General features: G+C 48.7%; 2 protein-coding genes and 1 long non-coding RNA gene across 5 annotated transcripts; 1 reads left to right on the forward strand and 2 right to left on the reverse strand.

Moving 5' to 3' along the window:
- Window positions 1-234: 234 nt before the first annotated feature.
- On the forward strand, window positions 235-107,714 carry GNA12 (G protein subunit alpha 12). Of its 3 annotated transcripts, none has more exons than XM_038539604.1 (4): window positions 235-546; window positions 45,747-45,962; window positions 103,539-103,589; window positions 104,891-107,714. In XM_038539604.1, the coding sequence occupies exons 1-4, from the start codon at window positions 235-237 to the stop codon at window positions 105,458-105,460; spliced, it is 1,149 nt and encodes a 382-aa protein (XP_038395532.1). In that variant the 3' UTR covers window positions 105,461-107,714. The 3 variants fall into 3 exon arrangements, with proteins under 3 accessions (XP_038395532.1, XP_038395533.1, XP_038395534.1); XM_038539605.1 differs by having other exon boundaries at window positions 331-618; XM_038539606.1 differs by lacking the exon at window positions 235-546 and adding an exon at window positions 6,852-6,881.
- On the reverse strand, window positions 93,774-106,721 carry LOC111096235. Its single transcript, XR_005360669.1, has 3 exons — window positions 106,555-106,721; window positions 96,150-96,369; window positions 93,774-93,943 (listed from the first exon to the last, which is right to left on the reverse strand). It is a non-coding gene; the product is annotated as an uncharacterized LOC111096235 (long non-coding RNA).
- A 7,668-nt stretch (window positions 107,715-115,382) lies between the features above and the next one.
- AMZ1 (archaelysin family metallopeptidase 1) lies at window positions 115,383-141,008 on the reverse strand. The gene is made up of 7 exons (XM_038539607.1): window positions 140,616-141,008; window positions 124,531-125,051; window positions 123,089-123,256; window positions 120,761-120,889; window positions 120,274-120,443; window positions 119,667-119,843; window positions 115,383-117,799 (listed from the first exon to the last, which is right to left on the reverse strand). The coding sequence occupies exons 2-7, from the start codon at window positions 124,832-124,834 to the stop codon at window positions 117,239-117,241; spliced, it is 1,509 nt and encodes a 502-aa protein (XP_038395535.1). The 5' UTR covers window positions 124,835-125,051; window positions 140,616-141,008; the 3' UTR covers window positions 115,383-117,238.
- Between the last annotated feature and the right edge of the window lie 1,405 nt (window positions 141,009-142,413).

Raw genomic sequence — 142,413 nt, forward strand, 5'->3', positions numbered from 1 at the left:
CCGGCGCGGCGCGGCCCAATCGGAGGGCGCGTTCCCCCGGATGGACGGCGGCCGGCCCAATCGGCGGGCTCCGGCGGCGCGCGCCCCGCCCCTCCGCCGGGGCCGAGCGGCGGGCGAGAGCGGGCCTCGGGGCGGCGGCGGCGGCGGACGGGCGGACGGACGCGGCCTGAGGGAGCGGCCGGCTGCCGCGCGGGGCTCGCCTCGCCCGCGGCGGGGTCCATGGCCTGAGCGGCCATGTCCGGCGTGGTGCGGACCCTCAGCCGCTGCCTGCTGCCGGCCGAGGCCGGCGGGGCCCGCGAGCGCAGGGCGGGCGGCGGCGGGGCCCGCGACGCGGAGCGCGAGGCGCGGCGGCGCAGCCGGGACATCGACGCGGGGCTGGCCCGGGAGCGGCGTGCCGTGCGGCGCCTGGTCAAGATCCTGCTGCTGGGCGCGGGCGAGAGCGGCAAGTCCACCTTCCTCAAGCAGATGCGCATCATCCACGGCCGCGAGTTCGACCAGAAGGCGCTGCTCGAGTTCCGCGACACCATCTTCGACAACATCCTCAAGGTGCGCGCGCCTCCGCGGCCCCGCCCGCGCACCTGCGGCCCGGTGTGCCCAGGTGTGCCCAGGTGCGCGCAGGTGCGGGCCCGGGTCTGGCCGCAGCTCCCGGCGGCCGAGTGCCCCCGGCTTTGGGGTGGGGGTGAGGGGAGTCTGGGGGGGACCTGGCTTGGCTTGGTGGGGGTTGGCCTGGGGAAGCTCTGACCTGGGGGAGCACTGCCGTGGGGGGGCGCTGACCTGGGGGAGCACTGCCGGGGGGGGCGCTGACCTGGCGGAGCATTGCCGGGCGGGGCGCTGACCTGGGGGAGCACTGCCGGGGGGGGGGGGCGCTGACCTGGGGGAGCACTGCCGGGGGGGCGCTGACCTGGGGGAGCACTGCCTGGGGGGGGCGCTGACCTGGGGGAGCACTGCCGGGGGGGGCGCTGACCTGGGGGAGCACTGCCGGGGGGTGCTGACCTGGGGGAGCACTGCTGGGGGGGGCGCTGACCTGGGAGAGCACTGCCGGGGGGGGGGGCGCTGACCTGGGGGAGCACTGCCGGGGGGGGGCGCTGACCTGGGAGAGCACTGCCGGGGGGGGGCGCTGACCTGGGGGAGCACTGCCGGGGGGGGCTGACCTGGGGGAGCACTGCCGGGGGGGGCGCTGACCTGGGGGAGCACTGCTGGGGGGGGCGCTGACCTGGGGGAGCACTGCCTGGGGGGGCGCTGACCTGGGGGAGCACTGCGGGGGGGGCGCTGACCTGGGGGAGCACTGGCCTGGGGAGGCACTGCCCTGGGGTGGGGGTGCTGACCTGGGGGGGTGCTGGCCTGGGGGCGGCGCTGACCTGGGTGGGGGGCCTGACCTGGGGGGGCGCTTGCCTGGGGAGGCATTGCCCTGGGGGCTTGGTGCTGGCCTGGGGAGGCCCTGACCTGGAGGGAGCGCGCTGGCCTGGGGGCGGCGCTGACCTGGGGGCGCTGTCTTGGGGGGGACCTGTCTTGGGGGGGACCTGGCTTGGCTTGTGGGGGTTGGCCTGGGGAAGCACTGCCCTGGGGGGGTGCTGGCCTGGGGAGGCCCTGACCTGGGGGCGGGGGGTGGGGGTGGGTGCTCACCCCGTCTCCGCGGCAGGCGGACCCTGGCATCCGCCTGTCCCTTCTCGAGGGCTGGGGGCACGCAGAGGCGGAAAAGCCGGCCGGCTTGGGCGGATTGGGAGGGCCGGGTCCTGGACACCGTCGCGGACGCGCCCTTGCAGGATGGCTTCTGCGCGCTTCCCACACTGCCCGCCCCCTGGGGTCCGGGAGCCTTTCTTTTCCTTGCCCTCCCACGAGCGGTGTAGACCCGAGGGCAGACCCGCCGCAAGTCTCTCCTGTGTGGAACTGCCTGTTAGGAGAATTTCAGACCGACACAAAGTAGCGACTAGAACAAGCCGTGCGTACCCACGCCCCCTCCCCCAACTCCGGCGCTGGTCTGCTCCTGGACGCTGCTTTCACCTAGACCCCTGCCCCGTGGCTTGAAGCAAATCGCAGACCTCGTATAACTTCGTTAGAAAGTATTTTAAGCGTATGCCGCCAGCAGATAAGGCCTCATTTTAAAAACAACCACGGTACCCTTATCAGACCTAAGAATTAGTTCCCCCTTACTTAAATATCCTCAGATACGCAGCCAGTGTTCACATTTCCTCCGCGGCCCTGTAATTGTTTTGTTGGTCTGCATCAGGATACAAATTAACTCCTTGCTTTGCAACTTTCAGTGTATCTCGTAAGTGGTGTGTAATCGATCGCCTGGCTCTCTTATTCCTTGTTCCTCTTATTCTTGGAGGGGGAAAAGGGGGAGGGGCACAAAACCTGTAGAGTTGACAAAGTTTGGGTTCTAGTCTCTTTCTACTGTGAGTCTGTGCCAAGGGGCCCCAAAGAAAGGAAATCTGGAGAAAATTGATCACGAGCAGCAGAAAGTAAATTCTCTCCTGCACCTAAGGTCATTTCGGGGGTTTTCTGGTTGTGTTTTTTAGTTTCTCCCTACTCCTTGCCCTGCCCTCTCACCTACTCTTTTCCCAGGCCCATTTTGGGGAAAGCAAATTACAGGTATGTCTCAAAGCAGAGGTAGAGGAGAGTTTGTCATACCAGACAGCTGTCTGGAGAGTACATTTTATGGTGCCCCAAGGGACTTTAAATTTAGCAGAGGGCTGTAGAAACCCATCTAGTACATTTCTTTCACTTCACCCATGAGAAAGACGCTCCAGGCCTCGCAGGAAAGTGGCTCCTCGTTGGGATCTGAGCACTGGAACCCTGGGTCTGAACTCCCAGGCCTTCCTCCTTCCAGGCTTGCACTGGCATTCCCACTTTCTGTATTTGTTATTAAAATAATTTATTTTAATAGAAATAGCTCTTTTAGAATCTTGCCGGGAATGAAAGGAAGAGAATCATTTGAATGATAAAACCCTCCTTTCCTTTTCACCTCTTTCAAAAGCCTCTCTGTGAGTCAGCTCTGGCCAGTACTTCATCAACTTTAAGGCTAGGAGCCCAGTGTGATTCAAGGGATCCACTGTGTGCTTAAAATTCCCCTCATCTTCTGGGGTAAAGTGCATGTCATTGTCTTTATCACAGAGCCAGATTGTATTTTTGCTGCTTTTCTGAACCTCCAAACCAAGCAGGTATAAAAATATGAGGATTTGGCTGACTCCTTCCCACTTTCTTTTAACTCTGGAGGTGGAGAAAATGTTTAGAAACATAGACTCTCAAATCTAAGTCGTTGTGTTGAGTGCATTTTAGAAAACTCAGTCTTAACCTTTTCCCGTTGCGCAGAAACATTAACTTGTACTGCCTTCCCAATCAAAAGAAATAAAATTTGTTAGCATCCTATTTTCCTTCCCAACCTTTTACTAACTGTAGTTCTATTTTAAGTTCACTTTACCTGTTGTGACTATTTCAATAACTAGTTGGAAATTCATCTTCCAATTTTTAAAACCAAAAATTCTTCTTTTTGCCACACCATTTTTAGACCAATCGATTTGGGAATAGACCTTTTAAATTAATTGCTTTGTAATGGCTTTAGTAATGGACATTTGAATGATACCGTTTAGCGTGATATCTATGTCTTCACATAGATTTGGTGTTAAGAGGCTGTTTTTGAAGTACTATGTGTCATGCACGTTGCCCTGTCCTTCGTGAGTGACATTTAGTTTTTATCATGCTTTAGATGGTATTGTCCCATTTAGCCAATGAGAGAATTGAAGATAGTTTAAAATCTACTCAAGGTCAGCTACCTAATTTAGTAGATGGCAGAGTGGGGAGCAAAACCTAGTCTTAAAAAAAAATTTTTTTTTTACTTTAATTGTGGGATAATTGTGGAGTTCCATCCAGTTGTAAGAAATAACACAGAGAGCCCATGTACCCTTTACCCAGTTACCTTCCATGGTAATACCTTGCAAAACGGTGATACAGTTTCACAACCACAATATTGACAATGCAGAATCAAGATACAGAATATTCCCATCACCATTAAGGATCCCTTATGTTGCCTTTTATAGCCACTCCTTTCTGCCCTTCCCTGACTCTGGTGATAACTGATTAGTTCTCCAATTCTATAATTTTTATTCATTCCAGGTAATTATGTAAATGAAGCCATGCAGAATGTCACCTCTTTTATCATTCTGCAAAATTCCCTGGAGAATCACACATTATTGTATGTGTATTGAAAATCAGTAATTTGTGCCTTGTGTTTGCTGAGTGGCATCCATGGTAAGGATTTACCACAGCCCACCATGTAACCATTCACCCATTAAAAGGCTTCTGGGTTGTCCCAGTTCTCTGCCTGTTATGAATAAATTTGCTATGAACATTCACGTACATGTATTTGCACATACACACATTTTCCTCTATCTGGAATAAGTGCCCAGGAGTGCAGTTGCTCAGTTGTATGACACTTACATGGTTAATGTTACAAGAAACTGCCAAACTTTTTAGAGTGCCTGTGCAGTTTTACATTCCCACCAGCAACGTCTGAGTGATCCAGTTCCCCCACATCCTCGCCAGCATTTTGATGTCCCTTTTTTATTTCAGCCATTCTAATAGGTGTGCAAGAGTTAGCTCATCACTGTTTTAATTTTCATTTCCCTAACAGCTAATGATGGAAAGTATCTTTTCTTGTGCTGATTTGCCATCCATATATCCTCTTTGGTGCAATGACTCTTCATGTTTTTTATCTATTTTCTACCTAGGTTCCTTGTTTTTTATTGCTTGTTGTTCATTGTGTTTTATTGTTGGTGAATGTTTTGAGAGGGTTTTATTTATACATTTTAGATTCTGGTCTTTTGTCACATATTATGTTTTACAAGTATTTTCTCCCAGTTTGTAGCTTTCCTTTTCATCCAGAGCAAAACTTTTTTTGATGAAGACAGTTTATCAGCTTTTTTCCTTTATAAACAATGCTTTCGATATCAAGACTAGGAACTCTTTGCCTATCCCTAGGTCCCAATATTTATTTTTTTCTCCTAAAAGTTTGGTAGTTTGGGGCACCTGGGTGGCTCAGGGTTGAGTGTCTGCCTTTGGCTCAGGTTGTGATCCTGGGGTCCCTCAAGGAGCCCGCTTCCCCCTCTGCCTGTGTCTCTGCCTTTCTCTGTGTTTCTCATGAATAAATAAATAAAATATTTTTAAAAAATAAAAATAAAAGCTTAGTTTTACATTATACATTTAAGTTCCTAATCCATTTTGAATTAATTATCCCATGAAAATGTGTGATGTTTACTTGGAAGTTTATAGTTTTTGCTTTTGTTTTTGCCTTGAATTTTCAGTTGTTCCAACACCATGTGGTGAAAAGCCTGTGCTGCTTCCATTGAATTGCTTTTGCACCTTTGTCAAAAATCACTTGGCATATTTGTATGTGCCTATTTCTAGGTTCCACTGATCTGTATATCTCTCCTGCCATTATCACATTCCATTGATTGTAGCTATTCAGTAGGCCTTAATATTAGATAGAGTGCTTTCTCCCACTTCATTTTCCTTTTTCAAGATGGGCTTGGCTATTCTAGGACCCGTGTCTTTCCCTGTATATCTTAGAATAAGCTTGTCTGTGTCTATAAAAAAATCTGGGTCGCCTGGGTGACTTAGTTGTTGAGCATCTGCCTTCAGCTCAGGGCGTGATCCCAGGGTCCAGGATAGAGTCCTGCATCGGGCTCCTTGCGGGCAGCCTGCTTCTTCCTCTGCCTATGTCTCTGCCTCTCTCTGTGTGTCTCTCATGAATAAATAAAATCTTTAAAAAATCTTCCTGGAATTTTGATAGCAATTGCATTAAACCTATAGATCATTTTGGGGGAGAAATGACCTCTCTACTTTGTCGAGTCTTCCAGTCCATGAACATGGTATGTCTTTATTTCTGTCTTCTTTGATTTCTTTATCAGCATTTTGCAATTCTCAGACTCTATGTGTTTCAAGTGTATACTAAGTATCTTACTTTCCTTAGAGCAGTTGTAAATGATACTATGCTCTTATTCTCAGTTTCCGCATGCACCTTGTTCATATACAGTGATGCAATTGATATTTTGGTCTTGATTTTGTGTCCTGTAAACTTGCCGAATAAACTTAATGGTTCTAAGGGCTTTCCTATAGACTCCTTGGGATTTTCTACACAGATTATCATGTTCTCTGCAAATAGGGACAGTTTTATTTCTTCTTTCCCAATACGCATTGTTTTTATTTCTTTTTCTTTCCTTAATGCAATGGCTAGAACTTCTGGTAATATGTTGTATGAGAATGGTGAGAGGCATATTTTCTGTTTCTTTCCTGGAGTTGATGATTTGTATCTTTTATTTTTACAGTCTTCTTAGAGGTTTATCACTTTTATTTATTTATTTTTTGCCCATGAAGAACCAGCTTTTGTTTCAATAACTTTATGGCTTTCTTCTTTTCAATATCACATATTTCTGTTCTTATTTCCTTCTACTTCCTTTGGGTTTATTTTGCCCTTTCCCCCTAGTTTCTTGAGGTAAAGATTTGGATTATTTATTTGAGACCTTTCCTCTTTTCTAATTTAAGCATTTTAAGTGCTATAAATTTCCCACATGGCACTGTTTTAGCTGTGTCCAACATATTCTGATATGTTGTACTTTAGCTTTTATTCAGTGTCATGTGTATTCTTATTTCTTTTCAGATATTTCCTTTGACCCATGGATTATTTTTTTTAATATTTATTTATTTATTATTTATGATAGACATAGAGAGAGAGAGACGCAGAGACACAGGAGGGAGAAGCAGGCTCCATGCCAGGAGCCTGACGCAGGACTCGAACCCGGGACTCCAGGATCGCGCCCTGGGCCAAAGGCAGGCGCTAAACCACTGAGCCACCCAGGGATCCCCGACCCATGGATTATTTTGAGGTGTGTTATAGTTTCCAAGAATTTAGAGACTTTCCTCTTATCCTTCTGTTATTGATGTCTATGACTTAATTAAGGTCAGAGAACATACCTTGGATGATTTCAGTTCTTTTAAATACTTTAGATTTGTCTTTTGGCCCAGAATATGGCCCATCATAGTATATATTCTGTGGGCCTTTGTTGGTGAATATTCATGGGCACTTGAACAAAACATGTATTTGTTGTTTGATGGAGTTTTCTACACATGTCAGGTATTACTGTTGATGGTGGTATTGAGTTTTGTATCCTTGCTGATTTTTTTTGTTTAGTCATTAGCTAAGAATAAGATGTAGAAGTCTCCCAGCTATAATTGTGGATTTGTCTCTTTCTCTTTTTGCTTTGTGCATTTTGAGACTCTGTTGTGTGGTATATAAACATTTAGGATTATTAGGACTTTCAGATGGATTGATCCTTTTGTCATTGTATAATATCCTTTTTTGCCTCTAGTAATTTCTTTGCTCTGAAGCCTACTTTATCAGATATTTTATTTTATTTAAGATTTTATTTATTTATTCATAGAGACAGAGAGAGAGAGGCAGAGACACAGGAAGAGGGAAAAGCAGGCACCATACAGAGAGCCTGACATGGGACTCGATCCAGGGTCTCCAGGATTACACCCTGGGCTGCAGGCGGTGCTAAACCACTGCGCCACCGGGGCTGCCCCAGATATTTTAATATAGCCACTTTTAAAAAATGATGTTTTCATGTTGTGTATTTCCCCATCCCTTAAACCTATCCACATTGTTGCTTTGAGATGAGCTTCTTACAGATAGCACATTGTTATGTCGTATTTTATTTTTTATTTTTATTTTTTATTTATGACAGTCACACACACACACACAGAGAGAGAGAGAGAGAGAGAGAGGCAGAGACACAGGCAGAGGGAGAAGCAGGCTCCATGCACCGGGAGCCCGACGTGGGATTCGATCCCGGGTCTCCAGGATCACGCCCTGGGCCAAAGGCAGGCGCCAAACCAGGGATCCCTATGTCGTATTTTTTTAAGTTCTGTCAGTCTTTGTTAATTAATGTGTGTATTTAGGCCATTTACATTTAAGGTAAGGTAATTAATATGCTGGGCATAAGTTTCCCATTTTGTTATTTTTCTGTTTGTTTTTTTGTTTTGTTTTGTTTTTACTTTCCTGTGAGTTAAACATATTTTAGGATTCCATCTTCATCAATTGGTGATTGATTTTTTTAGTATGTCAATTAAAGCTTTGTTTACTTTTCTTGATTGCTCTAGGTTTACAGTATACATGCATAGCTTATCCCAGTGCACTGGCATTAGTGTTTTACAACTATGAGTGAAACGTGGGAACTTCCATTTAGATCCCTTTACCCTCCCCACTTCTTCTTTTTTTTTTTTTTTAATTTTTATTTATTTATGATAGTCACAGAGAGAGAGAGAGAGGCAGAGACATAGGCAGAGGGAGAAGCAGGCTCCATGCACCGGGAGCCCGACATGGGATTCGATCCCGGGTCTCCAGGATCACGCCCTGAGCCAAAGGCAGGTGCCAAACCGCTGCACCACCCAGGGATCCCCCCACTTCTTAAATATATGTATATGTTTTTAAGTATTTGTTATTATACATTGAGTACCACATCAGATGGTTTTATGTCAGTCATCAAATATGATTTAAGAAATCTGTGAGAGGGGATCCCTGGGTGGCTCAGCGGTTCTGCGCCAGCCTTTGGCCCAGGGCACGATGTTGGAGTCCCGGGATTGAGTTCCGCGTCGGGCTCCTGGCATGGAGCTTGCTTCTCCCTCCTCCTGTGTCTCTGCCTCTCTCTCTCTCTATCATAAATGAATAAATTAAAAAAATCTTAAAAAAAAAAAAGAAATCTGTGAGAAGTAAGATAGTTATATCTGCCTGTGTTTTTACCTGCTCTGATGGTCTTTCCTCCTGAGGCGCTGAGCCTTCCGTTACCTTTTCTTTTCTGTTTGGAGAACTTCATTTAACCATTCTTAAGGGTGGCCTTGCCACAACAAATTCAGCTTTTCTATATCCAAGGATGTAGCCCCCTTCATCCTTGAGATCTCTTTGCCAGTTATAGAATTCACAGTTGACACATCCTTTTAGTACTTGTAAAATGTGCTTTATTCTTGCCTTCATTTCAGATGAGAAATTCACTGTCATTTGAATTGCTCTTTCTATGTAAGTAAATGTGTCCTGTCTCTCTAGTTGCTTTTAAGATTGCACATTGGTCCTTTAATTCCCAGAGTTTAACTATGATTTGTCTGGACATAGGTTTCTTTCAGTTTATTGTGTTTAGGGTTTGTTCAGCTTCTCGAAAATGTACATTTGTGCCTTTTGTCAAACCTGGGAAGTTTCAGGCCATTATTTCTTCAAATATTTTTTTCAGCCCCACTCTTTGTCCCCTCCCTCTGAGACTCTGGTGATAGGAGGGTCAGTGGCTCTTCTTACTGACCTCCCAGTCCTTGAGTCCTTGAGTCCTTGAGTCCTTGAGTCCTGTTGAGTGGGATGTGACATCAACTCTTCCCGGCCTGGTTGATCCCAGGGAGTATCAGGAACAGCAGAATGGCAACCAGCCCAGCCTCCCACCCCCTTCTCCTGCCTCTGGGACTGGATCGGGGTGAAGGCCCTGCTTCCCACTAACACCAACCTGGTTGGGGAATTGGAGCACCTCCTGCACTTCCAGACTTAAGAGAGGAGATCCTGGCTTGGCCCTGCCAACATTACCTGGGCCACTTAGAGGATGCTTCCTGGTTCTTCAGGGCAGGAAGGGGAAGCGGAAGATCAGCTTTTCTTTCTACCCTGCCAAAACCTCGGTGGCTGATGTATGCAACTTTTCTGTTAATATTTGGCTAGAATAGGATAGGTGTTGCCAAAGTGGTTTTCTGTTGTAAGACCACCTTTTCCCCAGTCCTTCTGCTAGGGAGAACAAGCTTTTCTCTAGCTCTTTCCCTCTGTGCCTTTGGGCTGTTCTAGCTCGGAGACTGTGCAGCGCCTTGTCCTGGACAGGTAAGCAGTAAGGCTACCTGGGAACTCCCCACCACATGGTTCCTCAGGTCCTGAAGTCCCAGCAGCCTGCCTTCTTGTCTCTACCATCTTTCCTATGAGCATCTCTAGTGGTAAGGGAGAGGACTCAGGAGGCATGGGGCTACTCCATCTTGGCAGAACCAGAAGTTTCCATCATCCTGGTCTTCTTATTCCAGGTCCAGGACTCCTTCAGGCTATCATTTTTAACTTTATCACCTCACACTACCCTCTGCAGGGATTATTTGACTCTACTCATTGCTTTGACCACCCACAAATATTCCCAGTAAGACTTCTTATTCATTCTTTTCCTTTTTATAATCTTGAAGATGCTGGTCTTTCCCTCCCTGTGTGGGCTATCCCTAAAGTTTGTGTGTATGAACTTGCTTGGTAATACTCTGGTGATGGCAGGTACCTCGGCATTTGTGGGCAGGCTTCAGACCGGCTTGGCTTTATTTCCCAGGGCCTCCACCTTCCTCACCTGTACTTTCAGGAGCCATTTGTGAGGAACAAATCCCACATCCAGCTGGAATTAAATACAAGATAAGCCATTTGAAAGGTTAGCATTTGTTTCATGGACAGAAAATCTCACTACCTTACACAGAGTTGTGTGAGTGTATCATTTAACCACCCAGAGATGGGACCTCCTAGTGTATGCTTATGTGGGTGATATAGAAACCTTGTGAAGAATGAGATTATTAGAGTTAGTGGTCTCTTGTTGACACTGAAACAAAAACCAACAAATACTTTCTGATCATATACCCAAGGTGATGTGCTCGCCACTGTGGGGTAGGGGTTAGTTAATGGGGCATCCTGCCCAGCATCGACCCTTCAAGTGCTGTAACTAGCTGGGGAGATGGTTGTACTCTTTAACATAGAGTCTGAATGTATGGCATGTTAATGTCCTTGTAAAAGGAGACTGGTGGTTCAGTGAGAATGGGGAAGATTAATTCTGGCTGAGCTACCTGGAAAAGCCTGTGAAGGAAGTATGATTTAAGCTGGCCTCTGAAGTCTCCATGGAGTTTTAGCAGGTGGAGAGAAACATCCAAATGAAACCATCTGGGATCCCTGGGTGGCTCAGCGGTTTGGCGCCTGCCTTCAGCTCAGGGCGTGGTCCTGGAGTCATGGGATCGAGTCCCATGTTGGGCTCCCTGCATGGAGCCTGCTTCTCCGCCTCTCTCTCTCTCTCTCTATCTCTCTATCTCTCCATCTTTCATGAATAAGTAAGTGGAATCTTTAAAAAAAAAAAATCTAAATCTAAAAAAAAAAAAAAAGAGAGAGAGAGAGAGAGAGACCATCTCCATGCCATGCGTTTCTACCAGTTAGGACAGAGAATTCTAATAGTATGGATCATTAAGGAGTGCAGGAGCTAGAGAGAACTTTCTAGTGCAGAGGACTAGTCATAATGCAGTGGTTGGCTAGAGACCTTGGTCAGGATGCTCTCTATCTGAAAGTTGTGGCACTAGAAAGTGTCCTGCATGTGTCCTGTTCAACACATGCACATAGTTTAAAGGGGTCCCTTGCCATCCTAAGCCTCAAAGTGGGCCTACTTATGCTGTGTGGACTGCAGGTTAAGCAATTTTGTGGTAAAATATCTGAGATTATGTTAAATTTCTGTAAATTGAGATCTTTTGTAGGATTATTTCCTGTGTCATTAGTTTTTGCGAAGGTGAATAGGACTTCGAAGAAGCTTCCACCGCTGTTCTGTATTTTTAAGCGCTTTGAAACTTCTGGCCTGCAGAGTCTTTGTTTCTTGGGTTCAGAATCACTTTGCACCTGCTGCTACGGTGGGTTTGTGTGAGAGCAGAAGCGTAAATGCACTTCCAGGGTCTGGAAAAACAGCTGGGGTTTTACTACCTTGTTGGCTAATTGCCTTTAAGTAAGCAAATTTACTTTTACACCTGGACACACATGGTTGGTCCTTTGATAATGCCAAGAAACAAAAATGTCTTTTTCTATCGGTCAAAAAAATCCAGAGGCCTGTCTGGTCCTTATTGGGGATTCTTAGCACATGGACAACTGGTCTTCCCCTCCAGCTTTCAGGCTGACATGTTGGTTATTTTAACCAAACCAATTTTAAGGGAGCAGTTTTGACCTTCCAGTCATCTGTCACATGAGATTTGGAACATAGCTGTGCTTGATGTTAGATAGTGTTCTGTTGATAGCTCATGATTATTTTCTGTTATTACAGAGTTAAGAGTGAGGCCATGGATCCTATCGGTTGTAAATGGAACTGAAAATCTATACTTAAGGCTTATCTAGAGATGTAATTACAGGGTGATCTTCAAACCAAAGAAGCTAATGTGTGCTGGACCTGGCGCTTCACTTGCGTCACAACGAACAGTGTCCTCCCTCCAGACACACGGCTTTACTTCCTGTTCTAACTGCTGTAGTTTGTATTTCAGCAAAAGCCATGGTCCTCTTTGCCTCTTCTGTCCAGTGGGCTGGACACAGCAGCTGCTCGGTTTCACCTGATTGCCCTTTGAGTGAGCAGAATATGAAGAATAGCTGCTGGCCACATGGTTAGATATTTTGAATGATTCTTTTGTGCAATAAGAAGTTTGTCTGGGTCCTGTTAGGGTGCATGTTCAGGTAGGCCCAGGCACATTGGTGTATGGAAAGGAAAACTGCATTCTGCAGTAGTGGGTCGGGAAGCTGACACTTCATTGGTTCGGTGGTCTGCGTCCATCTGGAACATGAGCTCTGGAAGTGCCACATCTGTAGAACAGAAAAGGAACAGTTGTAAAGCTCAGGAGTATTTGCAAGTGGATAGAAAAGAGCTGGAGAGCAGCCCTGCCATTGTCCTGGATGACAAGAAAATGTTCCCCGTCCCTGCTTTCTTAAGCAGAAGCCAAGTAGACTCTCTCAACTTGGGCAGGCACCTGTTTTACTGCCTAAAACCATGGCACCAACTTTGATGGCTCTGTTACATACATCAAGACTCAGGAGTGAAGACTGATCTTAATGAAAATTGACTGGTGTTAGCCAGTGAACCCAGGCCTGAGGGAGTCAGATTCTGAAACTGAGTTGAGCAGAAACTAAGCCACCGGAACACTCAGATTCAGAACCCATGTCCTGTGCAGGGTTAAAATTGTCATTGCCTTGAATGTTCTGATGATTGTGCATGGTGTTGGTTCCATCCAGCCCTTGAGTGCCTGTCTGGGACAGTCAAAGGGAGGTTCCCTGCTGGCCCCAGAAAAGGCCAGGATCGATGTTGGGGCCACAGATAGACCTGCTCCCGACCTTCAGAGCCAGGCCTTTTGCTGTGCTGTGTGTACGGCAGCGAGTCCTTTGGCACTGCATACCTACCTAGCTGGCTTGTGTGGGGATAGGAAACACATAGCAGGGCGTGCAGGAGAGGGGACATCACTGGTCAAGTCACTGGCTGGGTGGGAGCCCCAGCCTTGCTGAAGGAGGCTATCACAATTGTCTGTCTGCAGGCTGTATGATGAGATTCATGTCTGGGACAAGTCAGTGACCCAACTGCTGAGATAAGCTGTAGCAGGGGGTTCAGTGCACCACAGCTGCTGACTGAGCACCATGGGTGGCAGGGTGCTGGCTTTTTCAGGGTAAAATGGTGCTCCTCTTTGAGGACAAGTTATACAGCATGCTGGGTGAAAGACTTGACATTTAGCAAGTTGGGAAAGGGATTGATTATTTAAATTCTCCCTTTGCTGCTGGTTTCCAATATAGGTGAAAGGGAGTAGCTGCTTCAGAAGTTTGTTTTTGTAATTTTTACAACCTGGGATGTTTAATCTGTGTCTTCCCCTGATACCAGTTCTATATCTGACATTGTTGGCACACCTAGGATGACCCCAAACTGTGTATTTGTGGCCATGTACATGTTTTCTCAAGAAAATGAAGCTCTGTAAGTCTTGTTTTAGGATGGGAAGGGAAAGATTTTCCCCTGGACTCTGATGACTTGATCAGAAACCTGTAGGTTGAAAAGTCCAAGTGTGGAGCAATGTGGGAAAGGAGACCCTCCCTGAGAGGTTAGCTGGTCAGGATTGAGAGATGGAAGACTGGCCTTCACCTCCTTATCAGTACATATTGATACGATTGGGGGTTTTTTTGTGTGTGTTTTTTGTTTTGTTTTGTTTTTTTGCGATTGGGTTTTTAAACAAACATGCCAGCACTCCTAGAACATCCTGCTTAAAGCAGATGTCTCATTAAAAGTAATCATCTTGGGAAGCCACGCCAACATATACTGATGAAGTGTGTGTTTGTGTGCAAGATGCTGCAGAAGCCAGGAGGACGTGCCTGCCCAGAAGGAAGAATACCTTTTCTTGTATCAGGAGCTTTGGTTTTTGTGTTTGAGGCCCCTTCTCTGTTACCTCCTTTGGTCCTCAGTAACCCCGTAAAATCAGATTGGGGGCTTTACTCTGATGAAGGGGAGATTACAGCCCCAGTACTTTCTTGCCTTCCTCCCCTTCCCCCTGTGCTAATGGGAGGAGGAGTGAGCTGCTGGACCAGTGAGTTTTGGAGAAGGATGTACACTCTGGTCTGTCACCTTCGAGGCTCCCTCCTCTGGAGCCACCCCGCCCTGCCCACCAGGAGCCACTGTTCCTGTTTTGGAGGCTTCACTGTAGGGCGGTCCCACCTGTGTCTGTCCAGCCATGCCAGAGAATGCTAACTGCTCGCTGGTTTGCAGAAACATTAGGGGCTTGACCGAACCTCAGAGTCCCTGAGTTTCTGCCCTCCCCACAGCGTTCCTCACCGGGGCCATCACTCACCTGTCTGGACCTGCTTCTTGACACTGAGTTGTTTCGGGTGGCCCTGAAACACTCGAATCCATTTGACATCGTGTTCTGTGGAGCGGCACAAGATACAAACCCTCCTTCTGTGTGATAGCTTTCGACTTCTTTTATTTATTCAACAGATTCCCTACATACTGCAGCTATAACAAGGAACAAAACCAAGTTTTCCTTCCCTCTATGGGTAGAGCTTCCATTAGCCCCACACTGTGTCCTCATAATCCACGGACTTTGAGTTGGGTATTCTGTGACTTGAGGCTGAAAGCACAGGAATCCTGGGGAGGCACCAGGTCTGGGGTGAGCTGGAAGAAAAGAATTCAGGCAGAGGAATTAAGAAAGAGCACAGGAGCAGATGCCCTGAAGCAGTAGGCAGGAAAGAAGCAGGCTTTTAAGGAATTGAAAGAACGTTCTGTGGAAATGCTGGATGGCAAGGTGGTAGAGAGAACCTGGTCAGGACCTGGCAGGGCCCCCTTGGCCAAGGTAACTGGTGACAGTGGGCAGCGAATGCAGAATTTTGAGTGGAGGATTGCCTTGATTCACTTTTTAAATGCTCCATCCAGAGCAGTGTGTTAGCATGGGGCAGGTTCACAGAACCTGTGATGGCAGTTTCATATGGTCCAACATAACATTTCGAAAGCACTGCAACCCAAAGCAGAAAGGCGATTCTGGGGCCGTGAGTCTCTGCCCCACCCCCAACAGTAACGTTGAAGAACGAAGGCAGGTCCGTGCACCCTGAATGCTCTCACTAGTCTTCTGCTTCTCCAGAAGCAGACCCGCGTCTGGAATGGAGCCCTGGGAAAGGTTAGGGAAAGCGCTCAAAAGCAAAGGGACCTTGGCAAAAGCAGAATCTGCACTAAGCCAAAGCTCATGAGACGGGAGTGAGTTTGAAGTGCTGGACATTTTGTAGGATTTCAGAAGAAAGCCCACTGTGCCCCAGACAGGGTCCACTTTCCTTCCCCTGCCCCACCCTCAGACGCCGATCGAAAGCAACATCCATCTGTCAGACTTCAGCTCTGGCCTGGAAAGACTGCTAGAGATGCCATCAGGGAAGCTGCCCCAGAGCCCTGCTGCCAACAACAGGTTGGTGGAGAGAGGCAGCCTGCCCACCCTCTGCCCTGGATCCAGAGGAGCGTGGGGGTGGCACGTGAGAGGGAGATGAAAACCCGAGTCTGGAAAAGATGGTTGGCTGTGAAAGCATGTGTTATATAAGACCAGAGTCCGGGGGTCCGATACAGCAGTAACAAGAAGAAAGGACACATGTAAAGGTTAGCGAGACACCGAAAGGCCACACACACGGTTATGTGTCTTGAAAGTCAGACACAGTGGTGGCGGGGCGGGGGGGGGAGGGGGGGGCCGGTGCATGGAAACTTTGTCAGGGTGTGGGGATGGGTCTGGTTCTGCCTGCCACCCATCTCCCCCAGTTGGGGAAGTGGGGCGCTGGGCCCAGCACTGCAGGCTGCAGGCGTCTGCGCCGAGATGCGAGATGCGCACCTAGACCAACCCCCCTTCCCTGGGCCAGGGAAGCCTTCCTTTTCTCTTCCCTGCGTGAGGCCTGCAAGCCAACTCTTGTGGTCTTACCCATCTCTGTGTCCCGCTGTGGCACTGGTCACTAAAGAAGGATCCGTCTGAGCATAGAGAAACTTAATTCTTTGGGCACCTGCTGAGCTGAGGGCCTCAAAAGAGCAGGAACAGCCACGTGGGTTTTGCTTTCCTGGCATTTAACCCACTGTGCACGCTTAATGAAAGCAAGTGGGCTCCGAGGCAGGAGGGTCTGGGAGTGGGGGCAGGAGGACCCAGGGGCAGGCACCTACAACATGTGGTAACAGCTCTGGCCTTCCTGCTGCCTTCCCTGGTGCCATGTAACAGTGCTGACTACTTCTGCATGTTTGTGGCTCTACGGTTTTCAGATCTCTCATGTAATTATCCTGTTTGTTAACTGTGGCAGCTTCCTAATCAGGTGAAGAGCAGGTTGGGAGCTCCATTTCAGGTGAGAGACTGACGATCAGTGCTCTGTAACACACAGAGGCATTAGCAAGAGGGATGATGTTGACTTACTTAGGCTCCTCTTTTTAAAAAATGGATGTATTGCTTGAGTAGTGCTAAGCTTCCCAGCAGTGGTGTATGGTTTCCTGTGCTACAACAGCAGCAATAGGTCTGGAAACTCTAGCACAGTGTGACAGCTGTCTCAGGTGAGCCCAAGCACCACCCAGTCTCACCTAGGGCACTGCACAAAACTCTGAAACACACACCTGCCACAGCAGTTCATGCTCTATGATCTGTTGTAAAAATATATGTAACCATGCTAGGAAAAAATACCAGAAGAGTAACAAAATACCACATGTTTATTTCTGTGAAGCAATTATGAATTTATTTTTTAAAATGTGTTTTCTACAGTAAGCATTATTTTAAAGAGTGTCTTGATAGTAATAATTTTATAGTGTGAATATTCAGGAATATGTTCTATATTATTCACATAATTAATATAACTATAATAAATATACCTGATATAGTAAAACAGTCCAGTAGTGATTACCTAAAGCCTTTCCCCCCCTATGTTAACTCTCTACAGCTACAAGGATATTTTCATTTTTAATCGTAGGTGTTTAACTTAATTTGTGGTTTGAATCTTCCTTTAGAATTTTTGTAATCTTGAATATTTTCAGAATGTGTAAATATTTACCAAGGAGACCACAGCATCTTTAGCATTTTTTTCAACATTTTTTTTCTAATTGGAAACTTGTCTTGTTTCCTAATTCTCAGTAACTTCAGGAAAAGAGCCACCACGTTGCCTGAGCTCTCTTTCCTATATCTGGTATAAAATAAAACTCTTCTGACAATGTAAATGCCTTTTTCTAGTCTCTTGTTAATTTTTAAAATCACTAACATTCTTAAAGGATTGAGTATGAGTTTTAAATGTAGGTGTTTTTGAAGTAGATTAAAAGACAAGTCTTAAGCCTTCTTATGTCCACCAGTTTTATAGGTAATTGGTGATATCTGTGAATAGTTTCTTTTGTATTGTTTTTATAATTAATTAATATTCAAATGATTGTTTCGTCAATTATGACTTTTTCCCCAAATAGTTTTGACATTGATCTCCTCATCTAACCTATTTTATGTAAACAACATGATCCAAGAGACCATGAAGTACGCAGTAGATAGAATCACAGATATGTTACAATTAGGCTGTAGGGGTGTTGTCTGGAGGAAAGGTTCTCCCTGCATAAAACATTCTTATTTCAGGCTGGAACAAGTCAGGGATGCCAGGTGCTCATCTAATTCAGTGATGTTGTTGAGTTTCTGGTCAGTTAAATAAAAGAAAAAAAGAAATTACGCCTATCTACTAGAAAGGAAGAAACAAAATTAGCATTGTAAGTGGTAAGTATCACCCCGAATGTTGTTTGGATTAAACAGGGTTCCAGAAGTTTCTGGATACAAAATAAATGTTTGTGTTTGAACATGTGAGTGCATGTACTATCCTATAATAGAAAAGTATCCTGGGGTAGGGAGGGAAAAATAAAATAAGATGAAATCAGAGAGGGAGACAAACCATAAGAATCTTAACTATAGGAAACAAACTGAGGGTCACGGGAGGGAAAAAGGGTGGGGGATGAGGTAACTGGGTGATGGGCATGAAAGAGGGCATGTTATGTAATGAGCACTGGGTATTGTATGCAACTGATGAATCACTGAACTCTACCTCTGAAACTAATAATACATATATATTAATTGAATTTAAATAAAAATTTAAAAATATATTCTGTTCATAACAGCAACCTAGGATAAACTTATAGGGATAAGCAAGAAGTGAGTAAAACCTATAAGATTAGAGCCGTAAAACTTCACTGAAGAACATAAAAGGTCTAGGAAAAATTATTTTTTGTGAATGGAAATTCTTGATACTGTAATAACGCCAGTTTATGAATGGAACCCAATACCAGTCAAATCCCAGTTTATTTTACTTAGAATTTGACAGAATGATTCTGAGGTTTGCATGATGGATAAATGTGTGGTCTTAACTAATAAAATTCTGGGGGGAAATGCAGTGTGTTTGGGGCAGTCATCATGAGAAATGTTGAAGTGTGGTAAAGCCACCATGATTAAAGCAGAGTTGTACTCAGGAATAAGCATGGACTGTGAAGTAGATGCGAATCCCAGACTGACCCACCTGTACCAGGGCCTTTAGAATATCATGAATATCATATTTCAGAACAGTGGGGAGCAAGTGATGGTTGAATAAAATGATGCTGTGAAAATGGCTAATCATTTAGGAAAACAAAGATCCCCTTCTAAGACTCTAATTCTATAGGATTAAGGGCAAAAATATTAAAATTAAAATACTAGAATAAAATGTGGATGGATACTTCTGAGATCTCAGGCCTTTTCAGATTGTGACACCAAAGACAGGATAAAAGGGATATGGGATGGATCTTTTTGACTCCATAACAGTTTCTGAAATTCTGCTTGGCGAAAGAGAGCGTAGAGTTGAGCAAACTGGGAAGTAGTATTTACAAGATATGATAAAAACTTATGTCCTCAGTCCTCTGATATTCTTCCATCTACTGGTAATTTCCAAATTTACCCATTTATTTTTTTTAAAGATTTATTCATGAGAGACACACAGAGAGAGGCAGAGACACAGGCAGAGGGAGAAGTAGGCTCCATGCAGGAGGCCCGATGTGGGACTCGATCCTGAATCCTGGGATCATGCCCTGAGCCCAAGGCAGATGCTCAATCACTGAGCCACCCGGGTGTCCCACCAAATTTACACATCTAGCCCTGTCCCTTTGGGACTCTTATACCACTGTCTCCTTGCCACCTCCACCTGAGGGTCCCATGGGCATCTCAAACGTGATATGCAGAACCTAACTGCTGACCTTGCGTCCTGCTGTCCTCTGTCTGGTCCTGCAGTCTCTCCCCAGGTGGCCTCTGATGGAGTCTGTCTGCTGGCTCTTCTCTCAGTTTAGGTGTTTAAAATCAGGACAACAGTGTTTGAATTTTGATCAGACATCAAAAACTTGACCAGCAAAGTTGCTTTGATATGACCTTCTTATTTTTGCTCTTTGTTCATAATCGAGGTCACATAACAAAATTAGCCATTTTAAAGTGAACAGTGACATTTAGTACATTCACTGTGCTGTGCAACCATCCCCTCTGTCTAGTTCCAGACACTTTCACCACCCCAAAGGGAAGCCTGGACTCCTTAAGCAGTGGCTCCCAGTTACCCCTTACCCCAGCATCTGCTGATCTGTGCTGATCTATACATTTACCTGTTCTGGGTATTTCATATAAATATGTAGCCTTTTATGTCTAGCTTTTTTTTAAGTTAATGAGCCTTGTTTTTTAAGAATAGTTTCAGGTTTACAAAAAAATGAGTGGAAGGTACAGACTTCCCACCCACCCCACCCCTCCCCTCCTCAGAGTATCCCTACTGTTAACATCTTACATCAATATGGTACATTGTTGTTATTGATGAACCACCACTGATACATTATTATTAACTAAAGTCCATAGTTATATTCGGCTCACTCCTGGTGGCTATAGTTTTGTATTTTGACAAGTGTATCCATTATTGCAGCATCACACAGGATAGTTTGGCTACCCTAAAACCCCCCTGCCTTCTACCTATTCATGCTGCCCTCCTTTCCCCCTAACCCCTGGTGACCACTGATCTTTCACCATAGTTTTGCCTTTTCTAGAATGTCATATAGTATGAAGCCTTTTCATTTTTTAAATATTTATTTATTTATTCATTCATTCATTCATTCATTCATTCATGAGAGACAGAGAGAGAGGCAGAGACACAGGCAGAGGGAGGAGCAGGCTCCATGCAGGGAGCCTGATGCGGGACTCTGTCCTAGAGCTCCGGAATCATGCCCTGAGCCAAAGGCAGATGCTCAACCACGAGCCATCAAGGAGTCCCATATGAAGTCTTTTCAGGTTGGCTTCTACCATTTAGCAATATACATTTAACCTTCCTCCGTGTCTTTTCATGGCTTAATAGTTCATTTCTTCTTAGTGCTGAATAATACTCCACTGTCTGGGTAGACCACAATTTATTTACCCATTTACCTGTTTGAAGGATATCTTAACTGCTCCCAAGTTTGGAAATCCTGAAGAAAGCTGCTATAAAAACACTTGTGTTTAGGTAAAAACTTTCAGTTCATTTGCATAAATGCCAAGGTATGTAATTGCTGGTCTAAGTTTAATTTTGTAAAAACCCACCCAACTGTCTTCTACAGGGATTGCACCATTATATATTCCCAGCAGCTTTGATTGAAAGTTCCTCTTGCTCCATGCCCTTACCAGCACTTGGTGTTGTCAGTGTTCTGGATTTTAGGCATTCTAGTAGGTGCCAAGTGGCATCTTGTTGTTTTAATTTACAATTCCCTAATGACATAGGATGGGGAATATTTGTCATGTGCTTATTTACAATCTATTTGGTGAAGCTCAGACCCTTTGCCCATTTTTTTGGGTTGTCCTTATTCTGGAATTTTAAGAGTTTGTTGTATATTTTGAATACCAGTCCATTATCAGATGTGCGTTGTGATGATTTTCTCCCAGTCTGTGACTCATTTTCTCATTCCTGTCAGCATAATGTTGCAGGGCCCATCTACACTGTAGCATGCCCTGGCACTGCCTTCCTTTTTATGGCTGGGTAGCATTCTACTGTGTGAATGGACTATAATCTGCTTATCCAGTCCTCTGTGGGTGGACATTTGGATCATTTCCTCCTTTTGACTCTTGTGAATAATGCTGTGTGAACATTCATGTGTGGGCCTATGCCTTGTGTGGACAAATTTTTATTTCTCTTGAGTTGTATACCTAGGAGTGGAATTGCTGGAACACCTACGTTTAGTTGTTTGAGGAACTGCCAGAGTGTTTTCCAATTGGCTACACCATTTTACATTCCCTCCAGCAGTGCACAGGGGGTTCGTTTCTCCACCTCCTCGCTAACACTTGCTGTTGGCTGCCTTTTTTATGATAGCATGTGTTATATTGATTTGCATTTCTCAGTGGCACTGAGGATCTTTTCACGAGTCTATTTGTTTTGCTCTGCTTTTAAGACTCTTTAACTTCTTGACTTTCACTTCCTATTTAACCAAACCTGTGTAAGGACTCATCATATTTTTATAATGATCATCATATATATATTTGAGAACTACTGACCATTTTTACCAACCAGATGCCAAAGAATTAGAAATACGAAGAGATTTTAAAGAGTTTTTTTAAAAATTATTTTAAAGAGAATGTTGAGAATGTAAAACTGGGATGAAAATACATCAAAGGAAAGTGTGTCAAAGGCATGTTCTTCTCCACTGTCTTGATTGCTGTGTGCCTGCATTTCTCCAACAGCCGTTTTGCTGGTTTGTCTGCTTTGTATCCTTCACTCGACTGTTAGCATGAGCCTTCTCATGCAGTTTGCAGAAGGCTGTGTTTCTGCTTCAGAAATTATGGTAGTCCTTAATCTCTACATGATCCCATAACTTCTGAACCAGAACTGACTGTGGTAGCTGTATGTGGGCACAGGTGTGCTCCCTGTCCTTGCTAGGATGGCTCCCTCCCTTCCAGGGCCTTCTTTTTTACTTGACACTTTCCTTACTATGTGGCTTCTGTGTATTACCATCTAGAATGAGGACACAGCCATTCTGGGAGGAGGGAAAGTCTTCCTCCTGAACTGCAGGTCGGGGAGTCTACCCTTTCAGCTCAGCTCTCACCTTGTAATTCATCCCTAGTATGAGTGTGCTGTTTGTTTCCCATGGATAGCTCGGATTGATTTAGGGCGTTACACTGGTATCACCTCTCTTTTGAGGGCAAGCCCATGATTAAGATGGTCACCAGGGCTTGTGTGCCACCCAGGGCCAGGCTGTCACTCTCTGTGACCTGAGAGGAGGCTCCCTCAGGGGTATACTCTGGGTCTTTCCATGTATATACAACCACCTGGCAGTCTTGTGAGGATGCAGAGTCCCATTCAGCAGGCCTGGGAGAGAGTGGACCTGGGACTTGGCATTTCTGGTAAGCTCCCAGGTGAGGTCTGGGCTGCTGCTGGTCCTCACCACTTTGAATAGCAAGGGTCTGCACTGCCGTGTAATTCATAATGCTAACAACCCACAACACCTGACTGCCAGCAGTATGGGGTACTTGGTTAGATTATAGTGTATAATGGGTACCACACAGCCATTGAGAAGTCATGTAACTAAGATTTATTGAATGCCCCTATGTGTTAGGTGCTTAGGATGAATCAGTGGGAGGAAAAAGTCCCTGTCCTCTAGAGCTTATACTCTAGTGCAGGGAAATAAGTGGCCAGCATAATCAATGTTAACTTTTCTAGAGTGATGGAAGGCATGAGGTGCCATGGGAAAAAGAAGAGCAGAGGGAGGGAGGAGGAGGGGAGTGGATGAGAGCCTGCTGTCAGAGGTGACCTTTGAACAGGGGGAGGAGGCTGGAAGCTAGCAGGGGGGACATGGGGAAAGTGCTTCTCACAGAGAAGATGCCAAGAGGCTGGAGGCTGGAGCCTGGAGACTGGGTAGTGGCTTGGAACCAGGAGGAATCCCCTCCCCCCTGCGAAAGGGGAAGGGAGCCAAGAACGGGTGCAGGTCCAGTGGGGCCATGCACTCTGGCTTTATGTCTCAGGGACACAGGCTCCATGTGATGGTTTTCCCCAGAGGAGTGACCCCACTGATGGTAGTTGGACGTTCATGGGTTAGTGGTTGCTGTCATTCCAGAGGGAGAGGCCTGGGTGCGAGGAGTAGAGATGGTGAGAGATGACCAGGTTCTGGGAATGTTTTGAAGGCACTGATATTGAAAGTAATATATTTGAGATGTGGAAATGTGGTTGTGATATGTTTAACTAGAAAGGGAGTGAGCTATTATTCTTTAAGGTCCAAAGTTTGAGTGTAAATAAATAAATTCTCGGGGGGGGGGGGGCATGATTATATTCACCAAAATGTTATGAGTAGTTATCTTTAATTAAAGGGGATTTATTCTTATTTTGCTTACTTATGTAAGCACAGGTATTACTTTTATCAAAAACAAAAACTCTAAATAACTGTCTTTCTGTATAGTTTTACTGCAAGTTCTTTATTCTATCAAGATCGTTCATTTACATTGCACTTTCTAGATATTAACTGTATTTTGCACTTTATTGTGCCAACATGATTTTTAACTTTTTGTCGTTGTTGTTAACTTTGTATGTCTGTCCAACTAGAATTCAAGATCATTTGAGGTTCAGGATGTCGTTTTGGTTTTCTCTGTACTCCACCTTGTAGCAGATTCTTCAAAGTGCTTATTGGATGAACTGTTCCAGTTCTTTTGAGGAAGGACTGGGCCCTTTCCAAAATGATTTTCTTTTTCTAAATCTGCAGAAGTTTGTTATCCGTGTGATTGAAAGACCAAGAATGGCTAATTCTTTCTGGCTCTCATCTCCTCATCACATTCTCCATTCCTGTTACCTTCCTGGGGATACAGTTTGCCCTTCCTGCTATCAATTCTTCAGTTACATCAGTAGCCTGTTCTATAAATAGCCTTGTCCCTGCACGGAAATACAGGCCCCTTGGGTTTCACAGTGGGCGTGGTGTATGTGGTGGGGAGGAGGACCCATCATCCGTGCTCGGGGACTGGCTCTGGACTGTATATAGTCCAGCAAGTGTGGAAGAGACCATCCAGCAAAGCCCGCCACAGATGCCTGAGACCTGACTTTTTATTGTTCCAAATAATGTAAGAGTAGTCACGAAGAATTAAAATTACTTATTTGGAGGCGTAGTAGTGGTTAGTAACTGTAGTGTTCCTGAAAGGCTTATTGTTGCTAATCTCTTAAACCATATTGAATTCTGGTAAGTGTGAGGTCAGGGAACGGGCATGAGGAACTCTGATGATAAATCCAGTGCTTTTAGGAGTGGTTTTAGCAGAGCATCTTGGGGGGGTTAGAGGGGTGTTGAGGATGTTAATTTCGTTCAGCTTCTTTGCAAGTCACTGTCTTTAGAGCTCAACAAAGGGACTCCCTTAAGATAGATCTTAGGTTTGGGAAGTTAAGAATCCCCAGATCTGAGGTCTCTATTATTCACAATTAACCATTCCTAGTTATTGGACATATCACAGATGTTGGTTCAGATGGGAAGATTGTCTTTGAATTATGAGGATATTGTCCCAGTGGCATGTGGGAGGTGAAGAAAGAAATAAACCTGCAAAGTAGAACATCTCAAAGAAAAAAGTAAGTCCAGCAGCAGCTTCAGGATTTGCAAATTTAGGTAAAAAGTTATAAAAACAGAACATAGGAAAGCCGAGTAGTAACATTCTAACGTTTTAAAGCTAGATTTAAGAAATTGTCATGTCAATCTGAATCTTGGCAGTTTGTGTGCCTATATAACATTTTTGCATGGTTCTCAGTCAGTGCATCCTAGAATGCCAGTCCTGGGGGGCCGTGCAGGGACCTGACCTAACACACCTCGTATCCCTAAGGCCTGGCACGGTATGGGTGTGTAGGCATTTATGTATTTGTTGGATGTGCAAATAAATATTTTTAGAGGAAAGAAGTCTGAAAGAACTTGAAAATCAAATTTTAATTTTGATGATCTCATAAAATATTTTTCATGTTGTAATGAAGGTCAGGACCATCCATGTATTTCCTGGCAACCAGCCCTGTGCTGGTAGATTTGCCAAGGGAAGAAAAATCGCCTCCTGGTCTTGTGTAGGGAGGTTTCTTTCTAAGGCAAGGTGGAAGTGGAACACAGGGTGCAGAGGGTAGGATGGCCAGAGGAGCCACCGTTACCCACTGGGGAATGTTCAGCCTGAGTTGCTTTGTCCACCCAGTGAGTTAGCAGGGAGTTACAGCCTTGTTTCCTTATATAGAGTCATGCATACTGATTGGGAGTTTCATGAGTAGCCAGTAAAGGTGATTATTCATTTTTCTATAAAACTGGAAACACTTGGGTCTGGTGTCTCTCTGCCCTCAGTTGGGGTCTGACATCCATTTTCTCACAGTTGTATTTACTATTGAAAGGAATGCTGGTGGGTTAGTTCATTCACGTGATCTTTCTGCAGGAGGGCGGTGTAGGGGGAGGGGAAAGCCTTTGGGCACCTGACCCCTGGAAGCAGCAGGTTTCTCACTGTTGAAGAGAGTCTCCCGAAATAAAACGAGAGTGACCCAACTGCTTTTATTTCTCAGCCTGTCTTTGTAGAACGTCAATAATCTAAAAATCTTCAGAATAACTTTTAAGCCTGCAATAAGCAGAACATTAATCAGAAAATCATTGATTTGTATCTTTCACTTAAATCTTTGTAGAATGTGTGATTTCCGTGGGGTTTTGTCTTTGTTAATTAAGATGTGGCTGCAGTTGCATCTTTATAAAGTTGTAAGGTTAAAACTTTACATGGTAGTCAGGTAGCCAGGTGAGCATAACTGATTTGTGGGAGCAGGTCTGGGAGTCACACAGCTGGCAAAGACTCACAGAGGAAGCCAGCCCCACTGACAGCGGCAGAGAGAGTGCTGCAGGGAGGGGGAACAGTGCTTGCAGAAGCCCGGAGGCTGGGTGTGCCCGAGGATTGGAGAGACAGAGAAAGGTCAGTGTGGGTGCAGTGTGGTCAGCAATGGCAGGGATGGGGAAGATCACACACGGGCTTGTAGGCCGCGCATTTAAAACCAAGTGTGGTGGGAAGCCACTGGAAAGTTTTCAGTGGAGAACTGAAATGATCCGACTTGGTGTTTATATATAAAAGGATCACTCTGTGTACCAAGTGGGAAATGGGAGTGCGGGCCAGAGTACAGGCAGGGACATCACTTGGAGAACCTGAGGAGTCCCTGCGCGTTACACTGGTAGTAGTTCAGTTAGGTGGGGAGCAGGGGATGTGGATTTTTTGTTATCTTGCAAGCTTTGACTCCCCACCTATGAAATGGGGATGATAATTGTAGCTGTCTCCTGGTTGCCCTAAGAGTCAAGTGAGTAAATGCCTGCCAGCCTGGCTCCCTGGACATAGGGTTCAGCGAATGCTGGCTTCATTCTTAGCATTGCGATTGTCTGCTCTTACCACCTTCTACTCAGGGCAGCCACAAGCATGAATTTGATTGTATTCAGTCTGTGTTTTGATACTTTTAGTACCTGTGTGTATATCCATAATCAGTATACATATTTCATGTGTTTTTAAGAATTTAAGGGACACCTAGGTGGCTCATTCAATTAAGGGATTCTTGATTTTGGCTCAGGTTACAATCTCAGGGTCCTGGGATCAAGCCCAATGTTGGGTTCTGTGTTCAGCAGAGAGTCCACTTGAATCCTCTCTCTCGGCCTCTGCCCTTCCCCTACCACGTTCACACGTGGGTGTATTTGCACACCATACTTAAAATAAATATTAAAAGAATTTACATAAATTGTATTTTGAATATATTATTTTAAAAACTGGTTTGCTCAACAATATGTCTGCAGTGTGTCCGCATTGGTACATACAGATCAATATGTATGTATGTATTATGTAACTAGCATAATTACATAATTTGTAATCTGTTCCCTACTAACACATAGCAAGGTGGTTTTCTGTTTTCCCTGCAACCAACAAGGCGGCACTGTATCCTCTTCACGTGTGCAGTGCACTATGGCTGGTCTCTTCAGAGCAGGTACTTAGACGTGGACTTGCAAGGTAAGTTCTGTGTCCTCCAGCTTTGCACGGAGTGTTGTCAAATACTGCTTCTTGTGGAAAGTCTTAGTGAAGCTGTTAAATGAACTGGAAAATCGTATTCCTTATATCAGATAAGTGAAAAATTTCCTGTGTATGTGTTTGAGTACACAGAGTGTTGGGACGTGTCAAGTACATGAGCTAGAGGAGCCACAGAAAATACACCCAGGATTTGTTCTTTTTTTAAGATTTTATATATTTATTCATGAGAGACAGAGAGAGAGAGGCAGAAGCCTAGGCAGAGGAAGAAGCAGGCTCCATGCAGGGAGCCTGATGTGGGACTTGATCCCAGAACCGGGATCATGCCCTGAGCCAAAGGCAGATGCTCAACCACTGAGTCACCCAGGTGTCCCCACCCAGGATTTGTTCTAATCAGGAGTAGTTAGGCATACAGACACGGAGATGTCGGTCATGAAGAAGTTTATACCGACAGATTTTCAGCAAAGGGGTGTGGCCCACTACCCAGGGCCACTCGGGAAGCACCAGGGCCAGTCAGGAGACAGAGGGAAAAGTAAAAGCATGGCCAGGGGCCTTTGTGGTACTTTCATGGGAAAGAGTGGGCTGAGCGGAGTGAGCAGTTGACAGGTGGTGGTGGCGTGGATAGTTGGGTGGGCTCCTGTCTATGGGGATGTCCCAGCTGGCCCTGGGTAATTAGGCCAGAGGGGTCCTGCTTCCTGGGCTCTGCATTGGGTGGTTTCATTGGCCAGTGAAAGGGAGTTAGCTAGCCGGGGAAGGGGCAGTCCCTCCAGGATTACAAGGCTGCAGAGACGTTAGAGCATCATAAACACAGAAAATAGAGAACATGAATACGAGGAGAAATAATTCAAAGATAGTTGCAACCTAGATTAGGAATGCCCAGAGACATGAAGTCACTCTTTTTTTTTTTTAAACTCCCCCCCCCCCCCACAAGCCTGTTTCCCTCCAGTCTGCAGTGGTCACAGTGGTAGGGTCACTTGAGGCCCTTCTGGAAGTGCCCAGCTCAGGCTCCACCCTCAGGGAACTCTGATTCCATGGGTCTGGAGTGCAGCCTCGGCATCAGGATGTTTAAAACTCCCCAGTGACTCTCGCAGCAGCCAGGGCTTGAGAAGTAGTGGTCTGCAGAGAGAGGACCCTGATAACCCTTTCGTGGGGTTCGTAATGTCAGATACACTTGACTTGCAGGCAAGAAGGAAAAATCATAGGAGTCAGCAAATGTTCTTAGTAGAGAGAATAAATATTTTAGGCTTCACAGGCCAGGAGTCCATATCAAGTCTATTATGTAGATATCCACATAATAAGAAAGAAAATTAATTTCCACACACTTTATGATGAAATTCAAAATGTAACAATGAGAATTGTTATGTAGAATACAATTTTATGTAATACAGTATACTCTTGAGAATAGAATTCTTTTCTGGGGGGAATGACATTGCATTTAATTGGGGTTCAAAGTTAGTGTTACTACCACCAAATCAAATGCAAATATTTATTCCAATGAACCATTGGTAGCTCACAGGCCAGACAAAATCAGAAGACAGACTGGATTTGGCCTGCAACCCTCGGTCTGCAGACCCGCCCCACCCGACATGAGTGGGCTGAGAGTGTCATTCTGAATTAGGACTGGGAGTCCCTGCCACTCCCTATTTCTGCTTTGCAGGCAGGACAGCATTCCCTCTGCTCTGGGTGGTGCTCAGACCAGGGTGGCATAGGGAAGAACATTCTTTGGTATCATGATAGTACAATATAGACCATTCGTGGTATCTACATCTATAAAATCTAGAGGTTTGTATTTTTCTCCCTCAGATTCAGACTGAACTACAGGCTGCTTATCAAAGCTCAGCTCTAGACAATACGGGTCCTCAGAGTAAACGTGGTGCTGGTGCTTTCTGTTTGCCAACAAATAAGTGAAAAGTCTCTGCTCTACCCTGATCCACTGCCATGTGATGAAAGCATTTATAAGTAGAACCCTCTGTTCTGTTGTCTTGACAGATTGTGGGGAAATATTAAAGTACCTCTGTGCATGTAGATAAACTGATAACCCAAAGAGCCAGGCTCCCAAATGGGTTATTTCCAAATCCATATTGGCAAACTTTTAAGATTGTTTGGTGAAATGACACTAACATTACGTTTCTCCTAGCCTTAAGTTAGTTTGTAATATATTTTTTTAAGATTTTATTTATTTATTCATGAGAGACACACAGAGAGAGGCAGACACAGGCATTGGGAGAAGCAGGCTCCCTACAGGGAGCCCCATGTGGTACTCGATCCCGGACCCCGGAATCATGCCCTGAGCCAAAGGCAGATGCTCAACCACTGAGCCACCCAGGCATCCCATGTAATATTTTCAAACCATAGTCCAGGAAAGCTCCTGAGGCCCTGTACCTCGGCTGCCTGCAGAGCCTGCACCTAGCAGGCTCCACTATCATCTCCCACCCACTCCTCACCGGCCACACTCCAGCCCTTCAGGTGTTTGGTTTCAGTTTTTCAAAACTGCTAAGCTCAGTGCCTTGCTTCCCTTCCACTGGGAAAGCTCAGCCTGCTGCTTACCGCATGGCAGGCTCCTTCTCCTCCTCAAGGTCAGCTTATCACCTTAGCGACCTTCCCTGACAACCCTGCTGACAGTGACCTGCAGATCCATTACTGCCTCTAGAGCACAGGTCCTGTCCAGGGGCTGGGCTGTGGTGATTTCTTCTGTCTGTGACTCGTGATATCCCTCTTCCCTTCAGTCTGCATAAGCTTCAGGAGAGCAGTGGCCCATCTGTCTTGTCTCTGCTGTGCAATGTTGGCACCTGCTGGCTTTGACGATGACCTGGACTGGACAGAAGGGGCTGCCCACCATGGGTTAGAAACATAATCCTTATCCCCTGCACGGTCTATCGGGTGCCTACTGTGTGTTCGGCAGTAGAGAGAATGGTGGCTGCATCACAGGCACTGAGCTGCACAAGCATGTGGCCTCATGGGGACACACAAATCATTTCAGGGCACTGTGGTAAGGGAAGGGTGAGCTGAGGGCTCCGTGGAGGGGCAGGGGACAAGGGCACAGTACAGGAAGGTGCTTATGGGGTTGGCAGTATAACTCGGGAACCTTTTTTCTGTCAAACATAGGCTTGACGACCATTAATGGATAGAAAGATGATACAAGGAATTCCTGAATTCCTATCTAGAGGGTGATTTGATTTGAGATTCTTCTAACTTTAAAATTCTGTAAAATTCTGTGCCATGAAAAAAAGCAGGAAAAGGAAATCAGGAGTTTGTGGTGGGGGTTATAGTCTTAAATGGGACAGCAAGGTAGGGCCTCTATGAGGTGACTCTCAACTAAAGATTCTGTTGGCAGAAGAACTTCCCGAGAGTCTCAGTTTGGGACTCTGACTTGCTTTGTGAGCCAGAGTTGAGAGGGTCTTTATTCTGGCACCTTTCCTTGTCCTTCGTTCAGGTTATGGGATTCGCAGAGCCAGACGCTGACCTGCATGGAGCAGGTCAGCAGAGGGAAAGCCGCCATCCGCCCTGGGCCCAGCCTGCCCGCTGAGTGCCACTGCAGCCCGGGGCTGCAATCTGGGGCACCACACTGCCTCCTGAGCAGCCCCCGTCTTGCCCATGAGCCTGCAGGCCGGCAGACAACAGCCGCAGCCTCAGATCCCAGCCTTGTGACTAATCCCAGCCTCCCGATTTTCCAGTTCTGCTCTTACACTTCGCGCTGGTCAATTACTTGCGTTTCCGTCTGTTTTTTCCCTCACACACTCCTCTGCCCCACCTTTTAGGCCTGGTTAATTTTTCCCATCTGAGTGTTCTCCCTGGATGACTGTCATTTTGTCCCTGGCATCTTCCTCTCTTGGCACGAGGTGAGCTTTCCCTGCAGGGATAGCAAGTGTCCTTAGTGTCTGTAACCCCTGCAGCTAGTGTCACCCACCGGCCACTCTGTCCCCTCTGGGGGGCAGAGAGGGTAGGGGCTACCTGATGGACTTTGTACTGTGTCTGTCCTCATCTACTTGTTAAATAATTTAAAGTCAAAAACATCTTCCTGCTGAGAAGGAGCCTTCAGTTTCATCAAAGCTGATAAATATTTACAGTTTTGAAACTGTTTCATCTTCGAGCTAAAAAAACATAAGCTGTAACCTCTTCTGATTGGAGATGTAGTAATTACATTTTAAATGTCAGTTCGTCTGATTTTGTGTATGTGCAGTTGGCCCTTGAAAAACACAAGTTTAGACTACACTGGTCCACTTACACATGGTTTTGTGGGTTTTTTCTTTATAAATACAGCACCGTACATGATTTTCCCTTCTTTATGATTTTCTTTATATTTTCTCTTTTACAGCTCGCAGTGTTGTAAGAAACAGTATGGAGTATGTAGACCATGCCGAGTATGTGTTAACTATTGGTGTTCTCCCGAAGGCTTCTGGTCAGACAATAGGTTGTTAGTAGTCAAGTTTTGGGGGAGTCAAAAGTTGATACATGAATTTTCAACTGTGCAGAGGGACGGAGGCGGCACCCCTAACCCTTGCTTTGTATGGGAGCCAACTGTGTGCATCCTGCAATCTACCTACAAATGCTGAGTAACTGTCACTGTTCACCAGCTTTATCTTTAGTTTAAGGTACAGGTTTTGTGGTGGGTGCGTGTCTTTTCCTGTACTTACCCACCCCACCCAATTCTCCGCATGGTACCCACATGGACTTGGAAGTTCACCAGGAGTGTCTGTGCGTTCAGCAGCTTTGGCAGCGCAGTCAAGGAAATTCAGTGAGTCTGAGCAGGAGCCTGAACTCACCCGGTTTTAGTAAATTACAGAGGTCTAAAGACTGTGCTGGTGTCTTAGCAGCTTTAAAAGAAAAAGAAAGCTAAGGAAAACACTGCCCAAATGATTTATCATAATTTTGAGGAAAAGCAGATGTGTGTCCTTAAGGAGATATTCTTACTTACTTGAAAACTAAAAATAGGTTTTTTTCATGGAATTAGAAACATGAGGATTAACTTAGTCTGCAGGTTTCTGGTGAAGAACAGTCTGAAATGCTGGTTGTGTTTAACACTTGAAAGCCTTTGGACTACCTCTTCTGTGGTGGTAGTGTGGCATTACTAGGGAGACTTTTTGGGGGGTTCCCTACAACCTCTAGGTAACTAACACTTTCTGGGCTAAATGTCAGATTTCCTTTGGTTTTATATGCAAGAAATATGTGACTTTTTACCTGATTCTTTCTGGAGTGTTTTGTTTTGTTTTTAAGATTTATTTATTTATTTATTTATTTATTTATTTATTTGAGAGAAAGAGAATGAGTGCAACCAGGGAGTGGGAGCAGAGGGAGAGGGAAACAGACCCTCTGAGTACAGAACCTGATGCAGGGATGGGGCTCAATCCCATGACCCTGAGATCACGACTGAGTCAGACACTCAACCAACTGAGCCCCCCCAGGCACCCCTGGAAGGTGCTTCTTAAGGAGTAGACATGGATGCTTGCTGTGTTGACATCATCTGCAGAACCTGTTTGGAGGGAGCTGCTGCTTCCCGTGTGTCCTGCAGGGACATCTGAAACCAGCACAACGTCGGTGCTGGCCCAGCAGGCCCTCCATTAGGGCTTCCTGATGGAATCGCATCAAGTGTTGCTCATGGGGACTCACTGTTCAGTAGAAATAATTCTCGTTTTACAGCCCTTCTTTACTGCTTTCCATCTTGTGAGCATAGGCAGTGTACATGTACATTGATTTCACTTTGAGGTTTCTTCTCTGAATTACTCTACTGGTCATTAATAAAATCGATCTGAGTAATAAGCAGCATGTGTATTCTCCAGTCCCTTTCAAAGATTCTGATGTTCTCTTCTGTCTTGGGGCTCCCTGGGCCACTGTAGATTGACCAGAGTTCTGGTGGCTTTGTTGATGTTTGTCTAACACGTGAGCAGGCCTGACACCTGCAGCTGCGCCTCCGAGCATAGTCACGGTGCTATGAGGCTGCTGTGATGGAGAGCACTGCTCTGCTGGGTGCAGAGCCAGGTCAGCAGCTGTGACAAATAGGAATAGGAATGGAGACTTCCTTTCTATGTCTGATATCACTGCCTGGCCCCCAGCCTGCCACATGCCCTGCTTGGGAATGTCAGGCTGGGGCTTCCACTAGCTCTGTGTTCTTGCCCATATTCTGAACTCTTCTTGCTGTTGGAAGAGGAAGCCTCCTCACCTGATTATGGGAAAGTCTTCATTGCTTCTGGTCCTCTGTGTGTCTTGTCTGAAAGGGCCGAGCTCTGGCCTCAGTATCTTCCCTGCAGCCCTACTTCCCTGTTTGCTCTTATCACTTTCCCAGGGCCTGCTGGGCCGGGTCTGCAGGTTGGGAGTAGGTCTAACATTAGAAGACTGCTCCAAGCATATTATGCTTTTAAATAATTATTTGTATCTTATTAATCATAAAAGCATTTGTATATTTTGGAAAGAAGCAATACACAGATGTGGGGCATTTCTTTGATTTAAACTTTGTCATGCTACAGTTTTAATTTACTTGGTACAAAAAAAAATTTACTTGGTACAGTAAATTAAACTATCTCTTTGGTTGAACTTTTCCTGTAAACTGGCTTTTTATCTTGGACGTATAGGAAGGAGATAGTTTTTAGAGGAGTTTCCAGACCCATTATACAACTAAATTACTCTCAAATGATATATGAGCCAATATTAATGTATTAATCTCAATAATGATTCCTCATGTGGGATAAGGTTTCCAGTGAGAAGTAAATTGAAATGATTGATGACATTTGTTTGTATGCTGTTTGATCAGTTTGGGTATAAAATTTAGTAGTTAGTATATAAATATGTTACTTGCAGTGTTCCTCACTATAGCCTCAGCAGTAGAAAGGGTGGTTATCCTTGATTAGCAGATAAGGAACCTGAAATCCAGGCATTTATCCTCTCAGTGAGTAGACCACCTACTGTGTGCCAGGCCCCAGGAATATGGGAGTGAACAAAACAGACCAAGGACACCCCCCAAAAAAAAACTCCACCAGGGGCCAACCAGTCCGGTAGAAGGAGAAAGATAATACACAAGATGCATGAGTAAACCATAGATCCATTAGCCAGCTTGTGGTAAGTGCTAAAGAGAGATATAAAGTGGAGAAGAGGTAGGACAAGTGGGCTTGGAGTGGCAGAAGGTCTCAGTCATGGATAAGGTGGCCAAGGAAGGCCTTGCTGATCTTTGAATAAAGAATCAAAGGAGCTGAGGGAGTGTGTTATCTAAAGCAATCTAGGGATATCTGGAGCCAAAGGGTCTCAAGCCTCAGGAACTGGAAGTACAAAGGCCCTGAGGCAGTAGCAGGGAGGCCATGTGACTATAGTGGAGCAGCCTACAGGAGACATGAAGGGGAAATGAAGTCAGAGAAACAACAAGGTCAGGTCATGTGAGACCTTCTGGGCCTTTTCAAGGACCTGGGCTCTTACTCTGATGAGACAGGGACTCTTAAAGAGATTGAGCAAGGAGTGCCGTGAACTGAATTTTGAAGATGGACTGGAGGGGACGCATGCAGACATGACCTGGAGAGGAACATTCCTGTAGGCATAACAGTGGCAGAAAGCTGCCAAACCTGCAGCTAAGCTGTGCCACTCTCTGTGCGGTATTAGAAATCACTGCATATTAGGTCTGCTTCTGTATTTAAAGAAGGAAGTGATGGTGTATGAGTCACAAGGAAACACATGCACAGATTCATGAAACACATAGTGAAAATCCTGGAGGCTCTCTGCTCTTTTATAAGTGCTAATTAAGCATAGATGGAGATTTTCATTCTCAAACATTGAAACTGTTACTGGTCAGGTCTGCAAAGCCAGCTACCCCAAGAGCAGGGCCTCCTTGTAGCAGTTTGGAGCTCCAGAATGCAGAAGAGGGCCCAGCTAATACTGGGGCTGGTAGGTGCTTTGACCTATGCAGCTCCTCAATGGAGCCAGGAAGCCAGTCTGCAATGTTCCAGGAGCTCCCTTGGATGCATAAGTAGCTGCCTCTCCTGTTGCTCCTCTGCCCAGGTGTGAGTACCCCCAAGACTTAATCCAAAAGGGTCTTAGCAGTTGAGTGGAGTCTGCCTCACACTGATGGTGGATGTATTGACATGGCCACGTGCTCTTTGGTGCTATTTATGTTCTGCCATAGTAACTTTACTGCCTTTTCACTTTTCTCCAGTTAGTCCTATAGTCAGCCTCAGACTTCCTAAAGGATAGCTTTGGAGAGAGGAATGAGAACCGTCAGGCTGGTGTGTTGTCCGGGCAATTTTTCTGCCTCTTACACTTTATCTTAATGCCTCACTATTTCAAGGATTTCTGTCTGTATAGATAAGAATTGGCATTCACTCTCCCATCAAATTCAAGGCTCTCCTGATTGGGAAACTTCTAAGAACTCAGGCTAAAGGTTTTACATCTTCTCTCTGCCTTCAAGTGAGGTGCTTCACTGGAAGTACTGGTGGCTGAGCTTCATTCTCTAATTGGAAGCGAGAGATTTTAGATATTCAAGCATTTTTATTAACAGTTACTTCATGATTTTATCTATTTTTAATTAACTCACTTTTATTCATTTATTTGGTTTATTATTAATAGGACTTAGAGGGGGAAAATGCTTCTATAAAAGCTTATTTGAAGTAGAGAAGCCAAATGCCTATTAATTTTCTATTTTTTCCTGACTTTGGGTTGTCAATATATGTGTGTGTGTATGTGTACACACTCTAAATTTGCTTCATTTTTTTCCTTTTTCTTTAAGATTTATGTTAGAGGACATGAGTGGGGGAGAGGGAGAGGGAAAAGGAGAGAGAGAATCCCAAGCAGACTCTGTGCCCAGCACAGAGCCCAACATGGGGCTTGATCTCACTACCCTGAGATCACAACCTGAGCCAAAATCAAGAGCCAGATCCTTAACCAACTGAGCCACTCAGGCACCCCATCAATTTGCTTCATCTTCAGTTGGTAATGATTGGGATTTCTGTTGGAGCTATGGTTTGAGGATGTGACTGGTTAAATATTATTGTAGGACAATTTTAGCAAAGCCAAACCAAATAAAAAACAATTTTAGGAAAATGAAAAGTTACCAGCTATAAATGTGTACATGGGTACAGTGTGTCTGGAGAGCATTTCAGTAATACTTATCAAAAGCCTCAAAAATGTGCACATACTTTTTGACCCAACAATTCCATCATGCAACTTTAAGGAATCTCTCACAGGGACAGTAGTCAGATATGTGCAGATAAGCCCATCCAGGGAGCTCCTGGCCTTGTTGTCCATACTTTCCATGCTTTGGAAACAGCTCAGACATTCAGCAGCAGGGGATCAGTTTAATTATAGCCCGCCCCATATGTGGGATTACTATGCAGCAGTTACAAATCCTGAAGTTTTGAAATAGTTAACGACATGGGGAAATGTTTATGATCTATTGCTAGAAATGTTTTTGAAGATTTAGAAGATGTTTATGCATACACAAAGAATTCTATAAAGAACAAGACCAATAACATTCTGCATTAACAAGTCATTTCTAAATAGTAATATTCATGAGGACTTAATTTTCTTCTTAATTTATTTCTATGTTTCCTCTGTTTTCTACGCTCAAAATATTTTTGCAATCAGGAAACAAATTCCATCTTAAGAAATGTTCCCATAGAGTGATTCAGTCCAACAGAAAATGTAATGTAAGCCACACACATACTTTAAATTAGCCACACTAAGAAAGGTAACAAAGAAAATTAATATATTTTGATAACCCAAAATATCAAAGCATTATCATTTCAACCTGTGATCAGTATTAAAAACTAAAGGATACTTGTTTTTATTTTTCATACTAAGTTTTTGAGATCTAGTATGTATTTATAACACATCTCAATTCAGACTGGCCACTCTTCCATTGCCCAGTAGCCATGCGTGGCTAAGGACCTCTCAGTTGGACAGAGCAGCCATCGAATGTTCTAATTCTGTGCAGCTAAGGTAGTTTACATGAGTAAATAATAAAGAAGTTTGAGGATAAATACTGAATATCATTCCAAAGGGGAAAAAAAAATCCCATAAACGCTACAAACAGGTAACAAAGCTTAATGTGCTAATTCAGTGTTTTCAAAAGTCAGGATCCTTTTTACTCTTTCTGTTTGGAGATTAAAGTATGATCTGAACTCACTAAATTTTCTCTAATTTAGCCAGGCATAAGCATATCCCATACTTGTAGATTTTAATTGCTATTTTAAAAAAAAATCTTCTAAAAAAAAAAATCTTCTAGAGAATACCAGAAATGTGAGGTCCTCAAAGGTTAACTCAGATCTGGCTGTAGTCTCAGGCCTGCTGTCAGTGGTTGAAAGACAGATGGCGGACAGACCACTTCTCCCCTTTCTTTGTACCTTTGCTTGCCTGATAAATCCACAGAGGTGGAGAATATAAATAAAAACACCAGCTTTAGAATCACAGAATTGCACTTAACTGGCTATGTGATTGAGCTTCAGTTTTTCCCATCTGTAAAATGGGCACAGGGCTGTTCACCTTGCAGTATTATAAAGCAGAAATGAGCTAATGGATGTTAAGCACTTACCACAGTACTGTTCACGTGGCAAGTACTGTTGTGTGAGCAATGGTAATGTGTTACTGTAGCATCCCTGACACAGCCTTTGGATTGCTGAAAGAGCATGAATTTTGTACATGTCTGCATCTGCTCATTGGACACCCTGATCAGAATTTGAAGGGTTTGTGGAAAGATAGCATATTTGTGACCTCTGTGCTGTTGTTTCCGACAATAAGCCAAGGCCCCAAGCTGGATCAGGCTGGAAGCAGTGGCAGTTATTCAGGGACTGGCTTCTGATGTGCATGTCACATATCTGACCTTTGGACAAGTCAAAAAGTGGTCTTTCCAAAGTGCATGTAACTGCTTGTCCTGATTAGTGTCTACAGGGTAGAAAATATCATGAGATGCATTGCCAGACCTTACCTTGCTGTCCAAGATGTCCCTGACAGATTGGCCAGGATTGTGTTCCCTCAAATGCAGTCTGGTGGCACTATTCCCAAAGGACAGGGATGTCACGATTTTCTCACACCACCTCCCTCAACCTCTTTCCACTCTTATCCGTCCTTCCCCAAACCCAGCTCATTACTGTTGGGAGTTCTGAGATCAGCTCAGTTCCCTAGATTTGAAGTGCTAGAGGCACAAGAGAGGGCCCACCCCAGAGCAGACCCTGAGAGAGTCTGTCCAGCGGCTCAGTACAGTGGCTCAGTACAGTGCTCAGTAGAAAATGCACTTTACCCAGTGTGGGTGTGGGTGTGGATGCCTGGACATATACAGACACATCCGTCTGTGTATATATCTCTCCCTGTGTATACAGATCTTGCTTTAAAACAGATTTTTTTTAAGTAGGCTCCACACCCAACATGGAGCCCCATGCCTGAACTTATGACCATGAGATCGAGACTTGAGCTGAGAGTCGGGTGCTCAACCCACTGAGCCACCCAAGTGCCCCAAAACAGAATTTCTATGAAACACTTGTGGTAACTATTTACAAGTCATTCAAATATTTACCATTACGTTCTGTTTCATTTTTTAAAAACTCAAAACATTATTTCACTGTGTGGATCCTGACTTGAATCTTGAAAACACTGAATGAGTGTATTAAAGCTGTGTTACCTATTTGTAGTGTTTATGGGATTTTCCCCCTGGGAATGATAGTATTTATTCTCAAATTTCTTTATTATTTACTGTACTTTGGCAGGAAGGCTTCATTCCGCCTTGTACCAGTATTTGTCTTTATAACCTTTAATGGATGTTTAGTCCAAGGAGATTCCGGGCCTTAGAGCCTGCCACTTGAAAGGGAATAGGAAAAGTTGCTCTCTGCGAGGCTCCGGGAGGTGACTCTAGAAGTCTGCAGTCTGCTGGCTCTTGAGTTCTGACATTCAGCATGGATTTTCACATTCCATTTGGGGAGATCTGAGGAATTCTGAACTCATGTGGAATTCCTTGTTTATTTATTTATATTTTAGCTTTTAGGAGCACCAGTCTTTCCAGGGTCCCCAGAAAAAGCTCATGACAACAGTTTGCTTCTCCCGCACACTTCCTAAACCCAGAGTTTTCCTTACAGTTCTGTTTCCTGGAAGCGTGGCCTTAGATGTCCTGCTGTCCCATGAAATTTAATTTGTCTTAAACTTATCCAAATCTCACCCCTCCAGAGCCAGACCGTCCTCTGGATCCACCTCACTCATTTCGGGAGAGCTGGCTGATGGTCTGGTCGTGCACTCTCTCCGCTGCCCCCTCACCTCCCACCCCTGATGACTTCTTTTTCTTGCTGTCAGCTCTCATCTCCTGTGGGGAGGCCTGCTGCCTGTTCCCTGCCACACCTGCATGGCTCCCTCCCACTGCTGATTGTGCAGGCAGCTGTTCCTTCCCAGACCCTGTGATCAATCATTGATTATTCGCTGCTCCTGCAGAGTAAACTCCCCACTTCTCTGCCCCCTGGCTTTGGCCTGCTCCTCCCACCGATGGTGCTGTTCCCAACCATCCCACCACTTTTCTCCTGCCTCTAATTGTGGCGTTCCTCTCTGGCCTGCGCATCCAGTGCTCTGTGCTGCTGCTGTGTCCTGGAAGCTCTCAGGGCAGGCAACGTGTTTACCATCTTTTTGCCCCCGACCCCCATCTTCCCTGGCACTTGTCCTTGCATGAGGGACGTCTCCATGTACAATTCCAGAACAGAGCAGTAGCCTGTCCTGTCAGTGTCTTTGTTCCCAGAAGCTGGGGGCAGGGGGAGGGGGGACAGGAGAGGGCAGGGGACCCGGCCAGAGGGCTGCTGCCTCTGTCCTGTAGTGGCACTCTGAGGATCAGACGGTCTGCTTGCTGTTTCCTTTTCTCACTTTTTCTCTGCCCTCTCAATTAGAAGCTCTCATCCACTTGAGCTTCAGAGACAAACGAACAGGAGCCATCTGCCTTTGCTTGCTGGACTCATTAACTTAAAGAAATGTATCCTGTTTACATTTCTGGCAGCATTTCTTTTATTTGGACGGTGGCCAGAGGCAAACAACTTGGCCCTAGTGGGTTTAAAAAAATAATAATAATATATTTTTGAAAAGAACTTTCCAAGTAGATATGCTATTATCTGATTGGGTGAACATTCTAGACCTTCACATGTTCTTCATGTCACTGTTTCATTCTGTAGAAAAAGCTAATTTGATCCACTAGCATTTTAGATCTATCTTGGCATTAGTATTTACTGTGGGAAGATTTTAGTAAGGAATGACTGAAAAGATTTGGTTTGATTAGGCGCTAAACTAACAACATTTATTTTGAAATGAGATAACAGGATTTGCAAGTTTTGGTCTCCGTCCAGTGAAACTGAAAACCCCCCAAATCTACATCCCCAGCAGACAGGGAATCTATTCTTTGACAAAAAGTTTAAAATGCTGGATTTATAAGTTGTCTTAAAAATGTACTCTTTGAACAGTTTCAAGTGTTACATAGTATCAAGATGAGGTCACCAAACTGCTTAAGACTTATCTGTTCACCTTTGGATAACTGAATAAAATGTATGGTTCTCAAAAAATTAATACTTCCATAACATTGTTACTGAAAGAACAGCTCTCCTTAAAGCTATCAATGAGACAAGCAAGTTGTCTTCTGCCTTAATTCTTTTCTTCTTTTTCTTCTGAGTGTATATGGATTTTCTGGGCTTTACATTTCAGGAAATAGGTCTTTTCTTACAAAAGAATGAGGCAAGGTGTTTTATTATTGTAGTGCATCCGCTGTACAGTAGTATCTTTCTTTCAAGACATTAGCAGCTCTATATAATGATGGTGACATAAGCAGCTCTATATAATGATAATGAGAGCCATCAGTTCTGCTAAAGTACAATAAATAGAAATTCTCCAAAGATTTTATGCTCTCTCGAAAAAGGAAGAAAAAGAAGGCTCCAATTTTAGGCAAATGTCCCAAAGTAGAAACCTCTCCTTTATCTCAGTTTTGGGTATTCAGAACAAAGTTGGCAGACAGTAGTTTTTCACTAGGATAAATTTTAAAAGGCAAGAGGGACCTCTTTTTTCTTGTTGCTTTTTCCCCTCTAAATGAAGAGACTAAGATATAGAAAACAGACCGTAGCTAACTGGCATAAAGTTCATCAGCAGTTTTGTCATTTCCCTGGGTTTTTAAAAAGAGAAATAAGGAGCCTTTTCTTGGTGTTTGTGTGAAGTTAATTTGGACCAGTTCCAGGCTTGCCTGGGTGGCAGTGTACAGTGGGAACACAGGCTGCTTTTGGATGGACCAGGGTTTTCTAAGCCAAACCTGTGTTCACCCCAATAATTAGGGAAGGCCTGGTTTGTGCCGTTTTGAAAGCAGTCTTGGAAACGATCACTCAGGCTTCTAAGTCCATTTTGATTCCCGGCCTTCATCTCAGGCATATAAAAATGAAACTCCCCAGGGAGCAGAGGTTCCGTTTCCCTTCTGAGTGAAGATGTGCTACTTGTGAAGCTGGACTGTTTTAATGTGTAAAAAGAGCACTGAAGTGATACCTGGTGTGTCAGACCGAATTTGCTGAGTGTGATTTGTGCGTGTTGGACCATCAGGAATGTAGGTGGGTTGGTTACCAGACTTGGGGCTGGGGCTGGGGTGGGGGTGGGCCGAGGTTCCGACCCAGCACTTTTGCCAGTTGAGGGGCCTCATGTGCCAGGATGGTGGGGAGCTATGTCTGATTTATATGAAGGTGCTGTGACCTGTAAGACAAGAATCTTACTGGAGAGATCTCTTCTACCTTCTCTGTATGCAGACATCTTTCTGTTGTGCAGAATGTGGAGAATATGAAACATCTTTGTTTTCTTGGGTTCTTGAAGCTTTTCAGTATTGTCCTTTTGGGCAGATGGGAGTTTGGTGTGACGTTGTCAGAAAAAGTAAGGAGATGGGAAGGACCCAGAGACAGGAATGGGGTGGTTGGGACCCAGAGGGAGGAGAGCTGAGGATTTATTCAAGTCCTCTTTCCCCACTGGGTGGGTTCTAATCCATTGTTGCCACTTGTTGATGTGAACCTGCTCTTCAAAAGCTCACTTTGAGACCCATGAAATCGGAACATTTATTGTCATGGCTGCTGGTTAACTTTTTTTTTTTTTTTTTTTTTTTACTTTTTATTTTGAAATGATTATAGGTTCTCAGGAACTTGCAGAGATAACAGGGAGGGCTATCACACAGTTTCCCCCAGTGGTTACATCTTATAGAACTGCAGTGCAAGTGTACCACCAGAAAATTGACACTGCTGGTGTCTGTGTGTGTGTGTGTGTGTGTGTGTGTGTGTGTGAGTGAGAGAGAGAGAGAGATTCTGTGACATGCTTTCTCCTGTGAGGGTCTGTGTAACCAGCCCATCTCAGCTCCCTCACCTCCAGGATCCTCCAGCTACCCTGGCACAAGTCACCCGCCCTCCTGCTTCCTCTACCATCCCCAGTCCCTAGCAGCTGCTCATTTGTGTTCTGTCTTTATAACTTTGTCACTTCAAGAATACTCTATAAACGGAATCACGTAATAAGTGACCTTTTGAGATTGCCTTTTCTTACTCTGCATAATTTTCTTTTTTTTTTTTTTTTATGGTGAAAAAATTTATATTTAGATTTATAGCCGGCTGGACTCAGTTTAGATGATCCCAATTTTGTTGGCAACATCCAAAGCATCATAGTCAGGAGCCAGTCGAACGTATGCTTTCTTCTCTCCGTCAGGCCTGATCAAGGTGTTGACCTTGGCCACATCAAGGTCATAGAGCTGCTTCACAGTCTGTTTGATCTGGTGCTTATTGGCCTTGACATCCACAATGAACACAAGTGTGTTGTTGTCTTCTATTTTCTTCATGGCTGACTCAGTAGTTAAGGGGAACTTGATGATGACATCGTCATCAAGCTTGTTTCTCCTGGGGGCGATCTTTCGAGGATATTTGGGCTGCCTTCGGAGACACAGGGTCTTGGGTCGTCGGAATGTAGGTGACATGTGGATCTTCTTTTTTTTGTGACTGTGCATGCCTTTCCGCACCGCTTTCTTAGCTTTCAAAGCCTTTGCTTTGGCTTCGGCTTTGGGAGGGGCAGGGGCTTCCTTCTTTGCCTTCGGCTCCATCTTCGTGAAAGGGCTCTGCATAATTTTCTTGTGATCCATCCAGGTTGTTGCATGAATCAAGTGTTCGTTTCCTCTTACTGCCAAGTCCCATTCCGTGGTGCAGGGGCTCTCACAGTGTGTGACCATTTCTCTTTTTAAGGACTTTATGTTCTCCAATAAAAAAATAAAAAATAAATTTAAAAAAAAGGACTTTAGGGTTGTTTCTAGTTCTGGGCTGTTAGGAATAAAGCTACTCTGGACATTCTTGCACAGGTTTTTGTGAGGGCATACATTTCCATTTCTCTGGGTTCATTTCCCAGGAGTGAGATGGCTGGAGTATGATAAGTATATGTTTAATTTTTTAAGAAACTGGAAAATGGGGATGCCTGGGTGGCTCAGCAGTTGAGCGCCTGCCTTCAGCTTAGAGTGTGATCCTGGGGTCCAGGATCAAGTCCCACATCAAGCTCCTTGCAGCGAGCTTGCTTCTCCCTCTGCCTGTGCCTCTGCCTCTCTCTCTCTGTGTCTCTCGTGAATAAATAAATAAAATCTTTAAAAAAAAAAAAAAGGAAATACTGGAAAATGCTTTTCCAGAGTGGCAGTGCCATCTCACACCCCCACCAGCAATCTCTGTGTCCTCACCACCATCTGGTGTCATCATTCATTTTGTTTGTGTTAGCTGTTATATAGTGTGTAACAGGGGTGTGGGGGTTGCATGAGTGGTTCGGTTGGTGAAGCATCTGCCTTGGGCTCAGGTCATGATCCCAGGGTCCTGGGATCCAGCCCCATGTCCAAGCCTACTTCTCCCTCTCCCCCTGCTCCTGCTCTGTCTTCTCTCTCTGAAATAAAATCTTTAAAAAAAAAAAAATGAAAATAGGCTCAGTTTTTTTTTTCTCTCTTTCTCTCTCATCTTTATACCTTATATTTCTTTTCCTTACCATACTGGCTAGCACTACCAGTACATATTGATTGGCACTGCTAAACGTGGGCATCCTTGTCTTGTTCCAGTTATAGAGGAAGGGAATCACACCTTCACCATCAGTTACAGCAGTAGCTGTAGGTTTTGTCAGTGTTCGTGAAGTTACGGAAGTTTCTCCTGCATTCTTAGTTCTTGAGCCTTCTTATCATGAATGGGTGTTAATTTTCTTAATTCATAGGTCTTTCTCTCCAGCTAGATTCCAGGTTTCTGGAGATCAGACTCTGCTTCATAAACGTGTTGTTATCCACCATGCCTAGCTAGGTGCTTTACCCCGAGTAAGCCTCGAACATGTATTTGTGGGTCAGTAGAAATGGGTCTGGATCCTGATGGCACACGAGTGTGGGCTATAAGGAGGGAACTCACAGGAACGCCTCTCACCAGCAGTCCTGGTCTGCTGGGAAAGATGGAAAAGGAAAGATGGCAGCTACTCTCCCTGGTCCCCATTACCATTCAGCACAGTGGTTCAAGGCAGAAATGGGAGGTGTAGGCACCAAACCACCGCTATAGCAGAGATACAAGGAAGGCAGAACTGATGAATCTGCCCTGACTCGAGTGTTGGAAGTGAAACTTTTTAGGGTAACTGCCAACTACAAACCACTGAGGTGTACACTTTAAATGGGGGAATTGTGTGTTATGTGACTTATATCCAATAAAGCAGTTATTTTTATTTTTTCAAAGCAAGTGCCAGGTGGGCAGTTAGGTCCTGTGTTCTCTGCACCAGGGTATGAGTTACTGCTCCAATTGTGCTGGGCCTGCCACACCACCCTGAGTCCAAGAAGGCTTTAATGCACAGGCCAGGCCCCCTGCCGTTCTTTGCTGGGTGCAGTGTTCACTGGGTCCTCTCAGAAACTTGCTTAGATACAGTATTGCTAATTGGGAAACACTAACCTAAGAATGATGAACTGGACCTGCTTCCCGATGGGGCTGTTGTCCCCAAGACCATATCTCCTGCAGCCTAAACACCTCGGCTCCTATATTTGAGGCAGTTTCTCCATCCCTTTGGCCCATCTGTGAGATAAGAGAGGGGCCAGAAATACATTAACAGTGAGCAAGTAAGCAAAATAATGAAAACGGTTTCGCATCATCACCAGCAGTGGTGGTATTAAATCTAGGATGTACCCACCCCCAACCCCAAAGCCCTGTTTTGTGAGGGGAGGCTGCTTAGCTGGTGGTTCATTTTGGTTTTGTCCCATCTCCATATTGCTGGTCACCTGTCTGTGTCTCTCCACTTGCTTTTAGCTGGAACAGGCAGTTGTGTCCTCCTGATGTCAAGGAGCTGCCAGGTGTCAGCGAGTGAAGACCTGGGCACCTTGATGAAACGAACCAAAAGACAGGTTCTGGTTCCCAAGCTGGGAGTTTCCTGCTTGATGACAGTCGATGCCCGTGCTGAGATTCTCTGTTGTGAGGTCGTCTTGGAAGCACAATTAAGCCCTTTCTGTCTCTTTTATCTCATAGGGTTCAAGGGTTCTTGTCGATGCCCGAGACAAGCTTGGCATTCCATGGCAGTATTCAGAAAATGAGAAGCACGGCATGTTCCTCCTGGCCTTTGAGAACAAAGCGGGGCTGCCGGTGGAACCCGCCACCTTCCAGCTCTACGTCCCCGCTCTGAGCGCTCTCTGGAGGGACTCCGGCATCAGGGAGGCTTTCAGCCGGAGGAGTGAGTTCCAGCTGGTGAGTGAGCCATGCCTGGGCGGCACGAGTGTGTTCTATGTGGCTGATGCTAACCTTTAGCAGAAGTTCCTTGAAGACTGTCCGAGCACAGGCAAGCTGCAGATTGCTGTAAATCCTAATGTTCAACAAAAAACATGTAAGGGAGGCAAATCAAGCTATCTTTAAATGGTTCAAGAGGGGCAGCATGAATTCAGGCTGGCTGAGTCAATGTTTTGTTCAAGGAGTACAAAAGACTCTTAAAATACTAAAATGTGGTGTAGCTTACGAAGCTCAAAGTGTTTAAGGCTTGTTCATAGCAGGAAATTACTGTCTCCTTAGAACCACTTTCCAGCTTGTACTGTGTGGCTCCTTGGGAGCTAATCTCAACCTTCCCAGTTCTTTTCGGATTCTTTCCTTCCATTTTAAAGTTTGACAATATTGAAATGCCTGGTTGTCTCTGTCATTTAGATTCATAGAAGATATGCCTGTTTGCATTTTGTTTTTTTCCTAGCTATCCTTCATTCTCTGTAGACCAAGTATCTGTTTGCCCTATCACTGGCACAGCTGTGCCTGTCCCTGCCCATCCACACCCCCCACGCCCATCCCCGCCCACACCCCAGGGCTCCAAGCACCTGGGACTCTCACACCCTCTGCCCCTGGGAGCTGGGACCCCGAGTTTGGAGCCATCAGCCCCCTCCTTTCTTGAGAGTTTTGCCATAGTATGTACTTTAAAAGTTTTCTCTATTCTCAAACGTTATATAAATGGTTTCATACTGTATATATGCTTCTGCAACCCACAGTTCTGTGTTGCTGGCATGGCTGTGGTTGATTCATTTCCACTGCAGCCCTCCTTTCTACCATGGGAATAAATCAGGATCCATCCATTCTCTCCTAGGTGTGCGGTGGCCTTTGTTGTGTGTATGTCCTGAGACGCGTGTGCTGGGGTTTCTTTGGGACACGTCCCATATGAGCAGGATTGCCCGGTCATTGGGCACGTTGACCTCCAAATAGACAAGTTATGTCCGATCATTTTCCAGAGCGGCCATAGCAGTCTTGCCTCTCCCAGCAGCAGAAGAGATTCTCTGTTGCTCTCTCATCCTTGCTGATATTGAGTATTAGTTATCCAACTTTAGAAATTGTAATAGTATCTCCTTCGGTTTAATTGAAATTTTCCTGATAATGTTTTTTGGCTACATGTGTTTTCTGGGCCATGCCTATTCATGCTTTTGCCAGTTTTTTCTAACGAGTGATTTGTATTTGTCTCACTTTCTGGAGAGGTCATGCAGGCAGTCTGCGTGGTCATTTTTTCCATACAGTTCCCATATGCTCTTGACCCTGTCTCCCCTGAGGCTGTCAGTGCTGGGAGATAGGTGCTGTGCTGTACTGTGAATGGAGCTACAGACCTTACTCTAATTCCACCATCCTCCCACAGGGGACTTAGCTATGTGCCAGGCTCTGGCTCCGGTCCCCATGTTGCCTTAGTGGTCATGCTCCTTATTCTCTGGTCACTGACAGTCCCACGTCTTTTCCTGGTTTTTGTGACCTCAACACTTAAAGAGCACTGGTCACATATTTTGTGGAGTGTCACTATTTGGGTTTGTCTGGTATTTCCTCATCATTAGAATAAGATGATGCATTTTTTTGGCAAGAAAAACACAGAAGTGATGGTGTGCTTCATTTCAGAGGTTCAGTTCCTGGTGACATGAGCCTGCAGCACTCAGGGAAGGCTGTGCTTGCCAGGTTTCTCTGCTGTAAAGTTACTCTCCTTCTTGTTACTATTAAATGTTTGGGGGGATACTTTGAGACAATGCAGTTACCCTGTTTCCCCTCAAGCTTTGGCCCACTCCTATTAATGTCCATTGGTGGATCTTACAGGTGACATTTCATAACCCTTTCTCATTTTCACTTTCTTTTTCAAGTTAACTTTAAAAATGCAGGTAGAAGAGTCAAAAGAACTGGAGGGTGTTGTTGTCATGGGAAGGAAATCTTAATCTTCTAAGGGGCAGGAATATCAGAAATAACCAGGGAAGACAACCTCTAAGTGTGAATTAGGGATTCAGGTCTTTCTCCCTATAAACTGATATGTTTTGGGAAAGAAGGCAGAAATCGCTACAACCATTTAAGAGTTTACCAAAGGAGCAAGTATAAACATCCAGAGCGGATTATTTACAACTCCTGTTGAATAAGCGCTCCGTCTGGGGGGGTGTGGTAGGGCGGTTTTGCCAAACTTCTGTTTGCCGTGTTATGTTGCGTGCAGCATCCTCAAGCAGAAGGGGCCTCCCTGCTGAGTAAGTCAAGGCTATGTCTTCTGAGTGATCACCATGAGGTACTTGGGCCTCAGAAGTCATTCTGCTTGTTTCTCCATTCATTCACTCACACAGCATTTAATGGAGCACCTCCTGTATGCTGGATACTGTGTAATATGCTGAGGATACAGCAGTGATGAGACCAGCCATGTGCCTGTCCTCAAGAGCCTTTAATCTAGACCTCACTTCACATGGGGTTCAGCTAAGAGGCTGCCATAATATGAGTATTAGCCTGTTTCCGTCTTGTGCCCTCCACCAGCTGGGATCTCTGAAGACACGGTGCCTGGGGGGGTATACCGTTCCAGGAAGCTGTGTTTTTCAGGACTATCCTAACGGGCAGCGTTGACAGTGGGTTTGGTTCATCGAGTAGTAGGTATATGGGTGCTTATTGCCATACTTTGTACTTTTCTACGTTTTTGCTTTTATTTTAAAAAATTAGAGCATTTTCGTAAAATAGGCAGACAATAGGCCTTCACAGTCTTCACTGCCAAGGTGTATGGTCCAGCCCATGAGGAGTGTGAACATCGTCATGCAGCGTGATCAGCCCTCCCCTCCCCCGTCTGCAGCTCAACCCTGGTCTCTCTTCTCTGGATCTTTTTCTTCGTGTCAAAACCTTTCCAGGGTGATGCTTCACCAACTTGTTTTTAGTTTTTTCTCTCCTCCCTGGGTGACAAGCTGAGAGATCCAGCAGCTCTGAGAATTGCTGTCGGCCAGGTGTTGGATTTTTTCCTGTTCCCTCTGCCCTCTGGGTTTTACTTGCCATTCCAGGCAGAGGCAGAAACAAAAAGAAGAAGAAAGGCCGAGTCTGGTGACTGCCTTGTGAGGGCCCTTTCTCCTTGGTGGAGAGTTGAATGGGTATGTGGGGAGGGGATTCTCCTGCTCCAGAGGGGAGACAGTCTTGCCCTTATGTGCACGCCGATGTCGACTGCCATTTCATACACAGAGTTTGATACAACCTCTGCAGCTCAGGAAAAAGAAAGATAACCGTAGTATTTTAGACCTTATCTTTCAAAATGCATTTACGTAAGACCTAGCAAGACACTAAGCCTAGAGGTTTTTCTCATAGGTGTAACAAACACAATATTATCTACTTTTATAGCCTTTTTCTAATAAAAGAGAATTTTGGAGTTTTAAATGTTCCTGGCAAATTATGAACTAGTTAATGTGCTTGTAATACAGAATATGGATAATATTTCCACAATTTGCTTTCTGTTATACTTTTGAATTTACGGTCTTGTTCATCAGAAGGGTACTCCTACCCCGAAAGGGACTGTGGGTTTGCACATCAGAGCCCTCCTCGCTGGGCGTGGGCAGGTGGACTTTCACTGCCAGGCTCTGTGCAGAAGTCAAGTCCCATTTATTCTGAAAACTGGTAAGACAGACACTTTTGCAAACAAGTAGTAGCAGGAAAATGTGCCAAGAAATATAATTGGGGAATAGACAGACAGGCTACATAAGGCATAAAGGGAGAAAGTAGGCCATTCTGCCTAGGCAGGTAGGGGCCGGAGGAGACGTTTTGGAGGATATTTGTAAAGATTAGGTAAAATGAACTGTTGGGGACAGTCGGGAGTGAGGCAGCAGAGGGAACATAGCAGAAGTGGTGCGGGGCCTCGGGGACTCCAGGGACTGCCCTGTCCCTTCCCTGGCTCTGCCCCCATCTCTGTGCTCAGCCTGTGCAGCTCTGGCTTCTCCTGGGCTTGCGAGGTGGTGGCAGCAGAATGAGGTCTCACCAGCGTGGCCACTACAGGAGCCAGGAGGAGACTGGGCATGGTGGCCAGGGAAGAACCACACAAGGACTGGTTCAGCCTGTGTTCACTCAACCCTGTTCCTCATTGTGGACAAGGGGCAGGCCTCACAGCAGTGAGGATCACAGCTACAGCACGTTCACTGTGGCCACACAGGCCACGTGGAGCAGCGCAGAGTCACCTGTAGGCAGCAGAGCTATTGAGGTGTTCAAAGCAGATGACCGATCTGTTTGCATGGTGAGAGAGTGAGAACTTGAACCAGCACAGAGTGGGTGATACACAGCCTCACCACTTCCAATTTAGCGCTACGTGGGGGAGGGGGAGGGTGTCCTTTTGCACAACTCTTTGCTTTTTATATCATTAATTTTCATCTTCATCGTTGGACTCCCCCAACCCCCCAGACACGCAGGGTGAGCCGTGAGGAAAATCACTGGATGCTGAACTCTCTGGATAAATTAGACTGTTTTTGCTTTTCACCAAATGCTTTTGAGATTGTGGCTGGTCAGCTACATTGATGACTTGGTGCTACTCTAGGCCAGGTGAACCTTTTTCCTGCTGGGAGGACTGGACAGCAATCCTGGGGGTTTGGTGCCTCCTGTTGGTCTCCTCACATGACTTCCCACTGTCTGACTGTGGCCCAGCATTTGTGCAGATGCGCTGCACACACAGGACAGTTATCCTGGATTGTGAATCACTTTTTACATCCTTTCTGTTCTTATTTCCAAGTGGCAGGGCATTGTGCTTTCTTGAGGATGTCTTCTCTTGCTGTGGAAGATGGGACCAAAGGCTCAGTTCAGAGGAGCACATTTATGTTGACTGCACAGGATTTCTTGATTTCTGGAAATCAAACGGTTCTGCTTATTACACAGAATGATTTTTGTTTTCTGTCCCATTTGAAGGAATCAAGTCCCTGTAACATTACCAGAGGTTGCTGGGAAAGAGGCTGGGTGTTCAGGCTGAATTCTAGATGCAGAGGAAGGTCGTTCATCACAATTATGTATGTGGATGCTTCCTCCTTAGAATTCACGGAGTGTGACATTTTCAGAGGGAAATTACCCTGTGGCTTAGGGAGTAGCGTGCTGACTATAAAAAGAGTCACTGGAATTGCCAGCCTAGCCCCTGACATAAAATCCACATGTGTCAGACTCAGATTTTGTGGCGCCTGGGGCTTCAGAGTTACTCTGGGTTGATTGCATAGCTCTGCTAGGCAGGGTCTGTGTTGGCTTTGCTTGGTCGCCTACTCCTCCTGCCCCCCCATGCCAGTGGATGTGTGCTTTTTAAGGACTGTAGGATCATGGTTTACGGACTGTAGGATCATGGTTTACAAGTTCTCAGGCTTGGAATGCCTCTCTCTCTCTCTCTTTTTTAAGATTTTATTCATTTATTCATGAGAGAGAGAGGGGCAGGGACACAGGCAGAGGGTGAAGCAGGCTCCAAGCAAGGAGCCCGACGTGGGACTTGATCCTGGGTCTCCAGGATCATGCTCTGGGCTGAAGGCAGGCGCCAAACCGCTGAGCCACCCAGGGATCCCCTTGGAATGCCTCTTTATAAAGCTCCAGGATAAAGTAGTGCCCCAAATTCCCCTTAGCATTCCTGAAACAGACATCAGTTGGGCCGGTTGATAGTTCCATCATTTTAGTATAGAATGAACCAATCCCTTTTCTAAAAAGCTGGATGCTACAGGTTGGTGGACCTGGGCTCACTTAGTAAACCTTTGAGATGTTAGAGAGAGATGCTAAGCTGAAGATGAGGCAATTTGTAGCTACAGTAACTTTTTGTAGCTTTCTCTGAGGGTATGTGAAACAAAGGGACTGACACACCCAGCCCCATCCTTCTAGGAACAAGTGTATTCCATGATGGCTTGGCTGTTGCTTTCAGCCACATAGGAACAGTCCCCTGGTAGCTGGTGGATTAGAAATGAGACGGGAGGTAGCAGCATGCCTGGCAGGTTATGTCCACGTGCTGTGTGGGGAGAACATAGGCATTTCCACTGTGTCTTGAAGGCCCTGTGGCTGGTCTCAACAAGTTTCTGCCTGCCTGAGTTCTACCCAGGCCCCTTCCATTCACTGGATTTCTTAACTCTCTCCCCTTCTGTCTGCTATCAAGATACCCTACGGTCATGACTTATTTAAATGCTGTAATCAGAGGTTTTAAGCTAGAGGAAGACAGGAAACCCCAGCAGGTACAGTGAGTGCAGTTTCTTGTAGTGCAGTTTGGGGCATTTCAGAGAATCTTTCTGCTTTCCAACGGTACTGGTCTCCTGCTGTTTGTAGCAGCTGGTAAGTGTTCTACGTGTCTGCTACTGCTGCAATATTTGGTTGCACGTGGCAGAAAAAACAAAATGGGAGGGACCATATTTTTCTGGGACAGCCAGTCCGGTGATGGGAGGGTGGGCCTCCGTCCAGGTCCTTCCCAGTGTCCTTCTGTGGACCCCTTTCCTATACTCGTGCCCTCACCAGACAGCAGGAGGAGGGTGCAGAGGAGTGTCCCACCCTCTTCCTTTCAGGGCCACTTCCTGCAAGTCCCACATCCTTGGAGTCTGAGTCTCGTCACCACGCCTGTGGAGGAGGCTGCTGCCTGTGGGCCCTGCCGACTGGTGTTGCTGAGGCAGAGGCTCAGTGTGGCCCAGGGTGGCAGCCAGCAGCCTCTGCCAGAGTTCTTTTTGCCTCTAAGGTGATTGGGGGCAGGGTTAGTGCTTAGTGTGAGGTCTCCGAGTGATATTAACTCTCCTGTGTTGAGGACCAAGACAGTCATAATAGCACGTAATGTAATACCCTGAAGTACCATCTCTGGGCCAGTAGGGATGCCTCAAGACTGTGCTTTCTGTCTTCTGTGTCCTTTACATTCTATGGAGTTCATTCCTTCAGCAGATATTTGTGGCACAGCCTCCCTGCTTCCTGGGGAAATAGCAGCAAACAGCATATGGAGCTGACTGTCTGATAAGAGGAGACAGTCAATAAATTTGTAGGCACGTGTGTGTGTGCCCAAGTGCACGTATGGTGTCTATTAGAGGAAAACCCGAGGGAACTGAGGTCGTGTGTGGAGAGAGGGGCCTACTTGGGTAAATAGGGCATCACAGGGTGGGGGTTCTTTAGCATAGCTTCAGTTCTCCTGACATTTGTGTCTTCTTCTGCTATGGTAATCTAGAGTGTAGCCTTGGGACTCTGTTCTGAGTCTTGCTCTTAAAATTACTGGACACATCTGCCCCAGCCCATCCTGCTCCACATAGGCTAATCCTGACCTGTGTTGAGAACCTGGGCGGTCAGCACAAACCCACAAGTGGAAGTGACATACAGAGCATGGCACAGGCACCTGGGCCATATTGTTGCAGCCTCTGTATCTGTCCTGGGGCTCTCTGGGAGCCCAAACTCCTGTAGCTTCCCTGAGTGACATTCGAGAAAGCCCTGAGGGTGGGAGAGCAGGCCTCATAGGTGTCAAGGGGAAGAGGGAAGTGTCCTCGCTGGTAGAGTGACCAGTGCAAAGGCTATGGGTTGGGGTCAAGCTTGGTGTTCAGAGCCCAGTGAGCAGGTAGGGTAAGAGGGGATGAGTTCCCAGAGCAGAGGGACTTCTGGGGGGCTTTGAGGGGTTACTGGAAGGGCATGGGCTTTGGGCAGAGATGTGGTGTCGTTTGATTTACATTTTAACAGGGTTGTTTTGGCAGCTGTTTTGATAATAGAAGCAGGGAGGCCTGTTTGAAGACTTTTGCAATAATCTAGGTGACAGGATGGTGGCTCAGATCAGCACGATCATGGTGGAGGTGATGAGAAGTGGTTAGGTCTGTGTGTCTTAGAACTGGAGAGGAATTTGGAGGTCCTCTGGTCTCACTGCCCACCCAGCTTAGGGACCCCTCCACGTCAGCCCTGTGGCTGATACTGAGCCCAGTATTTTATTTTATATTCTAAATTGAGAACACTGTTGCAGAATCCATTTCTCTTTGCAAATGACTCCCGGGCCTCCTACCCCTGGAGCAGCCCCTGGAACCAATGGAAGTAAACCCCATGGTCATGGTATTGGTGTCCAAACGCGTCCCACCATCCGTGCTCTGCCAGGGTCACCATGTCAGACCTCATGTCCCCTCTCTGTGAAGGACAGTCACCCTTCATTTGCTTCAGGTTTCAAGACAAACCGTGCCAGGAAGGTGTTGAGCAGCTCAGACACCCACACACACCCAGGTAAAGTGTCAGCCCCCCCTCCCTCTGCTGCCAGGGAGCAGAGGGGGTTCCCAGATGTTGGGTTAGTGACCTGGGCTTTAATCAGTGAGCCCTGAGGTCAACAGGCAGTTCCTCCTCATACTCAACCATGTGCACCTTCTCAGGCCTCCCATCCCCTCGGCTGTCCTGTTTTTATTCTCCAGCCACACTGACTTTATTCTTCCTTATGTTTTACCAGCTGATAAGTGGAAAAGTTCCATGATTATTAGTTCTTTCCTTAAGTTTATTAGCCATTTATAGTTCTTCTTTTGGGAGTTGCCAGTGATACCCTTTACTTCCTTTTTTTTTTTTTTTTTTTTTTTTTTTCCAGGAACAAGTTTCTGTTGACATGCTAACCTATTACCAGGTGCTCATTGTTCCTAACACTTTTTTTTTTAACTTTGTATTTTGAAATAATCATAAATTCACAGGAAATTGCAAAGATAGCCCAGAGAGGTCCCTGCATCCTTTAGCCATTTCCCTCTATAGGTCAATCTCACATGACTCCAATATAATAAGAAAACCGAGAAATTGGGATCAGTGTTTGCATGTGTGTGTATGGTTCCAGGTCACGTGTGACCATCCCTGGAGTCAGGACTCCATCACTCCAGACCTACCGGTGCTGCTCCTTCATAGTTCACACCACCGTTCCTCCCAACCTTTGCTCCTGGCAACCACTGATTTGTTCTCCATCCCTAAAATTTATCAGATTGCATGAATGGAATCATATAATGTGTGACCTTCTGAGGCTGACATTTGTCTCCATGTATCAATAGCATGCCTGTTTCTGTCTAAGTAGTACTCCCTGGTATGGAGGTGCCATGGTTTGTCTGTCTCACTACATAGGTAGCTAAATATGCAGATACGATACAGATGTATATACATATATACAAAAAAAAGCATCAAGTTTTTTACCTTAAAAGAATAGCTCAGAAATGTTAGGAATTAGTGAATAATTTCTAGAGAAAATAGAGTTCTATTTCAGGACTACAAGACTAGAGATTACTTTTTTTAGTTTCAGTTTGATACCGTGTGTGTGTGTGTGTGTGTGTGTGTGTGTGTTTAACCTTTCAAGCGAAGTTAACTTTCACAATGTGATTTGTAGGGGAAAACTCAGCCTTCTTAAAACTAACTGTTCATATCAGAGGGACTTGAAATTCTCTAACTAAATCTTCCTGTTTGATACCAAGATGGTTTGAGGCCTGGCCTAGAAGTTGAAGAAATTTGCCTGCCACGACACAGCTAATGAACGGTCTGGCCAGGATTACGATTCAGGGAACCCCGAGTGGGCCAAGCCTTTGAAGGCTCGCCTGGGTGGGGGTGGGGAGCATGCTGAGCTGTCCTCTGGCTGGGGAGGCATGCTGAGCTCTCCGCTGGGTGGCTCTTGCTTCAGGACACAGAAGCAGGAAGCAGAGCTGTGCTATTCTTGGATCAGGGGCCGGTGAGAAACTTATGTGTTCCTGCTCATGATGTTGCCCTTTCCCCTGCATTTCATTAATCATGAATAGGATTATATACTTACAGACTTCTAAAATCTACTCCTGTAGGGGGAAAAATATGAAGTGTTAAGCATTTAAACATAGATCCCTGTGAATAACGTTATTTCAGGCTCTGCCTTCGGAGGTCTTGTAAGCTGGTGACATGATGATTCAGGTAGAAATGTTATATATGCAGGCATACCTCATTTCTCTGTGCTTCACAGATATCATTCTTCTTCCCACATTAAAGGATTGTGGAAATATTGAGAGCCCCAGAAATGGAGCCTGAATGTGGGACTGAATTGCAGCAAACTTGAATGGATGAGGAGTTGCTCCTTATGGATGTGCAAAGATGGTAGTTTCTCGAGATGGGATCCATACTTGGTGAAGATGCTGTGAGGATTGTTGAAGTGACAACAAAGGATTTAGAATATTGCATAAACTTAGTTGATAAAGCAGCAGCTGGGTTGGAGAGTTGAATTTTGAAAGTTCTCTGGTAAAATGCTATCAAGCAGCATCAAATGCTATAGAGAAACCTTTTGTGAAAGGAAGAGTCCATCAGTATAGCAAACTTCATGTTCTTATTTTAATAACTTGGCATGGCCACCCTAGCCTTCAACCACTACCCTGATCGATCAGCACCCATCAACTTCAAGGCGCAAGACCCTCCACCAGCAAATAGAGTACGACTCCTCGAAAGCTCAGATTAGCATTTCTTTGCCAAAAGCATTTTTTATACTTAAGGCACGTACCTTGTTTTCCTAGACATAATGCTACTGCACACTCAATAGACTACAGTATAGTTTAAACATAATTTCTGTGTGTAGTGGGAAACCAGAAAATTCATTTGATTGGCTTTATCTAATGTTCACTTTTTCACAGTGGTCCGGAACCCAACCTGCAATGTCTCTGACGCGTGACTATGGTGGAATTAATAATGGAATACGTTACATGATAACAAGACCAGAAACCTCAAGAGAAAGAATAACAGATTTGACTGAGTAAACATTTTTAATTTTTGTATGGCAAACATCAGCATAAAGAATGTTAAAAGAGAAATGACAAATTAGGAACAAAATTGCAACATATAACAAAGCTTTATATATATATATATAGAGAGAGAGAGAGAGAGAGAATGTATAAAACAGCTGCAACATGAAGAGCTCTTATGAACAAGACCCTGTGAAAGAAGTAAAATTACCATCCTCACTATTATCCGTGGAAGTGCAAATTAAAGAAATGAGTGACTTTTTTTCAGATTATTTATTTTAGAGAGAGAGAGTGCGTGCAGGGGGAGGGGTAGAGGAAGAGGGAGAGAAAACCTCAAGCAGACTCCCTGCTGAGCATAGAGCCCAGAGCGGGGCTGGATCCCATGACCCTGAGATCATGACCTGAGCCAAAGCCAACATTGGACACTCAACTGATGGAGCCACTCAGGCAGTAATTTTTTATTGGTTAGATTGGTCATGATTATAAAGAACAGCTTGGGTTGATTGAGGTCCTAGGAATCTGGTACTGTCATCCATAGGTGGCAGGAGAGTAAAGTGATGTAGTTTCTCGGTGTGTGTCAAAACACAAAGTGTTACATCCTCTGGCAGTAATTCATCTTCCAAGGAATTTACTCTGAAGGAGTAACTGTAAGATTTCTGGCTTCTAATTACAGCAGCCTAGTAATCCAGAGACTTTTGCTGAAGATAACTAAAATGCTAGATAGAATGTTGAAAACATTTTATGAAAGTATCTAAGTGCCGAGAAAAGATGGTAAAGACTCACCAGGGCAACCCCTGAGAGCGTGAGACCTGCAGAGGTACACAGAGCCCTGGCAACTGTTCCCCAGAGATGTGCAGTCATGTAAACCACAATCCTGAACTACAGAGTTTCATAGACCTTTCAGGATCTATAAGATGCCAATGTTGAGGACTCTGATAGGAAAGTCCTGTGAAGAGCAGGGACCTCATGGGGGTGCGGGGATGAACCAAAAGTAAACCCATAAAGTGGGGAGAGTGGAGAGCATTGCCTGACTGCAGAGCCAGGGCAGGGAGGGGGAAGAGGCAAAAGGAAACCCACGTGGAGGTAGGCTCCCTGGAGGACTCAGTGCTGGGCCTCATAAGAGCAGTCAAAGAAAACGCAGTGCTATGCATTTAGTTTAAAGTGACACCAAACAGGTAGTGTGCCCAAGTACCTGGTAGAAGCAAATGGAAACCTCTCTGGGAAAGACATTTCAATTTAAACCTTGGAGATTCCCCAGAAATGTTTTTAAAGATGGGTTTCAGGGAAGCATTGTAAAGATAGCCAGAATCACAGGGAAACAGGGCACAATGTCTAGAACCAGAAGAAAGGACAGCAAAATCTGACCCATGATGTTTAGATACTGGACTTACCAGACTCAGACTTGAAAATAACTATGTTTGGGTCACCTGACTGGTTCAGTCCATGAAGCATCTGGCTTTTGATCTCAGCTCAGGTCTTGATCTCAGGGTCAGTGGTTCAAGGCCCATGTTGGTCTCCATGCAGGGTGTGGAGACTACTTAAAAAAAAAAAATTAGGTAAAACAACTATACTTAAGATGTTTAAGAAAATGAAAGTTAGAAAATATCTTCAGGGGAAAAAATGTGGAAACTATTTAAAATGACTTAACATATCTTCAAAGAATAAACTAGAACTTCTAGAATTAAAAAATACAAAAACCAAAACTAAAGCTCAGTGGATGTGTTAGTTTGAGCCCAATAAAAGAGAATATTAGTAAAGTTGAAGAAATGCAAGACTCAATTTCAAGAATGTGGAACAGAAAGAAACAGTGAAAATAAGAAAACTGAGAGGCGCAGAGCTTGATGGGAGAAGGTGTAATGTACACTTAAGCAAGAGTTACAGAACGAAGCCTGGAGCAGAGGTACTGTCAGAAGAGATAGTGGTAAATGGTAAAACATTAGGTCATGGTCAAGAATCCCAAAGAGTTCCAAACAAGATTAATTAAAAAAAAAAAAAAAGACATCTATAACTAGACCTATCACAATAAAACTGCAGAAGCCAAAGACAGAAAATTCTTAAAAGCAGCTTCAGAATATGATAGAGATGAACTTTCAAGGAGGGACAGTTTGGCAGTTTTCTTCCCAAAAGCTACAACAGAAACCATGAAGAGTGAATGATGCTTTGAGGTGGTGGTGTCTATGAAAGAGTATAACCACTAATCTAGAATTCTATAAAATCAAGGGCAGAACAGAGACCTTTGAGACACAGAAAGAGCTTATTATCTACAATACCAAAGACTCCACTTCAAGCAAAAATGCAAGTGATTCCAGATGGAGGGTTTGAAACAAGAAAGATTAAAGATTAATTTATCTATTATTTTTTTTCTTTTGTTGGACATGCTTTTAGTGTCAAATCTAAGAAGTCATTACCAAATCCAAGATTAGGAAGATTTACCTTACCCCTATGTTTTCTTTTTATATTTAGATGGTTCTCTTACATTTTGATTGTTGATCCATTTTTGAGTTAATTTTTATATATGGAGTGAGATAGGGGTCCAACTTCATTCTTTTGCCTGGACATCTAGTTGTTCTGACATCATTTGTTGAACATCTGTCCTTTCCCCATTTAGTGGTCTTGGCTCCCTGGATGAAAGTCAGTTGGTCATACGTGTTGGGTTTATTTACTATTCTGTTGGTCTATATGTTTATCCTATGCCTGTAACACACTATTTTGATTACCATAGCTTTGTAGTAAGTTTTGAAATTAGGAAGTGTACTTCTTCCAGCTTTCTTTTATTTTTCTCATTGTGGTTTTGATTTGCATTCCCCTGAGGACTAATTATGTCAAGCTACTTTTGAAGAAAAACAAAAGTAGGAGGGACTTGGCCTTCATAAAGGTCAGCAAACTATGGCCTGCAGGCTAACTTTCATGTGGCTTGTGTTTGTTTGGACCCCCAGCTAAGAATGTTTTTTACATTTTTAAAAGCACAGAAAAGAAGAATATGCAAAAAAGATGACTATATGTGGTTCACAAAGCCTCAAATATTTACCATCTGGACCTTTACAGGAAAGAAGTTTGCTAACCCCTTCTCTAATAAATCTGACACTAAGATTTGTTTAAAAAAACAAAACCAAAAAACTTTAATAACCAATACACTGGGGAATGGGTGCAGCAGAAGAAGGTAAGTAATTGGTGGAACCATGTGGAGAACAATGAAATTGACCCTATAATATACACTCAATTTCAAATGCATAAGCAGCCTAAATATGAAAAGCAAAACTACATCATTTTTAGGAGGTAGTATAGAACAATCTGTATGATCTTGATATAGGGAAGAATTTAAGTGACTAAAAGTGCAAATGCAGGGGCGCCTGGGTGGTTCAGTTGGTTAAGTGTCTGACTCTCTTTTTTTTTTTTTTTTTTAAGATTTTATTTATTTATTCATAGACACAGAGAGAGAGAGAGGCAGAGACACAGGCAGAGGGAGAAGCAGGCTCCATGCAGGGAGCCTGATGTGGGACTCGATCCTGGGTCTCCAGGATCACACCCTAGGCTGCAGGCGGCGCCAAACCGCTGCGCAACCGGGGCTGCCCAAGTGTCTGACTTGATTTCGGCTCAGGTTATGATATCAGGGTCATGAGATTGAGCCCCACGTCAGGCTCTCTGCTGAACATGGAGCCTGCTTAAGATTCTCTCTCTCCCTCTCCCTCTGTCCCTTCACCCCCACTGCTCACACGCATGCTCTTTCAAAGGAAGGGAGGAAGGGAGGGAGGGAGGGAGGGAGGGAGGGAGGGAGGGAGGAGGAAGGAAGGAAGGAAGGAAGGAAGGAAGGAAGGAAGGAAGGAAGGAAGGAAGGAAGGAAGGAAGGAAGGAAGGAAGGAAGGAAGGAAGGAAGGAAGGAAGGAAGGAAGGAAGGAAAAGAAATACAAATAAATGCAAAAGAAAAGATTAATTTGACTGCCATCAAATTAAGAACTCCTGTTTATCCAGAGACCCCACCAGCTGTGGGAATGGAGAACATGTTCATCATCTATAACTGACAAAGGAGAGGTGTCCAGAATGTTTTAAGAACTTCCAGAAATCCACAAGAAATAGGCAATTCAATAGAAAAATGGGTTAAAGTCTTAGCAGACATTTTTAAAACAATGAAATGATAGTATATGCTCACCAGATTTGCAAAATTAAAACATTTGACAATTCTGAGAATTGGCAAGGATAATAAGAGTAATAGGAATTCTCAGAAGCCCTGGTGCTGGTGAATGTATAAATTGTACACCCCGTGTAGAAAACAAATTGGTATTATTTGCTCAAGTTTAAGATCTGCATTCCCTGTGGCTCAGTGGTTCCAGTCCTGGGTATATAGAAAAGTGTGTGTGTAAATGTGCAGGGCAGCAGTACTTATAATTGGAAAAACTAACATGTTTCTCAGCAAATGGATAAGTAAAGTGTTTTTTATTCCTAAGTCCTTCATGGAAAATGGACAAAGGACAGCTCCTGTCAACAAGTATCCTGATGTTGAACCAAAGGCAGACATGAAAGCAGATGTACACACAATTACAGTAAAATGCAACAATGTTGCTGAGTACTTGCAAAGGTGATTAAACTACAGGGAAGAGTTAGGAAATGGGGGATCCCTGGGAGGCTCAGTGGTTTGGCACCGGCCTTCAGCCCAAGGCGTGGTCCTGGAGTCCTGGGATCGAGTCCCACATAGGGCTTCCTGCATGGAGCCTGCTTCTCCCTCTGCCTGTGTCTCTGCACGCCTCTCTCTCTCTCTCTCTGTGTGTCTCTCATAAATAAATAAATAAAATCTGTTTAAAAAAAGAGGAAATGTTACCACGAGCATCAGGGACAGTGGTTAATTTTACAAGTCAGGGTGGGCAGTATATGAGGGCACTTCTCAAGTGATCTGTGTGGTCCACTTGTTGACCTTGGTGGTTGCCGTTTCTACAGTTCAGCTGTACATTTATCTCTTGTGTGCTTGCCTTATGTCAAGCTATAACTTACAGTAATAATGATAGATATTTGAAAGGGAAAATACACTTAGATGAATATGCAAAGGTTATTTGTAAAGAATATCGATTGTATTGCTCATAAAAGCTAAAACAAAGAGGAGATACCCCAAATACTCTCCAGTAGGGATTGGCAGACCACAAATTAGGTTACTGACCATGGATCAGATGCTGTATAGCTATTAGAGAAGCTAAAAGGGAGCCATGTACACTGACGTAGAAAGAAGTCCCTGACCTATCAAGTGAAAACTGATCAAGCAGCAGTACGTATATATGAAAAATACACACACATATATATACATACTTATTACTATATATGCATATATACTAACATAGAGAATTAAAACCTGGAGTGAATATGTCCACTGAACTACTCCAATTACTTTTTATTTTATATATGTCTAAATTGCAAAAATGAGTATTTTAAAGATTATTTTGGGGGCACCTGGGTGAGTCAGTCAGTGAAGTGTCTGCCTTCAGCTCAGGTCATGATCCCACAGTCCTGGGATCGAACCCCAGGTCAGGCTCCCTGTTCAGCAGGGAGTCTTCTTCTCCCTCATCCTCTGCTCCCCGCCCTGCTTGTGTGCGCTCTCTCTCTCTCTCAAATCTTTTTTAAAAATTATTTTTAATAATGGTAGAATAAATTATTTTTATAATCAGAAAAAGCCATGAAAACATTTTAGTATGGTGTGTAAAAACATCTGCAGGAAACAATTTCATAAATCTTTTGCAATAAATAAATAAATAAATAAATAAATCTTTTGCATTGTTCCTGAAAGAAGACTGAAAGTCTGAGTAATTCTAATTAAGTTAAATGTGCTGTTAATCTGAAAGTTTCGAAGGATGGCTGTATCACCTCCCCTCCTTTGACCATATTTCAAGAATGCAGTCCACTCCAGCGAGTGCTGAGAGAGCCTTGACTCTCAGAGCCCCTTTTGCTGCTTGTCATGGGAGCCTCTATCCTCAGCTGTCCAAGGGTAGCACACCTCCTTTCAGATCGACTCAGAGCAGTGAAAACACCCAGCATCATGCTGGCATGTCTGCCCAGGAAACCAGTCTGCTGATTTAGAATTTCTCCTGTACTCAGCATTGGGCCATGGGCTGCAGACCCAGGCTTCTCTTCTTCCTTCCTCTGTGCACCAGGGTTCAGGTGCCGGCAGCAGGCACCTGCACCTGCCAGTGTGCAGAGAAGTCCACATAAACCTGACTCGGTCACGAAGACAGCCCTTCACCAAGATGGGCTTCTCATGAAAGTCATCATTCAAGGACATGGGACACAGGGGAATGGAGGCCACAGCTAGGTTGATAAGATTGATAAGTGGTCATCAGACTGAAAAACTGGGTCATATCTAGTGAAAGAGGCATCTAGAAAAGCAAGGGTTGCCCTATTCAGGCTGTCCTTAAGGGAACTTTTCTGAGAATTTTGCATTAGAACCAGATGAAATGGTGGATTTATGAACTTGTTATGCCTTTTTTCTTAATTGTGGTAAAACATGCCTTTTCTTTGTTAAGTCGCTAAGCATTTCTAGCAGGTCAGTATTAACAACTGAGCAAGTGTATCCCAGCGAGTCTTGGGAAAGTTTGTGTGCAAGCATTTCCTCAGGGATTCCTTGTGGGTATGGACAGCTGACCACCTAATAAATAGGTCAGGAGACTGGTTGGGACCCTCATCTTCTCATACTGGAAAACACCTTTGCTGGGATCACAGGAGCACCTCGTAAGTTCAAAGCTTAGAAATAAACGCAAGGCTTTATCTGTGTGCCTTCCAGAACTGTGCAGGCAGGCTCCACAGCCCTCTGAGCTCGATCGAGCTGCTGTAACAGAACATAGATGGGGCAGCACAAGTAGCAGGCATCTCTTCTCACAGGTCTGCAGTCTGGTGGTCCAAAATTAGGGTGCCTGCAGATTTGGCTCTTGGAGGCAGCCCCCTTCCTGGCTTGCCAGCAGCTGCCTTCTCTCTGGGCTCTCATGGCCTCATCTTGGCATGTGGGAGAGAGCAAGCTCTGGACTCTTTTCTCTTAGGAGGGAGAGTACTAATTCCACCATGGGGCTTTCTCCCTCAAGGCCTCCTGTAAATCCATTTACCTCCCCAAAGCCCCACCTCCCAGCCCCTCACATTGGGGCTGGGGCCTCAACGTAAGAAATGGGGCAGGCTGGGGGACACACAGACATTCAGCCCACGGCAGTGACCCTGCCCTCACTCTCTCTTCCCTCCTGCCTTTCCCAAAGGCAATTAATCAACCTCGTACTCGGCTCACTTCAGTTCTTTGTGTTTCTCCATTTCTTGAAGAAGACACGTTTTATGTGTTTGGCTACATAGCCAGATCTGTGTTGTTATTTTTACGCACTGGAAAAAGGATGCCTTTCTAATTAAAATAGGATTGTCCTCCTCCCTTTCCAAGAATTTTGAACCCAGAGTGTTAAATTGCATTAAAATATTTATTTTAAAGGAGACCCCAGCCCCCTGAATTTTGAGAAAAGCAGAATTCGGGGAGAGAAAGGAAAATACCTACTGCATAGCTGTTTTGCATCATTCTGGAGCATTTTAGCACATTCTCCAGAGCCCATTTCTGCGTTTGTATCTCCCAGGCAGTATGAAGGGACAAGTCATGTCTCACACCAGATGTGACCATCCTTGGAGTTCTGGTGGGAGTCATGGTTTTGCCTGAGTGCAGGAGGTCGGTGATTCCACAGTAGCCTATGTTCCTGAAGGGCCAACAACCCCATGGTCTCCCTTCTCCCACCTGGTTGTGCTCCTGATGTGAGTGTTGGGTACTGGTGTCTGACCCAGGCTCTGTTGTCAACTTGCTCATCGCCAGCAGCCTTTCTCTCCTCTCTCCTTTCATGCTGATTCTCAGATTTCAAGTATTTCCTTCTGCATTTCCCCTTGCACCTAGTCCATAGGTGACCTATCCCTTCCCTTTGCTGGTGTCATGGTCACTACAGAATTGCAGAATGATTCTGTAGCCAGAGAAAGGCTGACAGGTCACCAGCACTGCCACACGTGTTGTCTTGGGTAGGGGGAAGGTGGGCAGGGGGCAGCAAAGCCAGAGGCCTGGGCTTCTCTGCCACTAACTTTAGCCACTTGCAGACTGCCCTGCAGAGCCCTTGTTCCTCATCCATCTAGGAGGGTTTATACTACCTGTCTTGTAGGTGTGCTGTGTCAGGAGACCATGTCTGTGGACACGCCCTGAAAGCAGAAGGCCCACATAAAGGAAAGGCATATGGAGCTGTTGCCAAGATGCTGCTGCATTTAAACAGCGCTGCCAGCGATTGGCATGATTCTTCTTAAGTGAATTTTCTGCATTTTAGCACCAAAATCACTTATTCATGCCCCTCTTGATGGAACTTTTTCAAAATTTATCCCATACTTCCCTGTCCTTTAAATGTAGAATGTTCTTTTTTTTTTTTTAATTTTTATTTATTTATGATAGTCACACAGAGAGAGAGAGAGAGAGAGAGAGAGAGAGGCAGAGACACAGGCAGAGGGAGAAGCAGGCTCCATGCACGGAGAGCCCGACGTGGGAGTCGATCCAGGGTCTCCAGGATCACGCCCCGGGCCAAAGGCAGGCGCCAAACCGCTGCGCCACCCGGGGATCCCTAGAATGTTCATTTTTAAAAAGAATTTTAACAGCTTTGTTGAGGTGTAATTGACATAATAAACTACACATATGGAAATTGTGTGATTTGGTAAGTAAGTATGTATACACCACAAGACCCTGCCCACAATCAAGATAATGTAAGCATAGAGCAGGAATGTGTGGGTTTTATAATCTGTGTGTGTTTGTGCATGCGCCTGCTTTTTCTATGCTGTTTTGGAGTTTTGAAGCCACGTAAGCGATTTGGGGGTGTTACGATATTTACTCAGTTTCTTTAGGAGAGCTATCACTAATAAGAATCGCAGGGAAGGTGTGTGAATCAGTGACCTACAGGTGTTGTATTGTCCCAGAAAAGTGAGCAGCCATCAGGCTTCACTAACAGGACAGCTGGGGCCAGGCCTTCTTTGTGTGGGAAGCTTCTTACGTATTTTGACACACAGTCAGTGCCGCCTCACCTGAGGCCCCTTCCCCTCTGTTGTGATTTGAAAGCCTGGTACATTCTGTGTGATTCACAGGCAGGATTTGATGGTTGGAGTCCTTTGCTAAGATCCCTACTACTTGAGAGCAGGCTGTTTGATTAGAGACAGGTGTTCATTACTCAAGGTTGTTTTGCTTTTCTGCTGCATTTATTAATGGCACTGGTGGAGAGCTGTAGCTTGCAGCTCTTTCTGAGACATGGGGCATGGCAGTCCTCCTGAGTTCTGCTGACTACGATGAGGGGAGTGGGAATCAGGCTCCCTTTCCTGGTTATTTTTTCTTCTTTCACTATTCTTGACCTGCTCTTTTTCATCCAGAACTTCTTACTTAAATCCTAGTCTCCCAAGACCATTCTGGCTGGCTGATAGCTCATTCCAGCCAACTTATATCATGGTATTTAACCCAAAACAGGTTGTAAAATCAAGAAAAAGCAGTGTACCAACTCCAGAAGAGGGATAACTTGGTTAAGCCTAAGACCTTAGAAGCTGGGAGACTTATTTCTCTAGGGCTCCCCCCCACCACCGTCTTTTTCAAACTTTGTGAATTTTGTATTATATGTGTGTATTATCTATTCAGAAGCTTTAATTTTAAAATGTTAAGTAATTCATAATGTAGTGAAAAGCTCAAGTTCTATGAGGAAAGTTTGTTACCAGTAAACTTGAAAGAAAGATGTCAGTAAACTGAATTATACAATTCACACTTCTTAGAATATTATTGATTGTGATATTAATAGTGATTTGCATATATTGGGTGCTTAACTGTGCCGGCCACTATGCATGAACCATAAACCAAACCCCAAGTAAGAAAGTGGCTCTTCAAACACAGATTTTGCTTCATAAATATGTGCAACATTGTCTTTTTATTGTTGTTAAGGAACCAACTAATAGATAAGGCTTTATTCATATTTTTATTCTTATAGTTGTTTGGTTTTATTCATCTTTGAAAGTGGTTTGTATAAAAAGGGAGATAAATCCTAAGTCTGAAAGGAGTATTCAGTAACAGGTGTAGATTTATGTTCTTAAACTTTGTGCTTTAGCTGCACCTTATATAATTAAGATGTTTGATAAATTAATGATGTGTCCTGTTTCCTGACACTCCCACTATCTGCTCTTCCTCTCATTCATTCTGCTCCAAGCATATAGGCCTTCTTGCGATCCCTTCAACATTCTGACCACAGTCTCTGGCCTCAGGGCCTCTGCACTTGCTGTTCTCTCTGCCTGGCATACTCTTCCTTCCACATCTTAGAAAAGTTGATTCAAATATTACCTTCTTAGTGAAGTTTGCCCTGGCCTTCTTGATTGACATCACGACCCCACCCACTGCTACCTGTTACTTTTCCCTGTTTCATTCTTTTTTTTTTTTTTTTTTTAAGATTTTATTTATTTATTCATGATAGTCACAGAGAGAGAGAGAGAGGCAGAGACACAGGCAGAGGGAGAAGCAGGCTCCATGCACCGGGAGCCCGACGTGGGATTCGATCCCGGGTCTCCAGGATCGCGCCCTGGGCCAAAGGCAGGCGCCAAACCGCTGCGCCACCCAGGGATCCCTCCCTGTTTCATTCTTAAAATACTTTTGTTGGAGAATTTGTTATACATGTATATATATGCATGTGCATATACACACATCTATGTATATACATTACATATAAAAAGAAGTATGTCTATATTAACTCTCTTTTCACAAACTGAACACATCCATTTAACCAGCACCCAACTCAGGATATGAAATCACCAGCACCTCCAGACCCCTTTTCTTGAATGACTCTCCCACTCTCCAGAAATAATCCTGACCTTTAACAGCATAGAGGAGTTTTGCCTGTTTTTGTACTTAATATACATGGCACCATACATATTTTACTCTTTTGTTATTAGTTTCTTTCCATTGGCATCATGTTTCCTGAGATTCATCCACATTGTGGCATGGGTTGTAAATCCTCCATTCTCATTGGTTTGCAGGATACTATTATATGAACATAACACTATTTAATATGCACTCTCCTGTTGGTTCTGGAAACTGGAAAATTCACAAATTCACAAATCTGTGGAAATGAAACAGCATCCTCTTAACCCAAAGAAGAAATCACATGGGAGACTAGAAAATACTTAGAAATGGATTAATAACAAAATCACAGCATACCAAGACTTACAGGGTGGAGTAAAAGCAGGGCTAAAGGGGAATTTATGACCATAAATGCTGACATTATAAAAACAAGAAAGATCTCAAATCAAGCTAATTCTACAACGAAAGGCACTAGAAAAAGAACAAATAAACCTGAAACTAGCAGAAGGGGAGAAATAAAAGATGAGAGCGAGAAAAATGAAATAGAGAACAGAAAACAATAAAGAAAATCAGTAAAAGCAAAAGTTGGTTCTTCAAAAAGAGCAATACAATCAACAAATGTTTAGCTACATAAACTAAGAGAAAAAGATTCAGGTTCTAAAATCAGAAATGAAAATGAGAACTAACTACTGATTATATAGAAATAGAAAGGATTGTAAGACAGAACTGTGAACAGCTGTATGTCTAATTCATCTAGGTTATCAAATTTGTTGGCAAATTCCTAGAAACACAGAACCTAAGACTAAATTAGGTAGAAATAGAAAAGCTGAATGGACCTGTGAGTGGTAAGGATATTGAATCAGTAATCAGAAATCTCCCAACAGAGAAAAGCCCTGGAACCAATGCCTTCACTGGGGAATTTTAACAAACATTTTAAAAAGAACTAATACCAATCTTTCTCAGACTTTTCCAAAAAAAAAAAAAAAAAAAAGAGAGAGAGAGAGAGAGAGAGAGAAGGGAACAGTTCCTAATTCATTCTGTGAAGCAATCATTATCCTGATAATAAAGCCAAAGAGTGTGAGAAAACTACAGACCATATCCCTTATATCCATAAATGCAGAAATCCTCAACAAAACACTAGCAAACTAAATTCTGTGGCATATTAAGAGGATCGTATACAGTGACCAAGTGCAATTTATTCTGGGAATGCAAGGGTGGTTCAACATATGAAAATCAGTCATTTTAATACCCCATGTTAACAGAATGAAGGATGAAAGAACACATGGTATTCTCAGTGCAGAAAAAAACTTTTGACAAAATTCAATACCCTTTGATAAACACAATCAACAAATTATTAATGAATGAAAATTACTTCCACACAATAAAAGCCATATGAAAAACCCAGTGCTAACATCACACTAAGTGATGAGAGACTTGAAAACCTCTCCTCTAAGATCAGGAACAAGACAAGCCTGCCTACTTTCACCACTTCTGTTCAACAAAGTACCAGAAGTTCTAGCCACAGCAGTAGGTAAGAAAAAGAAAAGGCATCCAAATTGGAAAAGAAGTAGTAAAATTACCTCTGTTCTGTTCATAGATGACATAATTACAATGTAAAAAGCCCAAAGATTCCACAAAAATCCTGTTGGAGCTAATTAATGAATTCAGCAAGGTAGCAAGATAAAAAGTGAACATGCAAATATCATTTGCATTTTTATACATTAACAGTGAACAATCTGAAAAGGAAATTATGAAAACAATTCTATTTACAGTAGCATTAAAAACAATACTTAGAATTAACCAAGAAAGTAAAAGACTTGTGAATGAAAATTACACATAATGCTGAAAGAAATTAAAGGAGACATAAATAAATGAAAACATGTTCATGGATTGGAAAATTTAATATTTTAAAATATCAATTCAGGGTTCCTGGGTGGCTCAGTCGGTTAAGCATCTGCCTTTGGCTCAGGTCATGATCCGGAGGTCCTGGAATGGAGTCCCACGGTGAGCTCCCTGCTCAGGAAGGAGTCTGCTTCTCTTTCTTCCTTTGCCCTTCCCCCCCATGCTTTTTTTTCTCTTTCTCTTTCTCTTTCTCTCTCTCTCTCTCAAACCAATACAATCTTTAAAAAATGAAGATGTTAATATTATCCACAGTGATCTACAATTTTAGTACAATCCCTTTCAAAACCTTAATGATTTTTTCCATTAATAATAAAAGACAGGGAACACCTAGCTGGCTCAGTTAGTAGAGCATGGGACTCAGTCTTGGGGTTATGAGTTCAAGCCCACCTCATGTTAGGCAGGGACTTAAATAATAATAATAATAAATACTCCTTGTGAAATTCACATGAGATCTCAAGGGACCCAAAATAGCTAAAATAATCTTAAAAAAAGAACAAAGTACAATACTCAGACGTCCTGATTTCAAAACTTGCAATAGGGATGCCTAGGTGGCTCAGTGGTTGAGCGTCTGCCTTTAGCTCAGGGCCTGATCCCAGGGTCCTGAGATCAAGTCCCATATCGGGCTCCCCACAGGGAGCCTGCTTCTCCATCTGCCTATGTCTCTGCCTCTCTCTCTGTGTATCTCATAAATAAATAATTAAAAATCTTATAAAAAGAAAAAAACTTGCTACAAAGTTCTAGTAATCAAAATTGTGTAGTACTTGCATAAAGACAGACTTATCAATCACTGGAATACAGTAGAAAACTCAGAGGTGAGTCCTTGTGCTATGTTCAAATGATTTTTGACAAGGGTACCAGTAACACTTATTGGGGAAAGAACAGTCTTTTCAATGAATGGTGCTGGAAAAACTGGAAACCCACATGTAAAAGAATGAGGTTGGAGCCTGTTCCCTCTGCCTGTGTCTCTGCCTCTCTCTCTCTCTCTCTCTCTCATGAATAAATAAATAAAAATCTTTTTTAAAAAAAACTGATAAAACTGCAAGGAGAATAGATGAGTCCATTATCATAGTTGGAAACTTCAATACTCCCTCTCAAAAATGGACAGATCCAGCTGGCATAAAATCAGTAAGGACACAGTTGAACTTAACACTGTCAGCTGGATATTATTGACATCAAAGACTACCTTATCCAACACCAGCAGAATTCACATTCTTCTCAAGCTCTCCTGGAACATTAACCAAGATAGACTGCATTCTGGACCATAAAGCCACCATTGCAAACTTAATAGAAATCATACAGTGTCTGCTCTCAGAGCACAATGAAATTAAACTAGAAGTCAATAACAGAAAAATTGTTAAGAAATCCCAAAATAGGGATGCCTGGGTGGCTCAGTGGTTGAGTGCCTTTAGCTCAGGTCATGATCCCAGGGTCCTGGGATTGAGTTCCACAGCAGGAGCCTACTTCTCCCTCTGCCTGTCTGTGTGTGTGTGTGTGTGTGTGTGTGTCTCTGAATAAATAAAATCTTAAAGAAATTCCAAAATATTTGGAGATTAAACAACACATTTCTAAACAACACATGAGTCAAAGAAGAAATTTCAAGAGAAATGTTTTTTAAATTTTGAACTAAATGAAAACACAACTTACCAAAATTTGTGAGATGCAGCAGCAAAAGCAGTGCTTATAGGGAAATTCATAGCATTGAATGCATATATTAGAAAAGAAAAAAGATCTAAAATCAGTAGTCTAAGTTTCTACCTTAAGAAACTAGAAAAAGGGCAGCCCTGGTGGATCAGCGGTTTAATGCCACCTACAGCTCAGGGCGTGATCCTGGAGACCCGGATGGAGTCTGCATGGAGCCTTTCTCCCTCTGCCTGTGTCTCTGCCTCTCTCTCTCTCTCTCTCTCTCTTCTCTCTGTGTATTCTCATGAATAAATAAATAAATAAATAAATAAATAAATAAATAAATCTTTTTAAAAAACAAACAAAAAAAGAAACTAGAAAAACTAAGTCCAGAGTAATCAGAAGAGAAGAATTACAGCAGACATTAATGAAATCAAAATAGGAAATCGATAGATAAAATCAACAAAACTAAAAACTGTCTCTTTGAAAAAGATCAGTAAAATTGATAATCCTTTAATCAGGCCATCTAAGAAAAAGAGAGTGGACACCAGTTACTAATGCCAGAAATGGAAGCAAGGATCAACAGATCCCATGGAAATTGAATGGATAATAAAGGAATTCTACAATCTGTTTCCACAGGTTTGATAACCTAGATGAGATGAACCAATTCCTTGAAAGACACAATCTGCCAAAACTCACACGTAAAGAAATGGGTGATCTGCATCAGCTTACATCTATTAAAGAAATTGAATCAGTAATTAATAACTTTTCCAAATAAAAAGCACCAGGCCCAGATGGCTCACTGGTGAATTCTACCAAACATTCAAGGAAAAAATTTACCAGTTCTCCACAATTCCTTTCAGAGAATAGAAGCAGAGGGAATAGGGCAGCCCTGATGGCTCAGCGGTTTGGCGCCACCTTCGGTCCAGGGCGTGATCCTGGAGACTCGGGATCTAGTCTCATGTCGGGCTTCCCCCCAAGGAGCCTGCTTCTCCCTCTGCCTCTCTCTCAATCTGTCTCAAGAATAAATAAATAAAATCCTTAAAAAAAAAAAAAAAAAAAAAGAATGTGGAGCAGCAGAAATTCTTAAACATTGCTATTGGGAATGCAAAATGGTACAGCTACTTTGGAAGACACCTTGGTGGTTTCTTATAAAATTAAACATACTCTTACCTGTGATTCAGCAGTCATGCTCTGAGGCGTTTACCCAAAGGAATTTAAAATGCACATCAACACAAAAACCTGCATGTGACTATTTGTGGCAGCTTTGTTTGGTAAGTGCCACAACTTGCAAACAACCAACATGTCCTTCAGTAGGTGAACTTATTCATAAACTCTAGTCCAGGGGATCCCTGGGTGGCTCAGCGGTTTGGCGCCTGCCTTTGGCCTAGGGCGCAATCCTGGAGTCCCGGGATCTAGTCCCGCATGGGGCTCCCAGCATGGAGCCTGCTTCTCCCTCTGCCTGTGTCTCTGCCTCTCTCTCTCTCTCTCTCTCATAAATAAATTAAAAAATCTTTAAAAATAAATAAATAAACAAACAAACAAACTCTAGTCCATCCAGATGGTGGAATGTTATGCAGCTCTAAAAAGAAATGAGCAGGGACACATGGGTGGCTCAGCGGTTGGGCGCCTACCTTCGGCTCGGGTCATGATCCCGGTGTCCGGGATCGAGTCCCACATCAGGCTCCCTACGAGGGGCCTGCTTCTCCCTCTGCCTGTGTCTCTGCCTCTCTCTCTCTCTCTCAGTCTGTGTCTCTCATGAATAAGTGGATAAATCTTTTAAAAAAGAAAAAGAAATGAGCTACCCAGCCTTCCAGGAGAGAGGGAGGAAGGAAAGGGGGAGAAAATACTCAGTGTCCAAGGAGAGCATGGCATTCCCCATGCCCACAGCTGGTGCAAAATATTTAAAAATAATAATAAAAGAAATAAAAAGAAATGAGCAATGAAGCCATGAAAAGACATGGAGGAACCTTAAATGCATACTACTAAGTGAAAAAAGCCAATCTGAAAAGGTTCCCAACTGTAGGATTCCATGTATATGACATTCTGGAGAAGGCAAAACTAGGAGACAGAGATCAGTGGTTGTAGCTGGCACAGGGCAGGAGATGATGAATACACAGGCCTGAGGGTTTTTTAAAACACTAGGAACATCTTATTATACCTGTGTCCAAACCCATATGATGTACACACTAGCAGTGAACCCCAAGGTAAACTATGGACTTCAGGTGATGATGATGTATCAGTGCAGGTTCATTTTTGGTTTAAAAAAAAAGGTCTGGTCAATGAGTGCTGTTTATCAGGGAGGTTGTGGGGGCGGGCAGGAGGTTTATGAGAAATCTCTGTACTTTATTCTCAATTTCAGTCTATTAAAAATAATTATATTTTTATGTATTAGCAATGAATAAAAGTAGCTTAAAGTAGCATTAAAAATACAACGTACTTTGCATTAAATTTAATAAAAGATGTACAAAATCTTGGAATATTCTGAAAAATTACAAAAACATATATCTGAGACCTAAATAAATGGATGTATAGGTAAATAATAATTAGAAGATCTAAACATGTAGGCTGATATACCATGTATAGGAGTCTGAAGACTCAATATATCAATATATCTACCTATAGGTTCAACAAAATTCCGTGGGCTTTTTGTAGAAATTAACAATTTGATTCTGACATTTATATGGAAATGCAAGGAACCTAGAGTAGCCACGACAACTCTGAAAAAGAATAACAAAGAATATCACACTACTTGATTCCAAGACTTACTGTAAATCTACAGCGTAGGATTAGCATCATGATAGGCAAATAGATCCATGGAATGAGATAGAGAATCCAAAATTTTAATTTTGTTTAATTTTTACCATAACATGTATAAAATCAAATCAAGGTCCAAAAATTAAAATCTGCATTTGAAAGACACTTTTAAGAGAATGAAAATTAATTATTTGCAGTTAGATATCTGATAAAGGATTCGTATCTAGAATATATAAAGAACTCCTTAAAACTCTGTAATAAGAAAACAAATTACCCAGAATTCTTTTAATGGACCAAAGATTTGAATGGTGATTAAAATGGTAAATTTAAACACGTGAGAAGATTGAGTCAGTATCTCGTCCGTGCACAAATGCAAGTGGAAACCACATGAGGTTCCCCTGCACCCTCTTAGAAGAGCTGACCACACAAGTGGTGATGTGGAGGGATTGGCGCTCTCAGAGGCTGCTAGCAGGAGTGTAAAATGGAGCTATTGCCTTGGAAAAGTGTGTAAAAAAAAAAAGTGTGTATATCAAAAGTTAAACATAGGGGACCATGGGTGGCTTGGTCTGTTAAACATCTGCCTTCGGCTCAGGTTATGATCTCAGGGTCCTGGGATCTAGTCCCGCGTCTGGCTCCCTGCTTAGCAAGGTATGCTGCTTCTCCCTCTGCTGTGCGCACGCTCCCTCTCTCTCTCTCACTCTCACTGTATCAAATAAATAAATAAAATCTTTTTAAAAAAAGTTAAGGAGCACCTAGGTGGCTCAATGGTTGAGCATTTGCCTTTGGGGTCCAGGGATCAAGTCCCACATCGGGCTCCCCACATGGAGCCTGCTTCTCCCTCTGCCTGTGTCTCTGCCTCTCTGTGTGTCTCTCATGAATAAATACATAAAATCTTTTTTAAAAAAATAAAGATAATGCTCTTTGTTCATCGGGTCAGGTTTTAAGTGGATTCTTTTCCTGTGCCTTCGAAAGTAACTCATTGAGCAGAGCCTTCTTTGAACATCACTGTCTTTGTTTACATAGTCAGCTCAGCAAGGCCTGGGATCTCTCTGCTTTGATGGGAGGGGAAGGAAAGGACCGCCTTTCTTACAGAGCTCCCAAGACGAGGCAGTCTTCCTTTGGTCTCTGCTGTCAGGCCAGAAGTTGCTACCTTCCCTTCACTGCAGGGTCAGAGTCATCTGAGGGCTCTCCTCTGTGGGTCCCCGAAGGTGGCTACATTGTACTGTGACTCACATAAAATATTTAAGTGTAATTGTTTGAAGACCGGGATTTACTTAGTACTTTCCGAGTTTGCATCTGTCATATGAAACATGCCAATGAGCGGAGTTTGCCAGATGTGTCTACCAAGCAAGCTGCCTTAACGCTTCTTCTCCTGGACCGATGTAACATCGTGATAACTGCCACAGGACTTGTGTCCTTCCAGTGGGAAGTGTGGTGCGGAAGTTGAAACTATTGGCACCCATTAGAAAAATTTAATTATCTGGACTTTTTTTTTTTCTCCTTTTATGGAAAAGAAAGACAAACTATGTCTTCCAAACATGGAAGGCAGAAATATTTTATTAGGAGAGATGACAGGATAAGGGAGGGACAGAAACAGTAGATTTAAAGCAGTATCCCTACCTTGTGCAGTTGAGTTTATCCATTGTCCATACATAATAAGTTTGGTTATTGTTTTGCAACTCTAGACACATGGGATGTTGTTTTTTCTTTGGAAAGCTGAATGAAACACTGTGCATGTTGAGGTTCCTGAACTCTGTATGCATTAGGCTCTTTTCTTTGATTGTAATAATTTCATTCGCTAATTGTATTCTTCCTGTGATTGCTGTACCAGGAAGTCATCAGAGCCTAATGCTCACAAGATCCATGTTCATACGATCTTAAAACACTGCCAGAATGCAACAGAACAGCTTGGCATTTAAGCAGGGAACAACCAAGGAACAAATGGGTGCTGTAATTCTGATCTGTAATGATCCTGCACGGGGAAACAAAGTCAGAGGCACACTTCCTATTAGCTTTCAGAAACCGTGAGGTCTTAAACTAACAAGAGATGCCAATTCCAGGGGAGCCACATTGCCCTATCACTAGCCTTGCTGCTGATGTCACCCCTGAACTCTCTGACCTGCTAGAGTTCTAGTGGCTACTGAGCCACCATGTATCTACATGTAAAATCGGTGTGAGCATGTAATTTGATAACACGAATCAGGGCATGTTGTTAGTGGGGGGAAAAAAACTCTGCTGATAATTTCACCAGGACCATAAGCTTGAAATAGGGTGCCCGAAGCAAACTGAGGCATATGGTTATCCTCTTTATAAATGGCAGTGAACTTGAGTAAAGTCATGCATTTTAGATGTATGCATGGCTATCTGTGCATCCTAACAATGTTGAGCACAGAGTCTATTTTCCTCATAATGCTAAGCCCATCTATAGTTGGAACTGAATCTTACCTTTACATGTTACTGTCATCTATTTTTATCATTATTATAAAGTTTTTGCTTTTTATAAGTACAAAAAAGTGCCTAATCCTCCCTCCTCCAGTGGTCAGGAAAGAGCCTAGACTTTTTTTTTTTTTTTTAAGATTTTATTTATTTATTCATCAGAGATCCAGAGAGAGAGAGAGGCAGAGACACAGGCAGAGGGAGAAGCAGCCTCCATGCAGGGAGCCCGACAGAGGACTCGATCCCAGGACTCCAGGGCCACACCCTGGGCTGAGGGTGGCACTAAACTGCTGAACCACCCGGGCTGCCCCGAAAGAGGCTAGACTTAAAAAGTAATGAAAGACCACTTTTCACCTATCAAATGGCAGGGGGAAGAGGATTAGATTGCTAATATCCGGCCCTGTGGTGAGGCCATGGTAAAATAGATCCTTCAGCCTTTGTTCTTTGGGATATAATTGGTAGAACCTTTTGGCGAGGCAATTTGCCAGAGTGATTACAAATGTAAATGTGGACAATCTTTGGGCCAGCAGTTCTGTTTGTAGGAACATAGCTTACGGACGTGCATGTCCCAGGAGTGGCATGTATGTATGAGGACAGTTACTATGGCATCGATGATGGTAGCAGAAATTGTAACTGTAGAAATGCCCACCAGTAATCCTACATAAGTACATCGCATGCGTCACCCTTCAGGATCCTGGATGGTGGTTAGAAGGAATGAAGATTCACATAACTCTAAGACATGGTAAAATCTAAGTTGAAAAATGATATGCAGCATGTGATCCCATTTATATAAGGCCAAACAAATACTAAAACTAGTAATTTCGGGATCCCTGGGTGGTGCAGCGGTTTAGCGCCTGCCTTTGGCCCAGGGCGCAATCCTGGAGACCCGGGATCGAATCCCACATCGGGCTCCCTGCATGGAGCCTGCTTCTCCCTCTGCCTGTGTCTCTGCCTCTCTCTCTCTCTCTTTCTCTCTCTCTCTCTGTGACTATCATGAATAAATAAAAATTAAAAAAAATAAAATAAAATAAAACTAGTAATTTCTACAGCTACGTCTGTGCATGGAATTTAGAGACAGGTCTGGAAGAATGAGTACCAAATTGATAGTAGTGGCTAACTGTTGTGGGGGGAGTACGAATGCTTTTATCTCGGTTTTAAAATTTTTTTACCTGTATGTATTCATTGGTTACCTAGCTTTATAAATGAATGATTTTTTTTTATGTCTATAGTTGCATTAAAACAATTTTGGAAGAGAAATGGTCACTATTAGCATTTGGCTTCATTCTAATCTTTTTTTCCCTGTGCCTTCTGTCCTTGATTTTTTAAGGGCAGATCTCAGAGGACTCTTGGATATTTCCATTCTGAGCAGTCCTCAACATAGCTAGTGTTTAACTGAGTTTCCTACACCAGAGAAAGAGTGGGGAAGCGTTGGTGTGGTAGGGCAGGACCTAGATCGGAAGGTTCCTCACCTTCATTAGGTTAAACTCGGTGATGGTGAAGCTGAAAGATACAGATTCAAATCAGCAGTTCCTCAACCCTTACACTTCTGTGAATTTTGTGTATGGATTTTGGTGATGGAAACTTGCTTATTTGGCAGCAAAACTCAATCTGACCTGACCAGCACTTGCTTGTTAGCAAAGCCTAACCTCACTTACCTTTGGGCATTTATAGTCTACCTCCCCACTGATTGTAAATACTCCTGTGTGTGTGTGTGTGTGACATATACATGTATATTACTACACAAGTATTAGCATAGGTTATAAGGTACTACCCTAGGTCCCAACTAGGGACATTTTGTAATGTATAGCATATGAACCATATTACTTCCCCAAATCTTAAAATTTCTGAATTCCAAAATATACCTACCTAGTCTAGAAGGTTTCAAGGTAAGGGATTGCAATACACATGAATCAGTAAAACGTGAAATTTGAAACAACCCGGCCAAAAGTTAATTTTAATTCCTAAAAAACGAGGAGATATTTGCTCTCATATGAGGGGCTTATGTAAAAGATATTTGTGTCATCACTGTTCACAATAGCAAAACACTGGAAATATGCCAAATGGCTATTGATAAGGTCAAACAAATTTTTATTACATCTATTCAGTTGAATGCTATATTTTAAAAAATACGGGCCCTTAAACCACATACAAAAATTAGCTCCAAATGGATTACAGACCTAACCCTAAGATTAGGACTATAAAACTCTTAGAAGAAAATTAGGGGGAAACCTTATGACACTGGCAGTGATTTCTTGAATAGTATACCTGCACTTGCAGCCAAAACAAGAATAGACCAAGAGAGCGACCTCAAACTTTAAAAACTTTGTGCATTGGAGGACACAATCAACAGAACGAAAAGGCAGCCTATGGAGTGGGAGAGTCACATATACATATCTCATGAGGAGTTAATATCCAGAATATATTTTTTAAAAACTCAACAACAAAAAATAGGGACACCTGGGTGGCTCAGCAGTTGCATGTCTGCCTTCAGCTCAGGGCGTGATTCCAGATCCAGGGATCGAGTCCTACATCAGACTCCCTGTGAGAAGCCTGCTTCTCCCCTCTGTCTCTGTGTTTCTCATGAATAAATAAAATCTTTTTTAAAAAAATGGACAAAAAAAAAAAAGGACAAAGGATTTGAATAGATCTTTCTCCAAAGATGATATACAAAAATGGCCAACACTGTACAAAAGGTGCTCAACATCAGCAATCAACAAAGAAATAATAAATCAAAACTATACTGAGATATCACCTCACACCCATCAAAATGGCTACTGTCAAAAAACTGGGAAATACCGACAACACCAGTGTTGGGGAGGATGTGGAGAAATTAGAACCCTTGTATGCAGTTGGTGAGATTGTAAAACAGTATGACTGCTATTTAAAAAGAGCATCAAAAAAAAGGCATCAAGGTTCATCAAAAAATTTAAAGTAGAACTACCACATGATCCAGCAATCCCACTTAACATACAAAAGAACAGGTGCGGGACGCTTGGGTGGCCCACCTTTGGCCCAGGGCGTGATCCCGGGATCCGGGGATTGAGTCCCTGCATGGAACCTGATTCTCCCTCTGCCTGTGTCTCTGCCTCTCTCTCTCTTTCTCTCTCTCTCTCTCTCTCTGTCTCTCATGAATAAATAAATAAAATCTAAAAAACAAAAAAAAAAGAACAGATGCTTGCACCCTCATGTTGGTAGCAACATGATTCATAGCAGCCAAGAAGGGGAAGGAACCCAAGTGTCCATCACAAATGGATGGATAAATAAAATGTGCTCTATCCATACAGTAGAATATGATTCAGCCTTAAAAAAGAAGGAAGTCCTGCCACATGCTACAGCATGGATGAACCTTAACAATATCTTGTTAAGTGAAATAAATCAGCTAGACACACAAAAAATAAATACTGTATGATTACACTAACATGAGGTATCTAAGGTAGATTCATAAAACCAGAAAGTGCAGAGTGGTCCCTAGAGGCCTGGGGAGTTGCAAGGGATGGAGATGTTGTTTAATAGTTAAAAGAATTTCAGGTTTTTCAAGATGAAGGAATTCTAGAGATCTGTTTTATGCCTATGTGAATATACTTAACACTCCTGAACTGTACATTTAAAAATGATTTAGATGGTATATTTTATGTGTCTTCACCACAATTCTAAGAAAAGTAGATGTCTGTGTGATAATGGGCAACATACTACAAGATATGCTGCTAGTGATAAACACCAGATGCAGATCTCCCTGCTTGTTAGTGGTGAATATATGAGTCACAAAATCCAGAAGTGAGTTCTGGAGTTTAAAGAGTCCCCACTATTCCCTGCCCATTCATTCATTGGACAAAATCTGCTTGCTTTGACTTTTGCCATCAGCCTGGCAAGATTAATGTTACTTTCCCCTTAATTTCAACAAAAATGATTATAAATCTCAAGGGCGAAAATTTTAGGAAAACTTAATAGGGATTCCAGGGGTTGTGCTTCTTTTCCCTTTATAAAGGATCCCCATTTTCTTCAGTACAGATTGTTACTTTGTCACCATACAAAATGCAGTAAGTAGACCTACCTCAACAGTCCTGCACTCAGCCTCAACAGAAGCATTTTAAATAATTAAGGCTTCCTTAAATCTCTGGGGCCTCCATTCACTAAACGGATTGGGCAGAGCAAGTCCAGCTGTAATTAATCTCTGCATTCCGGTCAGGATTCATTGGCACGTGCTGTGAGAAATGAGAGGTACTTCAGATGCTGCCTAGTACCCAGCTGGGGTGAAAACTGCTGGGGAGGGGTGGTATTCAGCTCCCCTCAGGCTTGCAGACAAGCCAAGAAATGCAGACACATTCATTTGTAGCTACAGCTCAGAGGACAGACCTTGGCTTTGATTAAATTAGCTGATAGGTTCTGGGTTAGAAATGTTTTTGGTTTCTTTCCCTCAACTAAGAGTATTAGAACCAAAGTCCTACAGAATTTGTGAATCTTTTTTTAAAGTTATGATTTTAGCAAAATATTTGAATGAAAGAAAATTCTTTAGCATTAAGTCAAGTAAAAGCATGATTCTGGATCCCTAAACTGTGGTAGAGAAAATAACTAATTGATATGTAGAAACAAAGTAAAACCTGATACCCAGATGCAGCAGAGAGAAGCCTGAAGTCTAAAAGTCCAGCTCCACCATGGTTTGGAGAATTCAGATAATTGAACAAATTAACTTGATACAGAATCTCAACTGTAATCTGGTCAGCAAAACCCCAGGAACATAAGATGCACATCTCAGTGAATAATAAACTGGTGAAGAGTCCAGGGCAACAGCCTTGGGAGACTTCCAGAAAAGGCACAGCAACCTTTGCAAGGGAGCTTTGGACTCCTTTTCCTGCAGTGTCTTTATATCAGACGATCTGTTTCACTTGTGAGTCCCTGAGGCAGCCCTTCTGCAGACAGGGCACCATCCCATCCTTTATCTCTATGAAAGAATTTCTTAAAACAAACTTTGAGTAGGCATTTACTTGGCTGGCTTTTTCAAGTATTGTTAACCATCTTCCTCCAATAGCATTGTTGCTTTTGTTCTCACAAAGACAAAAAGTCTCTGGTTATAATTTTTTAGCCTTTTTTTTTCCTTTTTTTTTTTTTTTTTTTGAGATCATGTCGAACTTCTAGAAGTCGCAAGAGGCATTCTGAGAACCGCTGTGTGCCTCACTGGGTTGCGGACAGCTCCCTTCCTCCCTCCTCGCCCCCTCTCTCCCCCCCACCTTCTGTTTCAGTCTTTATCTTAGAATTTTTTTCTGAATGCTTTTTTTTTAATCCTTGCTATGTCTCTACCTGACATAGTTCCAATCAGGTACCAAAATTTTTTTAGTTAAATTATTAAGGTAATGATTTTGCCTTCCTTTTTTCATAAAGACACATTGTTGGTTTTTTTTTTTTAATATTATATTTATTTATTCATGAGAGACACAGAGAGGCAGAGACACAGGCAGAGAGAGAAGCAGGCTTCATGCGGGACTCAATCCCAGGACTCCAGGGTCACGCCCTGGGCCGAAGGCAGGCACTAAACTGCTGAGCCACCCAGGGATCCCCCATAAACATACATTGTAAAGAAGGTTCCCCCTCCCCCCTGATATTTAAAAGAGAGTAGACTTTTTAGCCTCACATGGAAAAGGAGTTTGGCAGTCGATAAATGTGAGGAGAATATGTAAAATGCAGCCTGACAGGCTTCTTGGGCCACATGTGTCAGTGCCTGTCCTGTGAAAGGAGGTGGAGGACCTGTGGTTGCTTCTACCCAGACCCCCAATGTGAGGCTGTCAGAGAAGATACACCCTGGGAGTGACTCCACAGACTGGCAGCTAGACCAAGCGAAAGCACTGGCTCCTGCCTTTCTTTTTTAGGGGCTTCTAAGAGGCCAAAGCTCTGTATCAGTGTAGGGAGACTTGGCAAAGTGTAGCAGAGCCCCTGTCACCTGCTGTCTCTGCACCCCACATACGGGGCCAGGGGTGGCTCTTTGAGGGGACCATGCAGGAGGCTGGTGCTCCTTGCACAGTTATCAACTTGAGGTCCTTTTCATTGATATTCAGGGTCTGTGTAACTTCCTGCTGCTGTTCTGTTAAATACCAGTGACTTAATAAAGATGAAAACAGCCCCATAACCGACTTTATAATTGGAGCTTTACCTGCCACAAAAATCCTGAGCCTCTGAAATAGTTCTCCAGCCCGAACTACTTAGAAGTTATTAAATGGAGATGATTAATTCTCAGTGTGAGCAAAACAGGAGCATTCTTGAGTAAATAACTTGGTTTTATGGAAACTTTTTTTTCTCTTTCAGCAGCTTTTTCTAAGTGTACCATTTGTTGACTCTGAGCGAATTGAACCGTCCTCATAAACGGCTCAATAAACGTAGGCCCCTCATGCCCATGTACACATAACCCCAGGCAGCCCCTCATCCCTTCTCTGCTCTTGGTTTTCCAGATGGTTTATGTGAATGGAGTCATGCAGTATTTGGCCTTTAGTGTCTGCCTGCCTTCCTTCTGCATGATGTGTCTGAGGTTGGTGCCTGCTGCAGCATGGGTCAGTGCTTTATTCCTTTTCATCCCTGACTAGTATTCCATTGTGTGGATAAGCCACGTTTGATCTATTCAGCTGTGTGCGATAGACATGTGAACTGCTGTCCATTCTCTGGCTAGGGACACGGCTTGATTTAAAGGTGCCTCCCAAGAGAGCTGAAGCTTTGCTCTTTGGGAGGTGATTTTTACAGTACGAATTCCAGATCTCTGAAGAAGGGTGAGTTTGATCCTTTTTGTGAAAGAAAGGAGTGAATTAGACTTCCTAGGTAAACTCAGTGGAGCATGGGGGTCAGGACCAGACCTTACCCCGTCATTAGTGCTCATTTCAGCTTCAGCCGAGCTGGTCACCAGGAACCGTGTTTCTGGCTGGGCTGAGGGGCAGGGGGAGGCACCGTTAATAAATCTAGTGCTTTGTCTTCTCAATGAATGTTCTGTTCTTAAAAGGAATTTCGTCTACCAGTTTCAGTGCAGAATATGATAAAATATGTGTCTTCTCTGAGCATTAAGAAGCAAGATTTTGTGAAATAACCCTACAATTCACTCCTTTATTGACTGAGTTTAAAAACATTTTTCGGAAATATCAAGCAAAATTCTCCGTTTGAGGTGGAAAACATGTTGCTTTGAGAAGCAATTTATTGACACCTTTCAAATGTCCCCTTTGTCCAGAAGGTTGCCGCTGCTCAGGCTGTGGGTGGCTTACCTTTCCTTTGGCTCTGTTCCTGGACAAATCCCTGATGTTGTTCTAAGGAGGTACCCCAAAAGCAGCCTGAATTGGGGTTTATGCACATTCGTGGGCGTTCCATGAAGAGCACACTCCTGTAGGTGGCACTTTGCTCCTGAGGTCCAAGTTCTAAGTTGGCTCTGTCTGGCGCTGATTCTTGATGGCAGAAAGGGGACTGGGTGTTTATTTCACATCTCATTTTCTACTGCAGAGAAGGAAAAAAAGACAGGGAATTGATCAGGACTTTTAGCTACTCACTGAGGTCTGATCTCCAAACTACTTAGCAAATCGGTTTCACAAAAGTTATTACATAAACTTTCATCTTTTGCCTTAACCTGAATGTTGCTTTTACAGGTGGTTTTGGACAGGCTCACCTTGGTGACAAAGCAGAACCTAAATAAAGATCATTTGCTCATTTTGTTTTGTAAGGTAATCTTTTTTTAAGGTAGAAGTTCACTAATGTGAATTTTTTTTTTTTTAGGCTAATTGAGAGCAGTTAGTGAAGGTTCCATATGTTTAAGTATGGTGGCACAATCCAGTAGTAAACACAACACAGTAACCAGTAGGTGCCTACTTTGAGACTCTTCTTTGCGATGCTTATCTGGAAAGTGTAAATCTTTGCATGGTTCTCTCCAGCTATTTTAGACCTTGAGATAGTTCTTTTTTGTTTTCAGCTAGCTTTAGATCATAGGACCATGTAGTCAAAAAAGGAGTCCATGCACACGTATCAGAGCCTCATCCCACTCAACAGAACTACACTGTTGCCGGGGTGAGGGAGTTCAGGGAGCTTTTTCAGACCAAGTATTTACTCAGACAGCTGGCGAGGCCAAAGGAAGAAATCCTTTATAGGCTACCTGTGCTGGAGCTCTGAGCATTCTCTGCCAGATGAAGCACATAAACTGTGCCAAGTGCATGCTGACATCCATACTGCAATAAAGTCATTCTGTCTGGATCTCTCTGAACTCACCTCACATGCTGTGGGGCATCATTTTCTCCTGGGAGTTACCTTTGGCATTTGTACCATTCTGTGCTTCCTTAGGCTTTTGTGGTGGGGGGTGGGGTCTCATGAAATCCTGCAAACGTTGTTAGCAGAGAAGTTTTCAGTGATTCTGGAAGAAGAGAGGACTCCAGAGGCAGTGGTCAGTCTCTTCAGAGTATTTGTGGAGGGGTGGGTGCTGAGTCAGTGGTCCTGTGGTCCAAGAGCACCGGAACCCTTAGCCTACAAGCCCTGGTGGCGAGGGCATAAAGCACAAGGGCTCTTTATGAGGAGCAGAGCCCTGGCTCACCAGCCGCAGCGTCTGGGGCATCCCTGCCTTTGGCTTCCTGCCCCTGGCCCTCTCCTCCCAGCCAGCCACAGCTCTGGTTGCTTCCACGAGCAGAGCTGGCCTTTTGCTCCAGAAAGCCAAGCTGAAGCATTGTGGATGAGTCAGTTTTTGGCAGAGAGAAGGCTGCTTTGAGTACTTCTCTTTCCCTTTTGTTCAGCCCGAGGTGGGGGGAGGATAAGGCTGGGTAAACATCCCACTGAAGAGCACCCTGACCCCTTGGCTTTGGCTCTCCTCCACCGTCGAGGGGGAAGCAGTTGGCTTCAAAGCTCTGCCCAGTCCAGATGATTTATCCTCTCATTGTCTTGCCTCTCTGAGTTCTGTTTCCCTGACAGGTCATATGACAAATAAGATTACTGTCCTCATTCCGATTTTTTAATTTAATTTTTCGGAAGCACATTTGGACTTAACTCTTATATAGAGAGCTTAGCGTGTGGTTCTTGGTGGTCAGTTACACTGCTTGCACGTTACACCCAGCTCTGCAAGTGGGCTGCTTAAGAGCTTGGCCTTTGGGGCTGAGCAGCTGTTTCGACCTGGGGCCAGTGAACCTCTAAGCTTCGGTTTCTTCAAGTAGGAAAATGGGAATAACTAGACTGTGTCTGGATTAAATGGATAATGCACATCAAGTGCATGGCACCGTGCCTGACACCGCAGAGCTAAGTGAGTGATGTTGTGACCCAACCACATACCCCACCTGCAATCTTTCATACATCGAGTATGTGCAGCATCTCCCAGCTGGGCACCTGCTAGACCCTTATAACTCCTCCTAGCAATGAAACCTGTGTCACCCTCCTCAACCCTAGAGTCAGAGCTTTTGGTGTTTTGAGTCAAGGTTTTTGACATATTTTGTCTCACAGATTTCTCTGCTGTCAGATTTTGTGTTAGGGGACTGACAGGAGAGGTGGCAGTTGTGGAGGAATGAGGATGAAGCTGTGGTGTTCGTGATGTATATGAAAGGGTCACGGGCAGGTTCTGGTCATGGCTCATCTGCTGGGCAGCTGGACAGCCTGAGTTGTTGTTAGGCTCTGATGTTTGTTGGTCTGACCGATGAGACAGCGTGGCTGGGAGCCGAATTCGAAGTAGTGATCTAAAAAGCTGTGTGGCGCTAACCACAACCAAAAGTATCAACACAATCTTTGTAGTTGCCGATCTTTTTTAGTGCAACACGGCCGGCCGATGTCTTTTGTTTCTCAGTAGCCTTTTCTGGCAACTATCCATGAGGTTGTTTTGTTTGCAAATTCAAGCATATATGAAAGAAGGACCAGTAGTTGCCAAATTGTACATCAAGTGAAAATATGTTTGAGTTTAGGATTGAGAGGCTGGTTTTGGAAACATGTACACTGTGAAGTAGGGGTTTTTTTTCTGTCCTTAGAGATTAAACAGATTAGCTAGCAGTGGTTCTGGAGGATGATACAGTCCATTCCAGTGGCTACAGAAGAGCTCTTTCAATCTCCTCTTTCTTGGGGGCCGCCCAGCAGATTCAGGACATGGAGCATGCAGTCCTTGGTCTTGGGGTTGTGAGTTCAAGCCCAATGTTAGACTGTAGAGATTGCTTAAAAATAAAATCTTTAAAAAAATATGTTTCCTGGCTTTTCCTTACTTTTATTTTCCCTCTATAGTTTCTCAAAATCTGTCTGCAAATCAGCCATCCTTGGAACCATGTGTGTGTCAGAGGCCTGGTGTCTAAGAACTGGCAGCTCCCATTGGAGCCCCAGCCCATGTGCCTGTGTCCTGGTCTGGACACAGCTTTGGGTCAGGTTTCTGGTTCTGAGTGGAGGGGACAGGGTGCAGCAGGCTGGGATGTGAACCTCCCGTGAACTCCTGCACAGACCAGGTTTTCTTCCATGAGCCTGAGTAGGAAAGGACTCCCACAGCCAAGGTCCAGGTGGCAGAGGAAACGGGTTGGGGTTTGTGAGGTGCATGTCACATTGTGGCTCCATTTAGATTTTCTTGTTTCAGGCCCAAAACAAGCTGGCCCCAAATGAGTCACAGACTGTGAGGATTGACCAGGCCGCCCTTGTCCCCACTGTGGAGGACAGGAGGCCTTGGAGTGATGAAGAGTCCAGACAGAAGAATGCCACTCCAGCCCCCCAAAACTGTTGTGGGGCGGGGGGGGGGGTCCTCTGTCCTCCCAGGGACCCAAGGGCTGTTCTCCATCAGGCTCTCAGTGCTTTCAGTGAAGCAAGCGTCTGGGGCCTTCAGAAAGCTGTGCTGCTGGGGCCGCCCCACCAGCAGAGGATGTCCCTAGAGGGAAGACTGGAAGTGGTGGGAGCTAAACTTAGCTCCCTGGATGAGCTGCTGCAGAAGGAAGGGAAGGGGGATGTGGGGGCGGGGTGCAGAGGCTTAAAGGGACAGCCACAGGCTTTTAGAGGTGATTCTGGTGGGACTCACAGGGTGTGAAATGTACCTGGGTAGACCTGCACAGGTTCTGGGGAGGCATCCTGGGAGCTCAGTGGATCCTGTGTCCTAAGGGGTGGGGGCTGCATCCTGGGGGGGGGCCTGAGTCCTGGGGTTTGGGATGAAGCACACCCCATGACCAGAGATGAGGAGAACCTCAGTGTTGTCTGGACGGCTAGAAGGGCACTTCAGGCTCTGGTGTCTGCTTGCCCCCTATCTGGGACTTGGATTGGCCTGTGACCAGTGATGAGCCGACTCCATGTTCCAGGACTGGTACAATGTTTGTGAGTCCGTGCCTCAGTTTCTTTCAAAGGCAGGGCTGCCTAGAAGCAAGCCTGGGTAATGGGTTTGGTAAAAGTGATCTCTCCTCCACTTGGAAATCCTGAGTAAATCCTAATGACTACCTCTTTAGTCCTCTGTCAACATTTTACTTCGTCCCCAAGACACAGGACAGAGGGGATGGCTGGTCAGGAGCATGCACCCTGCCTCACCCAGCACTAGTTTCCTTGCTTGCCCAAGCACCTGTTTCACATATGGCCACCAGAGGCCTTTCTGCTCAACTTCAAGGTCCTCAGTCTGCGATGCCAGATATCTGCCTTTTTTGTGTAGTACTTTTTAAATTATGTTGTTCTCCTGTGTTCATGGTCCTGTGACAAAGCCACTGGTGGCCGCAGCCCAAGCAACCTGGTGGCAGGAGAGGGGGCGGATAGAAAGCAAGCAGCCTCCACCAGGGATCTAGGGAAAGTGCTGGCCAGGGGTCTCCAGTAAGACCAGTGCTTGCCTGAGAGAAGGCTAGAGGGGAGTTGCCAGCTGGGGCGGGGTGGCTGGGGGGTGATTTTGTGATGCCCTCACTGGATTTCTGTCCCTCCTCCTCCTCCTCCTCCTCCTTCCTCCTTCCTCCTTCCTCCTTCCTCCTTCCTCCTTCCTCCTCCTTCTTCTTCTTTTTTTTTTTTTTAAGATTTTACGTATCTATTCATGAAAGACACAGAGAGAGAGGCAGAGACATAGGCAGAGGGAGAAGCAGGTTCTTTGCAAGGAGGCTGATGTGGGACTCGATCCTGGATCCCGGGATCACGCCCGGAGCTGAAGGTAGACGCTCAACCGCTGAGCCACCCAAGCATCCCTCTCTTCTTTTTTAAAATTGTAAAACATGTATTTCTCATATCCTGCATGAGTATAGAAGAGGATCTGAAAACATATATACAATTTAAATATAACAATTCCCATATCTGTACCTGCTGCTCAGAAGAAGAAACTTGTGGTAATTTACCACCCACCACCGTGCATGCTCTGACTGTTCAGTATGCCACTGCCCCATCATAACTGCTCTTCTGATCTGGGTTCATCATTCCTCTTATTTGTATTTTTACCACCAAAGTATCTCTAAGCAGTACAAGGAACCCTTATAACATGCTTGGTTCTAACCACTTTGTGCCTCAGTTTTATCGTCTGTAAAATGGAACAGAAATTCGTACCGCAAGCATAGTTTTGAGGGTTGAGTTAATAAGTGTAAAGCACTTAGATCAGCACCAGCACTTACAAAGTAAACATCATATGTGTATTTAGCTACTATAACTATTGTGTTTAGCTTTCCCAGTTTTTAAGCATCATGTGAATCAAGAATACTGCCAGTATTTCACTGTGACTTGTTTTTCTCATTCACCATAATATTTTGAGATTCATCGTGTTGATGCATATGCTAATAGTTCCCTCTTGCTCATTCTCATGGGCTCCTCTAGAGGATGCTGCCAGTTAGTTATCTACTGGACTTGGGGTACCCTTTGGGTTTTTCCAGCTTTGGCTTTGATGATCCTGCCACTGGGAGCGTTCTGAGTGCAGTGGTTCTGAGTGTGGTCTGGGGGTCCTGAGACTCTATCAGGGGCCCCTCAAGATCAACACGACTTTCAGAATAATACTGAGATATCATGTGTCTTTTTCACTGTCATTCATTTGAGAGTAGATGGTGGATTTTTCCAGAAGCCACATGACATCATGTGATGATGTCATCACTCTGATGGCTAACAGGATTCATGTTTATCTGTTCCTGTATTTTTAAACTCTGTCAGGTTCTAATTTCTAATACAGTAAATAGTGATAGTTTGGGAGAAGGGTTTCCTTTGTTTAACTTGAATAAGTCCGTAAAAGTACGGGGGCTTTCCATAAAGAACCTGAAGAAACAAGACTCTGACTAATCCCTTTTGTTCTGAGTTAACTAATGACTAATGCAAAGTAAGAGATCTTTCAGACACTCACTAGATCTGAGAGCTTCTGTTTTATGTAAATCAGGCAGCTCCATGAGGAGGAGGAGTCATTCCTTGTTGCCATTCCAGTGTGGGGGCAAGTTTCTCTAGAAAAGGCCTAGACTTCAAACACAAGTCAGGAATCCACCCGGTTATCTGAGAAAATAATGTCTAAGCTAGCACTAGGAGAGTCTGCTTTGAAAAAAAACTGTGTCGGGATCCCTGGGTGGCTCAGCGGTTGAGCGCCTGTGTTTGGCCCAGGATCAAGTCCCATGTCCGGCTCCCTGCATGGAGCCTGCTTCTCCCTCTGCCTGTGTCTCTGCCTCTCTCTCTCTCTCTCTCTCTCTCTCATGAATAAATAAAATCTTTAAAAAAAAAAAAAAAAGCGGTGTCTTCACTCACTGACAAGCATTCAGTACCTAAGTGCCAAGACACTGTTGAAGCTGAGGGCTGGCAGGTGAAGCTAACCCTTCCTTTCTGGGTCATGTGTCTCTCCTGGTCGTGTTGCAGTGTAGCCAGGTGAAGCCACCACACAGTGAGCTGTCCCCCGGTGTGTGCAGGTCAGGAGTCCTGGTGCCTGGGGTTCACTGGGTCCACTCTCAGGGTCTCTCCAGGCTGAGATCAAGGGGTCCGTTTGGCTGTGGCCTCACCTTAATGGCCTTTGCAGATAGCTCCCCTGTCATCGGCAGAGCTCATCTCCTTGCAGTTGTGTGGCAGAGATTTCATCTTCCTACTGGCTGTCAACCAGCCACCACTCTGAGTCCCAGGGGCTACCCTGGGTTCCCTGTCACGGGGCCCCTCCTATCACAGCTTGATGCTTCTTGGGAAAGGTTCATCTGATTAGATCAGGCCCACCTCAGATCTCCTCCCTGGATCTACTCAAAGTAGCCAAGGAGCTACTCAAAGAGTCAAGGAGCTCTGGCCTGGCTCGAGGGAAGGAGACTACACGGACACAGTCCTTGAGGCTCATCTTAAAAGTCTGCCAGCATAGACATCTTTTCCTAACCCAGGAACACAAAGATCGTCATGTGTTTTTTTCAAGTCTGCAGTTTTAGTTTTGGTTTTTACGTTTAGGTCTGTGACACATTTTGAGCTAATTCTCCTCAATGATATGGATAAAGGTCTGTGTTCCTTTTTCCCCCCCATACAGATCACCAGTTTTCCAGCACCATATTTTTGAAAAATGTCCCTTTCCCCCACTTGAGTTCCTGGGACGTCCTATTACCAGTCTCTCATTTTGCTCAGTTGTCTGTAAGCCTTTTCTTTCACCAGTCCCACTCTTACTCCCATTTCATAGGATGTCTCGAAATCAGACATTGTAAAGACGTTTTTCTTTGGTAAAATTAAGTTATTGTAGATCACTTTTTAAAAATGTGTTTTTAAAATGAGCTTGTCATTTTCTGCCCAAAAAAAAAAAAAAAAAAAGCCTGCTGGGATTTTGCCTGGCATTATACCAAATCTTAGATCAATTTGGGGAGAATTGGCATCTCAACAATATTCAGGCTTCTGGAATCCAGGAACACAGCACATCTCTCCAGTTACTTAGGTCTTAAATTTTTTGTGCCTGTGTTCTACACTTTCTAAAGAAGAGGTTTTTACCCTTTTTTAAAAAATCTGTTTTTAGCTACCACAATAAGGCAGGAAATGTAAGAAAGGAGACCTGGAAGCCTGAAGCACACAAATCCAAAAAGTTCCTATTGGCAAGTGACAGAAAGTGCCAAGGAATTCCCCCCCCAAAATGTCAACTAGCTAAGTCAGTTCAGCAAGGTTACAGGAGACAAGCTCCACATATTTAAAAAATGAACTTTATTTCTGTGTACCAGCAATGAGCACATGGAAACAGAAGTTTAAAATAACCAATACCATCAACAAATGCTCAAAAAGGGGAAAATACTTTTATGTAAATTTAGCTAAACACATACATGACTTGTAGGAATAAAAGAGACAGGACATTCCTTAAAGAAGTCAGAAGATCTGAACGGATGGAGAGGACCAATCACACTCCTGGATTAGGGGATTAGAGGAACAGTGTCCATTCTCCCCACATTTATATACAGATTTCTGTTCCTACTAAAACCTCACCCAGACCTTCTATAAATATAAATATTATTATTCCAAAATTTATACGGAGAGGCTTGAGCATAACCAAAACCATTCTGAAAGTGAAGAATAGAGTATGAGGGGCTCCTGGGTGGCTCAGTGGGTGAAATGTCTTGTCTGCCTTCAGCTCAGGTCATGATCCTGGGGTCCTGGGATCGAGCCCCATGTTGGGCTCCTGTTTATCCCTCTCCTCCCCACTCCTACTCTCTCACTATCTCTGTCTTAAATAATTTTTTTTAATTTTTTTTTTAAAAAAAGGACTAACGACAAACAATCAGTGTCTCATGTCGAGACCTTGTGTGCAGCTGCAGCAGTCACCACAGTGGTTTTGGCGGAGAGAGGGGCACATGGGTCAGGGGAACCAACCAAAGGTAGCACCACACAAGTATGCCCAACCAATTTTGGCAGAGTTGCAAAAGCAGTCCAATAAAGGAGGGCTAGCCTCTCAAGTGTGGTGCTGGAGCAGTTGGATATCCATAGACCAAAAGAGAAAGGAAAAGAACCATGACTAAATCTCATGACCTTAGGCACAACATAAACTGGAGCAGAGAAGTTTTCAGAACATCGTAGCAACTCTGGGACCTAAGGCTGGATGAAGTATTCTTAGATATGACCCCAAATACAAAACCCATAAAAGAAAAAAAATCATTTTTGAAAAAAAAAAAAGTCAATTTTGATTTCCTCAAAATTAAAACTTTTGCTCTGCAAAAAGACCCCATTACAAGGCTACAGACAGAAGTATTTGCTAACCCCAGATCTAACCAAGGACTCCTCTCTATAATACGTAAAGAATTCCTGAGACTCAAAAGTAATAAACAGTCCAGCTAGAAAATAAGCAAAAGATATGAAGAGATCTCACCCAAGAGGGATGTGCATGTGGCATGTAAGTACGTGGAATGATGCTCAACATCACTAGCCATTGGGGCAGTGCAAATTAGGGGAAATGCAAAACCATGCTGAGATACATATTAGAAGTTAGAAAAGCAAAACTGGGAGCCATACCAAAGGTGGGAAGGATGCAGAGAAATCCGGTCTCTCCCACATTGCTAGCAGGAATGTAAAATGGCACAACCGTCCTGGATTATATAGCCTCTGAGTTTCTTCAAAACCCTAAATATGTACTGAACCATGTGATCAGCCAGCCCACTCCCGTGCACTTACCCAGAGAAATGGAAACTGTGTCCACCCAGAACCCATACACAAATGTTGATGGGAGCTTTATCTGTACTAGCCAAAATACGGCCACAGCCAGGATGTCTCCAGATGGGTGAATGTTGCCAAAGAAGCCACGGTGCATCTCTTTCATTGGAGACTACTCAGCAATAAAAAGGAACAAACTATTGATAACACACAACTGGTTGGACCTCAAGACATTCTGCTGACTGAAAAAAACAACTTTAAAAGGTCACTTGGTGTATGATTCCATTCAGGGTACATTCTGAAATGAAACTATGTGATGGAAAACGCGTCTGTGACTATAGAGTGGCAGGGAGGTTAGCAGCTGCCAGGAATTAGCGATGTCAGGAAAGAGGGTAGGTGACTATAGGGATGTCTGGGGGCAGATCTTTGTGTTCACAAATCACTTCTCCCCCTGTTGTGGAGGGGACACTAATGACACAAATTTAGGGATGTGATAAAGTGCATAGAACTGAACACACACACTGTACCAATGTCAGTTCCCTGGTTTTGATACTGTACTATAACATGTAATCATTGAGGGAGATGGGGTGACAGGTACACAGATCTCTACTATTTTTGCAATTTTCTGTGTATCCAAAATTATGTCAAAATACAAAATATGTAGCAAAACAAATTATTCCTAAATATATCATGTTTCTTAGTGTTAAGTAGAATTGCTTCCTTCAGATTTTATATTCCAGTTGTTTATTGCAAATATTTAAAAATACACTTGATTTTGGTATATTGACCTTGTATCTTGTAAATTTGCTAGACTCACTTATTGGTTCTATTGTTACTTTTTTTATAGATTCCTTAGGATTTTATATGCAACCAGTTATGCAATCTGCACAGTTTTATTTCTTGCTTTCTGATCTTACGCCTTCATTTGTTTACTAGATTTTTTGCTTTTCTTGTACTGGCTAGGCCTCCTAACATGAACTATAAATCAGAGGTTTCTACAACTCCCTCCTCGGGTTTGATTAATTTGTTCGAGTGGTTCACAGAACTCAAGAAGACAGTTTACTTACTAGATTACTGGTTTATTACAAAGGCTATTAAAGAATACAAATGGGGGTGCCTGGGTGGATCAGTTGGTTAAGCTTCTGCCTTCAGCTCAGATTGTGGTCTCAGGGTCCTGGGATTGAGCCCCACATTGGGTTTCCTGCTCACCAGGGAGCCTGCTTCTTCTCCCTCTGTTTTTGTGCATTCACTCACACGCACGCGCTCTCTCTTTCTCTCTCTCTCTGTCAAATAAATAAATAAGATATTAAAAAAAAAAAAAAAGATCCAAAGGAATAGCCAAAGAGGTACATAGGGTGGGACACCTGGGTGGTGGTTCAGCAGTTGAGCATCCTGCCTTTGGCTCAGGGTGTGATCCTGGGATCCAGGATCAAATCTCACATCGGGCTCCTTGCAGGGAGCCTGTTTCTCCCTCTGCCTATATCTCTGCCTCTCTCTGTGTGTCTCTCATGAATAGATAAATAAAATCTTTTAAAAATAAATTTAAAAAATCAAAAAAATAATAAGAGATGCATAGGGTAGTGCCATTCCTGAAGGGTGCCAAGCACAGGGGCTTTTGTCCCTTGGAATTGGGGTACACTGCCCTCCCAAAAAGGGATACATTTTTGTTGAACAATCTAGAAGCTCTCTAAACCCTGTAGTTTGGGGATTTTTATAGGAGGCTTCATTACATAGGAATGATTGATTAATCATTGGCTATTTGGCAATTGATTCAACCTCCAGCCCCTGCCATTTCCCTGGTGGTCAGGGGTGAAGCTGAAAGTTCCAACCTTCTAATCATGGTTTGTTCCTCTGGGGACCAGCCCCTAACTGTAGGAGCTTTCCAAAAATCACCTCATTAATACAAACTCAGGTGAGGTTGAAAGAAGCTTGTTATGAATTACAAAAGATACTTTTATCTCTTTATCACTTAGGAAAATCCCATGGCTTTTAGGAGCCCTGCCTGCCAGGAGATGAAGACCAAATATACATTTCTTATCATAAATCACAATACCACAATTTGCTGATGTTTTGTGAAGAATACTGTGTCTATACAAGACTTTGGTCTGTAGTTTTGCTTTTTTGGTAATGCTTGTCAGTTCTGGTATCAAGGGTTGTGCCTGGTGGGGGGCACCTGGGTGGCTCAGTGGTTGAGTGTCTGCCTTTGGCTCAGGGTGTGATCCCGGGGTCCTGGGATCAAGTCCCTCATCGGGCTCCCTGTGAGAAGCCTGCTTCTGCCTCTGCCTATGTCTCTGCCTCTCTCTGTGTGTCTCATGAATAAATAAAGTCTTAAAAAAAAAAAAGTTTTTGCTGGCCTCATAAAAAGCATGAGTAAGTGTTCTTCCTCTTTGGTTTTCTTTAAAAGTTTATATAAGATTAGTGTTACTTCTTTTTTTGAGTGTTTGATAGAATTCACCAATGAAACCATTGGGCTTAGTTTTTTCTTTTGGGAAACATTTTTTATAACAAATTCAGCTTTGTTTTTTAACAAATTCAGGGTTTTTTTAAAGTAAATATAGTTCTATTCAGATTTTCACTGTTAGTAAATAAAAATTTTTAAGGCATTTTGTCTATTTCATCTAAGAAGTCCAGTTTGTTAGCATGAAGTTGTTCATAATGTTCTCCTAGTATCTCTGTAATGTCTTTAGGGTCTATAGTGTAACTCCTGTTTCATTGCTGATGCTCGTGATTCCCCTTGTTCTTACTGGTTTACGGGGCTAAGACATTATACATTTCGTTGGCCTTTTTGAAGAACTAACGTTTGGCCTCATTAATTTTTTTCATTATGTGTCCATTTCCTATTTCAGTGATATGTGGTCTTTATTATTTCCTTCCTTCTACTCACCTTGGGTTTTCTTTGCTCTTTCTTTTTAAGCTCTTTGAGAAAGAAACTTAAGTCAATGATTTTGGATTATTTTTCTTTTCTAATATAAACATTTATTTTTAAATTTTAATTGCAGTATAGTTAACATACAGTGTTATTTTAGTTTCAGATGTACAATGTTGTGATTCAGCACTTCCATACATCACTAATATAAACATTTAGAAGTATAGATTTCTCCCTAATTAACACATCTGAAAAAAATTTTTTTAAGATTTTATTTATTTATTTGAGAGAGAGAGCGGACAGGGGCTGGGGGAGAGGCTGAGGTAGAAGGAGAGAGAATCAAGCAGACTCCCCACTGAGCACAGAGCTGGATTCGGGGCTCAATCCCAGGATTCTGAGATCATGACCTGAATCCAAGTAGACACTTAACTGACTGAGCCACCCAGGAGCCTCCCAAATATTTTCTAACGTACTTTGTGATTTTTTTTTCTTGGTTTCTAGTATTATTTCCATGTGACACATGGAGTTTCCCTCTCCTTGCTTACATTTCCCATCTGTTCTTGCATGTTGTGCACTTTCTGCACTAGAACCCTTAGCATATGAATCATATTATTTTAAATTACCAATCTGTTAATTCCAAAACCTCTGCCATATCTGAGTCTGGCTCTGATGCTTGCTTCATCTCTTCAGGCTATGATTTTTGCCTTTTAGTGGGCATTGTCATTTTCTGGTGAAAGTCCGGCATAATGCATCCATTGCTGGCTCCAGCCACGTCTTCTGTCCCCAGTAAACTGTAAGTCTTTGTATTCACCTGCTTCTCCCAGGTGGGGGCAGTGGTTGGCCCTGTAACAACAAATCAAAGATGGATCTAAGAAGGGTTGTTGGTTTTCAACTTCTTCAGCTTTTGTCTTGTGAGGACTGGAGTGACAACTTTTAAGTTCTTTACGTGTGGGACCAAGAAGGGGGGATCCTGTGGTGGATACCTTTAGGAACTGGCTGAGCCCTCTCCCTCCCCACCCCACCCATGCTCCCCTCCCCCTATGATGTAGGTGCTTGATTATCTGGAGGAGAAAAATGTCTAAAATCATGTTCTGGAATTTCTTTCTAGCTCATTTTTCTGTGGTAGTCTCTGTGATACAATTGAAGAATCTTAATCTGTGATTATTAAGGGCTGAAATTGGAATTTGTACCACTAAACTTGCAGAAGTGTCTCAGGAATGAGCCTAATGGCTATTCCTATACCCACAAGTTCATGATGTACAGACAGCAGCACCTTAAAACCCAGATAAGATGCCAGTGAGATGCTACTTCACACCCACTAGTGTGGCTACAGTTAAACACATAGGGGTTTACAAGTGCCAGTGGGGACGGGAAACCTTCTCATCTCTGCTGATGTAGATGCACATGGGTGTAGTTACCGTGGAGCACAGTGTGGTGGTTTCTCAGAAAATTAAATATAGAATTGCCATATGACCCAGAAATTCCACTACTAGGTGTATTATATGCCCAAAAGGATTGAAAACAGGTGTTCAAATGAAAACTTTTGCATGAATATTCCTAACAGTAGCCCAATGCTGGAGGCAGTCCAGATGCCCATCCACTGACAAATGAATAAACACTGTATGGTGCGTCCATGCATTGGGATATTACTCAGCTATAGAAAGAAATAGAGCCCTCACATCTGCCACGACATGGGTGAACCTTGACAGCATGATGCCAAGTGGACTAAGCCAGACCATTTATATGAAACATGCAAGATACAGGCAAACCCAGGGAAACGGAAAGCTGGTGGGCGCATAATTGCCTTTGGGGGTGACAGCAGGGTGAACAGTTTTCAAACAAGGTAAAGCTGGTGATTGCACATCCATGTAATACACTACATGCCACTGTGTTATACACTTTAAGATTTTATTTTTTTAGATTTTATTGATTTAAGTAATCTCTACACCCATTGGGGGCTTGAACCACAACCCCAAGATCAAGAGTCTCATACTCTGCTGACTGAGCTAGCCAGACACCCCTATATATACTTTAAAATGGTTAATTTTTTTGTTATGTGAATTTTACCTCCGTTGAAGAAAAAGAAAAATCCTAGATGAGAGGGGACTTGGCACTCTAGAGTGCCCACTCTGGACCTTCCCCTGAGGTCTTTTTTCTTTTTTTTTATAAGATTTTATTTATTTATTCATGAGAGACACAGAGAGAGAGGCAGAGACACAGGCAGAGGGAGAAGCAGACTCCATGCAGGGAGCCCAATGCGGGACTCGATCCCAGGTCTCCAGGATCATGACCCGGGCTGAAGGTGGCGCTGAACCACTGAGCCACCAGGGCTGCCCTCCCTGAGGTCTTAGTCATAGATGGGAAGAGGCAGCTGTCCCTGGGAACTGGGGTGAGGGACTCAGAGCTGGGATATGGGGATTTCACAAGTATGGGCACACCTATATAGCAAGGCGGTCCTTGTGAGCATGCCTTGGGCCAGCTTCCTCCACACTTGCATATTCTGGGGCAGAAGTCCCAAGGCTCTACCCACCCTTGACACACTGGTAGGTTCATTGGTTGTAGTTTGGTTTCCATTTTGAGGGGTTGATATTTTAAATAAATTTTGTTTTTAATTATGCAAGATACCTACATGGTTCCAAAGTCAAAATCCATTCAGAGACATCTAGCTTCTGCCCTTGTGCCTCCTGCCCTGTTCTCCCTTCCCCTATCCTGCATCATTTCTATCTGTTGCTGATTTATCTTTCTGTCTCCTTTCTTAAATATAAGCAAATAGTAACTGTCTTCATTTCCCCACCATTCCAATTACACACAAGGAGCCTTCCTATTTTGCACCTGCCTTTTCTCACATGGCCGTGTGTCAGCCATCCACTCTCCACAGCTGCATGTGACTCCCAGCGTGAAGATAATGGGCTTGGTCCATCCAGCCTTCCTTCTGTCTGTGGACAGCTGGGTTCATCTGGGGCTTTTTTTTTTTTTTTAAGATTTTTATTTACTTATCCATGAAAGACACAGGGAGAGAAAGGCAGACGCAGGCAGAGGGAGAAGTGGGCTCCCTGCAGAAGTTCAATGTGGGACTTGATCCCGGGACCCCAGGATCATACTCTGGGCCAAAGGCAGATGCTAAACCACTGAGCCACCCAGGTGTCCCCATCTGGGGCTTTTGATATGGTAGAGGTGCTACACTGAACCTTGTCCCTAATATTTTAGGGTTATAAATTAGCAACAGATGATTTATAGGCACCAGATTAAAATTTGAGGATCTCTGTTTCTATGATGTGTATTAATATGGTGCTTTATCTTTTTCCAGAACACTCTCAGAGCTTTGATATCATTTATTCTCCCAAGACCCCAGTGAAATGTCCTAGGTATTGGCAAAGCCTGAATTCACAATGAGGGTTTCTCCTCTTGGGGATTAGATCTTTTTTTTAAGTATTTGTAGTTCTCTATTCAAACATGTTGTTTGGTTAGCATCTCTATTAAGCCGAAGTTAAGTCCTAAATTTGATAGTAAATAATGAAAATGAAAATTTGACCTTTGGAATACTTTGTTGTCGTTTTTTATATACAACAGTTTTAAAATTTGTATTTGTAATTTGTTACGTTTAAATGAGTAAACTTCCAAGTCCTCTAGCTCACCATTGACCAGCCCTGTGTCTCTATCCCAGCACAACTGACGGCATTTTAAAATATAAAAATCAGGGGGATCCCTAGGTGGCGCAGCGGTTTAGTGCCTGCCTTTGGCCCAGGGCGCGATCCTGGAGACCTGGGATCGAATCCCATGTCGGGCTCCCGGTGCATGGAGCCTGCTTCTCCCTCTGCCTGTGTCTCTGCCTCTCTCTCTCTCTCTCTCTCTCTGTGTGTGTGTGTATGTGTGTGTCTCTCATGAATAAATAAATTTAAAATCTTTAAAAAATATTTTTAAAAACAGGGCAGCCCCGGTGGCACAGCGGTTTGGCGCCGCCTGCAGCCTGGGGTGTGATCCTGGAGACCCGGGATCGAGTCCCACATCTGGCTTCCTGCAGAGAGCCTGCTTCTCCCTCTGCCTGTGTCTCTGCCCCACTCTCTGTGTCTATGAATAAAAAAATAAAATCTTAAAAAAAAAAAAACATTTTTTTTTAAATAAAATATAAAAATCAGTGTCCCTAGGACCAGGAACTATAAGAATGCTCCTGTGCACACAGATAGGATTTCAAACTGAAAAGCACGGCCCCAGGTGGAGATCCTTGGAGCCACCGTCCCTTGATGGCTTCGGACCCCACCTGCATGCCAGCTTTGTCAGTGTTTCTTACCCAGCAGGCGCTTCTCATGCACTCACCTCACTAATACCCGTCCACCTGAGCCACTGGCAGGACATACCAGCAACTGAACAAGGATGCAGGAGAATGGGGGCACACCACTGGCAGGGAGGCAGGTGTGACCAGTCCACCTGCAGCATTGATCTTGACTGCTTGGTCTTGTGCACTGTTGAAAGAACCCAGTCTGTTCTGTGGCGGTCTTGAATTAGCTGAATGAGGAGCACATGGTCAGCCCATGTCCACCGACGGGGCTGGTTCATGATGCAGGGACGGGGTGGGGTATGTCTGGTGATTTGGTGATGGAAATTTCAAAGCAGCAGCAAGCCCACTACATGTGATTCATCCGAGGCAGGGGTGGGTAATGGTTGCTCCCAGGGAAGATGTCGTGAGGAATAGAGTTCACTTGCCATGAGCCTCATTCTCTGTGGGTGTGATGTCTTCCAGCCACATTTGCCACTCTGTGACACAGCTGCAAGTGCTCCAAAAAGACCCGCTGCTGCTTGAAACTGCCCACCCCCCCTTCTCCATCACCAACACCCCCCCATACACGTCCAGCTGCTGGTAATAAAAATGCATATCTTGCTAGGAGTTGGGTCAGAGAGGCAGTGTGATGTCAAGCATGTGCCTGGTAGCCTCTGAGCACAACTTTGCAGATCTGTGCCTTGTCTACTCCGTGAATCCATTGGTGTTATTAAAGTGATTTAGGGACACCTGGGTGGCTCAGTGGTTGAGCATCTGCCTCTGGCCCAGGGCCTGATCCTAGAGACCCAGGATCGAGTCCCCCATCGGGCTCCCTGCGTGGAGCCTGCTTCTCCCTCTGCCTATGTCTCTGCCTCTCTCTCTGTGTGTCTCATGAATAGATCAATAAAATCTTAAAAAAAAAATAAAAATAAAAGTGACTTAGATTTTCAGATCAAGGAGTGTTATAAAATGCCCATTTCTCGTGTACTCTTTCTCATCAGACCACATGACTGCAGTGGCATCAAGAGGACCCTGGGACTGTTCTGTCACACATGAGACTCTTTTTGTAAAGGTGCCGTCTTGATCCATTTAGGCTGCTGACAGACATAGCTAGCCTGCGGTTGTGAGAAATGTTCTGGAAGTTGGAAAGCCAGAGGTCAGGGTGACCACAGATTCAGTCCGGCTCCTGGTTCACGAACAGTGTCTTCTCACTGTGTCCTCATGAGACAAGCGGCAGGAGCCAGTGCTCCGGGTCTCTTTTACAAGGGCACTGACCCCATTCACGGGGCCCCTCTGCCCAATGCCATGGCACTGGGGGCTGGGTTTCAGCACGTGATGGGGAGGTGGAAGCACAGTCTGTCTGTAGCAGGTGCCAAGTGGTTAATTCCACGGTGGCACATCAGCTCCTGCCCCTTGCCATCTCTCCGAAGATATGACTCCATCCCCGTAGTGTTGGAAATCTATCAGAATGGATGTTTTAATGAGTGGGTGCTCTGGGAACCTTGAAGCCCATGCAAATGATTGTTCCCTAGGCTGTGTGGAATCCGATGGTGCACAATTCAGTCCCTGGCAGTTAAACCAGTGTCCAGACCGTGGTTCCCACTCAGCCCGGTGGGGCCACAGAGCATGGAGCTCAGCGACTCCTTGCTTGTTTGAACACGCTGATTCTCTTCCCTCCTCCCCTTTCTCCCCATGATGGAGAGCTCTGTGGATGGACAGCTCCAGAGCAGCCCTCACATGGACCTGAGAGTTAGCGCCCAGAAGAAGAGGCAGGCCTGGCATGAAACTGGGTACCATACCCTCCTCGTCCACCGCCCCCTGCTCAGAGAGCACGCAGGCCACCGGTCGTGTGGAGTGGCAGAGAGTCTTAGATAAACCTTGTAGCCTTGAAGGAGTGAAAGGATGGTGGTGTTCAGAGAGCAGCTGGGGTGACCCTGACTTCAGGCTCACCGGGGGTATTTCCATTCAGACTTGCTTTTTCATACCTTACACTTAGTTCGTGCTTATTATATTCTCTAGGGGCACTTTCCCTTTCACACCTGTGCCATTGGGGTGAGCACTCATGTCTCAGTGTCTCCCCAGGACAGTTGTCATGCCTTGGGGACAGAACATTGGCTGGGGCATCTGCCTTGCTGTGACTTGATGCCCAGCCAAACCGAGACCCCTGGTAGGGGAGCATTTTCCAGTTTCTTTTTACCTGGTACCGCCACCGTGTGCCTCAGAGTGGCCCAGGGTGGCCCAGGCTGCCACCTGGCCACCACCAACTGGCCTCCGGTGCATGGACACGGTGGCAGGCAGGCAGATCCTGCTGGAGTCTTCATAGGCTCTCCTTCACCTGCAGAGCCCCCCAGTGGGAGGCAGTGGGGGGGTGGCGAGAGACAGGGTTATGGGGGAGGAGCAGTCCCAAATCAGGTGGGTCAGGTGGGTTCACTGTCTGCAGAGACGGCTGTCCCCACACCCAGGCTGGTGTCAGAGGGGGTGGAGTGGCAGAGACTGGGGTGCCACCTCTCCCACCCGGATGTCCCCAGGGCAGAAGGCAGGCTGCGCACCCAGCTCACCCTGATGTTCCAGAGGAAAACTCACCCTCCTCTGTGCTAGAATGTGTGGAATGCCTCTGTCGCCCTTAAAAATGCTCTCTTCTAAGTCCTCCAGAAGCTATCATCGTAACACGGAAGGCTGATTCCGCTGAAGGAAGTTGACTCCTTAGTTTCTTCCTTTGGGCCTGGAGTAGGAGACCCCTTGGGGGAGGGCTCACATTGGGCACCTGCCCCGGATGTGGGCTTGTCCAAGGGGACTGTCCCCAGGGCTGTGTAACGAGCGCATGCGGTCCAGCACGTCCTGGTAAATTGCATTCCGCTTCTGGAGGGAAGACCGCCACACCCGTGTGCTTACCCTCTATTCAGCCCACTCCCATGAGCGTTTCAACGCCCTCCAGACGCTTCTCAAAGGGCTGGAGAACCGCCTTGAATCAACATTCAGTGCAGAGAATGTCCGGGGGGTGAAGAATTGGCTTTCCTGCCTCAAGAATCCCGACTGAATCCGGATCCTCAGGTGGCTCAGCAGTTGAGCGAGCGTCTGCCTTTGGCCCAGGGTGTGATCCCGAGTCCCACATCAGGCTCCCTGCATGGAGCCTGCTTCTCCCTCTGCCTGTGTCTCTGCCTCTCTCTGTGTGTCTCTCATGAATAAATAAATAAAATCTTTAAAAAAAAAAAAAAAGAATCCCGACTGAAGCTTCTCCTGATTCTAGGCTACCTACCAATCAGGTCTTAGGAATGTGGGCAGTAACGGTGGAATGTTAGGCCCACATCCAGAAACTGGAAGGTGTTTGTCACATGCCTATTCTTGAAGATTCGCCCTCCTTAGAGACCACGTCTGCAGAGCCCAGGGCCACGTCTGTCCAAGCAGGACTGCTCAGAGGCTCCCAATGTAACATTCCAGCTCTGGAGCCAGCCAGCCCAGTCAGCGGGGCCAGCTCCCTGCCCGTCACCTGAGTCATGCAGGGGTGCTTTGAAAACAGTCTGAGTTTGAATCTTGGGGCCACAGCTAGAGAAACTGCATTTAAAAATTCTCTCAAAAAAAAAAAAAATTCTCTCAACTGTGTTTTTAAGTTTTAACAATTCCTGATGCTCGTGGTCCCTTTGCCTTCCCGTTTATACAGATGTGAAATACCACTCATACGATTCTATTATGATCTGCTGGTGGCCAGATCAGGGTTCTCCACTAAGACTGAGTCGTGCATATTTTTCCTCTGTGACAGGGTGAATCGGTGAAGTACTTTCTGGATAACTTGGACCGGATCGGCCAGCTGGTGAGTACAGACGCCACCCCGAGAACCGTGAGCCAGGGTTAAGGAGCGCATGCATGGAGGTCAGAGCAGCCCCTGTGACGTGAACGTGCACACCGTCCCTGTCCACTCCAGACTGTGTCAGGGTGCAGCATGGGCATGTCCTCCTCCTCACATTCCCGCCCTGACTACCACAGAGGACACAGGGACTCTTTAGTGAACAGAGGATTTCCTGGAACTTCTTATTCCAGGAAACCCAGACAAGCACAAGAACAAACTCAGGTGAGGGATTTCACCAATGATGGGGCTCCAGAGTCCTGACCATGATGCTGTCGTAGCTCCTAAGATATTGGCAACATTGGGACACCTGGGTGGCTCAGCGGTTGAGCATCTGCCTTTGACTCAGGGCGTGATCCCAGGTCTCCACATCGAGTCCCACATCGGGGACTTCTCCCTCTGCCTGTGTCTCTGCCTCTCTCTCTCTCTCTTTCATGAATAAATAAATAAAAATCTTAAAAAAAAAAAATCGGCAACATTCCCTGATATCAACCCACATCCAGCTCAGTTGGGGGTCTGCCTGGGGGTCTCACTCATGTTTTCCTGAGTGTGTGGTTGGAATTCATCCTTCACCACTGGGCCACACTATTCAAATGTGGGATAGTCCGTAGGTCTCTCTCTCGTCTGTCTTGCCTTCTTTTCCATTTATTTGTTGAAGTAGCTGGGTCATTCCTCTTGCATGGGGGCCTCTCACACAGATTGCTATTGCTTCTCTGTCCCCTGCACCCCTCTGAAGGGGCCTTGTCGTCCCTATTTGGTTCCTGGCGGGGCCACTGCCTGAGTGCTTGTGCCCAGCAGTCGTGGAGGTTTTAACCGGGCAGCACCACGGTTGCTGAAGACTCCCAAGGATGGCATATTAAGTATACTGCAGACTTAATCTAACCAGCATCACAAAACCTCGATTAAATTAGTTCACAGTAGGGTTCAGGAGCGCATACGCCCTGGAAGTCAGAAAAGTGAAAGGGGGCTGTGGGCAGAAACAGAACCAGTGGTCAGCCTCCTGTGGATACGAACATGAGTGAGGTTTCTGGCTGGGGCTGATGGTGGGGATTCCAACAACCGGCCTCTGCCCGGCAAGCCTCTGCTCATTTGAAACAAGCTGCTTCGTACCTTCACTTCCCATCCCGCAGCCAGCATCTGATTTTACAAATGAAATTTGCTTTTGGTGTTTGGTTTAACTTCTCACGCAAGTCCATCAGACTCTTGATCCTTATTTTCCCATGTTCTTCTTCACCTGCTAAATTCTTCCCTTTTTCCATATTTTACAGAATTACTTTCCCAGTAAGCAGGACATCCTGCTGGCACGGAAAGCCACCAAGGGCATTGTGGAACATGACTTCGTTATTAAAAAAATCCCCTTTAAGATGGTGGACGTGGGTGGCCAGAGGTCTCAGCGCCAGAAGTGGTTCCAGTGCTTCGACGGAATCACATCGATCCTGTTCATGGTGTCCTCCAGTGAGTACGACCAGGTGCTCATGGAGGACAGGCGCACCAACCGGCTGGTGGAGTCCATGAACATCTTTGAGACGATCGTCAACAACAAGCTGTTCTTCAACGTGTCCATCATCCTGTTCCTCAACAAGATGGACCTCCTGGTGGAGAAGGTCAAGACCGTCAGCATCAAGAAGCACTTCCCAGACTTCAAAGGTGACCCCCACAGGCTGGAGGACGTCCAGCGCTACTTGGTCCAGTGTTTCGACCGCAAGAGACGGAATCGCAGCAAGCCACTGTTCCACCATTTCACCACCGCCATCGACACGGAGAACATCCGCTTCGTGTTTCATGCTGTGAAGGACACCATCCTGCAGGAGAATCTGAAGGACATCATGCTGCAGTGAGAGAGGGCGCCCCTCACTGTTGCCCATAGCAGCCTCAGTGGCTGCTGCTTAGACCTCTTGGGCCTGGAGTGGGCTTCTCGGATCCGTGCCCCCAGCGCCCAGCTCAGGGGTACCGCCGCGCCGGCCACACCGCCACGCCCCAGGCCCGGGGACATGGACACCTGGATGTGAGCTACTGAACCCGGGGCGTAGTCAAACTACTGAGAATCCAAGGGGTCACTTTGGTATTAATTCGTAATACCTAGTAGCACAGCCTTCTCTCTCTTTACAGAACTGTATTCCTTCTCTGACACAGTTTAATCGAGGATCCTGTGCGTGTGGCAGGTGTGTGCACACACACACGCACTCTGTAATGACAACACAAACCAGCGGGCCTTGCAGATGGCTTTTTCCTCTAACTTGCGAGTCTTCCGTTGAGACAGATGAACCTGAGAGCTTAGCCTAACGGTGGTTTGCGGGAGGTCAGGTGTCTCCGCGCCACCTCCAAAGCAAGCACGTTGCCTTGTAAAACCCTAGTGCCAATTTCTTGAGAGACCCTGGTCCAGGCACACTGGCTGAGGCCAGGGGCCCCTAGCTTTAGAGGGTGGGAACGGGAGTGGGTTTGCCTTAATGCCCTACAGCCAGCACACTGGCAGTGGGTGCACTCGGTGCCTGTTACACGCACCTGCCCTCCCTCCCCACCAGCCTTCGGGTGGCTGCTGTGTCCTGTACATCCTCTTCCGACACCTACACTTGGCTGCATCCGCACTCCCTTCTTTTGGAAGGTAGCAGAGTGCTTCCTCTTCCTCTCGGGGCTTCTGAAAACTGGCAGGATTCCTAGTAGAGCCTTGGTGAATGCCACAACTGACTTTTCAGAAAGCCCAGACTCTCAGAGCTTCTGTACACTGCCACCACCCCGATGCCTTTGGACAGCCGGTCCCTGCTCTCGGCTCTGCTCCAAGTCTTGATTCTTCCCAGGGTCTCTTGCTTCCATTAATGCACACGCATCACAGGCAAACACTACCCGACACATCTGTTGTCCGGGAGAAGCTGCCCAAGCCTGTGGGTGTGGACGTGGGCAGACGAGTCTCCCTTCCGTGCACTTGCCCACTTACCTTCATGCGGGGTCTCCCCGGCTGTCAGATACACTGCATCCTAAGCTGGCCCCGCTGTGCATTCGTCTCCTAGGAAGGTCTATCCCGTGTGGTGGAATTTCCCCCAGCATTTAAAAGAGAACCAAAAAAAAAGCTTCCTCCAGCCGGCCTCAGAGCGTGACTGTGGCCGAGTAACGCGTGTCCCAAGGCCACCCTGTCCCGATCTTGTGTCCCTTCCACGTCTTCCTCCTGGCTCCTTTCCGGCGAGCAAGATAAACATTCATCTTGTGGCAGATGCTGACCCACAAGGGAAGGGAGCACAGCCTGCCCCTGAGTCATCTTGTTATCAGTGTTCCTAATGAGGAGACAACATGAAATTCTCTTTTGCTCTTGGTGCTCAAGGCTTTGTGTCCATGTTTGTTGGGGTTTTGGTTTTCTTGGCTGGGAAAAAAACGTTGCTGTTTTTGTACTGCTTCCTGGGGCTCCTCATAAACCAGAGGATGTGACCCAGGGTCAGTGCCAATGACCATGGCTTAAAGAAAAAGGAGCACCCCTGGTGGGCTCCCTGGGGGCAGTCTGGGGTCCTTTCTCGCGGCTGCAGGGGCCCACAGCCTGCTGCATGGGGTGGTGGCCCTTCTTGCGAGTCATGGCCGGGGCCTCAAGCTGCTGCTTACCAGCGGGAGCGCTACCACCCAAGCCCAGGCCGCTGGCCATGCTGCTCGGGGCATCTTGGGCCAGGCTTAGCTGGCTGCTCAGCTGGCTGCGTCCACACTGCTCCAGCCTCTCTAACCCACGGAGTGGGAGCACACAAGGGGAAGGGCTGGGGCTGCACACTGAGCTGCCCAGAGAGCGGGGCAGGCACCACCTGGGTCCACAACTGGCTTCCCGGACCGGGCAGAGGGGAAGGTCTGTAAAGGCCCCAGCTCAGAGCCCTTCTGGGCTTCTTTGGGATGGGGAAAGAAAACTATTTGCAAGGCTCAACTAAAACCATTCACAGCTTTCCCACACATAGACTGTAGTTGTTTTTGTCTCCAAAACTTTTGGCTTTTTGTATTTTTTAATTTTAATTTCACTGTTATCCTTGATTATTTGTCTTTTTTATTGAGTTGTTGGAGAAGCAGGAGCTAGTCGTGCCTCATCTATTATTGCAAAATGTAACAATAAACTTCCTCAAAATAAGATCTTTCTTCATGGTTATACTGTTTATGTAGAAGGATGCGTGAACCCTTTTCCCCAAAATACTTTCCCATTTGTAGAGATGTGGTCTCAAAAGACTTTGTGTTTAGTGTCGTGATGTGCCGAGATTCCAGTATTCATATTCTTGTAACTTTTTTTACTTCTTGGATAAAAGAAAAATAAGTCCAGTTATTTTAACTCCAAGATCCAAAAGTACTCTCAACGCTAGATGATCAGTGAGGACTCTCTCACTGGGGCTTTCTGGGGATGTCCCAGGCAGACACGGACTCGGTAGGGCTTCTGGGATGAAGGCACCCACCGGGACGCGCAGCCTGCACGGACGGCTCACGGCTCACATTTTACTCCCTGCTCGCCCTGGCTGGAGGGTCCGCTGTGGTGACGACCACCCCGCTCTCCTGGTGCTCCCTAGCATCTGCCCTCTGCTCTCAAACCCAACCCCAAAATTCAAAGCCCAACAACGCCAATCCCCACTGTCCCTGAAGGTTCACTGTCTCTCTCTCTGATAACCAGCTTTTATTTCTCAAAGTGCGCTGAACAGAGCCCAACACACCGAACTGTCACAAGTACTGCTTTCTGTGAAAGCATAGGAAACACAGCTTAGAAGCCAATAAAAGTGTCTTGTACACAGAGACGTGTGTGTGCGGGTGCGCACGTGTGTGTGTGTGCGTGCGTGTGTGCTGCCCTCACGTAGTGCGAGTTAGCGAGGCCCCGAGCGCTGCTCTGAGGTTCGGGAGCCCGAGGAGAGGGAGCTGGTGATTGACACTTGACGCAGATGAGCCCCACTACTGGAGGTGGCCAGAGGGAGGGGCAGGTGGGGACTCTGCTGCCCTGGCCCCTGAGGCTCTTCTCCCAGCCACAGGATGGAGAAACCTGCCACTCCGTAGCATGAAGGCCTCCTAGCCAGGGGCATGGTTCATCATTTCAGGGGTCTTTTCCAGAAAGAGGCGTGCAGGTGATGTCCAGCGGCCGTGGCCTGGTGGGGTGCTGCGATGGGTGTTTACGTGAGAGGAGGCACAAACTCCTAGAGAAACGCCAGCGAGGAGCGTGCTGCATGCTCTCCGTTATCTCCAGGCTGTGGGCTGAGCTCCTTGGGTTCCGATTTCAACACTCATAAACGTGGGACAAGACAGTGATTCTCCGCTCTGACGCCATGGTCAGATCCCCCAAGGAACTTCGCAGAGGCCGCGGGCTAAGCTACCCAGGCAGGGCCTATGCAGTAGGAGCACGATCTACGCGGATTCCCAAGCCCCCAGTAATCTTGTGCAGCCAGGCAGAGAGCCTCTGAAGCAGATCAAAGATCCTGGAGGATTTTTCCCAAGCTGGATCCTCCGCTTCGCTGGGTGAGAATTCTGCTTCATGATCTCACTCGGGCACCAACTCTGGCCCTCGCTGTGGCCAGCAGCCTGCCTCAAGGAAATGCACTGGTGAGCTCTGGCCGAGCCTTTCCCAGCATGGGGCGATCTCTAGTCTCTTGGTCCCATCTTCTCCATAAGGCATGTCGGATGGGCCTTGGTAGCCTCGTTCTGAAACGGTCCCTAGAAATGGAGGGAGCAGGTATGTGTGGTTCTTTGTGTCACTGATGAGGCACCAGGGCCGCCAGCCCTGGTTGGGAGGTGGTGTGGGGACACTGGGCTTGAGTGCCATTCACAAGGCACTCCTGGGCCCTGACAAGAAAGGTGTTGGTCCCCCGAGGAAAGGAGGCTCCCTTGGTTCACAAAGAGGATTCAACAGCTGGCCCCTGGGCCGTGTCAGCACTTAGGGGCACACGGTGTGCTGGTGGGCGCCCAAGCTCAGGGAAAGGTGTCGGCTGAACCTCAGGCGGTGGCTGCGGGTAGAGAGAGGCCTGGGCTGCAAAGAAGCCCCTGCTGCCTCCCCACTCCCGCTGCGAGGTCTGACTCCCACCCTTTGCTGGGGAAGGACGTCAGGGCTCTTGGACTTGGAAGCGGCTTCTCCCGTGGTGTTCAGATGGTGTGTTAAAGTGGGTGGATTTAATCTGCCCACGGCTGCTGTTCTCTTCAGGTGAAAACCTAACAGGTGGCTCCCCGGGCCCCTCCTCTTGCCTGGCTTCCCTCCTCGGAGGAGGGTGTGTGCCTGCAGCGGATCTGACAACCCTGATGGTAGTGACGCCTCTGAGCTGGGCCTGGAGCTGCCAGGTTGTTAGAGCTGCCTTGTGTGAGTTCTGGGCTTTGCCTAATTGGAAACGGAGAAGCAGGGCGCCGCTGGGTACACGCGGGTTCCTAGGGACCTAGGGACTGGTTTCCCTGTGTGGCAGCGGCTGGGTGTGTGCTTCTCCCACGGGACAGGGCGGCAGGTTCTCCCAGCTGGCTGGTGGACGGGGTGGGCCTGTGCTCTGGGGTCTGACCCTGCCCTGTGGCGGCTCACCCCCCTCTGATCTTACCAGCCAGCAGCAGAGCATCAAAATGTCATTGTGGGCATCTTAGCAAGAGGGACCTGGAGACTCTGCACCTGGCTGACAGTGCATGTGGCTCAACTGGAAAATTAGGTTCTTGATTTTCCAGCTGCTTCTAGGCACTTTTTCCTTTCAGCGGGTTCTCTGTTTTATGTCTTCGTAACAAGAACCAGAGTGAAACACAAGAGCAGCTACTGGGGAGTTCCTGAACAAGCCCGAATTTCCTATCAGGCCAGGAGACGGGCTACCTGGCGCACTGATGGGCAGGACCGGCCACGCAGCGGGTCCTGTTCTGTGATGACAACGGGGCTGTTATTCCAGGCCTGTCGCTTCAGAGCCTTTTTATTAACCGTGCATTCACTTTGTTTTGTGTTTTTAAAAGCTGATGTATTTCTCCCCAGTGAGCATGCTCCCAAGCTATCCACAGCCAAGGTGGAGTTCCCTGTGGGAACAGCACTTCCCCAAGGGCTGACCGGCATGGACCACACATCATCCGGTAAGGCTGCCCTGATGTTGGGGAAGAGCAGAACCCCACCTCCCCTGGTTCTGGCCACCTCTCCCAGGGGACATCACAGTGACAACCAGGAAGGAAGATTGAGAGCAAGGTTTGCAGGAGGCCCCGCTTTGTGACCCACAGCCAAGGCCAGAGACTGTCCTGCCGCCAAGGGTCCAGGAGCATTTAGGGGCGACGCGTGCTCCCAACATGCCCACGTGCCCGCACCCCACATAGGAACTGGCCTCATACACGGAGGCCCTCCTGCCTCCTGTTAGATTGTTTAACAAGCCTGCTTATGAAGGAATCTCAAACAGATCTCTGTGGAGGCTGTCCACCTCTAGTATCTTAAAGATTCATCTTTGGACATCTTCAGATTGATATAAAACATTCCAAATGTCATTTTTCTTAACTCCATTCAAACCACTAAAATTGGCAGGTTATCCTCTGACCCAGGTGCGGTGTCCCATGCCCAGCCACATCTTGGCTGGCCCTGTGCTCACCTTACCTGCCCCGCTGCACGGCCTTGGTGCTGAGTGTGCACAGAGGACCCCGCCAAAGGGCCAGGCTGCTGACATTGAGGCTTCAGTGTTCCCTAGGGAAACAGAGCCCGGAGCCCTTCCGGGGTCTCCACTGAAGGGAAGTCCAGGAGGAGCAGCCCCCTGCTCAGCTGCAGACACCACCCTGGAAGTTCGTGTAGAGCCAAGCCCTCCCCCGGTGCTGCTGGGTAGGCCTCTGTTTATGAATACCACATACCTGGTGAGAATACATACTGCGAAGGGTAAAAACTCTACAGCCACGGTGCTTGGTGTACCATGTTTTGTGAATGTGATTTTTATAAACGTACTAAAATTCGCCTTAAATGCATTTGTTTTCCCATTGTGTTGGATTCTACCAGACCCCAGGTCCTGCTGCCCTGCAGCTGCAGCGTATGACATCTTTTTCTTTCTTTTTTTTTTTTTTTTTTTTTTTTTTTTTAGCATATGACATCTTTAGGAGGGAAGAGCACATGTGAGCATGGATCCTGGAGTGTGTGTTTCGCGGGGCAGGTGCCTTTCCAGAAGCCAAGGTCTCCAAGTGGGTTTCGTTGTGCATGTGGCACTCCTGACATGTGTCAAGGCCACCAGTGAAAAGTGAGGTGAGTGGGTGCTCGCACCCTTGGATCTAAGCCCTCACTGTCCTCTGCCTCCATGACCCCATGCCTGCTTGCCGGTCATCCTCTCGTGCGGGTCCCCCTGGCAGGAGCACCCTGTGTGGCCAGCGTGGCTCCACAGCACGCTATCCACATCCTGACAAGTGCAGATGTGCAGCGTTCACAGGAAGATGAGCAAGCGGCCAGGTGAGAATGTGGAGCTCCAGCCTCGAGGTAGAAAGATGCCGTAGGTAGCATATATAAAACTGGAAATAACAGTCACCCCCACCAAAAAACAAACAAAAATGAGGCAGTGTGATAAGTAGGATTCCTAACCCCTCCCAGCAGTGAATCAGCGTAGCAGTCCTGGAGACATGGCTGTGTGCACGGACCAGAGCCCCCCACACTGCATGGCCCCGTGTGCACCTGCCAGCCCAGCGGGTCCAGCAGGCACCCTGCCTCCCAGTGGGAATGGATGCCGACTCAGTTCAGAGGGTGGATTCTCTTGTTTGCAGCTGGACTTCCAGCAGCTCACCCTCTTCCCTCCAGGCTTTTCTTCATGCGAGTTGATAGCATGTATCAATTTTAAGAATAAAAATAGGGGATCCCTGGGTGGCGCAGCGGTTTGGCGCCTGCCTTTGGCCCAGGGCGCGATCCTGAAGACCCAGGATTGAATCCCACGTCGGGCTCCCGGTGCATGGAGCCTGCTTCTCCCTCTGCCTGTGTCTCTGCCTCTCTGTCTCTCTCTGTATGACTATCATAAATTAAAAAAAAAAAAGAATAAAAAAAGAATAAAAATATAATACATAAGCGTCCAGGAAATTTGAACCACACAGCATTTACTCCGCACATCAACGTCCTCAGAAATCTCAGTACTAAGATGCCTGTGGTTTGGGTGAATTTCCCCTCAGCTTCAGGACTTTTAAAAATACGGACAATGCCACTCAAGTAGTTTGATCCGGTTGTGCCTGAAGCTCATGTGCTCGGGATAAAGCAGGGGCCACCGAGCAAGGCCGGGGGGTGGCAGGGGCATGGGCTGCAGGGCTCGAGCCAGGGAGGGCTGGTTATACTGCTGACCAGAGCTACACCCCCCACGGAGCAGTAGGGAGAAGCCAGAACTGGGGAGGGCAGGCTCCAGGCAGGGGGTGGAGGGCGAGGTAGCGCCGTTAGGGCGCCAGTGTCCCCACCTCCCCTGAAGCGTCTCTCTGGGGAATGTTGGGGGAAGCACCCAGGTCATTTTTAAGGGATGTGGTGGGACGTGGCTGAGGCCTAATGCCATTTGGATGAAAGATCTGCCGTTTGGATGTTTATCCTTCCATGTATTTCTCCTGCTTGCACACTTAGGGCAACAGACGGAGCTCCTGCCCGTCCTGTGATGCTAGGCGGCCTCTCTCAGAAAAGCCCCCTTCTGCCCAGTGGGGCCCCGGTGCCCGATTCTGCATGGTGCTCTCGCTCAGCTCCCGGGACCCTCCTTGCACCCAGCTCTGTCTCTGGCTTCTGTGACTCTCCTGCCTGTCGCATGTGGCCCCCAGGAGCGCTCCCACAGGTGGACAGAGGGAGGAAGGCCCCACGCCAGCCTGAGGACTTGCAGGGGAAGGCCCATCCATGCAGAACAGTCAGGAACACTCCCATCTGACACTGCTCTTCCGCTAGCCAGTGTGGCAGGAAACAGTGAATCACCTTTTGTTGCTAAAAGTCCAAATGAGGGCAAGTAAAGTGATGTCAGCTTCAGCCGGGCTCCTGCAGCTGGGAAGCCCTCTGTTGCAGGGGCAGGTGAGTGTGTGCCTACCTGTGCCACGCAGGCCAGGGGCTGCTGGTGAGTGGACCCCAGGCCAGTGAGATCCGCTACACAGACTTACAGGCACAGGGAAGCCGAGGCCATGACAAACACAACAGGGTGCTGGGCACATCAATGGGACCTAGAAGGAAGCCGTGCTGGCCGCGGAGAGAGCTGACATTGAGCTGCGGGAAGGAGGGACAGCGCCGGAGCAGCCGTGCAGCAGGCCTATGTGCAGGAGCCCCGAAGGAGAGGGGACAGGGGACACCAAGCCTCACCCAGTTTCAATACAATGTTGAGTGAGATGCTCGGGTAGCGACCGCTTGGGGTGGCCTCGCGGGGAACCCGGTGGATGGCGTTCCTGGTTAACTTGTTGAGCTCCTGGGGTCATCTCTGAGGCAGGAGACGGAGGCCTGTCGCAGGGCCCCACTGCGGCACTTCCCTGGCAGCGCTGGGGTGCAGGCTGCGGCCTTCAGGCGTCTCCAGTGAGGGCGCTTGTTGGTCGTCGGGTCATCACGGGGCGGGGTGGACTGAGCGCATCGGCGCCCCAGGACATTTCTTGGAAATTGCCTTTTTAAAGAAATCCCGGACTAGCTTGTTTTCATTTGTGCCTGTGCCCAAGAAGCGAGTTCAAAAATAAACGGTTACTCTGGGTTCTCATGACTCCAGGTGCTGCGGGCGGTGCTGGGAGGGGCTGCGCCGTGAGGCCGTGGCTCTCCAAGCCTGCTTCTGGACGGCCGCTCTGCCCTGGCTCCCAGGCCGCCCTGCGGCGTTCCCGTCTCTCCAAGGGCCACAAGTTGGCTATTTACCTGGGCGTCCTTGAAACCAGGTTCCTGTCTGCGCATAACTGCCCCACCGCGACCCGGAGTCCTCCCGGCCTGGCGGCGGCCCCACCTCTGCTCCGGCAGCTGCCCGGTGAAGCCCTGACCCGATCCCCGGCCTTCCCAGGGGGTGCTCGTGCTCAGCTGGGGACTCGCCCTCTCTGGACAAACAATCCACGAAGCCCCAGCGCCTCGGGCTGTGTGTAAGCTGGCACCTTCACCCCAGAATGTGCCAGCCCCCCACCCACGCCACACCCTGGACCTGAGGGCACACAACGTCCTGCAGCTGCCAGAGCCTCGGGGAACCTCGGGACCCTTCCTCCTCACTTACCTATGTAAGTCACTTCCTCCTCACTTTCCTAGGAAAGAGCTTGAAGGCAGAGGGGCCGGTCTGCAGGTCTGCACGTAGGCCCTGCGGCCCCGGGCAGCTCCCCAGACCGGGGGATGAGGAGAAGTGGAGGATTGAGGACGCCGACGTGGGAAGTCCCCGGTGCCTACAAGGACTTGTAGGAAGGGGCAGGTTGTTTGCAGGGAGACTGGCCTGTTCCCTCCCGGGTGGACTTGGGTCTCGCTGCTGCCCCTGCCAGTCGGGTCCGAAGCCTCACGCTCGGACCTGTGTGCGCATGCGCACCCTTGGAATGGTGCAGCCGCTCTTTTGAACTGGATGGGATCTAAATTTGGATTCTTAGCTTTAACATTAGCTTCTTGGCTAAGACATGGCATGTTTGGGGGTTATTTTTAAGCCCTTCTGGAGATTTCATTCCTCCCAGAAAGGTCCGAATCCTCTGTCCCATGGGACTGTATTAACAGGCACATGTCCTGGCACTGCAGGGATGGAGAGGGGGCTGCCTCGGCGTAGGGCGGCCAGTGTTTCTCCTCCACCTTAATCAGAACAGTTGGGATGTGTGTTGAAGCTACCTTGGATGGTGCGTAGGTTCCTGGCCCCACCTCACCCAGGAGCCGCCGTACAGATGATGTCATGACCCCCAAGTATCTTTAGCTCCATTCACACCTTCGGCCTTGGGGATGTGTGGAACTCACAGGGGCCCATGACAGATTTGGAGCTTGAAGCCAATACAGTCCACTTTGTATGTTTATTTAAAAAAAAAAAAAAAAAAAAAAAAGCCAGGGCCCCTGGGTTCTCAGAAACCACGAGGTGTAGATACTCCAGTTCAGCTTGGGTGAGGTGCTCCACTACCAGGCCTGTGACCGTGACTGTGCGGGAGCAGATGGCCTGCATTACATCCGCCACCAGAGCCGCCTCCCCTGCGGACTGTCCCAAACTGCTCTCTACCCCGCCCCCGCCCCCCCACCCATTTGATGCAAGAGGAACCTCAGTGCCTAAAAGTTTATTCTCAAAATGCTCCCCCAGCAGCTGTCCTTAAAACTGCCCTCTGTCTGCAGCTGGTGACAGGGGAATCGTCAGCTTTGGGGCCCTTCCTCCCAGGCAGGTGCCCCCAGGGCGCAGGCTCGGCCCTGAGCGCCCCCTCCCAACCTCTGAGTCGGGGTTCACCACCACTTCCGGCTGGAGACTCACTCACCTTTTGCAGAAGATGGAAGCAAACGGGGACTTAGCTAACATGATAGAGGAAACATGACGGCCAATCCAGGCAGCGGCCCTGCTCCACCAGAACTTGCTGCCATCACCACCCTTGAAGGGGGGACCCGGAGCACCACCCCGTGAACCTGGCTGAGGACTGTGCTGGGGCGCTGGGGTGCCAGCGATTCTCTGCGGTCCTGCTCCCATCAGGCCGGGGGCCTCCCTTCCTGCAGGCTCTGCCCACAGGGCAAACTCCTGAGCTCTAAGCAGAAGGTTGGGACTCTAAGGCACTAAGGTTGGGTGACGTGTTTGCAGTGACAGGACCTCCCCCGCCCCCCACGTGGGCCCCCGTCTTCCAAGCAGTGACCTCCTGGTCACTGTGATGCTCTCAGCAGCCCAGACCCAGACCTGCAGACCACATCTGCACCCAGCCCTCTGCAGGCCTGGGACCCTGTACTCCCTCCCGCCTGACGTCAGATTATAAGGAAGCTTCTGGCCTGCTTGCTGGGGGCTTGGGGGGGCGGGGCTCCTAAATCTGGATCATACTGTGCACTGTTGTCCTTAAAAAGCCCCCAAACTGTAAGCTACCCACAAAGTGTATGAGCCACCCCTATTCTTGCCTCTTTCCAGGAGGGAGAAGGAGCTGTGCCCACCCTCCTCATGTTGCAGGAGCTCTGCCCTAGGAACTGGAAGCTTCTCTCCCTGCAGCTGCCAGGGGTACTTGAGAACGAGGACAGGACAAGCAAGTGTGCGTGCACCGCAGAGCTTCTAGTACAAGCAGCACGGCTTTACAGACTCAAAGGGACACAGATGCCCCCAGGCAGGCTGGCCGCCTCAGCCTCGGCCCTCGTCGGAAAAAGTCCAAAAATTCCGTGAAGAAGCCAGAGGCTCTGAAGCACCGGACACTGGAGGCCGCCTTTGTCAGCAGACCGCAGTTTTCACCACTGCAGGTGGCAGCACGTGGCAGCAGGTGGCGGTCTCGGACACCTCCGTAAGCTAGACCCTTCCTGGCAGCGGCTGTGGGGAGAGGCCAGGCCTCCCGGGACACGGCCTCCAGGGCTCCAGGGCAGTCCTGGGGATGCCGTGTGAAGCCGAGGCTCCGAGGGCCCTGAGTGCCCTACCCCACGGCCCCTCGTTCCCCTGGGGAGCACAGACGGGCTCCAGCTCTGGAGGACGAGAGGGATGCGCAGGCCAGGCTGGGCCTGAGGACCCTCTGCTGGGACCCAGACAAAGGGCTACAGCTCATCTCCCTCCGCTTCCCTAGAGAGCTCCCCTCCTGGGCCCCGGGGGCGCATGGCGCAGGACACCCAGTCCGGGGACAGACGGACCCTCGCACTAATTCTCCTCCGCCCTCCAGCGACAGGGGGATGATGCCGTCTTGGAGAGTTTGCGCGCGCTCAGCTTCCTCCTCAGGGAGGAGAACGTGCCCCCCAGGACCCGGCGCAGGCCTGTGCCGTCTCGGCCACAGGGTAGGTCCGGCCTGGGGGCTGGGAGGTGCCCCGTGAACATCTCCCACCCCGCCAGGGCGTCCACGGCTGCGTCCACCTGCGCCAGTTCCTCCTCCGTCACCTCCCTCTCCAGGGCCTGGATGCACAGCGCCAGCCAGCGCCCGTGCTCCTCGATGGCCTCGCGCGGGGGTCCGGGCTGCGGCGGGCTCTCCGGGATGGCCAGGGAGCCCAGCCCGTCCTCAGATTCCAGCTCCGGCCCCACCGAGAAGCTGTGGCTCCACGCGTCGGGGGTCAGAGGCTCCGACAGGCTGCTGCCCGGCTCTGACTCACTTCCGCAGCTCAGGCCCGAGTCAGCGCTGCAGGGCGGGGTGTCCTCCGCCACCGACGGCGCCCCTGCGTCCAGGCCCGGCCGCGGCCGAGTTCCTGCTTGAGTCCAGGCGTACAGTCTCTGGGAGGGAGAGATGCAGGCTGGGGTTTCTGTGTTCGGTCACCCGCCAAGCCAGAGCGCTGCCAGGAGGTCCAACCCCTTCCCGGGGGACCCCAGGGCCCCCCGCTGGCCCGGGTGCCCCCAGGCCTCTGCTGCCAGGGCCCATGCACAAACTCTCAGGAGCGGCGCACACTGGTTCTTCAACTTGACCCTTAATATTTAATCGTAAGCTCTACATAATTTAACTCAAACTGTATTAAGAGCAATAAATACTCAAAATTCCTCCCTTTCTACATGGTTTGACTTCGCTCCGACCTCTGCTCATCTCCCTGCCTGGGGTCTGCATGGTGGACGCCCCTTCCCAACACTGCCTCCAGCATCACCTACACTACAAACCGCAGCTGGGTCTCTAGCAGGTGTTGACCAGCACCCTGCTGACTGGTCCAGAGGGACAGCAGGGACCGCTCGTGGCCAGGCCCTCTGTCACCATGAGGTCACCTCCACGATCACGTGAGTGAGGCTCTTCCTGGGCAGGGGTGTGTGTGGAAAGATAGAGGGACAAAGCCACGAAAGCCATGTCAGGTGAACACAGTCCCGAGGAAAGATACAAGTGGGGTCCCAGTGCTTTGTACAGATGGGAGCCGGCCCCTTGTCACCTCACACGCACAGCAGCCGTGCCAGCTGCACCCTCGGGCCCGCCCTCAGCCGCCCCACCTGAGCCCGCTGCCACCTGGGCGTCTGCCCTCCACAGGGCTGAGGGTGGGATCCCCTCTCCAGTCGGGCTGGCCGTTCCCCAGAGTCACTCAGAAAAGATCCACACGGGGAGGCAGCTCTGGGACCTGGAACCACCCAGCCCCCTAGCTCGGCTGTCTTCACAGTGGGGTCCCCGCCCAGCAGCACCCCAGAAGCCCGTGAGAAATGCAGGCCCTCCCCGTCCAGCGGTGCCCAAGAACCTGTCCCCTATGGAGCCTGGTGCCGTGACCTGACCCCAGAGAGTGACCTCATGCTACCCAGGCTGCCAGCCTCCAAGAGGGGGTGTCCCAGAACTTCAAACACAGCTTCAGGTCAAAAACTTTTGGTTTTAAAATTAAGCCAAAGCAATTTGGTTGATGGGCCTTAATAACAACCACCTGCCTTTGGGTTCTGAACTCAGAATTAAGGTTGCCTTTGCAAAGCCATCTTCCCCTAGGATGGGGTTCCTCCCCGGGGGCAGACCCTGGTCCATCGCCCTGGGCCCTGGGCCTGCCTGGGGACCCTGCTCCGGGCAGCACCTGGAGGCGACAGCAGAGGGCAGCATCGCCCCGCCGGTTTGGCCTGGCTGCTGGGCCGGGACCTCCCAGAGAGCTTGGGTCTCCTCCTCCTCCTCCTCCTCCTCCTCCTCCTCCTCCTCCTCCTCCTCCTCCTGAGAGGCCAGCCCTGGGGGTGGAGGAGGGAGAAGCAACGGGGCAGGTGCAGGGCAGCAGACGGGCCCTTTGTGATGCAGGAGGGGGCCTGAGCAGTCGCAGGAAGCGCTAGGACGCCCCCCACCGCCCCCCTGCACCTGACCAGCACCCAGAGCTCGCTGGTATTCACTCTTGTGGCCTGAGAGATAAAAGCCATCTGCCCCTTGTCCGTCCTGGTACAACCTGATGGCAACGGCCACCATTGCTGGGAGTGGCAGGCGCTCGGCTAGGGCCATGATGTGCCACCCAACTTGAGCAGGATGCCAAGAAGTTGGCCCAGGGGTCTGTTCATTCTACGCGGATTCTCGCACAGGACCCCACACGCCACTTGCTGCCCTCCGACGCCCATGTGCCAGGCCCAATGGGAGGGGAGCAGCAGGTGGGAGGGGTGGAGCTGGGACTTGCCCTTGCCCTGTTCAGGGGCTGGCTGCCCCGATGCCACTCACCTTGTACCTCTCGACGAGCTTGAAGCCCAAGACATGCTGCAGCTTCCGCAGGCAGATGGGACAGAGGTCCAGGGGCCGCCGCAGGGCCTCGTCCAGGCTGAGTGCCCCCTGCATGAGGCAGCGCAGCCAGCGGCAGTTCCCCAGGCCCAGGAGGTGGCAAAGCTCATGGCATGTGACCTGAGGGAGACGGCACAGCACCTCTGCCCTCACAGTCTTGAGCCCGACCCCCGGCCGAGTCCCCGGGCGGCCCCGCCGGGGCACCCGATGGCCGGGGAGCACTGGGTCCCCGCTCCTGATTACACAGGGCACAGACTGGCATCTCTGTGCAGAGGCACCCAGAGGCCACCCTGCCGGGAGCTTGGGCAGCAGACCCAGGTTCAAATCCCAATCCTGCCACTTCACAGCCAAGGGAGCTCAGCAAAGGCCTTGGCAGCTCTGAGCCTGGCCCTGGTTTCTATGCTCAAAAGCCTGGCCCTCGTCGTGAGGACTGGACACGGCTGTCGGTGCGTCCTTAGCATAGACCCAGGATCAGCAGAGCCCCAGGCCTTCCATCCTCTTGCTGTCCCATCTCCTAGCACCCGAGCCCACCCCCTGGCCCCCGGCCCACCTTGCAGCACTGGATCATCCCCAGGGCGCTGAAGCACAGGGTCTGGCCTCCATCCTGCATGGGTGTCTCAGGGCCATCTGCAGCCCCCTCCGCCAGGGCTGGGTCAGAGGCGCTGGGCCCCGACTGCAGGAGCTCCCCCGAGAACCGGGCAAAGCTGCAGACGCCCACTTCTGGAGAGAAGCGAGAGACACAGGGCAGCCTCACCCGAGGAGCCTGGGAGCAAAGCCACCCCGTCCTCAGGATGCACACAGATCCCGAAGGCCTGGCCCTGCTGGCGCACCCACATGAAGGCGCACTGAGGCAGAAGCCAGAGCCTGAGGAATTGCCCTGGCCCAAGAGGAGGCTGTGGGGATGCATGTTTCTAGATAGTGTGCCCTCTTCCCCGGGGTTGGGGGATGCTCACACATGCATACTGCCCCATACCTGCGCCCCAGGGCGGTCCCCCCACGTGCACAAGCTGAGGCAGGGGCTGGCGGGGCTGGCTCACCATGTCCTGGAAGGAACTTGCCAAAGGTGAAACTCCAGGCCTCGCAGGGGTACAGGTCGGACAGCGTGAGGCCCAGCACACACAGCGCATCACCCGGCTTGCTGTTCTTCAGGAAAGACAGGATGCCGTCTGGGAGGGCAGAGGAAAGGTAAGGAGGCGGCTGGGGCCCCCTCTCCTGGCCCCAGGCTCAGGGCAGGCAAATCCCATCATCCCCTCTTCCTCTGCCTGCAGCCAGGCCTTCCCAAAGTCAGGGGCAGGCTAGCCACCTTCCACTAGAAGCAGGCAGGCTGAGGCAGAGAAGCCGAAGCAGCCACACCGCACGACGTGGAGCAGGGGCTGCAGGCCTGAGCCTCAGGGTCAGGAGGCCTGGGTCATGTGTGTAAGAGCTCGGAGTTTCCATCTCCAAAACTCAGGAGAGCTGGTTTGGTCATGGTGGTTGAGAGGCCCAGAGTCATCCGAGTGGGGACGACAGAAAGGCCTCTTGACCAATGGGACCAGTGTTCACGGGAAAGTGCAGTGGTCCCAGAGACGCCTGCATCCTAGTTCCCAGGGCCTGTGAATGTCCTGCCTCACATGGTGGGAGAGACTTTGTGGACATGATTAAATTGAAGGCGTTAAAATGAGAAGTTATTCTGGATTATCCAGGTGGGCCCAGTGCAATCATTAGAGTCCTTAGAAAAGAAGACAGAGGGTCAGACAGAACTAGAGGTGTGTGGACAGAGATGCAGCAGTCAGGAGCCAACCCTGGAGCAGCGCTGTGTCCTCCAGACAGAGGGGTCTAGGACCGGGAGAGGGTCTTAGTGGCCGAACCCCAAAGCCTGGGATGCAGGAAAGAACCTGCCACCATTAGGATGGCACCTGCCCCCACCAAGAGTCCCCTGAAAACTCCATGCCAGCCACTCCCCTAACGTGCGCTAGGGATTGCGACCTGCACTCCTGCCGAAGATAACCAGACAAGCTGAGTGAAATACAAGATAAGAACTGAAAGCATCCTAGGTGGGGGCAGAGTGGGCCACAGGGGTCACTCTGCACATTATGGGGTAGGGGGACACGAAGCAAGCTTTTCTATATCTGATTACCGTGGCGACTGGGTCATAGGTCACAGAGCTGTTACAAGAGGCAGAGTTTCATTATACATGGATTGTATCTCAGCAAATACGACTTTTTAAAAAAAATCTGAGACCTGATGGGAAATTAGATCCAGGAGAGGATTGCAGCAGGCAGCTAAGGCTGAGCTGCTCCTGGGAGGAGGGAAGGATGCGGGCTGGACTCCCAGGGCTCCGGGCGTCCAGAAAAGCTGCACACCTTCATCTCAGGCAGCACCCACGCATGCTGGGCAGAGGAAAACCAGAATCCTCCCTAGGGCAAATCACATCATCCCAGGCCACGAGTTCTTCTAAAAGTTAACTTTCTAGTTAAGATGTCCAGCTAACAATGAAAAATAACATGACACGCAGGCAGCAAGACGACCAGCGCGCTCCCGACGGTGGAATCAGATAAACCACAAACCACAGCAACTACGTGCGTGGGTATGAATACGGAGCTTAAATTTTAGCAGGCAAGTGGTATTTTTAAAAAAGTGACACTACTCATTTGAGAAAGAATCCCCTAGGAAATACAGAAATGCAAAAGTAGGATAACTGAGGTCAGGAACCTGGTGTGCGGGCATCACAGATACTTGGTGCAGTTGCGGAATTGATTAGCTGCAAGGGAATGAAGCGTGGCTGGGGTACAAGGAGAGGGGAGATACAGGAGAGAGGCGGAAGGATTAACACACCTCCGCTTGGAGCCGGCTGGGGGCTTCCTACAGCCCATAAACCACCAGATGCCTCCAGACTGAGTCCCAGCCCCGTCCTGAGACCCCTGAGACTTGAGTCTGGGTGTCCCACACATCCCAAAGCTCCCCAGTCCATCTGTGCCCCTCCCCCCAGCTGCCCTCCAGCTGCCGGTAACCCCGGGGACTGGCGGGGCAGGGAGGGGTCTTCTGAGCACACACAAGGCCAAAGGCTAGAGTGACATCTTGTAAAGTGGCAGGTGGCCCCCAAAGGGCTTGCTTCACCTGCTCTTCCCGCCCTGGGGCTTCCCATGGACACTAGGCTGGTGGTCAGGTCTCCGGACGCTCAGCCGGATGGGGAGGTGAGCTTTGTTTTAGCCCTCCCCGTCACAAGGCTGGGAAATAGAGGTTTCCACATAAAAAAAGGGGAAAGGGATTCCTTCTTTCTCCTGGGCATCTTCCTCCCACCTTCTGTGTTCCAGAAAGGGCCCTGTGCCAAGTGGCAGAGCTTTGCGCCGATGCTGGCCAGAGCCGCCCCCACTGCGCTCACCCACCTGTGTGCAGCTGGAGCCTGTCCGAGTCCCCGCTGGGACGTGAGGAGCAGTGGATGGACGCGGCGGCCACCGAGGGCAGGCATCTGACCTGCAAGCCCAAGAAGAAGGCCTCCGTGCAGTTCCTCAGGTACTCCAGCAGAGCACCGCCCGCCGGCCCCTCGCTCAGATCTGGGGGCAGGGCAGCCCATCAGCCGCTTGGGCCCCCTGCCGGCGCCCAGCACCCCAGCACGCACCCCAGAACCCCCACCAGCACGGACCACTGGACCTGCCTTCGCAGAGTTGGGCACACAGACATTTGTAAAGGGACACATAAAAGGAGGGAGATGGAAGGAAAGGCCAATGCCCAGAAGAAAGATGCAGGTGACCCAAGTCTGGAGGACGGAGAGCTCAGGGGGCGGGTGGGGGCTCATCTGGGGCCACAGTCCCCGGGGCTGGCCAGGGGCAGCCGAGACAGGTCACAGAGGCCCCTTGGGGTTAATGGGGCAAAGAGCCAGCCTGGCAGGATCAGAGTGGAATTCCGGGAAGGTGAGATGAGGCTCAGCGGGCGGGCGAGGCACCCCTGGGGGAGCTACAACCAGGCTGCATTTTAGGAGGACAGAGGGGAGCAGACCGAGAGCAGAGGCCAGGACGGCCTGGGACTGGCTGGGAGTCCCTGGGTGGCAGCTGGTTGGAAATGCAGAGCCACAGGCCACCTGAGATGCCCGTGCGTCTGCTCATGAGAGCGTGGGAAGCGCTGGTACGAAGTGGATGGTTTGGGAGCTGTGTGAAGGCAGCACGTCCAGCACAGACGGCAGACGGGCCACGGGGCCATGGAGCATGAGGGGTGCCTGCAGACCGCTGGTCCCCAGCTCGGGCCTGCTCCTCCTCTGCAAAGCCAGGCACCACACCTGCCCCAGGTACCCTCCCTGCCAGGCCGGGGCCCCGCCCTCAGCACACAGACACACGGGGGCTGGCCCACCCCGCCTCCTCCCCAGCACCCGGCCAGCAGGCCTCCCCAGCAGGGCCCCGGGGTCACACAGGCCAGCACTCACATCCACCCCTACCCATCGCCAGCTCTGCGTCCTGGGCAGGTCAAGTGACCTCTCCCGGCCTGTTTCCTGCCTGTGACCGAGCTGCTCCTAACACAAGCCCCCAGCACCGCGCCTGGATGAGGCCACCCCTGTGTGCGGCGGCTGGTGATACAGCCACGAGAGGCCCCACGGCCCTGGGCTGTCTGACCAGTGTCTGAGTCAGGGTGGGTGGAGAGCCCGCACCCAGGGGGGCCTCCCTGCATGCCACCCCCAAAACCAAGCCCACTGGCGGGGTCCCACCCCGCCTCACGTCAGGGCCCGCCTGGGGCCTGGGCACAGACACCCGAGCTGGGGCTCAGATCTAGAGCCCGGCTCCCCCACAGGCCCTGACGGCCCAGGCTGCCCCCCGCCCCCCGGGCCCGCGGCCGGTACCTATGGGCTGCAGGTAGATGTGCTTGCGGGCAGGGCTCTGCCTGCGGGGCGGCAGGGAGGCGTGGAAGGCCTGGAAGTCCTCAGGGGCCTCGGGGCGGCTGAGAAGCCAGTCGAAGGCCGTGCGGATGAGCAGCGTGCAGAAGAGGGTCCTCTGGGGGTTGTAGGCCTCGGCCAGGAAGAGCCTCTCCGCCGGGGTGAAGGCCGACGTGTAGAGCTGCCGCAGGGCCGGGTCGGCCGAGACCAGGGCCTCCCTCAGGGCCCGCGGGCCGAAGCTGAACTCCTGGGCCGGCCTGCACTGCAGCATGGCGCGCCTGGCCGCTCCGGGGAGCCCCGCTGTTGCCCATGAACCCCCCAGGGGACGGCCACGAGCTCTTCCCGAATCTTCCTGCAGGCCGATGGGAGTGGCTGAAGGCTCCCTCCGACAGAGGCTGGGCAGACGGCCCGTGACTCCCGGCGCTGCCCGGCGTCGGGTCTCCGCAGCACCGCAGCAGGGCACGGACGCGTCCAGGCCTAGCAGCACCCTGGGGACGGGGGACAGGGGACGGGGGACGGGGGACGGGCCGTGATGAGCACGCGGGGTCGTGGCCCTCGCAGCCAGCCAGGGCGGGAAGACGGCCTGTCCTCCTCCTGGAGCAGCCCGGCCCCGTGCTTGGGCTCCGGCTCCAGCCTGGGGAAGGGGCACCCCCCACCCCACAACAGGGAGCCTGTCCACAGAGCCCTGGCGCCCACTCCCCCTCAGATGGAGGATGGGCGCCTGGGAAGGATGACCAGCCCCTGCAAAGCCCAAGGACGCCCCCCAAGAAGGAAACCAGCTGTTCCTGCCCCTTTGTGATGGCCAAGTGCACCCCACCGCCCGGGGCCCCACACCACCTCTTTGTCCCAATTACAGACAGGCCTTCCCGGCGGGGTCCCGCATGCCTGGGGACAGAAGCCTGCTCCCCGAGTCGCCAGGCCAGCCAGAAGCCACCAGGAGGACGTGGGGGAGACCCAGCTGTGCAGCGCCCAGACCCAGGGGTCTCCCGGCACACGCAGGGCACAGGCACGCGTGCCAGCCACGGAGAGCCGTCAACAGGGAGACGTGGCCAAGCGACAAAGAGCGCTTTAAGGGCTGGAACAGGCCAGGCGGGGAGAGGAGATGCTGGGACAGATGGGCCGGGAGAGCAGGACAAAGTGCGTTCACAGCCTGGAGTCTTCCTTCCGAGTCAGGGCGCCGACTGGCTTGTCTGTGTTCCTCAGAGGCGACACCCCCTCCCCTCCACATACACCCCGAAAAGCTACCGTGCTACCAGTGGACGCCAGGCTCCTGTCTCAGTCCGGAGGCGCACGCCACGGGCAGGGGGAGCCCCGCAGGGCAGGGGGAGGTGACGAGGAAGGAAGCCAGAGAAAGACACACAAGTAATAGGCGGAGCACGAGCGGGCTTGGCCAACCCTTCAGTTAGAAAGTCAAGCCGGTGCTGCAAAACCCGAAGACAGGAACAGGCCTTGTTTTTGTGGGAAGAATGAAGAAATGAGCCCAGACTCCCTTTGGCTAACACCCCAACTTAAAAATCTTTTCACCTGGAAAAGATTTCTAGCTACGCACTCACACATGTACACACGTGTATGTGTACCTACATCACACAAACACACGCGTGTACACACGTGTATCATTCGTAAGTTTTCGTTATTACCTGTTGCGTAGTGGATGGCTGTATGTACACCGACCCACCTTCCAGGGTCCCCACGAGGTGGGATCCCACCGGACGGAGCACCCACGGAGGCCCCAGCACAGACAGCGGCACGGTTTTCTTTCCGTGTGTATGTTTTACAGTCATCAGGTCCCAAGGCACGTGCAGCTTCACATCCTTTTGACTTCATATAGGATGAGTGTTTTCCCAAGTTCTCAGACATTCTATTAGAAAATGCCATTTTGGGCAGCCCCGGTGGCGCAGCGGTTTAGCACCGCCTGCAGCCCAGGGTGTGATCCTGGAGACCCTGGATTGAGTCCCACGTCAGGCTCCCTGCATGGAGCCTGCTTCTCCCTCTGCCTGTGTCTCTGCCTCTCTCGCGCTCTCTCTGAATAAATAAATCTTTAAAAAAAAAAAAAAGAAAGAAAGAAAGAAAGAAAGAAAGAAAGAAAGAAAGAAAGAAAGAAAGAAAGAAAGAAAGAAAGAAAGAAAGAAAGAAAATGCCATTTTAGGGCAGCCCGGGTGGCTCAGCGGTTTAACGCCGCCTTCAGCCTAGGGCGTGATCCTGGAGATCCGGGATCGAGTTCCATGTCGGGCTCCCTGCATGGAGCCTGCTTCTCCCTCTGCCTGTGTCTCTGCCCCATTCTCTCTCTCTCTTTCTCATGAATGAATAAAATTTTTAAAAGAAATTTTTTTTAATACCATTTTAGGAGGCACCTGACTGGCTCAGGTTGTGAAGCGTCTGACTCTTCATCTCAGGGTCGTGAGTTTGAGCTCCGTGGTGGGCACCACACTGGGCTGGAGCCTACTTAAAAATAATAATAATAATAAGTGCTATTTTTAACTAGCTGCCCCCAAAACACAGTGATGAGCATGTTGGTACCCAGGTCTGAGTTTCTATGTCCTCAGGAGAAATTCCCAGACAAGAAGACGCCATGTGTTTAAGGGATCTTGATCTGTGTGGCCAAACTGCTTTCAAACGGTCTCACCAACACATAAGCCCTCCAGCCCTGAAGGGCTAAGGGGTCAGCAGCAAATACACCCCTAAGCTCCAGGCGGGGCTCCTCCACCTGAGCCCTCAGGGCAGTGGATACAGTTGCTACCCGCATTTCCAAAGGGTGCAGCTGACTCACAGCAGGTTTAAAACTAACTGTCCCCAAAGGCCCACAGGTGGCAAGAATCAGAGGGGCAGGAATGCACCTGCACCGGTCCCCTGGCCGGAGCGGCAGGGCCCCACCTTCCCAGGAGCACCCCGTCCGCACCGCCAGACTCCAGCTCAGCACAGCCATTTGCCCCCGGGTGAACACCTGGCTCGAGGAAGAAACATCAGATGCACAAACACACGGACCCCATCGCACGGGCTGGGGAAGGGCCCCAGCGGGCAGGCTGTCCACGCGGCCGGAAGGACCCGGAGGCGGCAGGGAGGGCCCGGCACTGGGCACACCTGGGCTCCTTCCTTCCTTCCTTGGTTCACTGGACGGACAATCCGTGAGCCCCTGCCCACAGTAGGGCTTGGCCAGCTCCCCTGGAGAAAACAGGCACGGGGGGCCCCTGGCCCTCGGGGGCCAGACAGTACCAGGCAAGAGGGAACAGTGCATAGGGGGTGTTAGGGGCGGAGAGCTGGCAGGGTGGCCAGAAGGGCAGGGGGCCCGGTGAGAAGGTGAGGTCCGAGCGGCAGCCTAGAAGGGGCGCTAGGCGGTCTGGGGCAAGTGTCCCAAGGGAAGGAGGTGCAAAGGCCCTGTGGGTGGCTTCAGGGACAGTGGGGAGACCGGTGTTGGGGGCGGGGGGGGCGAGGAGATGGGCTCGAATAAGGCTATGCCTAGAGCTCTGGCCGGCCCTGGGGGATGCGGGGGGCAGGCTGTATGTGCGTGTTCCCGGTCTCCTCCGAGAGGGGGAGCATGCACCGTGCTGTGTGGACGCGGACCCTCTGGGCAGCTTTCCAGGTGGGCTGTGAGCTGCTGGCCATCCAGGACCCCGGGGGCCAGGCACAGGGGGGCACTCAGGAGACCCTGGATGAGGGAGTGCCCTGAATGTCAGCTGGCGCTCCGGAATGAACCTGGTCCTCTGACCTTTAACCCCATTGTGCCTCAGTGCGCCCCCGTGGACAGCAGGCTTGGCAACACCCATCCACCTTGCCCGGTGCAAGGCTGGACCCATGGGGGGGAGGAGGTGGCGCCCCAAGCTGGGCGCTGCCTTGAGCACCTGACCCCACGCGCACCTCGCAGGCTTATTTCTGGATGTGGGTCCTATGACCCTGCTCCAGCGCCCTTGCCTCTCCCCAGACCTTCCATCCACAAGCGCCCTCAGGGCACCCAGCTAGACCTGAGGCTTCCCTCCAGCACGTACCCCTGAATCATTCTCTTGCTGTCCCAGCCGCTTGGGATCGTCCCGTCCTTGAGAGCAGCCTATAAACTAGTTTTTTTGGGGAAGAGCCTGCAGCCCGGGGCTCTTCTAGGCACTCGGGAGGGGCTGGGTCATGGCTTTCATGGTACCCCGACCCAGCCCCCGGGATTCCCTCCCCCCAACCATGGCCTCCGTCCTGTAAACCTCGAGCTCACCTTTTCACCCAACATCTCATCTGAACCCACCACTACCTGAAACATAGCTCCCAGTATTCACCAGTATCCACCCACCGAGGAGCCAAGGAGACTGAGGCTCGGAGAGGGGAAGCCACTAGCCCAGGGACGCACAGCTACAAGGGTTCAGATGAGGTTCTCCTGCCCCCCACTACACTGCCCCTGACTCTGGGCCTCACTCCCGGGACCTCCTCCCACCCTGAAGGGGCCTTTCTGGCAACACGCTCTCCCATCTCCCCCACACACTCCACTCGGGGCACCTCTGCCCCCACACGCCCGAGCCCAGGCACAGCCCCGGGAAATGAAGGATGCCTTCTTTGTACTAAAAGTTCAAGGGCTTTGCCACCATGTCTGTCCCAGGTGTGACTCTGACCCAAACTGTGAATCTCAGGCTCATCTCAGCTGCCCCCCACCCCCCACCCCCCGTACAGAACTGAGTCACGTGGCACGGGAGGGGCCCAGAGGGCGTGCAAACGGGAGCCGTGGGCACAGGCCCATGCGCCAGAGTTCCGGGAGATGCGGTGGGCGGCTCGGAAGGAGGCTGGCCCTCCTGGCGTGCAGCCGTGTCCCCCTCCTGGGGCCTCTACCCACGGACTGACCACGGGGACCCCCGGGAGCTTTGGCTCACGTGGGCTGTAGCTGTCAACATTTACTGCATCTGAGCTTAAAACTGAGGAATGTGTGAAACAGGACAACGTGCCATCGCCACCAGCACACCCCCATGCGTCGCTTCACGTGACCTCTGGGAAAGCCCACCTACACTCATGAGGACACAGCCAATTACTGCTCAGCATTGTTGTGAAAACAGTTTTGACCTCATAGGTCCAGCGTACAGTCCCCAGGATGTACTTTGAGAACAACTGGGTGGTTCTCCCCAAATCCTCTTCCCTGAGACACCTGCACACCCACGAGTGTCTCCACGGGGAGATGGGCCTGGAGCCAGTTGGTGGAGCCCCACGCGCCCTGCCCTGCACAGGCCCCTGGCCCACCAGGCACGGGGGACCCGAAGGGCCTGGGAGGGGTGGCCACGTGGACCAACACAGGCTGGCAGTTCATCGGGACCCGAGCCTCCAGCTCAGGCACAAGCATCTTTAAGTCCCTCATTCATCTTCCTGGGTCATTGAGAGAAGCCCCCCGACACTTCTGTCCTGCCAGCTCATTGCTGCACTGACCCCAGCCCACCTGGGTCCTAGGCAGCAGGGGTGTCGTGAGGCGGGGCGCTGCAGCCGGGGGGAGGCGCTTCCCAGCCCTCCGCTACTGCCAACCCGTGCTCCTGGCAGTGATGAATGATCCAGAAGGGAAACCTCCCGAGCTGGGCTCCCTGCTGTGAATCTGGCTCTGCCACCCTCTGCCACCAGCTCCTGCTTACCGGGTAGGGTCTCGGCTAAGCACGAGGGGCGCCCGACGCACCTGCACTCCGTCTGCATCCTCCCATCCGAGCCTCACTAAGGCGGGATGTCACAGGTGCTGTGATGGTCCCCGGGCCTCACATGGGGCCACGCAGCTGGACGGCAGCCAGCCCGGGTTTCAAAGCCACGCCTCACGACGGAGCCTGGACCCTTAGGTGCTGAAGGAGTTTCAGAAGCAGGGGAGGCAACCATAGGCAGGGGGTAGGACTTGCCCTCTCCCAAAGACAGTGATGACTCTGCGCAGCAGCTGTTAACACTGGGGCCTTGGCCACCCTTTCCAGCCTCTTCCCCCGCTCCTGGCGCACCCTGTTCCCCTCTCCCAGCCTCTGCTGGGGCAGCACCCTGGTCCGAGCCACTTCCTCCCCAGGGACGTCTGCCAGCAGCAACAGCAGGCTCCTTGGCCAGGTGATGGAGGGCAGGCCGCCAACCCCAAAGCCCTGGGCTCTTGCCCCCACCTCCCCCCATCTGACTGGACAGATGCCCCAGCCTCCGGGTGACAAAGCAGGCTCTGATTCTTGTTATTCTGAATTCGCTCTGCAGAATATCCCAGCAGCTGCATCGCGCCATTCATGAGCTGGGGGCGAGCCTTCGAGGTGTCTAGAGCCGCCCCTCGCGGAACGAGATGTGATGGCTTCTCAGAAGGCTTCCACTTGCTAGGAGGGGAACCGGGGGCTTAGACCAGGGGCCCCGTGCCAGACCCGGGCCTCCCGCCGCTACCTGCACCTGCGAGCCCACACCTGGACTCCAGACACCCTTCCCTGCGACAAGGGCAGGGAAGGACTCGCATCCGGATTCCAGCAGGCGGTTAACTCCAGCATCTCTAAGTAACCCTACACCCTCTTCTTGCCCCCAGCGTGCTGCCCTGTTTTCCTGGGGGATGGCGGGGGGGTGGGGGGGGGTGGACAGCCAACTGAGCCTCCTCGTGGTAAGGGGTGGTCCCCGAGGTTCCTCTGGCTGGGGAGAGGTTCTCGGGGTACCTCCCACCCCAGGGCAGGCTATGTGCCCTGCTTCCGCCTCCCGCCCTGGGCTCCAGCTCCGTTACTGCCTGTGTGCTTCCAACACTGATGGGCAGCAGGGGCAGGGTCACTCTGTTCTGGGACACAGGTGGCCTGCTGGGGTCTCTGAGCCCCGTCCCTTCCCAGATCCCCTGCGCGGCAGGGTGTCCTCTCTGCGGGGGCCTGAGGGGCCGGGCCGGGAAGTCCAGTCCTGCCGTCCTGGCGGTAGCCACAGAGTGCAGCCCTGCACCAAACCCTCCCGGCGCGCAGTCCCCACACTCCCCACCTCCCGCCCCAGGGGGACACAGGTTTTCCTCCCCCGGACCAAGCAGGGTAGACCGCTGCCAGGGCGTCCTCGGGGCTTGCGTGCTTGTACCCGCGCTGCAGCACAGCCAGGACATTCCAGCCCCAACACTGTGCCTTGTGCTCTGGTGCTGATGCGGTGCAGGGCACCCGGCATGGCGGTCCCCACGCCCCTGGCCTCCCCACCGCGGGGGACCCCCCTCCCGGTTCCCCCTGGGTCCTCATGCCCCCACTACCCCCCTCCCTGTGCTGCCCATGGCCTTCACGCCCCATCCCTACCTCGCAGCCCTGCGCCCTTGGGAATCAGCACAAGCAGCGCAGCCTAGGGCAGCGTGGGCACTAGTCCTGGGCCACGAAAATCGAGGAGGTCCCAGGCAGCATGACGTCAGCACAGGGGCAGGAACCGAGGTGGGGCCAGGGGGGAAAGTGTGATGGGGCTGCCAGGATGGGATTGGAGGCTGCTCCCGCCGAGGGCGCCACACCCCCTCTTGCAGCTGTCTTACCCGCCACTGGGGTCATCAGTGGGCAGAAGGCTGGCCGGGGCTCCCTGGCCCCAGACATGGCTACTGACCTCTGCTGAGTGCTTGCAGAGCACACCTGGGACACCCCAACGCTCCCAGAAATAGCTAGGGGAGGGGGGAGGATGGAGCCTGAGCTCTTGAAACTAAACAGGTGAGAGAGGTAAGCCCCACATGGCCCAGGGAAGGCCCCAGGTGGGGTGGTGGGGCAGGTAAGGAGCACCGCCCCCGGGAAGGCTCCAGGTGGGACAGGTAAGCCAGCACTCAGGCATCAGGGTCACCCCAGCAATGCGGGGGTACAACCAGCATATGACACACAGTCCAGTTCTGTTATCACGCCCCCTGGAACTTCCCCATCGTTTGGCAGTCCGCCTATACGAATGTAATGATTTTTCAGGACTTTTCTGTGCCGGGCACAGCACACGGAGTGCTCTGCCCATATCCCCTCATTTCAACCTCTTAACGAGCCTGAGTTCTTGCACCCCCACTTTATAGATGAAAAACTGAGAGGAGGCTGGGACGGCGACAGCCCCCGAGGGCAGAGCCCAGCTCAGTGCAGCCCGAGCGGTGCCTGGGGAGCAGCACGCACTGTGCACTCATGTCTGGAGCGTGAGCACCGTGACCCCGGGATACCAGCCTGCTGCCTGCAGCCCAGGTGGTCTTCACGCTGGAGGGCGACCTGGCCTCAGTGCTGGCTGGTCCCCAGGGGCAGGGCATCCTCAGTACTGGGATCCCGTCAGTCCCGCCACCACGCCGCAGGGTCTGCTAGCCCTGTCGCTCGCCACAGCTCCCCTTTGGTTACTGGGCTTCAGCATGCCCGTCCTGGAGGCCATGGCCCCGGCCGTTCCCATGGGGCAGGGCAGGCCCTGATGCAGGTGGGGGAGAGGTCCCTTCAGCTGTCGCTGAATCATCACTTGCCCTAAGCTTCACTGTCTCTAGAGCAGCATCCACCCCGCCGGGCTGCCAGGGGAGGGGGGTTGCCTATGAGATGCAGCAGGGAAGCTCCCGGGGCCACAGAGGCTTCTCAGACCACTGCTAACAGTTCCCTCTTCCTTCTCATCTGTAGCTCAGCACGGGGACCCACAGTGGCGCAGGACCCCAACCTGGGTCACCCCCCCTCCTGAGAGAGAACGCAGCTCACGCCACAGGCCCATCACCTTTCCTGCACCCCCTGCACGCTCCCCTTATGCGGCCCAGACCCAGGTCTCCCGTACAGAGCGGAGAATGGTTTAGATTCGACGGAGCCACCCTGGTAGCTGCCGGAGGCACCGCGGCCCTGAGTGCACTCTAGGGCACTTCTGCCATTTGCCCCCCCTAAGAGCTATGACCGAGGACAGGTCCCATCTGGAGGATTTTGTAAAGACTTCCCAGCAAGCCCAGGGAGGCATACGAACGTCCTGAGCACGGCGCCAGTGGTCAAATGTCTGGACTTGCTACTCGGGCTGCCAGGCCAGGGAAAGTCCTTCCCCGCCTCAGCTCTTTCCTTACCTGCAAGACGGAGCCGCCAATGGTCCTGGCTCCGCAGAACAGGGCGTGGGGGCCTCACTCCACTAATGTTGCCTGCAGAGCGCTGGCCACACAGGGCCTCTGTGACAGTCACATGGTGCTCTGTGTGGGCACCCCTGCCACAGCACAAGACACGCTGAGTGTCCGCTCAGGGGCGCAGGTCCTCCAGGCGCTGGATGCTGCGGTCACCTCGGGTAATGCTTGTGCCACCCCAGCAGGGAAGGAGGCACTGGCATCCCATTTTACAGATGGGGAAGCGGAGGTTCAGGGGGCTGCAGTCGCACAGCCTATAAATGGTCACTGAGACCGAAACCCAGGTCTGTGCGGCTCCAAAGACACATCGCATCGTCTAGTCCCAAACTCCAATTCTCGTCCTGACCTCACGCAGCTCCAGACGCCACCCGGCTTGGTCACTGTAGTCTTCCTCCTGGGTGTATTATCTCATCTGGAACGTTCCTCCCTGCATGGCCCTGGCACCGGGTCCGTGGCTCAGGCTGCCCTGCAGAGGCCTCCTTGGCCCCCGTGCACGGACCCCTCCCGATCTCCCCCGCTCAGCCTGCTCCAGCGTCACAGTTCATACGGCTATGTGAGGCTGAACCCGGTCTCCCTGCATTTGCGGGCTCATCACGAGTCCCTCCCTCTGTGGCATAAATCCACGCGGGGACTAGACCGGCCTGTTCCTGGCACCCGCATCAGGGCCTGGGACATAGCAGGTGTTCAGTAAGTGTTTGCCGGATGGGGAAACACTTCATGCTGTCAAATGAGAGTGTAACCTACTGTAGCTCTCTCATTAGTGTCCAAACTACGGTCATGTATTCCCTCAAACATCTGTTGGCACCACTGAGCCAGGACTGGGAGGGAGTGAAGACCCAGTCCAGGCCTCCAGGCCTCCAGACCCGTCGGGACCCTGGAACCTAGGACACTGATGACACAGATGCAGCCCATGTTTTGGGGCCATGTTACCTGGCTGACCCTCAGCGGCTCTTAGGCCACCTGCCCTGGAAGTGTCGGGCTGGGGAGCCCTAGGATATCTGGGACCCAGAATAGCTGGGTGTATGCAGCAGAAGCTTCCAAGGCAAGGGAACTGGGCCCTGCATCACCCTGTCCCCTCCCGGGCTCCGGCCTGGCCCCTGGCGCCCCACCCATCGGGGCTCCTGCAAGCAGGAAGCAGCACCCCTGCCCGGTCTGGAATCCGGGAGCTTCCCCGTGCTTGCACACGGGGCCACACTCCGCACGCAGATTAGTGAGATGGGGCCCATTATTCCTCAGCAAATGTGCCACATCTCACAGCCCGAACTGCTAATGGGAGAAAGTAAATTGGAGGTCTAGGGGTACAAAGTCTGACACTTGTTCAGGATGCCTTTGCCTCAGTGAGGGGCGGCGGGAGGGACGCTGAGTCTGGGCCACAGGCCAGCATGCTGTGGACACGCACCTCTCCCGAAACCTCACCCTGCACCCTTCCTGGCCTCTGTCTACGCAGCCACGTGTCCAGGAAGGACCAGGGACAAGCACTGTGGAGGATGTTGGGGGAGGGCCCACAGCTGGAGTCTGGGCTGTGGGGTCTGGAGGTGATCTCATCCCCTGGTGAAGGTCCCCCAACTGTACAGAGAACCCACAGCAACGCTGGCATCCCATTAAAGATGAGGGAAAACAGCTTTCTGGGCCCCAAGGGAAGCAGCTCTGCGCTTGCCCTCAGAGCCCATCCCAGCCTGGACACGGAAGGTGTGTGGCAGGGTCCTCTGCACAGCTGCGGAGGGACCCGGAGGGATCGCCCTGGCACGACATTCCCACAGGGTGAGCCAGAGGCCCGCAGGAGTTTCCCTTCTGGCTCCAGGGGACCCCTGAGCCCCCAGAGGGCCAGTGCACCCGGACCCTGCTCCTCTTTGGGCTGTGAATGTGGCTGGTGTACCCTGAGCTTTCCAAACCAGGAGACCAGGAAGCCCGGTGCTCCCTCCTCGGTGCTCCTCCCAGGCGGCCCTCCGCCAGCCCACAGCGCCAGGTTATCAGGCCTCCTTCCTGACAGCACTGACCTCCCAGGCCTGAGTCTGGGCGAGAGCCCATCTGTGTGCCGCCACCCAGGAGAGCACGGAGAGCAGGCCAGGCAGGGCAAACTGACCAGTGCAATCCGTCCTCCCATCCGTGGGGCCCCGACAGACCCATTAATTCCAGCAGCCCCTATTCTGTGTCCTGACTGCGCTGGGCTCTGGGCCTCCCCCAGGTTCCCAAAGGTCCCTTGGGTGGCCAGGAAGAGCCTCCTCCTCTTGGCCCCTGTAGTTGGGGAAGGAGCTCCCTCCCGCACTTCTGGGCGGCGGTGCTCCTCCCTGGTGGGCAGCCTGGCTGGCCCCTGCCGTCTCCACGAGGCTCCTGCCTGGGGCTGGTGGCAGGGGAGCTGGCCAGAGGGAGGGAGGGGCTCCGTCCTTAAGACGCACACTCTGGGCACAAGGCCACCCTTCCTCCCACGTCCAGGGCATCCCGGCTCCCCCGGGGCCCCCAAGCCAGCGGCCGGTGTGGCTCCCCGGTCCCGTGCGCAGCCCCCAGCTGGGAGCAGGCGCCAAGTGCAGGGAAGGAGCCCTCAGCTGCAGGCCGGCCTTACGGCTCCGGGCTCCAATTCTCCCCAAGCTGCCCTTTCTCTGTCCAGAAACCTTTAGGAGGGGGGCTCCCGAGCCCAGCTCCCCCAGGCCCGCCCGGGCCACCCGCCCACCCGTCTGCCCAGCCTCGCTCTGGAGAAACAAGTGCCCCCACGGATGGGATGGCTGAGGGATTTGTCATCGCGGTCCCCAACAATGCAAGGGAGTTTCTCACTTAAACCCTAGGAAATGATGTGACAACAAATGTCCATTGTAGTAGGTTTAGAAATTTCTGAAAAATAAAGGAAAACAAAGGAAACCCTGTGAGGCGACCATTGAGAGGTCATCTCTCAACTTTTTGCCAGACATCCTCCAGATGATGTTTTTGCTCCATGTCTAAATATACCTTGGAGGGGTTTGCACCCCACATCCTGTCCTGCGGGCGACTGCCCTGCGTAGCGCCATCCTCGTCAACGACCGGGAATGGGCGTCCCCACCTTGTGTATGTTGTCTCATGGCTGGTGCACCTGGTTTGGGATGTTGTTTGTTCCCAGTTTCCTCGATATTTGATGTACTCATCTTATTTCCACACATCTCTGTGGCACACGTATCTGATTATGTCCCCCTTGGGATAAATCTCTACAAGCAGAGTCTGGCTCCCGGTGTTAATACACATTTGATGTGCAGGGCGCTGAGGATTTCCAGGTTAAAGAACCGGGAGCCCGAGAAGGGCCCTGTGGGTGCCTGCCCGCCACTCACCCCCTCCGAGCCGCTACCGCCGGGGCAGGACACCCCTTCTAGCTGCCCACTGAGTGCCTCAAATTGGAAATCAGATGAGGGCCTGTTCATTCAGTTGCTCATTCCCTTGCTCTGAGTCAGGGGTTACCCAGTGTCGGGTCCCCCAGAATCGGCAGCCTGCTGACATCTGGCCCCGGGCCACCCTCCTGCCCCTGGGACACACTCGTCTCAGACCCCAGACTTCTCTTGTGAAGTCACCTCGTTAGAGCCAGTCCCAGAAATGGGCAGTAATGCGGGCTCCTCTACATTTTCAGCCAGATGGTCAAAGGGTAGTGTCCCCACCTCTGTGCTCGCTGCCATTCTCTAGCCTGGGCAGACCTGGCGGAAGAGAGCCCTGTGGTCTGGGGACGCTCCCACCTCACTGCACCTGCCTCTTGCCTGTTTTCCTTCCCAAATGGGGTCTTGCTGCGAATGAGCATCTTTGTAGAAGTAAGGTAAGAATTTCAAGATGAGATCACCCCAAGATTAGAGTGGCCCTAAATCCAGAAGCAGGTGTCCTCATCAGTGACAGAGGGTAGAGGACACAGGGAGAAGGCCAGGGGACCCTGGAGGCTGAGGCGGAGCCTCCCCGGAGCCTCTGGACAGAGCTTGGCCCTGCCAACACCTCGACTTGGGCCTCCGGCCTCGGGAGCCGAGAGCATCCATCTCTGCTGTTTTGAACGAGGCCCTGCGCCTCGGATTCCTCACGGCGGCCTCAGGAAACTGATACCAACAAGAGAGTAAGAGACGTGTTTCATGCGGTGGTCGCAGCGCGTTCATTCCACAGGTGCTCGGACAGGGGCTGTGCCAGGCGCCGGGCGGGGGGCCGGGGGGCCGGGCCCCTCTGCGCTGTCGTCCTGTCCCCTGGCGCAGACAGGGGCGAATGTGGACAGAGCACCGCAGGGACGGGAGGAGGGAGGGCGGAGGACCGCGCTGCCGAGCCTGTGCCATGGGGAGGGACGAGGGGAGCTGGGGTCTGGGGCAGAGAAGGGGGTCCTGCCAGCCAGAGGGCAGCCTGAGTGTGGACAGGACGTCGGAGTGGACGGGGCCTTTGGGGAATTGAAAGTCCTGGCAGGGGTGCTCGAGAACGGAAGTAGGGCTACATGGGGCCGGGGGCCGGGGTGTGGGGAGGTGGTCAAGGGCCTTGGAACAAAGGCCAAAAGGACAAATGGCCCCCACGGGCACGGTCACATGTTTTACTAGGTCACCTGGGAGCAGCGCGGGGAGGCAGGTGATGTTCAGGTGGGAGGTACCGGGGGGCCAAGCCCAGGCCCAGGCAGCAGGAGGACCCCCCATGGCCTGTGGGACTTGGGGTCAGCTCGAATGGGGCAGGGACGTGGATTCAGGGCTCCCTCCCCCGGGGGGGCGCTCCCTGCACATGCCTCAGTGTCCCCAGGCCTCCGGTCCCAGCAATGCCTCCGGAGCTGAGCTGTGTTCACTAGAGGAATGCAAGGTAAAGCCGAGGACCCTCCTGCCTGGCTACCCGGAATGCCCAGCAGAATGCCCACCCTGCACCAGGCCCCATGGGGCACCCAGGGGCCCCCATCTCCTGTTCGGGGCTGGCTGAGGGCCCTCTGGGGCACAGGGGGAACAGAAGACCTTGGCGGTAGAGGTGGGACAGGTGGGCGTGAGGGGTCCAGCCTAAGGGGCCACCCTCAGCTCCAGATCAGGATTCCCTGCGACACAGGCTCAGAAAGCCTTGTGCCCTCCAGAGAGCAGCCAGGCCAGCTGGGGCCAGGGGACCACCCCCCCCCCCAACACACCACGCGGGCCCGGCCCCTCCTGGTGGCAGCACACGGCCCATCCCCACAGGCTCAGCCATGCCCACAGTGAGAGTGGGGGTCCTGGGTACCCAGGACTGCTCTGGCCAACGTCCCCTCCACCTCTCTGTGTCTGCCTCTCTCCAGCACATCCTCTGGCCTCTCCTGGTTTGGGGAGGTCAGGGGACCAGAGGGAGTCCCCACATGCTGCTTCTCAGAGAAACAGAAACAGTGGGGCACATGCAGACCCTTGTTGGAACATTTGCCCTCTCCTGGGGAAGCAGCCCCCACACTTTGGCGACATCTGTCCCCATCAAGGTCGTCGGGACTCGAGCTGGCCCACCTGGGCTCCAGGTAGCCACAGGCCCTGCGCCTGGGCCCCAGCAGCAGCAGCAACAGCTCCACCCGCAGGGCGCAGAGAGCAGGGCTTTCCAGGACTAAGCCTGACCCGTGCTCAGCCGTGACAGTCGGGCCCCTGGACAGCCCCATTTCCTCAACCAGAGTAAGGAATCCTACTTATCAGCCATCTGTCACCCGGCTCGGGTGGCTGTAGGGCTGACGGGGCAGGAACGGCAGCAATGCCCAGCCCTCCAGGAGGTGTCTGACCCCAAGACAGCTGGCACACACACATCACTCAGCTCATCTCTGTGGGACACAGTGTCCAAGGTTTAGGGTTTAGCGATTTGCCAGGGGGACCGCCTGAGGTCACGCTGTCAGGATTTGGGGTACCCTTCACCCTCCTGTCAGGCGCACCTGGCCCCCTGCTTGCTCTGAAGGGGAGACCCGAGGAGACCTGAAGGCCAGTGGGGAGCAGACCCCCAGTGGGTGGGTACATGGGTGGGCAGCTCTGGGCAGGCCTGTGAGGGGGCCTGCCTCTGAGGCCAGTGAGAGTCCTCGGAACCCGTGGTCCAGAAGCTTCTCCAAGCAAGCACAAAAGGATGGCTTCCATCAGGGTAGGTGGCAGGGGAGGGGTCCCAGGGGGGCCAGGATCGGCCTGACACGACGAGGCTGCAGAGCCACAGTGAGCAGGTTGCCTGCATCTCCCACCAACCAGAGCAGGGAGGCTGCGGAACGAGGTGGCCCCACTGCAGGGCCCCCTTCCTAGGCGAGGCCATGAACCCCTACTGCATTCACACGCACAACCCGGCCCCAGAGCCTACAGCAGCCAGGAGTGGGTGCCAAGGCCCCGGGCGGGCTTCCTGAGGTGCCAGGGAAGTCCCACCTGGGGCTGGGTTCTTCTAGACAGGCCTGCTGGCTGTGCTGCACCCCCCACATCCACCCAGCCTGGAGGGGCCGGGGTCTACAGGAGCTGGAGCCCCCGGCAGCTGTGGGGTCCGGCCTGTTCCAGCTCAGAGCTCATTATGGGGGTTCCTCGTGGGACATTCCTGGGGCCACAATCACGGCACCTGTAGGCGACCCCCGCCCCCACAGCCCTCTCCCTTCAGCGTTTCCCATCCCAGTAGATGCTCCCTCACCCCCACTGTCCCCAGGGAGCCTCTGGTCAACTTCCAGAATCTCTTCGGACCGTCCCCAGCCCCGGGCCATGACGGCTCAGGCTTCCCGTGGCCCCTTCCGAGCCACACACACCCACCCCTGGAGGAAGCCAAGCGCCCCCCCAGAAGCCTCTCAAGGTTTCCCCCTGGTAAAGCCCAGCCGTCCCCGCTGGAGCGCCTGGGGTGGCCACCTCGCCCACCACGTCCCACGCCTAGCGTCTGTCAGCCCACCCCTGGCTGCTCCAGACACTGCCCTCTTTCTACCCCTGGGGTCCCTCTCCCTAGAAGGCATCCAGCAACCCTCACCTGGGTTTCCCAGCCTGGGATGGAGTCCCCACCCCACGCAGCGCCGGGGGGCTCTGGCCCCACCCCCTGCCGCCCGCCTCCCCGTCCCCAGCCCCCTCCAGGCCCTGGGTCCCACCCGGAACCCCGTGCCCCCTCGGCTAGGATGACGCCCACCCCACATTTCCCCGACAACTACTTCCTCCCAGAAGCCCTCCTCACGCGCGCTTACCCGCTCAGTGGCTGTCCTCGGCCCGGAATGGCGTGCTACAGGCTGGGCGGCTGCGGCCACATGGGTCTTGTTCCCGTCGGCGTCCAGCGCGACGCCCAGCTCCTACCGAGCACTCAGCCCAGGTGGACGTGCTGCCTGGCATCACAGCAAATGAACCCCCACCCCTGCACACGCCCTGTCTGCGCGTGGCACTCCCAGCACACCCGCACGGACACACCTGCCCCCATTGGCGCACGTGCACAGTGCACACCCGGGCCGTCCGCCCTCCCTGCACACTACCCCGAGCCCTCACACACTCAGGTCACACACACAGCCAGGCGTGCTCGCTCGCTCGCTCGCTCGCTCATGCCATCCCCGCCACCCTCGCTGCAACAGGCGCCCGAGCTGCTGTTTGCCGCCTCTGCCTGCTGGTGTGTTTGCCAAGCAGTTTCCATGGCGACACATCTTGGCTCTGACAGGAACAGACAAGTGCAGGGAAGACAGTCTCCACGGAGGGGATGAGGCTCGAGGTCTCTGCCCTCAGGCTCCCAGGCAGGCACAGAGGGTGTGCTCCCAGGAGTAGAGACGTCCCCTCAACCCTGAACTAGGCTTGCACCCTGAGAAGGAAGTTCAGGACCTCCTCTTGCTATGTACGACATGAGCTGACCTCGATCATTCAGTCATTCAACAAAGCTTCCGTGCCTGCTGCAGTGCTGCCTGAGGCACGGGCCTGGCTCACAAAGAGCTCATGGTTGTGTCCTAAGATAGGGCTGTTGTCCCCACTGGCCCACTGGAGGCCTATCCTAGGCGGGTCAGTAGCTCTGTGAACACCAAGGCCCAGCCTCCCATCTTGTTGGAGGCTGACTCCATGGGGCAAGGTCTCAGGGCTCCCCCTCTGTGGAAGAACAACCTCAAAAGCAACCCCAAGTCTCCACCCTTCCCTGAACCATCTGTGCCCTTTGCAGAAACTCCCATCAAGAGGTGGAGCGTCTATCCCACCTTGAGTCTGAGCCTGTCTGTGACTTGCTTCGGCCAATAAAAGATGACAGAAGTGACCCAGGCCAGTTCTGAGTTCAGGCCCCCAGGGAGCTGTGTGCCTCTGCCTGTTCTCTCCTAGGCTGTAGTGACAGAATGAGAACAAGCCCGGGCCGGCCTGCTGTGAGCTGAGAGAACAAAGGGGGCCTAGGCCATGCCAGCTGAGACCACCGCAAAACAACTTACTAGCTGACCCCAGATGCATGAGATCAAGCGCAGGGAAGCAGCACTGCCTGGCTGGCCCCCCAGACCCTGCAGAAACAATCAAACACTGTTGTTTTAAGTCACTGGCTTGAAATGATTTGTTACACAGCAGTAGCCAACCAATATACCCTTACCCAAGGGCCCTGGCCACCAGCCACCCAATCTCATGTAGTCAGCACATGCTGAGTGCCCTAAAAGCTCCCCACCCAGGATGCTAAGGACCAGGCCAGAGTGTGCGGGCCATACACAGACCTACTATGTGCCAGCCCTGTGCTGGAACCTAGGGATGGAGACTCATGTGTGAGGCCCACCTCAGCCTCCCAGGAGCCCACAGCTCCCAGGTGCGAGAGGGTGGTTGGCCCGCCCGAGGCTGTGGCCACAGGACCTGGGGACCAGAAGGGGAAAACTTTCATACTCTAAGTTTTCCACTCCATGGACACCTGTTTGGAAACCTTTCACTTCCTGGGCAGCTGCATGTTAGTGGGTCAGAGACGGTGTGAATTTTCAGCCTGTGTTCAGTGGGAACCGTGGCTCAGAGCTCCCACCCTGAGGGGCATCTGTCCTCCATCCCTGGACTGAG

The sequence above is a fragment of the Canis lupus genome, chromosome 6 (assembly GCF_011100685.1).
Source record: "Canis lupus familiaris isolate Mischka breed German Shepherd chromosome 6, alternate assembly UU_Cfam_GSD_1.0, whole genome shotgun sequence".
Classification (NCBI taxonomy): Eukaryota; Metazoa; Chordata; class Mammalia; order Carnivora; family Canidae; genus Canis; species Canis lupus.

Excerpts from the sequence above, each read along its gene's own strand:
- GNA12 (XM_038539604.1), top strand. The coding sequence starts at position 235 with ATGTCCGGCGTGGTGCGGACCCTCAGCCGCTGCCTGCTGCCGGCCGAG. Across the intron at positions 547-45,746 it reads TCTTCGACAACATCCTCAAG|GGTTCAAGGGTTCTTGTCGA; the intron begins GTGCGCGCGCCT and ends TTTATCTCATAG. Across the intron at positions 45,963-103,538 it reads GGAGGAGTGAGTTCCAGCTG|GGTGAATCGGTGAAGTACTT; the intron begins GTGAGTGAGCCA and ends CCTCTGTGACAG.
- AMZ1 (XM_038539607.1), bottom strand. The coding sequence starts at position 124,834 with ATGCTGCAGTGCAGGCCGGCCCAGGAGTTCAGCTTCGGCCCGCGGGCC. Across the intron at positions 123,257-124,530 it reads CATCTACCTGCAGCCCATAG|ATCTGAGCGAGGGGCCGGCG; the intron begins GTACCGGCCGCG and ends CCCTGCCCCCAG. Across the intron at positions 120,444-120,760 it reads CAAGTTCCTTCCAGGACATG|AAGTGGGCGTCTGCAGCTTT; the intron begins GTGAGCCAGCCC and ends GCTTCTCTCCAG.